The 139,104-nt window shown below is 29.4% G+C and overlaps 4 protein-coding genes across 6 annotated transcripts; 2 read left to right on the top strand and 2 right to left on the bottom strand.

The window, feature by feature from the left end:
* The first annotated feature begins 59,451 nt into the window (after positions 1-59,451).
* On the top strand, positions 59,452-63,265 carry LOC123301225 (MYG1 protein-like). Its single transcript, XM_044883959.1, has 4 exons — positions 59,452-59,515; positions 59,664-59,960; positions 61,327-61,881; positions 63,013-63,265. The coding sequence occupies exons 2-4, from the start codon at positions 59,674-59,676 to the stop codon at positions 63,263-63,265; spliced, it is 1,095 nt and encodes a 364-aa protein (XP_044739894.1). The 5' UTR covers positions 59,452-59,515; positions 59,664-59,673.
* A 3,239-nt stretch (positions 63,266-66,504) lies between these two features.
* Positions 66,505-89,235, bottom strand: LOC123299707 (RING finger and CHY zinc finger domain-containing protein 1). 3 transcript variants are annotated; one of them, XR_006535356.1, is made up of 7 exons: positions 89,059-89,235; positions 88,476-88,637; positions 74,092-74,247; positions 70,380-70,562; positions 70,115-70,210; positions 67,940-68,574; positions 66,505-67,208 (listed from the first exon to the last, which is right to left on the bottom strand). XR_006535356.1 is itself a non-coding variant. In XM_044882017.1 (6 exons), the coding sequence occupies exons 1-6, from the start codon at positions 89,158-89,160 to the stop codon at positions 67,990-67,992; spliced, it is 1,284 nt and encodes a 427-aa protein (XP_044737952.1). In that variant the 5' UTR covers positions 89,161-89,235; the 3' UTR covers positions 67,228-67,989. The 3 variants fall into 3 exon arrangements, 2 of the variants coding, with proteins under 2 accessions (XP_044737952.1, XP_044737951.1); XM_044882017.1 differs by lacking the exon at positions 66,505-67,208 and having other exon boundaries at positions 67,228-68,570; positions 70,111-70,210; XM_044882016.1 differs by lacking the exon at positions 66,505-67,208 and having other exon boundaries at positions 67,229-68,574.
* A 1,925-nt stretch (positions 89,236-91,160) lies between these two features.
* On the top strand, positions 91,161-112,066 carry LOC123301226 (putative leucine-rich repeat-containing protein DDB_G0290503). Its single transcript, XM_044883961.1, has 13 exons — positions 91,161-91,209; positions 91,271-91,356; positions 91,427-91,497; positions 93,177-93,431; positions 95,233-95,502; positions 96,156-97,172; positions 97,578-99,551; positions 99,768-102,067; positions 102,139-102,432; positions 102,616-103,080; positions 104,980-105,108; positions 107,271-107,426; positions 111,938-112,066. The coding sequence occupies exons 1-13, from the start codon at positions 91,177-91,179 to the stop codon at positions 111,995-111,997; spliced, it is 7,110 nt and encodes a 2,369-aa protein (XP_044739896.1). The 5' UTR covers positions 91,161-91,176; the 3' UTR covers positions 111,998-112,066.
* Positions 112,067-116,762: 4,696 nt separating this feature from the next.
* On the bottom strand, positions 116,763-121,405 carry LOC123301227. Its single transcript, XM_044883962.1, has 4 exons — positions 120,986-121,405; positions 120,566-120,763; positions 119,436-119,666; positions 116,763-116,987 (listed from the first exon to the last, which is right to left on the bottom strand). Exons 1-4 carry the CDS (start codon positions 121,403-121,405, stop codon positions 116,763-116,765), a joined length of 1,074 nt encoding a protein of 357 aa, XP_044739897.1.
* Between the last annotated feature and the right edge of the window lie 17,699 nt (positions 121,406-139,104).

A 139,104-nucleotide genomic window follows, 5' to 3' on the forward strand; every position in this document is an offset into this window, starting at 1 on the left:
ACATTTCTACGTTACGAGCACAGCACACTTTGCCTAGATAACGTTTGCAATATGTGAATTATTTTTTACATTTTATTCATTTATACATAGCTTTTAAAAAAATTTTTCTTCGAATTTTTTTAATGTCATAAATATAAAACAATGAGAATTCCAACAGAATCTCATCCGATCTTACTACTGCATTTTGAAACGAACACCGAGAGGTCGAAAAACTCCATAATTTTATACGAAACACCAAAATTCTCCACCAGCTATAATATAAGAAAAAAGAAGACATTCGCAGTTAAACACGCAGTATAATCATACATAAATTCTTATTTTTGGCGGTCAGTTTTGCTGTTGCTAAACCTGCGCCAGGCCATTATTCTAATAATTACGTTTTCAAATCATTTTGTTAATTGTAATGTTAATTTTTACGATTTAATAATAATAAGCTTTGATCCCAGTAAATGGGCAACGGGCAACTCTCCTTTCAGAATTGTGAATGTTATCACAGTAGGGGTAGAATGTCTAATGCGTTTCTACACGCTTGTCTCTCCGTAACAATTCTCCATCATGTATTTCCACCGTAGTTTCTGAACTCATCCGACCATCTCTTACGTTGTCTCCCACAATTTCTTCTATTCATTCTTGGCGTCCAGAATATATTTTTAGCAATAAAATTTGCTGAGCAAATTTTTGTTTTTGATCGTATCACCTTATTTCTAATTTTATCTCTCCGGGTAATATATATCCAGTTTATTGCTAATCATGTGTTAGAGCCCATGATTGACATCCATACGTTAAAACTGGGGTTATGCATGTATCAATTACCTGAGCTTTCACCCTTAAAGAGTAATCTCCTCTCAAGACTTTTAGACACCAAATTTTCTGCCAGGCTTTGGCGCAGCGACGTTGTATTTCCTTGTTATACTGACCTTTAAAGGATTTAATTTGACCCAAGTATACGTAGTCTTCTGCATAAGCGAAACAATTGTTTTCTACAGATATTGGTATCATTGGACCGTTGGTGATAATTTTTAATTTCGAATAGTTTATGTTGAAGCCCGCAGGCTTTAGATGGTCGTTTAGTTGATTCAGCGTAGTTGAAATGTTATTTGGTGAATTGGAAATAATTGCCAGATCATGTGCGAACCTCAAGTTTGTCAAAATCTCACCATTAATATTTATACCGTATTCAGTACAGTCAATTTTTCTGAAGGCATATTCTAGTACACAATTGAATAGATCCGGGCTGAGTGGATCTCCTTATTTAACTCCCCGTTTTAACTCAAAAGAAACTTCCAACTTTTCTGTTTCGACATAGGCTTTTCCGCGCGAATAAATTGTATGTAAAGTCTGATATACTTTGTACCAACACCAGCATGTTTTATGCTTTCGATTATAATATGGTGTTTTAAGCAGTCAAAGGCTTTACTAAGGTATATAAATGGTAAGGTTGTATTCCCAACTTCTTTCTATCACTTGGGTTGTGGTAAAGATATTATCAACAGTTGAAAAGTTTTTTCTAAAACCAGCTTGGTTCGATGATTGTTATTCAGATAATACTCCAAAAATCCTTTTTTGGATAATTTTAGAGAAAGTCCTATAGATGGTCGATGTTAGACACATTGGGCGATAATTATTTACATTTCTTTTATCACTCTTTTTATGAATCAGTTTTTTTTTCGCAATAGTTGCTCTGGGATATTCTCGGATTCAATGACTAAATTGAAAAGTTTCTCAAGATCTTGTACTAGAATATCGCATGCAAGTTTGAGGTGCTTATTTGTAATTTTATCTTTCCCACTTGCCTTATCTGTTTGTAATGTATTGACTACTGACGTAATTTCATCTTTTAAAATCGGGGGTATATCTTCTGATAAAGGTAGATCAATAGACAGAGGCTCGTTTGTGAAATAAAGTGTCTGATAGAAGTTCGTTGCTATGGACAATATAGTTTCACGATCAAACTGTTCGATGCCATTCTCGTCAAGTAAACATGTAATCCATGTATGTGCTGAGTGAAGGCTCTTTGAACATAATATTTTCTTAGTACGTGGATTGTTGACTAAAAGATTTGTAATCTTGTCGTTTCTATTTTGTCGCATATCTTTTCGAACAGATCTTTTAATTAATTTATTTATTTCGCAGAATTCAATGTTATCTTTTACTTCGTTTCGAAGTTGTTTTAATTCTTCTCTTCTGTCGATCAATTGTTTAGTGTTCTCAGATAGCATGTTGTTGTTGACATTTTGGCGACATTCTGGAGATGATTGTTTTGCTTGAGTTGATGCATGGAGGATAGTTTCGTCTCTCATATTGTATAATTTCTTACATTTCTTATAACATATTAATTTAGGTTTTAGGTATAATGACAATCTTAACAAGCGATGGATACTAATGGTTTTTACGATTAATATTATTTTTTTATTAAAGAGTTTAATTGCCAGAGAAAATTTGTTGTTGCTTTACTCGTGCGCATCATGGTAAAGTTCAATAAGAAGAGAACTAACCGAAATAATAAACTGTCTAAAACGTTGCTAGTTCTCGTATCAGTAGGATATAAAAATCTACTAAATAATTGTTAGTAAAATAACCATGATTTTCCGGTAAATATTTTATGAATACATAAACACTAATTTTGTTGAAAATCACAACAAAATTGACTATAAAACAACTATCACGTATACCTAGGCAGTAAATAAGTAGCTATTCAGAAGTTTATTCACTGTAACTAATAAATTTTATAGTTAAAACCATTCATACTAATGTATAACCTAGTATCCAGAGTCAGTGACTGATAGAGTGAGCCCAACCTAGCCTATCGTAGCCACACATATTAAATATTAAACCAAGTAGAAATTAAATTTTATAGTAGTATAAAATTATAATACAAATGTTTAAAATACTAAAATGCAATAATCATAAGAATTATATTATCACATCATAAACATTATTATCCTTTTGTTCAACAATTGTGTAAGGATAATAACCTTAAGGATAGTTGATATCCTAACTCCACCATCCTTTTTTTGCTTAAAAATTTTTCGTTAAACATATGTTTATTTTATATTTCATTAAAGTATGTCAAACACAGCTTTTCTATATTTGTATTAACTCATTGTATTTATATTATATTTTTTTATAATTGTCACTTATTTTGTTTGGAAATTTTATTTTAGAGAATTTTTTATTAAGACAATAAATGTAATAAAAGCTTAAAAACAAAGTAATATGCAACCTGTTAACCAAACATGTTTATTTTAAAAAGAGGTCTCGCATTTTATGGCCAACTTATTAGTACAATGAAACAAAATATGTAAAAAGAAAAAAGTGTAGTATCTAATTTTTCACAGGTTGTAAAAACTTTGTACCAAAAAATCGAACCCTCAGAAAGGGAGCGCTATACTTTCAAAAATTTCAGTGATCGTCAACCGAAATTTTGCATGCACACTTAGTTTGGATGACAATGTATGGTAACGAAAGTAGCATCCAGATTTTCAAATCGATTCCACCATATTTGATATATGTATATTTTTTACTTTTTTTTAGTCTTAAATTAAAAAATTTGATTTGTAAAAGGTTGAGACGCTTGTCCCTAAGAAAGTTTTTTTTTATTTCATGCCTAGAATTTTTGTAATTTGTCAAAAACTGATTATAATAACCCAACTACCTATAAAAACGAAGTTAGGCCTCCGACTAAAGGGGTCGATTTTTTGGTGCAAAGTTTTTACAATTTAATCAAAAACTGTTTAAAACTTCAAAGATGCAACACTTTTTTCTTTATTACCATTTTTTATTAAATTTTGTTGTTGCTTGTATCGAGTGTTTAGATTGTTGAATTTTAATGCTCAGCTCATGGGGGTAGACAAAAACTGCAACTTTTTAATAGTTTATTGCGAAAAAACGTCAGGTCGAAACCCATCCACGTTAATAATATTTTTAATACATAATTTAAAGTAAACATAATAATTAATACCGGCTGCCCCATGACACTTCTCCGTCTTTCTTATTTGCACTCATAACTCTATAATATTTCTATATAGTATATACCTACTTATGCACCTTCCTGTAAATTGATTTCTAGTTTTCATCATTTGAAAACCGCAAAAAATGTTTTTTTTTTAAGGGAATAAACTTTAAATTGAAATTTAACCCATTAACATGTACTAGTTACCATGATATTACTTTAGAAAGTTAATTTTAAGCCATTTGTGTTTAAATATAATTGTGTAATTTTTTTAAGAGCACTATCTATTTTTTTAAGAGCTCTAAAGAAGCATATTCTGAAAGTCGTATTTTCGACCTTTTTATCGATCAGTTCGGGGTGTATGCCAGCCATAACACGACAAAAGTTGGATTTTAATTAGTCATATGTATGTGAATTATCAGTGCCAGCGAATGAATTAACAAATTCCCACAGAAAATGATTCATTGTTTTGAGATCACACAAATGGTACAATTTTTCACATGTTATTCTTGCGTAGATTTATTTAGGATGTAATAGCAAAACAAATTTACCCCAATCCACTTGCCAGCTGTCAAATTGGCTTTCGCTAGAAACAATATATTATATCATATTTGGTTTTCGCATCATGCACACTTTGCGTTACACACATGCCAGACACGTTGTTCTTAAGCCGAAAGTCATATTTTAATACAAAACAAGTGAAAACAAACAATTGACTGAGTTAATTGTTGAAATACCATGCATAGTCAGTGTTGATTTCTTTATCACATAACACATGTATAGACAGTATGTATAAAATGTATAGACAGTGTTGATGCGCAGTCATTTGTTTTTTTGACGTCACTTAAATAACAAAAGATATTCACTTTTAAACAAACACACATACAACATACAAATACTATAAAATTTGCACCTAATTATCGCCCTCGTGGGTAAACAGTGATGTTTACAAAAAAATGTTTCAAACAAAAGTTTTTTATTTTTTTATAAGGAACATTTTTTACATTTAAACTTTTGTTCTATCTCTAACGGTTTACAAGATGGGTCCTACGGACCCAAGACCCAATTGGCCTATGATGCTCATTTACGAACTTAACCTCACTTTTTACGTCCTGAGTACGCTGTAAAAATTTCAGCTCGATATCTTTTTTCGTTTTTGAGTTATCGTGACCACAGACGGACGGACGGACGGACGGACGGACGGACGGACGGACAGCCGGAAATGGACTAATTAGGTGTTTTTATGAACAGCTATGACAAAATTTTTTTCCTAGCATCATTATTTTTAAGCGTTACAAACTTGGGACTAAACTTAATATACTATGTATATTTCATATATGCATGGTATAAAAACAAGTGAAAACAAACAATTGACTGAGTTAATTGTTGAAATACCATGCATAGTCAGTGTTGATTTCTTTATCACATAACACATGTATAGACAGTATGTATAAAATGTATAGACAGTGTTGATGCGCAGTCATTTGTTTTTTTGACGTCACTTAAATAACAAAAGATATTCACTTTTAAACAAACACACATACAACATACAAATACTATAAAATTTGCACCTAATTATCGCCCTCGTGGGTAAACAGTGATGTTTACAAAAAAATGTTTCAAACAAAAGTTTTTTATTTTTTTATAAGGAACATTTTTTACATTTAAACTTTTGTTCTATCTCTAACGGTTTACAAGATGGGTCCTACGGACCCAAGACCCAATTGGCCTATGATGCTCATTTACGAACTTAACCTCACTTTTTACGTCCTGAGTACGCTGTAAAAATTTCAGCTCGATATCTTTTTTCGTTTTTGAGTTATCGTGACCACAGACGGACGGACGGACGGACGGACAGCCGGAAATGGACTAATTAGGTGTTTTTATGAACAGCTATGACAAAATTTTTTTCCTAGCATCATTATTTTTAAGCGTTACAAACTTGGGACTAAACTTAATATACTATGTATATTTCATATATGCATGGTATAATAAATAAAACGATATTTACAATGAACCCAATATCGTAACGATTAATATTATTTTTATGTGTTTGCATTAGAGCTTACTTCTTTTTAAATAACACTTTCTTATATTATTTAATTGCTTTATCTCGTCAACATATGAATTTTAACTGAGAGTCTTTTCTTATCAAGTTTTTTTGGGATTTGGCAAACGACCGTCGAACTAAACACAAATTTACGAAACATTAAACGATAGATATTATTAAACGACGTTCGTGTATACAGCTCTATTTAACACAACGCATTGCTAACAACAACTTAAAAACTTGCATTAATTTTCCGAACATTTCCCCGGAGTATCGACAAAATTATATACAAATTATTCTTAGAATGAGAAATCAGGTTTTTTCCGCAAACTAGAGTCGGTATATACCAGAATTATAATAAGCAATAGCCTGGCAGATTTTCAACTTAATCTTAACAATACGTATTAAATAAGAGTAAATAAATTTTCATTTACATAACAATTTCGTTGATAGTGACAAAAGGACTAATTATTATTAAGAATGCAACTTAATATCTAATTATTACAAATCAGTGCTAGTCTAGCTAGCATTAATATTCAAATCATAAGTAAGTCCTTGTGTATGACTGGTTTGTTAATTATTATTATGATAAAAGAGCTGGCAACATAACGGGAAAGATTTTGCCTGATATAAAGTAAACAAATATTTGAAATATGTGTAAAAATTTAGTTGCATAATAAAAATAAGTCATTTATATAGTATTGTAGTGCGAAACGATACGTTAATGTTCTGTTTATACAAACATACAAACAGAATAAAGACACGAAGAGGTTCAAACAATTTGTGTCACTCATATAGAACAGGACCCAGTTTCAAGTCCCGGCATCTGTGTAATTTTTTCGTTCCTTTCTATTTGTTCAAATGAAAATACGTAATGTGCGTTTTCATTTAAGTAAACAGTCTCACTCTCATATAATAAGTTGTATAATGTCTTGAGATAGCAAAAGTTAATAAAAGTATCATGTATGAGAGAATTTGACTTATATAAAGTACATACAAATTTTAAATAGATGTAAACATTTACTTTCATAATAAAAGTATGAAGTACGCCTGACGCCTGGGAGTGATTGCGTTTACTAAAATCGCACCAGATATAATTCTAATAATTAAAAACTAAACGTTTTTATTAGAGTAGCTACCAAACTCAAAGAGCCTGGAGGCAACTCATTCCCTCGGACCTTGACCAACAAACCTCATCAAATTCTCCCACATTCAGTATGTAAAAAAATGAAGTACAACACGACTTTAACCAAAACAATTCATTTGAAAGAAAACAGAATAACACCCAACAAGTTTCGACTTCTGTTTGAAACTTGTGGGAGATTTAACACATTTAGCGGGTTAATGCAATAAGAAAAAGGTATATAAAAATAATCCGTTAAATGGACTAAAACTTTCTTACAACAAAAATTGGCAAATTTTTTGGCCGACCTTCTACAAGTATTTTTGGTCGAAATATTTCTGCTGATATGACCACTACAACGATGGTTGAGAAGCGTACTAAAGAAGATATAATTATTGCAGTTATTTGAGAAAACTTAAACAGTTTAGTTAGGCCCCCAGTTTTTTTTGCATCATTTTTATTATCTTGCTACGCTTCTGAATATTTTCGAGTCATTTTAATTCGGTTGTAATTTTAATATGATTCAGTTTTATAATTAAAGAATGCAATTTGTATTTGTCTGTCAGAAATTCGGCTACTATACTCGCGTGTATCCAGCGTTAGTTAACGTAACCGTTCTCAGAATGTTCATTCCTACACGGTAAGAAATTTTTGTATAGATGTCAGTATCAGTATCGATATAAACGTCTTACTGATTTAATCTCTACATAGTATGAACTTCGTACATATCGGTATGAACGTCATATTTGAACATTGAGGGACTAGTAACATTAGCAATAGTTATGGTGGACGAGTTAATGCAGTATGGACGTCAGACCCATGCTAGTTGGCGATATCACAAAACTTCTGGTGGATAGTCCTATTCAATACTGTAATTACTAATGCTAACATAGATAGTAGATGCTATAGTATTTGTGTAAGCTACAGTATCTGTCTTTATATAGTATACCAGAATTGTAGTAAACGCCATACATTTCTTACTAAGTACCTATGTTCCATAAGAAAAATAAATATCCGAAATTCAGCCGTTTTAGTATAAACACTCGAAAACGTTGCAAGCTCTTGTATTTGTCATTATTATCATCTTATTATGCTACAATTTCGTAGTAAAGTACTATTTAAACTTAGTACCTACTCTTCATAGTTATTAGTATTATGCTATGCTTCATAACTTTAAGCTTGACTGTTCGTTGCCTTATCAACCAACATACTTTAGCTGCTAACTATTGTATACTAGTAGTGGTATACAAACCCATTCACACAGAGGTGATATGTTTGCAGCAGTTGTTGCATTATAAACATGATTACTATCCCCTCTAGTAATGCAACATAAAAGAGACAGTGCCGAAACAAAAATAAAAAAGGTTAACATCAGCCTTAAGAAATAGTTCAAATAGTATTGGAATGGACTTCAAATTAAAAATCGTAATTTTTAAACTGTATATCAGACCTAAAACGCGGGTAAGTCCTGCTGTGATGTCATAGCGGTATGAGTCATAGACCATCAGATAGATCAGTGTAGACAGAGCTGGGTATAATATATACATAGATAATAAGTATTTATTTTTATTATAATCAGATGTCTATGAATATATCTGTCATACTTATTTGTGTTATTTTGTATAGTGGTACTTGGTGATACTCATATTACGTCATCAAGTTGGATGCCCGCGTTTTTGACAGTTTAAAAAAGGTTTAAAATTTAATTTAAGTTTTTGGCAAGAAAGCGTGTGTATTTTTCCAAAATAAATTTTTTGTGGCTTTTTATTAGCAAAATCAATATTTTGAAGTACGGTATGAATAATGGTATGAATAATGAACTGTCTTATAAAAAATATAGCCACTCTTTTAATCGTATAATCATTGCAGAGGCCACTGTCTTTTCTTTTAAGATTTACGCCTAACTTTGATTTACGATTGATATCACTGCCCAAAAAAATTTTTGTTTTCAATATACTTAGAAGTTGAAAAACCATATTTATTCGTATATATTACTATCCTATATATTATAAATGTCAAAGAAAGGATGTTTGTTTGTTTGTTTGTTAGGCTTTCACGCAAACATTAATGAATGGATTTGAATCAAAATTAACAATAATATACCTCATATATCAGAATAACACATGAGCTATAAATTACAAAGACATTAAAAAAATTATATTAATTTAGTCTGTGACATTTCACTACGCTCCGTTTTTAAAATATAAGTGTTATAAACAAATTCGCGTTTTTAAGCTAAAATTTTTCATCAACATTTTGATCAACTATTTGATTTAAAAACGTTTGAAATTTATACTTTGGACTGTTCTACGAACTTTTTGTGTCTTGTTATTTTTTCTCAAATTTTTTTTCTCTTTTTATGATTTTTTAGCAAAATAAGCTTGGGTGAAGTTCTAAGTGCGCCTGTGCATAGTAAAAGCACACGTTCCAATCAATATGACTTTGTTCTACACACTTAAACGCACATTTTCAGCTGGGTCCCATAAAAACTCATATTGTTCCATAACCTTAATTGTCTCATTTCCTTCAGTACTGGGAGCAAAAGCCAATAATAATTTCTAGGGATATACAGATTCGTTTGCAGACAGTACTTTATCTGTATTTTCCTAGTTAATTTTGAAGATGAGTGTAGTTATGGTACTTTTCATTATAACTTTCCCAAACAAAATAACATGTTATATATTGTAAGAAAATATGTTCTAAGATACTTAATAAATTACCACAAACAATAATAGACGAAGATGTTTTAACACCTTTTACAAGTCATTAGTAAATAAATAGTTAATTTATTTTAAAATGAATATAACTAACCTCTTTTAGTAACTCAGCCTTTTAAGAAAATTATTATTTTATTCCTTATTTGATTAAAAAATTCCTAAAAGCTTTCGTTTACAATCAATTAAAATGCAATTCAAGAATTAAATTTTTTATAAATGTGTATATGAAATATACAAAGGTTTACTAAGTTTAGTCCCAAGCTTGTAAGGCTTAAAAATATTGATACTATGAACAAAATTTTGGTATAGATGTTCATAAAATCACCTGATTAGTCCATTTCCGGTTGTGTGTATAAATATAGCAGACTGGCCCTTTTTTTAGATAGAGGGGAAGGGAAGGGGGATATGCCAGCAGTATCTAACAGTTAGGATTCATGGATTGTTTATGTGCACTATCTAAGAATAATATGAAAAGAATTTTTTAATTAGACTGGATAAGAAGATGAAAACGAGTGATTTTTCAAGCGTAATTTCTTCTTTTTTCATGAAAAACAAAAACCCATATTGTGCCCAATGTAAAGGACAAACAGCATTGTAGATTAAATAAAAACTTGTAAAAATGAATAGTAAATTCATAAAAAAGTAGAGAAGTATTCTAGGAGCTAGGGTCACTAAATACATGTATCTGTACCGTCTACCACCTGACAATTAGGTTTTTTGGATCACAACCAGCCGAATGTCAGTTTTTTGATTAAAAGGTGGCATATAAATTGAAAAAGTATATCCTTACCGTTTGGAGTCCACTATAAGTTTTTGTACACCGGAAACATTATCAACAAATAAAATTTTACAGCTACTTGTTAGAGGTGAGAGTTTCAAAAGAACCGAAAATAAAAACAGTTAATAATCGGGCCCAATACGATACAATTATCTTGTTTTGACAAGTATTTTATAAAAAGAATATTGGTTAATACAGCAGGCTCTCATTTCAGAAAATTCGACATTTACGTTTCGAAAATCCAAAAAATTGCATTCCAACCTCTCTTTTACCACAAAGATGGCCGATCGGCCATGTACATGGTACACTAACACAAATGTTCGAAATCGACTTAACCAGACGACAGACGGTAAATTGTTATCTTTTGAATAGCGCGTTATCTTCGAGAATAATTTTAGTAAGTCAAACAACATCAAACTACATTAAAATAAAAATTATCTTAAAATTATCAAACATACGTGTTTGATGTCTTCAGTCAAAATAATTGTTGTTAAATTATAACCAAATTTATTGTTGTTCTAGAAAACCTTGTTTGTTTATTGTTTGGATGTTGTTATTGCAACATTGTTCGTTCTTACTACCTAAATCTATTCTATGTTGCATCCAAGGTATTGTAAATTACTTTTACATACGTTAATTATGAAAGTTATACAGAGTTAATTTTACTAGTAAACAGATTTTGTGGATAATAATTGTAATTTGTGTTGTTTAACTGACTACAAAAAGAGAAGGAGATTCTTCATTCAATATTCTGTACATGGTAGAGACAGCAGAATCTTTGTTTTAATCTTTTTTAGGACTCGTTAGGTTAGGCTAAGTTATATTGGCTGCCCACGAAGAACACACTTAGGTTATCATTCCATTGTGATACCATACATGTGTTACCTTTCCGCTGATAATTTCATTTATCAGCTTCTCAATTTTAGAGGCTGGATGCACCTCGTTCATGCACATACCATACACTACACCAGCCCATCATAACTATTAATTAAATTAATTTTGTTGCGACGGCGGGAATTGGATCCGCTACCCTAAGCATATCGCGGACGGAATTGGTTAACCAACTTCGTTGGTTAACCAACCTTAACCAACTGAGCTAATAAGGCTTTTTTTTAAGACTCAGACAAGAAAACGGTACGCAAGAGTCCATTTCTTGCCTCGCTGTTAGTATCCACAACGTGTTGGCTATTTAAGTGGTAGGGTCGTTGAACCGATGCAGATAAGAATGAATGGCACATGATTGGCACATGGCAGATTAAAAATAAAGAATATATTTTACTATTTTTCCCTGTGGATACATTAAGGTTTGCTCTGACAAGTGTGCAAGAAAGTCTGACACATTTGAAGTGTGTAACAAAGCTTCGGTTTTCATTTGCTCATCAATAATTACAACTAGTTTCATTACATTATTAGTGATATGGATAAAGGGTAAAAAATTACGATGATTTGGGAACTGGTAAAACTAGCATGATAGATTACTTCCTCTATATTTGAGAAACGGTAATTTATACTTACCTGTTAATTTTATTATTGATAAACTTTATGCCATTACTGGCATCTAAATCAGTAGCTTTTTACACATTTTTACATACAGTCACTTGAACATTTGGCTGCATTAGATAAATAGACTATAGGACAAAAAGGATGCTCTGTTAAATGATTAATACATACTTGAACCTGGTGAGTGGCTTTCTTGGATAGTCTACCAAACTACTCTGCGACTTTTTTCGAAAGTTCTTGGTTTTCAAATGAGTTTCACTATGATCAGTTGAAAACATTAATTATTAAACAATTCAGCAAAAGTGGACCATGTATGTATTCAAAAGCAAAGATAAAAAAATATTGCATATTCGAGTTTCGTAGCCAAGCTCATCGGTGCAGTATTTTTGTCGGACACAATATTTTATTGTTTAATAATGATTATATTACCAAATAGTTATAATGTCCCACAAATTTCCTCTCGCTTTTTTTCAGACCAATAGCTCAAATAAGACGTTATCATGCTCATTTGAAAACGCAGCTCTATCGAAAAAAGTCGTAAAGAAAAGTTCGGTAGGCTCGAAACAAGGAAGCCACTCACGAAGTTTCAAGTATGTATTAATTACTTAACCCTTTCTGTCCCACCGTCTTAAATGTTATCATTGCTTGTATCTCTCAAAAAAAAGAAAAAATTGTTGGAAATGCAGAGTAGTTATATTAAATATACATGCAAATATTAATAGTTTTAATGTTGGCGTCACAAAAATGACTTCCAAAGGTTCCTTCTAAGAAATAAGGTCACTCTAAAGGTTTCTTATAGAAAATCATAAAATTCAATTAATTTAATACATTTTCTCTCCACTTTTCATGAAAACTTGCTTCTTTTGTCATCCGTTCCGAAATATAGTTTGCGATATTAAAGATTTAGGGCCCTCAAACCTAAAATAATTTATTATTTTTCAAAGTTCGTGTCATTTTGTTTTAAACGCTGCAATGCCAACGGATACAGTCCGTTCCGAAATGCTTCTCAAGATATCTTCTTCACGCAGTTCACTTCTTAGTCCAACTCCGATTTTAAAACCAGTTTATAAATCGTTCAGTAATTTCATCAACCTGTATGTTTTTGTCGTCCATTCTTTTAAAAATACACAAATACTTATAAAATATGCAACTTATATGCACTTACGACAATTTAAAGTACGTGATTACTTGGAGATAAAGTTAGTGGTTAACTTTTTTATTTAAATTTAGGTTACAAAAAATTTCAACTCAAATAATAGTTGTTATAAGAACAGTATAATTAGTTTGAATAGTACTCTTACACTCAGAACTGAAAACTTTTAATATGTAAATAAATTTTCTAGTTTAAATTTTACCCTACCATTAAACTTTGATGATTTTTTTTTGTAAACGTAAATAATTGGAGAAGAAAACTGCATTATATTATTATCTCATTAAAAACTAGCCATGAAAAAGTAGATTTGTGTAGTGTGTAGGTATTATGTTAAGAAATTACGATTCCTCATTTAATCCCTATATATTATAAATGTGAAAGTAAGGATGTTTGTTTGTTTGTTTGTTGTTACACTTTCACACAAAAACTAATGAACGGATTTGAATGAAACTGAACAATAATGTAGGTCATACATGAGAATAACCCATGAGCTATAATTTATAAAGATATATCAAACAAACAAAAAATTTGAAAATTTTAATTTAATCTGATAATCTGACGTTTTACTGTTCCATCTATGATCATCACTTTGCACCATGAATTAAAGATTTCTGTAAAAATTTAAAATAGTAAATGTCAAACAAATCATGGACATCTTTTCTGATATACTCAATGAATTATGACTACTTAACACTTTAAAAAATTGAAAACTGCTTATATTTTAGCCATGTAAAACAATACCTTCGTTATGGAAGGGAGATAAGTGAAATCAAGAGAAGTGGAAGCTATAAAGCGATGGTTTTTAATTTGCCCAGCGAAGTACGCGGGTATCCAGCTAGTTTTGTATAAAAATGGGATGATTTATTCTAATGAAAATCTAAGTAACCGACCCTCTTGGAGTTTCTTAATGAAATGAATATTTTATACAAATGTGTAATTAAAGAAAGCGTGGCTAGGGTTATCGCCAAGCATACCTGCAAGGCTATTCGTAATTAATAGGTATATCATCACATTATTCGGTAATTACTCAACAAAATTAAGCAATCATAGAATTGTCAAGGTTTTAAGTTTCAGTAATTAGATTACCTTAAAACCATGACAGCCCCTTCTTCTTGCTAAGACAATGGAGCTCATAGTATTATTAAACACATTTTAAATATGAATAGAGTATCTCCTTACACGCTGGACATAGGCTAAGAGCGTTTTCTTGGGACAATTCTAGGTTGAAAGTGCTCTCTTCACTATTATGTCCCCCAAAGATAATAGTCAAGAGGAGTAAACTTAACAGTAAATTATTCTGGTAGGCCATGTAATTGTTTTATCATATTGTTGTTATGGTGACATTTGATTGTTTATGCTTGTGTTTTTCGCTTTTTAACCCCCCAACTGAAAAAGGGGATGTTATAAGTTTGACCGCTATGTGTGTGTGTCTGCCTGTCTGTCTGTCTGTCTATCGTTGGCATCATAGCGCCTAAACGGATGAACCGATTTTGATTTTTTTCCTTTCGTTTGAAAGATAATTTAATAGAGAGTATTCTTCAATACGTTTCAATTACGAGTTTAGGGTTCCGCACCCGAAAAATTTCTCGGGGGTTTTTTAATTTTTGTAAATTTTACTTGTATACATAGAAACATTCTCTATATTATCTTTCAGCATGATAACTCAAGAACGAAAGAGATATCGAGCGGGAATTTTTAAAGCGTGCTCAGGACAAAAAAGGGTCCGTAAATAAACAACGTAGGTCAATTGAGTCTTAGGTACATAGAACCCATCTTGTAAACCGTAGGAAATATGTGAAAAATTTAAATATAAAAAAGATTTCTCGTAAAATATTATTGTTTTCCCGTGAGGGCGCAAATTATGGAAAAACTTATTCATAAATGTGTTATTTTTTTAAAATTTTTAATTTATTAAAAATATTTACTGATATTCAATACTGTCTAAAATCTATATTCGCTCCGTGCGTGAGTTTCGTTTCCATGGTAACGATACACTACTTTAATTATAGAATTGTATGGATGGCATTTAAGACTTACATTGAAAATTTAATATTATTGTCTCACAAATTTAAATAAATAATTACGATCGATAATTTACATTTGAAAAATAATATTTGTGCAATTTGATTTCTTATTTTCACAATTTTTAATGCATTAAGTTTAATTAATTCGTGTTTTACAATAATTTTAATTTGACATTTCTATAACATTAACATGTAAAGAACTGCAAATTAGTAATAACAGCCCCCTTTAACGCCAAAATTTCCACTGCAAGCGCTGGCATCGATTTTATTGTCCCTACCATGACTACGCATACAACGAATAGGGTATTTCAACAATTAAATCTGTCAAGTATTTAATTTCAATTGTTTAAGTTGTAATTTTAAGTTTTTAATTTAATGGTTATTCTTTCAAATCAAGAATATACCAATATTCATTTTATTTGCGGATATTATGACGGATATGCAAGAGTGTCAGTTCGGGAATATCACCGGCGATTCCCTGCTCGACAAAATTCTAATGCAGAACGTCAAGAACATTCCAACGAAGAAGCTATTTTTAATATAGTCGAAGTCTCTAGTTAGTATACGAAGAAAAAAATTTTAATTAATAAAACATTAAACTACTTTATTCAACAATGTCTGTGGTTAAATTTAATAGAGCACATAACTCCTTATGTATTGGGTTTTGGACAAAAGTATATAAGGCACTTTCTACTTAAAATTGTGCAAAAAAATACGCTCTGAAACTATATTCACCGAGTCACGGGACACCCTATATAATATATAAAGAAATTGAGGATAAATAGATAATTGAATAATATTTATACGAATAAATTAATTAATTACGTCCTTTTCAGAAAAGTAGGTTGGTAACTCTAGAACATATAGATATAATTAGGAAATTCGATGAGGGTAGGTCATAGTTTAGGTGGAGGTTTCATACCAAGGTATTTTGTGTCTCTATTCCCATGGATTCCCGATGAAGGCAATCAAAATTCAAAAGATACATAAATAATAACTCTAATTGACACTATTTTTTTTCTATTGATCGCAATTTTATTATGATATTTATGTTTTTAGAGATTCTCTAAAAACATCTCTTCCTCTAGAATATCCGTCCAGTTTATTGCTTGATAAAACACTTACTAGACTACTAACTAGAAGTTTTATTAATACATATTTCTTGTAAAAAGCAAGAAGCGTCAAAGTTCGTTTACCCGTTAAAAATTTTCTAAACATCACGAAACAAAAAATAATAAACATTAATTAATTTTTATAGTAATTTAACGTCATTTTCATGAGTGCTTTATCATGAACAAAAAATGGAAAAATTTGTGATGTGAACCTCCATATATACCACCAATTCATACTTAATTCGACATACGATTTATATGCGGATTTTATTTAAAATATGACTAATTTTCAATTGTTTATATCTAAATGGTATAGTAACGTCAAATTAAAGTTATTGAATAATAACAATTAATTAAACTTATGGCATTAAAAATTGTGAAATAAGAGACAAAATTGAATTAATAATAATTTTTAAACTTAAATTAACATAATTTCTTATTTTAATTTGAAAGAAAATTGTGTTAATTTTTCAATATTAAACATACAGGATGGGCCATTTAAATGTTTAATGGCTAATAGCTCATTTTGCAGTCAATCAATCCAAAAATAACTTAAACAAAAGTTTCAGAACTTGATGGAGGACATCATGTCCTGATATCAAATTGAGCCTAGTTCTTCGGGTTGCTTTAATAGTCATTTTAGATCCTAAACTGTAACAGATAGAATAACACTTAAATTAGAAGAAATTTTCCATCTAAACCATTTTGTTGTAAATCGTCAGCTTTAGGAGGAAATATGTCATTATTGCAGTTAATCGAAAGTAAACACGCTAACTACGGAAAAATGATTTGCTCAAAGGTTTTCAAGGGCAATAGAGGACATTTGTTTATGTCCATGTCTTTGATATACAATTATTGATAAACTTTATGCGTATTCTGCTTGGATTAAATACAATAATGGCATAGGTTTTAGTCGCAATTTCTCTGCAAGCTAACGTTTTTCGAAAAAATGTAAGAACAAAATTGTTCGTTTTTTTATGAGGAACAATTTTCTAATTTAAAGGGTTATTCTATTTCTTACCGTTTAAAATCAAAATTGGATATTAAAGAAACCCGAAGAACTAGGTCCAATCTGATATCAGAACATGATGTCCCCCATCAAACTCTAAAATTTTTGTCTTGGTTATTTTTTTATTGGTTAACTAAAAAACGAGCTATTAGCCATTATATATTAAAATGACCCACCCTGTATATACAATTCATAGAGTTATTTTTTCCATCCACACAACTATAACAATAAAGTAGTATGTCGTTACTATGATAACTCCTTGAAATAAAACTCATGTATGGAGCCAGGATTTTACACTTCAATGGCAGACTTTCAAATTAAATTTTAGTTTTTCAAAAAACTTATTTCATGAGTAAGCAATACCATTTTAAAAATTCAAATTTTTATGTATACATTGCCTTAATGTCTAATCAACCTTTGTAGATTGTCGCTACGGAAAAATATGTATTAGAATTATATGGATATCTTAATGAAAAATTTATCTTTCGTGTTCATTCGTATACCTTATTGTATTTAGTTCCAAATTTTCAGCAGAAAACTTCTTACATTTTTCTAATACATTTTTTCTTAGACTTCTTCTTTCTTTTTACCTATCCACCTATGCTTATCGCTTACTTACGTAAATTTGTACTATAGTATTTATTTAGTGCACATAGTAGACCCGACAAATTCCTAAAAGGCTTAAGAACGATACAAATGTTTCTATAGGTTAGCTACGCTGAAATCCCGGAAATTTTCCTCATTTTGGTTAACACTGATAAAGTTTTCAGCTCCCTCCGAAGTAGGACTTTAAGCAGAAACGACATTCCAGTGAAGTACCAAATTTTCTACAAATTGGCTTTAACAGCTATAAAATAAAAAAGAAAATTGAACTTTAGTGTTATCAGGAAGGAGTTAATATGATCAGGCCTCTACTTAAAAACTAGTATTATATGTAGATTACATTACACAGAGGTAGAACAAAGTAAAATGAACTACACATAAAAATGTACTACCTACTAACATAAAAACATACTATAAAAACTTTTTATGAAAACTTGATGCTTTTAAGTTTGTGTATGTGCATACGAAGCATAACATACAAGCTTTTATACAAAAATAAAATTAAATAAGAACGAACTATTTAATCATATTTATTATTTAGCGAGTAAAATTTTATTTAATGAGAAAACAGTGAAATGATAAAGCCTTTTCTCTTCTGTTATTCTGTTATACTAACTACACATTTTACTCTCTAGAAGAACAGTAAAAATGAAATAAAGATGATTAAATATACAATACACGAAAATATAATTTGAATTTTTAATAATGTTATATCCACTATGCCTTTGTGAGAGAATAATGTTTAGCGGGCTGTAACCATACAAGAGTAAAAGTTAATATAATTCCAGTGGCTATAATATAACTAAATTGAAATGTACAATGTATTCGCAAATAATGTTAAAGTGCGGATAGCTACCTATAGTGAATCCTTAAATGAGCTAGCGGAATAAAATAAATTGTGGTATAGGTACCGGGGCACAAAGACATTCCAGGAAATTGTGAAGCAGACCAGCTTGCTGAAAATGACACAATGTTGTCGGACACAAGCATCAATAGACATCTGGGAGCTTCGTTCGCGAACTGCAAGCTGCTCCTTAGATGGGGGGACGAGCGTGCTTGTGATACTACAAGACAGATATGGTCTGAGTACAACCGTAGGCCGAAGATCTTATATCCCTTCCAAGAGGCTCTGTTAGCAAAGTTTTTACGGCTATTACCGGATACTGGTTGGGCGGCAGGCATGCTGAACGCCTGGGCCTGACAGTGTATCACGACTACTGCAGAAGTTGTCACAGTGATTGGGAGGAGGAGACAATGTCTAATCTTCTCTGTCACTGCCCAGCTCTTGCCATGAGGAGATGGACTTACTTGAGCCAGCCTCTCTGAGCCAACCTCTTTTGCGGTATTACAACGGATCATTTGATCTAAATGTGTCCTACTCCAGGACAGTCACTCTAACTTAACTAACCTATCTATAATGGAAGATAGTATAATGGTGAACAGAGAATTGGATCGTAATGTGGAAACAGTTCCGATCATATCGTAGAAGCCCTGGGCCGCCAATTTCTACAATAGCTGTAAGGTGAATATAGGTTTTGTCGTACAGATCTCTGGAAAGGTTTAGCTTCGGGCGGGGATAAGAATCACTATTTTTCAACTGACATAAAATTTTACTGTAAACAGACAATATAAAAACAAATAACACGGAAAACCAAGCATTTATCGTTCAAACTCTTATCTAGGAGTTATTTTTAGTAGCTGATTACGAATATAATTTCAAATTAACGGATTCTGTCAAGTATTTCGAAAACCGTGCCATTTTTGGCCAAGAATTTCACTTTTTTGGCACAACAACAATAAACTAAAATTTATTTATCGATCAAACTGAGTACTTGGCAAAATCAGTTGATTTGACTCCAGATTTGACACCAAAAATACCTCCTAGAGAACAGTTTGGGCATAAATTTTTAATTTGCATTTTTTGTGCCAAAAAAGTGAATTCTTTGCTACAAATAGCACGATTTTCGGGATATGTGACATTATAGACATTATAAGTAAACGTACTAAGTATTTTTTAGGGATGTAAATAGCCAGCTTAAGTCCGAAGACCTCCTTGATTCTTCCTCAATAATGATCCTCTCAGTATGCTTTATGATGAGCCGAAGAAACTGCAACATATCGCCAATGCAGTAAGCTCTAAACCAAGGCAAAAGTTTCCTGGCAAAACGAAAAAGACACCCTTGACTCAACAAAATAAATGTTAATATTGGTTGTGCAAGTATATAAGCTCTTAAATCAAAGGCTGATGCCAAGTCGAAGACCTTGTAGAATTCTACTTTCCCCTCTTTGACCTGCCTTAGAAGTGTAAACCTAAAAATCTAAAAAGGTTCCTTATGTTGTTCGGAAGGGCAAAGTGGAATATATTGGTGGTATTTGGCAATTTTTTTTTAAATTTCGCCTTTTTAGGGGAACGGAAAAACAGCTCTCTATGTCCATATATGCGCATCATGTAAAGATAAAAAATCTAGAATACCACGTAGGCATGAAAGATAAATACAAGTAGCTTTCAAACAGATTTTCGTATATATTTTATAATTTTCATAAAGATCATTTTCATATTCTTGAAATGTTCACTCAATAATATATCAAAATATTATTTAATAATTATATGTATCTCTTGAGATCTCTTCTTTGAACCTGCCTTTGACAAAATATGATAATTTTTACTTTCATTTTCATAAAGAGAAAAAACTATATCCAATTTTTGTAGTAGTTATTTAAGTTTTATGTCATACCCACAAACAAAAACTGATAAATTTTGTGCAATTTTTCATTTGCATCGAGTATGAAACACAGAGGAAAATCTGCATCCAGGGCAAAGGAAGCTAGATTTATAAAACAATAACAAATAATTAAATTAATAAAAAAACAATTAAATTAATTTGACATTATTAAAAATAATTCTTTTTATTTTAATGAAATATTTTAAAATAATAATTAATTCAATTGATGCCTGGTTAGTTAAACCCTCACAAACTCATTTCATTATCCTCATTTTTCAATTAACCACTTAATTACTACAAACAAAAATTTTAAAAAGGAAATGATATAAAAACGGAATCCTTTATATTAATTCAAATATATAATATTCAAGTGACTAATTAAAATTATTTTTAAAAAAAGTTTGATTAATCTCTGATAATTAAAAAAATGAAAGGAAAAAATGCGAATATTATACTCTTATATATAAGCAATGTGCCTATTAATTAATTAATTTTAAAATAAAAAGATTAAGGTTCAGTTTCACCACCTTCCGTATAGCTTTAATCACTTTGGTTCATTTTTCGCATCCGGTATTATTGGTAGGTTAATAGATTAGATAAGTTAAGACTAAGACAAAGTATAAGCTCAAGACAAAGCCATTAAATTATATATCTCAATGTAAGTATAGACGAGAACGCAATACTGTAAGGTTTCGATGATTTTGATTTGCTATAAAATTTTAAATATAGATGATTTTATCATTAAATGTATGGGAACATGAGTAACAGTAATGGCGCATGAGCCGTTGTCAGTATGGGTGTCAGACCCATTACTGACTGGTGATATTCACAATATTTCTGGCGAATAGTACTATTTAACACTTTAATGTCACTGATGCTACTAATGGCATATCAGCAATATTTATTAAAATGACAAAATAGGTTAAGAATAATAGAGTGACGAGCAATGTGCCAACAAACATAGCGTTTACACCTACACTGAATAGGATCATAGTTCAATAATGCGCATTGATGAAGACGCCAAAAATCATAGCGGGAAAAACAAGTAGCATTGCGATATCTGCAACATAGTATGGGCCACAAGACCATACAGGCACCAATGCTGTTATGGCATACAGCTTTGTAAATAACGCTGTTGTTATGGATCCTATGGCAAAATCATATTATTATCAAATACTTTTTGAGTATCTGTCACTATACCATACCAGCATTGTAATAAACGTAAAACATTTCTGTGTACTTTTTACTATCCATACTTTAATAATTATATAATCGAGACCAAATATATACAACAAACAGTGAGAGAAGCAAATTTGAGACCAAAAGCCAAAGATCAATTGTTGATACAGCTAATTTTACATTGAGGGTTCTAAATTTAGGGCATCCAATGAAAAATTTAAGCGAAAGGTTTGAAACGTACGTACGTACGAAATGTTTCTACTTCGCAAAGAGAATTTTGTTTCCTCGTAAGTTTTGAATTTTATAGTTATTTAGTAATGGTTTAAAAAACCAAATAAAATGACTTAATTCCAAATTATGGTAAGACATCCTAAAAATTTAATAAGCAAAAATAAAAAAAATCATAAATATTTATCATACAATTTTCCATTAAACTAAGTGTAAATAAGTTTTTTTTTATTTCAACAAGTACATACCCATGTATACATATACATTTTGTGAATTATTTTAAACACGTCTGGAAAATTATAAAAATAGATTTATCTATCTCATTTTAATTTATATAACCACACAATAATTTCAACTTTATTTATAAGCTAATGGTTATTCATATGTTAGCGTTATAATTGTGCGTAAAGCTACGCTCACGCGAATGGGATATCTTACACAAATATTTTATGGGCTCACAGGACTCACAAGGCCCAAAGCTGGCACGACAAGAATCAAAAGACATAATTTTCGCAAGGTGTAAATCATGGCAAACAGATTTTTTCTCTATCAAAATTATCATGATCGGGAACGTCTTTTTCAACTTAAAGAAGAAGATAACTGCAAAGACAAATTCAGAAGTCAATTTAGTCAACCCTCGACAGGGGGGAGGTTATCATCCGAATGAAAATTACATATTTAAGAGAGTGGGAGGACAGACACACCGGTCTTTCAATTGTCGAACAAAATGTTTTTGAATTTCGTTCGTAATTATCTTCTGATTTATTATTCTCTACGGATATTCAAAAATTTTTAGCTTGTGGTACAATAAATTTTCACAAACTACCTAAAATAGAAGTTTCCGACTGTGGAAATATATGTTGAGTAAAAATTTGTTTGGCAGCAGCTAGACAACACCCTCTCAAAGTTTTTCTTCTGAAATAAGAAATATTCAAAGCATGTATGTTAGTGCAAAAGAGACCTCTCTACGGTCAATGTGGTCGTCACGAGTCATCTCAACCCCGTAGCCAGATCTAACTAATTTCAGGTTTTCAGAATGAGAATAAATTTCGATATTTATTCAGAATAGCAGTTTTTTGTATAAATGGAGGAACAAAATTGTAATAAACGCATATTTTTGAGAATCCAGATTGAGAAAGTGTTGGAGGAGAGCATGTCTTTTAATTATTTATTTATAAAAACAGTGATAAACAATGCGTATTTTGACTCACATGATTTCATGAAAAAAACGCATTAAAGGATCGCAAAAAAATGTAGAAATAATGCTGTAAAACATTAATTATTTCTTATTGTATGGAGCCTTAACTTGTGGAATTTCATAATGATTAATAATAAAATACAATTTTCATTTGCTTAATTACGCTTTTTAATTATTTATTGATAATAATTGTTTCAAAAATTGACTTGATAATATCTTAATAAGAAGATGAAACGATCATAAACAATTGTTTTAAATAAATAATTAAAAAGCGAAATTAAGCAAATAAAAATTGTGTTTTTATTATTAATTATTAATTTCTTTCTTTTTAGTACGGGCTAAGAAGTCGCTACTATGGACATCACCTGTATATGCCCGTACGTGGTACCTGTATATACCTACATAGTATTAAAGAACGTTCTCCTTCGCGTCTATCTAATTATCTACTTACTCCTTCTAAAACACTCAACGAATTCTGAAAGAGCTTTTACCATCATGTGGGTAATTTTTTTTCGGAATGTTTATATTCATAGATCATAATTAAAACTGTACGTAGGCCCACGGATTAGTGTTTTATAAATAGATAACTTTACGTTCTACTGCATGCGAGATATTGCATGTCGCTAGCATGTGAATAAACACACAATTTTGTATAATAAAAATGTAAACGCATATATGGTATATTATTATGATTAATGTCAAATAATGGAGAAAAATACTCGAGACATTTTAGTGAGTAATAGCGTTTTTTTTTTATGTAGAACATTTTCTATTTTAATGGCAAACAAGTAAACAATTGTAGGGAAAAATTTCTATTGTTTTTTTTTTCTGTTTAATACTAAGTTTAAATATTATGGTTTTTTCAATTGTATTGTTCAAGATAGTACAATTTTACGTCGTTTATTCAAAAAAAAATTTTCTTTAGTAAATTTTTCTCGTTTTGCTTACATTTGTGAAATTGTAGATTGGTCGATGTCTGAGATTTTTGTTTTTTACAGTAAGCATTATTTTAGAATGCCGTATCTTTCAAATTATAACAATCGACCTTGAAGACACACGAGCTTTAAGTATACATTAAAATCATCATTTTTGACTCTTATGACTATCTGGATTGTTACCGACAAGTTTAGGGAAAACGTTGTTAGACGCTTCATTTCTTTAGAGTAGGCTACATTTTTTTGCATTTTAAGCCGTGACCTCCAAGTTGCCAAAAATTTAATTGAAAATAAAGAGTTTCATCTGTTTTTTTTTTCAAATTCAATCTCATAAGCTTTTTATTAAGGAAATGACATCATAAAGTGCAAGAACCGATTTCCTTAATCAATCCATAGTCTTAGCTGAGCTTAGTGCAATTATAATGTAGTGTTCAATAAGTATTGTATTTTGGAAACCCGAACCTACAGAATCCTTTGAGTTTTAAGATTTAATCACACCTGTGAATTTTGTTTTTTTATGAAAACTGTACAATTAAAAAGAACACATTTTACATTAAAGAGTATTAGAGTAAAACTTTTCACAGTTTTTAGTTTTGAAAGTTATCAAACTATAATTACTCGCACATGTTTTAAAACGCATAATTTAAATAAGTATGAAGGTAGAAACTGTATAAAATATCCTTAGTTCTTTATTTTTTCAATGAAAAACAATTTTCAAGCAATTAAATGGATAAATGTACAGTTACAAGAGTAGTCGTCAAGGACGTCGCCAAAGGAAGGACGAAAGGAGTGGCAGTTGACCTCCCTTCCACCTAATAATTTAATTAAATACCCATTATTTACTATCCGACTGAAATGTCTAAAATCGAGAGAAAAGTAACTGATGTTTCAATCTGAAAGAATATTTATAAAAAGGAGTACTTGAGAAGTTCCTAAATTTTTCAGTATACTTAAAGCTTGGGCTCACTTTACTTAAGGTATACTGGAACATTTAGGAGCTTTGCACGTACTCTTTTTCGAGAAAGTCAAACATGACCCATTTCTTTATGCTCAAAATATAATTATAACATATATACACTTCCTTTCCTTCGCTTCCACCTTTTTTTGTGAAAGATTTTACCATCCAAACACAGATACTGAATATTTTTGTTCTATACGATGGGCGTTCCTCAAAATTTATAAAACTAAATTATAACTTTATCCACAAAAATCTTTTACCTAGTAAACGATAAACAAATGACTTTCATACTAGAACCACGTTTTAAATCCTCAACTTTCTTTATTATCAAACTCACCTTTGTAGGTCCTCAAAAAGATGAACTCATGACCTAATTTTATTTAACTGTTACTACATTATTTATAAACTCTAATCAAAATTTTAATTTCATTTCTATTTATATATTTATCGATATATATATATATATAAATTACGTGTCACGTTGTTTGTTCGCTAGGGACTCCTAAACTACTAAACCGATTTTTAATTTGATTTGATCCAACTTGAAAGGTAGGATAGTTTACATCTCAATTTAAAGTCGCAATATTTTATTGCAAATTATTTGTCTATTATTTGACAGTCGTAATTATCTGTTATCTCCTAACGATTCTAACAGATGGCGATATCTGTTGACTAAATTTAGTAAGTTTTCAATAGATGGCGCTATGTTAAAAATACAAACGTTTCATATAAGATAACCACGACGTATTGCTGAGGCTAAGGTAAAATCTACATTTATTTTGTAACTAGCAGACCTGGCCACGCGTTAATGTGGCTAAGGTTCTAGATATTGAGAACGGCAAAATAGAACTGCAACCAAATACGCAATGCAGTAAACTGCCAGAAAATTTCTGCACTATTCTACAGGGAAAAATGCATTGATTCAGAGTATTTTTCCGAATATACAGAGTAATTACTTACCTTAACTAGCCAAGAAACTTAACTATAGCAACGCGTGACCGGGTCTACTAGTTTATAATAAAAATACAAATGTTTATTTTATTTCATTAAAAAAAACATGATTGAGTTTATAAACTTCCCTAGTTGAGAGCTAAACAATTTTTCAAAATATTATGCTTTTTAACAAATTGAGCGAACATTAATTTTCAATGTGAAAAATGTTATATTGACAATAAACAAATACTTTTAATAAAAGTAATGTACAAAATGTTACAAAAATATTTAATGTGTATACTCTAAGCTATGCTGTTGTTTTGTAAGCATAGATTTCGAGGCAATCTTGGCAATTGCCCCTCTCAAAAAGTAAACCAGATTTTCCAGTCTTTGAATTATGGGAGCAATAAGTGCATAAACAAAAAAATCAGATCATCTAACGATTATATGAGTATTATTCGTGATATCTCTAGAATCGCTTCGAAAATACAAGCTTTTTCGTCACTTTTGGAAATAAAATTTTAAGGGGTCCCACTCCCGAAAGTCCATCTCCATTGTTTATAATTTTAATTTAACGATTGTTATAATAACGTCAAAAACGAGTATCTCACAGTAAGTAATTTTTTAAGTTATCTTTCTCTTTGTTTAATTTGGGGTTCATATTTCGCGTTCTTCTAAAGATTTTCAAAAATCAAATTCTCTTTTCTAACCATACAGTGAGAATTCCCCACATGAAGTGATACAATAATTTTTGTCATCATCCCAATTTACATAATGAATATCTGGATGACCGAGTTTTGCTCGGTATTTTTTAGTTAAAAAGACACAAGAACCGTTTAAAACTCCACATAAATACCAATTTGAATGTCCCGGTAATGTATCTACTTTATTTCGTTAACTACGATAAACACCAATAGATTTCAGAAAGAGTCATATTGTGCAGTGTATGTTTCAGTTTTTCATGAATAGCTAAATCGACTTTTCGCCCCAAAAAACCCCTGCATACTCATTTTCATGAAAATCGTTGGAGCCATTTCCAACATCGTTGATATACATATATATTATCCTATCTCAGTAACTATCGATAAAAAATAAATTAATATTAATAAATTTTTCAGTCAATAAGACAGTATAGTTTTCTTCGATCCTGAATCATTTTTCTATCCAACCAATTTCCATTCAGAGTGAAGCATCCAATAAAATTATAATAATAATATCTTATCTCGTATTTAAAATACATAGAATAATAGTATATAGATAGGTAGGTAGTAGGTATACAGGATGTGCGATTTTAAAAACGTTTAATTCGCAATTCATTTCTCGAGTTCTCAAGGCGTTGAGTTTTTTATATCTTGTCTTGACCAAAGATAAATTTGACGAATATTCTCGAGCAGAAACTCCAATTAGAAATCAGTTAACATATTTTCCTTTCGTCATTCACGTTTTAAAATAATTCATTCAATCCCAATGAATCGGCGGATATCCTGGCATTGCACTTCTGCTGTAAAAACGTTTTATCAAAACAATGTTGAAATACTGAAAGCACAGATGGGAATAGAAGTGGCTAAATCCCACTGGCAATGCTGCGGCATTTTTTGAATAACTTTAAGACTCATCTACAAAAAGTTCTGCCAAATCGAGCGTCATCTGATTTTTAACTCCGTAAATGGAAAATAAAACTAAAATAATATTATGCAAGTATTAAAAGGTATAAACAAATTTTTTTCGAGTAAAAACACATGTTTACAACACGTTGACGATGAAAGTTTACGAAAGGGTGGCCGTAATTTGATTTGGTTTTCCAAAATTTCGAGTCAATTGAAACTGCCTACAAATTAACAATTCCTTATTTTTAATATTCTTGGAGAAAATGGATACAAAGTTTTTTCCTAATTTATGCTCTCGCGGAAAACCAAAGTTTTTTTTATAAGAAACTACTATTTAAACTTTTGTTCTATCTCTTACAGTTTACAAGATGATTTCTACACACTCAAGACCTAAATGACCTATTTTGCTCATTTCCAAACTCAAACTCACTTTCTCAATCTTGAGCACGCTATAAAAAATTCAGCTCAATATCTCTTTTCATTTTTGTGCTATCGTGCTGGCAAGCATACAGATAGACAGGCGGGTTCACAAACGAAAATGGACTAACTAGGTGCTTTTATGATCAACTATACCATTATTTTCGTACCATCAATATTTCTAAGAGAGTGTCCATAAACCACGTAGCCTGGTCAAGAAGGAATATGAGTTTGAATGTTACGCTGAGCCACGTAGCGGGGGAGGAGAGGTAAGAGCAAAGCTACGTAGTTTTCTTCAAATAAAAATTTTTTTGGAATTATGAATAAAATAATGAAAGTTAATAAATTAATTTATTTGAGGTAAGTATTTAATAAATAAACAAGAAATATATTGCTACGTTAGGCTTCATGAAGGGAAGGGCTAAAATATGACCACGTGGTATATAGACGCTCCCTAAAGCGTAAAAAACTTGGGACTAAAATTAGTATACCTTGATATATAAATACAATTCATTTTCTTCGGTACTTAACTTTCTTAAATGCTTTTTTTTTTGTAGTTTAAGGTGGTAAGAATATAACTTGGAGAAATTGATAAGACTTTACAAAGTTTACAAACTCGCAGAATTCTCTTCCTCACTCTGTAGGTACATATAATATAAAAGATAAATTTATTGTATATAACAATTGTTAGAGTGTGACAAAACATATAAATATTTTGTGAAAGATAAAATATTATTTGTATATTGTTATTATTGTAAACAGGGTTTCATAAAACAATGTTCTGTTTGCTTATGAGTATAGCAAATAACAAGTATAAAAGCATACATAGACACGCTTTTAACATTTAATATTAAAATAATATAACTATATTTTCATATACAAGGTGCAATGCTTAAAGAGGCAGTTAATGCTTAAAAATCTCAAAAACAAACATTTTATACTTGTCTGCATGAAAATGCTGATTTTAAAGTGACTGTAAACCTACAGTATTGTAAAAAAAAATTTGTTTATTGCGCGGTACATACTGCGCCAAATACATGCTTTGAAGTCAAGTAATGAGTTGTTTTAGGCTTTTCAATACCACGCAACTACAAAAATATATAATATTTTTTGTGCAAGTGCTGCTTATAAATTTGATAATATAGAGATCGAACTTCAGTCATCAATACTCTAGCTGTGGTCGTTTCTGTTCATCAAATGATGGATCTTCGATCAACTCATAATTAAATTAAAATTTTGTTTTATATCATCGACAACCTTATATTTTATGATATTATTGTAAACTACAAGATTGTCTAATAATTTTAGATAGTTTTTTATCACACTCTCTAAATTTTTTATATAGAAATATCCAATAGAAATGGGTAGCCTATATGATTCAACCAAGCCAACTTTGAAGAATAATAATAAAAAGCCCGATGTCCTAGTAATTTTCTATGATTTTTGGAAACTTTGTTAATCAAAAAATGTATTTATAAAGTTTTATTGAAATCCCTAGTATTATTAAATCCTTGACATCTCCTTAAGACAGATGTATTTTAGATATTTCTTATTATTGACATTAGACAGAGATAAAGTACGCTTAGCACCTAAAAGCGATTGCTATTACTACGTTTACTCGTGCAGAATGCTAAAAAAAAGTTTAAGAAAACATTTTTCATGCTCTTTTGGCAATATCCCTATCCCTATATATTATAAAAGTGAAAGTTAGTATGTTTGTTTGTTTGTTTGTGACGCTTTCATGCAAAAACTGTAACTGTACAACAATATAGGCTCATACATCAGAATAACACATGAGCTTATAATTTATAAGATATATTTTGTAAAAAAAATTTTAATTTGACAGTTTACTGCTCTATCTATAATCATCATTTTGAACCATAAATTAAAGATTTCTGTAAAAATTTAAAATAGTAAATTTATAACAATTAATGGCCATCTTTCTGCTATACTGTATGTTATATGACTATTTTACTCTTCAAAAAATTGAAAACTGTGCATATATTTTAGCTGTATAAAACAATCCATTCGAGTGTTATAGAAGGGGGATAAGTGAGATCAAGAGGTGGAGGCTATAAAGTGATGTTTTTACTTTTCAGCCCAGTGAAGCAAGCGGGTATAGTTTGTAGGAATGTTTATTACTCTTTAACGCAAAAACTACTGAACGTATTTTGATGAAATTTGTAACATAGATAGTTTATAACCTGTAACACAAAGCATATCCCGATAGTAGATTTTTTTAATTTTGATGGTGAATTATGTTATAACTTGACAATATAAGACGAAAAGTAAGAAAACAATTTTTCGATATTTGGAGTAACTTTAAAAATACCGAAAATGGAAAATTTTATTTTATTATTTAGCTTTCGAAAGCCAAGGCAGATATTGAAAAATTTTATTTTTATTTTTCGTCTGTATTCATGAAGTTATAACAAAATTCATCATCAAAGTTTCAAATAAGGTACAAATAATTTAAACCCTAAATCTGAAAAAGCCTTGATGCTCGTACTACCTTAGCTTTGAAATTTTTATTAAATCCGAATTTGGAATAGTTCCTTTATCCAAGTTATTTTCTTGCTCAGTTGGATTTTAAAGGTTTTAAATTAGATTATCGATTGTATGATTATCTTTGGTAACGTGAGCAGCTTCACATTATTTTTGATTCTACCAAATTTTAATTTAATGAATGTTTTGTGAAACTTTCAACTATGCGAAAATTAGATTTTTGATTCAAAAGGTTTTTGATGATTATTAAAAGAGAAATAGTAATCATTGATTGTAAGTGGATTATTTCATCCTTTCGAATACTAAACGTTTTTTTGGGTTTCACTTTTTATCCAATATTTACTAACACATTAAAATTTTATAATGAAAATTTTACTATAAAATATAAAATTAATTAGTAAAATACTTAAGATCTAAGATATAGGTAACATACCCTCATTTATATATTTCTAACAAGCATCTAATTAGTACGGAATGGTATAATTATATTTACAAAGATTTCTTATCAACCACACGTAAGATATAACAAGTGAGTGAGTGTATGTTTTCACGATAGTATTATACCAAGAAGAGGAAACTTTAACGCACATTCCACAAAACCATGATATTTAGTATATTATTAGGAGCTCTGTATATTTATTGGCGTTTAAATCAACCAAATGAAAATAAATTTGATTCAATATTATTGCAAAATAATGAAGAAAATTCAAGTACATAAGTTACTTTCGATTTAGTTTAAATTTGTAGATTTTATTTTATTTAAAGTTCCAGAAATGGATCTAACGTTGAGTAATATTTGACAAACAAACGTATTTCATACAATAGGAAATATTCATGAAATTTAAATTTGATTCAAATATTTTTTTTCCGAAACTTTATTGGCTGGACATTTGAACTAAACCATTATTTTAGTAATTAATATCTTTTTATTTACTTAAAATTAATTAATAAAAGTACAAATTCAGTGGGAGAAATTCAAATTTCTAAAAAAGGAAATTTAAATTTTATTACTATGACGTATATGGCTTGTCATATTTGTTGACATTTTGAATGGTATTACAGTGAGTTATATTATTATACGGCTTTTTATTGGGAAACTTAATAATAACGTATGTAAATTCTGCGTTGTAAATTCATTTTTTTAAGTGTAAATTATACATTGAACTGTCACCAATTGACGGGTCACGTCATCAATAGAGAGCGCCAAAAGGACTGCGTTTAAACATCTCAAAATTATTCTCTATTTTAAATATTTTTTACACTTAATTACAGCATTTTTAAACAGTATTTTATTTTTTATCATATATGTTATAACGGTCTAAATAATGAATTGAAAATATTTAAAAAAATTACTGAATATTCCCTATTTCCTTGAAATTTTTAATATTAGCCTGTTTCATTATAAAGTATATAACATCCAATTTCGAGATAAAAAAAGACGATACGGTTCTTGAGAAGTTGACACGCCCAACAGGTTTTTACTAAGTTTTAAGGTATTGTGCATCACCACAGCGCCTTCAAATTAAAGGTTGAAAATCGGTATGTAGATTGAAAAGGTACCTAATGGATCTGTTGGGTAGGTCACTTAGCAACCTCGCCAAATTGAGTTACGGTGTGTTAAGTGTTAAGAGAGTATTATTTGACGGTGTCGGCTTGCCGCCTCCTCCACTATCCGCTCTTTAATGTAAATATTTCTTATGTTCTAAAACATGGTAAGACAAATATCATGACAATAGAAACACCTAAGAATAAAGAAACTTCTAAGACGGGAAAATATAATCTTATGGTGGGTCCACACGATACAGGACTATTGTTTGTACAGACTGAAAGTCTGAGTAAAAATTAATTTAAAGACTTAACCATCATACCGACTTTTGTTTGCACTGATGAAAAAGTCTGAAGTGAAGTTGGTATCGTGTGGACCTACCATAATGTTTAGATGACTTTAACCATAATGACTTTACCAACGATATGATGGAAATACTAATGATAAGTATGCTCATACATTTCGTCATCATATTTACAAGAACATTTTCACCTTGATGATGAATTTTGAACTTCATGAATGTATTGACGATATCTGCCTTAGTTTTCGAAATATCGAAAGCAAAATAATCAAAATTTTCAATTTTTGATATTTTGATAATTACTCAAGATAACGAAAAATTTTATTCTTACTTTTCGTCTGATAGTGTCAAGTTATAACATAATTCTTCATCACAATTGAAAATATATATTTTTTAAATTTGGGCCTCCACTACCGTGCTCATGCATTCTTAATGAGTCGGACACAACGGATTTTTTTGATTTCAATAATTTATTAAGGTTTTATCTTTAATGTAAATATTTTTTTTTTTAATTTGCACCGACTAATTTTGGAAAAATCAATGAAAACACAATCAACCATTAACCGTTAACATCTACCGTTTTACCATAAAACCAATGTTAAATATGCCTACTTTTAAAGTCCTTTATTTATTTATTTAAATAATGGGGCAACGCTCTCCTAAAATTTCCAGACTCGACTTTTATAAAATAAATGAAGCTTTTTATTTAAAATTGCCTTGGTGCTCGTACATCCTTAAGTAAACTATATTCGAAAATTTAGGAAAAAAATTCAAAGTTGGTTGAACATATTTGGTTTGTTAAAATTTCTCAGAGAAAAATTAGGCGTAGAAACCTAGTATTTCTTAGCAATCCAGTAAGCAAAACTAAATATGAAAAATATTATTACATAAATTACTAACGATAACACATGAATTTTGTACGCAAAAAGTAATTAATACACTATTCAATTGCTCCAGCCCATTGCAACAATGTAATGTACAAATTATACCATGTATATATGAAATATACATAGTATATTAAGTTTAGTCCCAAGTTTGTAACGCTTAAAAATAATGATGCTAGGAAAAAAATTTTGTCATAAAAAAGATATCGAGCTGAAATTTTTACAGCGTAAATGAGCATCATAGGTCAATCGGGTCTTGGGTCCGTAGGACCCATCTTGTAAACCGTTAGAGATAAAACAAAAGTTTAAATGTAAAAAATGTTCTTTATAAAAAAATAAACAACTTTTGTTTGAAACATTTTTTTGTAAACATCACTGTTTACCCGCGAGGGCGCCTTTTATGTGAAAATTTTATAGTATGTATGAATATGGGAATATCAGTGTGTGTGTAGCTATTTAAAAGTGGATATCTTTTTTTATTTACGTGACATCAAAAAACAAACAATTCGCTTCATCAACACTGTCTATACATGATATTTCAACAATTAACTCAGTCAATTGTTTGTTTTCACTTGTTTAAATTAATTTTTATTGCAACAGAGGTAATTAATCCCATAAACAAGGATATACAGTGAACGAATTTTGATACACTTAACCACTTGAGTCACTTTTGTGTTTTTTAATGCGAAAATTCTCTTGTGATATTTTTCACACGAAGCTAGAAATATTTCTGCCTGATGGTACTTATTTTGTATTTCTTATCTTTTTACATCTTAACATCTTTTTTACATCTCAACTTAATAAGTAATTTTGTAAAACCCTTAGCAAAAAATCATATACACACCACGTATATAAAAAAAATTGTACTAAGAGAAAATACCATTGTTCAATTCTGGTGGTTTTTATTTATTTTTTCCTCTCCCAATCTACTCTAAATCGTGTGCTTTTCATCTCAAACCACTTAATATTGCAGCATTATTTTTTCTCTGTATTCATAACATCACATAACTTCTCCCCATTTGTTTAGTTTTTTTTTTATTTATTATTATTTTTATCAACATGGTCTCATTAAAAATATCATTTTCTTGAATGCGTCTAATTGTTTCATTATAAAACAATCGTTATCGTTATATACTCACTCACTCACTTCTGCCAGAGTCATAGTCATCATTATAAAAAAAATATTAACAGTGTTGTCGATGAAAACGTATACAAATGTTTTAAGGTGGTTGACGTTGTCAGAGTTTTTTTTAATCTGCGTTTTTAACTACTTTGTCAGGCTTATCCAATAGACCAGGGTTGGCATTTTTTCAAAAGAAATGTTTAATGAGACTATATATATGGTCGGTCATATATATATATATATATATATATATATATATATATATATATATATATATATATATATATATATATATATATGTATATATATATATATATATATATATATATATATATATATATATATATCAAGGGCTTACTAGCGGGCACTCTCACTTATCACTATAGGCATAGGAACTTGCACACTCTATTTTTATAATATCGCTTTTACATATTTTTATTATGAAACTTAATTTTTTACATTTATTTCAAATTTTTGTCTTATAATATATGTCAAAGTCCTTCATACATGATATTTTTAATAGCTTTTACTATCTCAACACATTATACCACTTAACATATGATAGTGAGATTGTACACTTTAATAGAAAACGCACATTACGTACAGAAGTCGGTTTTATAAAGCCCAATATAAGCACCAAATTTCAAGGAGACTTGTTGTACAAATTTTAAGGAAATATAGGAAAAAAAATACCTTTCCGAAAAACGGTCATAGCAAAGTTGTTAGCACACGTAGGATTATTTTACAAAAACCTTTTTCTTCTTCAAGAGTTACCCTATAACAAATCTTAATGCCATTTCTTTTGAGGTTGCGCAAGTGCTAAAAAAACCGATTTGTTGCGTTAATTGAGGACTGCAAAACTGGCCTATATTCTGGAAATTTGAGATCTTAATATTGATTAGAACGCGAGTCATGAATTTTCAAAAAAATTAACCACCACCAATATATACAGATGCATAGTTTACTTTTGAATTTTTTTTAATAGGTCTTCTGATAAAGTACCCGCGTACAAATGGAATATGATATTTATCACGTTATCAACTAATAAATAATTAAAAAATTCGATTAAGTTCAGATATTCTAACTTTATCCGACTAATTATGATTAAAACATATCAGACCTTAACTCTAAAACTCTGCATACACAAACTACCTTAGGAAAATACTTAAAAAAATAAATAATGTGTAAGTTATCCCTCGGGATAGATCGTTAACAATCAAAAGTAATAAAAATGAAACATTTTGGATGGATAATCTTAATAATTGCTCTGCGGCAACAAGAGGGTTGTAAAACTAGTTGAAAAATAAAATTGCTCCAAATTAATTTTTCACGAAGTCCTTTGGTTTTTTTAAAACAAGGGCATACTTTTCATTGAGCAGCAATTTTATGCGTCTCGAATTCGTTAACCTCTAACATTGCTCCTTTCAATCATTTGAATTTAATGATTAATAATTAATGATCTAGTATAGATCGAATTTTATACCCTGTTCTTCGCCCCCAAAATGTTCTTCAGATCATTCTGATGAAAAGATTTCCCGGCCACAAAATTTTTTATCAAGTAGTTTTGGAGCTACGGGCGACAAAGGTGCACCTATATTATATGGTTATATTACCTATATGAGTAGGAAAATTTCTTTCTGTGAAACTTTTTCAACGGACCCCAAAATGTTCTTCAAATCGTTTTGATCAAAAGCTCTCACAGCCACAAAATGTTTTTAAGGGTAGTTTTCGAGCTACGGGCGATCAAAGTTTACATATATTATATTTATAGTATAGCATGTATGTAAATTATCAGGAGTATATTAAATTTTGTCTAAAGTTTTGTAAAGCTTGTAATTATTGATGGTATAATTTTGGTATAGGTGTTCTCTGCCTGCCCGCCTGTCCTCAACACAACTAATTACTCTAAAACGATAGCTAAAGAGTAATTTTGAGTTCGAAAATCAATATGGACCACGGGTCCATGGAACTCGCCTTTTATCGGAAAGAGAAATTTAAGCACAAAGATTTTTTCAGAAACACTAAAAATTTGCAGTATTTCCAGCTCAAAGTCAGTTCAAAATTACTACACATTACAGAATCTTTATATACCAAGTCAAAACAACAGGACTTCATCAAATGTTACATAACGTTAAAATAAAAAGAATTTCTCAGGACAATTATAGTCAGAAAAAAATCCTTTAGGATACGATTGGCAAGTTGGTGAATATTGTCAAAGCAGCTGTCTAGAAAAATTAGAAATTTGGCGTAATAACGTTATTGTATTTGCAATAAAGGAAGTGACGCTAGATATATTTTTTCTCAAAACTTCAACACCCTAATCTAGAAATGCCACTTTCCCGACCAAAAGTGTATTGAAAAATTGACATTATTTTAACGTTATCTACCACTAGCTGTTACCCGCCTACTTTGTTGGGCATAAGCTTATAGAATGTTTAATATTAGTTTTTGTTATCTTATATATTACTTCAATAGCTTATGTTTTCTTGAGTACGCGATATTTACCTTATTCCTTTTCCATAGCTTACCTATCATTTTAAAGTTTATAGTGTTGGCTAAAAGTAGGCTTAAGAAATTATATTACGATTTAATTTTGTACATTATGTAATTTGTATATCATATCTGTAATAAAATTGCCTATAAATAAAAAGAAAGTAAATTATCTTACATATATTAGTTAGCTACAGGTACCGTTTTGCATAGATCCGCAAGAGTCGAGCTAGTAAATTTATATTTATTAAGAAATATATGTTTTCTGCGTAGCATAGGCACTTCGAGTTGTCAATTTTTCTTTGAAACTTTTTTATCAATATCCCTAAAATACTTAGTATTTCATATTTACCCATAAGATATTAAAAAGATTCCAAATGATTAGAAAAAAATAATTTATACACGGTGATCCAAGCAATAATACCAGAACTTCATCAAATCCGCAATAATATTATAAATACGAAAATAACTGCGCATGTCTGTTTGTTATGTTTTCTCGCCCCAATTTTGATAAATTCGAGTATACAGATCGATGGGATCTTCTATTCTTAGGAATACTAAAACAAAATATTATGATATTTATGTGTTATAACCTATTTCTCCAAAGCAACTATCATCCCGTATTTCATCCCCTTTAAAGTTTATTTTCGCGACAAAAGTAGATTGAGTACGTCGTCAAACTCTAATAAATCACTATACGCGAATTCATCAACATTGGTTTGGAGTTTGAGAAAACGTAACAGGCAGAAATACAGAGTTACTTTATAATATTAGTTAGGATTTGATAAAGTGCTGCTATTATAACTTGGATCACTTTGTAAGTATATTTATCTATGCTTGAGTAGAGAGAGGGTATTTAAACAAGGGTTAGCTTTTATCTTTACTTGTTAAATAGAAAAATTGACCTTGATTTGATATTCGATACAGAAGATAATTCGAAGAAAAATTTGTGTATATAATATTACATTCAATTTAATATAGAAAATTTATTTTCCCCAAGAGCATGGTATGCGATGTGAGCTTATTCTTTTCGTACTTAAAAATTATGTGAATGTTTAATCGTCCAATACACGTCTGTCTGCTCCTATGACGTGACAAATATTGAACGATTGAACAATAGTCGTATGTATAACGAATCGAATCGTTAAAAACAAGAAACATTCCATATTCCTACCTACACATGACTGTAGCTCAAATGTTTATATTGAAGGGATGGATACACTGAATTTGTTTTATTGGATGATTGAACAAAGTGTATCAAAATCTCTGTACCTATACCTGCCTGGAAAAAGAATTTAATAAGAACGAGATCTTGTAAGGAATAATGCCAATTTCCAACATTTTTGTCGTTACTGTCATCTAAAATTCTTTGTCATTGGTAGACTTCTTAATTCTAAATCTAAAAAATAAAGGCTGTATTTTTTCGGAATACTCATGGTATCAACTTTCAAAATTGTGATGATCCGAAACAAGAAAATCGCGAAAAAAATAATTGTCGAGATCACGCTCTTATGTTTAGGCCATCTGTAACCCTTATTCTTATCTCTATCGTAGAATTCATTCAAATCTGTCGGTACTTAAGTCCTATTTATTACTTTTGAACCTAAATCGTGAGTTTATGATCTCTTTTTCCAAAAAAAATAGTTTTTTCTCCTTCACATTAGAGAACAAGCCGTGGATAGAGTCTGGTGCGACCCTTGAGGTCCACACGAATAACTTCCCAGCATAATAGAAAGTTTTAAAAAAATTTAAAAAAATAAAAACTCGACCGACTCGATTCAATGCTATGAAATTCTATTCGGATCATATTGTCGTTAATCCGTTTCGATCGGCAACAAAGTCGATATTATTTTTTGTTCGCGCGATATCGGTCAAGAAAATATTTAAGAAAAATCTCGTCCGACTCGACCGAATGTTATGAAATTCCTTTCGGATCATATTGGCTTTCGATCGACAGCTGAACGAAGTCGATATCATTTTTTGTTTGCGCGAAATCGACGACGAAAAAAATGTCTACGGTCGTACGTACACATACTTCTTCTCTAATTTAGGGCTACTGCCTTATCCTAATCATGAAACGTAAAGATGTGTTACACGTATCTCGATTACGAAAATCGGACCCATTACAATAACTTCCTATAGTGGGAAGTTATTAATGATTGAAAATAACGTTTTACCGATTATTTAATTACAGTATAGGATTCCTAATTTTTAAATACTCTGAATGAATGTAAGTGTATTCTAGTATTATGTATGTGGTTGTGGCCTGAAAATGCCAGTGACCACAGACGATAGGCATTGCAGGTCGAGCCATACTACCATAGCGACACATATACAATACTATACATTTATGCAAGGTATCATAAAATTATATCGACATATTATATCAGTTATTATATCGGCGTATTTGATACTTATCGAAGAGAATTTTCTCAATAACTTTTACTTGATAAATTTAAACAATTTTTGTTCTTCGTTATCTTATAGGAGAAGAATGAAACGTAAGCGAAAGCAATAAGTAGTAATTAATTTTATTCATGTTTTGATTACTTAAAAGATGATTAAGCAAAGAGAGCTCATTTTATTATTTTTATGCCCTGTATGAAATATATATTAATGTATACTAATTTTACGAACATACTCTGGTAATTTTGGTATAGGTGTTCATAAAATCAACTAATAAGTCTATTTCCGTTTGTCTGTCCGTCTGTCCGTATCAATATGATAACTGAAAAACGAAAAGAGATATCAAGCTGAATTTTTTGAGCGTGCTCAGGACATGGAAAGTGAATTTGAGTGCGTAAATAAGCAACATAGGTCAGTTGGGTCATAGGTCGTAGAACCTATAATAAACCGAGGAGATTTCATATTAAACGTCAGTAAATTGACTCCCAATATTGAAAATTGTTTATCAAAGCGCCAGGTTCATTCCTCTCACTAAAAAAAATTTGATTTTTACTTATTTTTTATTTTTTAATATATAAATATACTTTATTTTATTTTGGTTTCGGTCTCTCTCATTAGTTGATGAATTTTCAAAATACAATATTAGCTAACCAAAGGGTCCATAAAAATCCGAAAAACATGGCAAGTGGTCCACGAGACAAAAAAGTTTTTGGACCTGCTTTGGATTCATCAGTTTTGGTACTCTCAATATATTAATCAACATATTATATATTATTAATATATCGTTAATTTATATGTAACATTAAATTACTTCCCTTTCAAGTTAATGTGTAATTGTGTAACAATATTTTATAGTATAGGCAATCTTAAATACACTGACACATAAATGTGTTATACATAATGTGCATATGAAGTTATTTGCTATAACAATAACTGTATCCTCTGTTGTGCTCTGTTATTGATAGAAAATCTTTTGAATTGAATATTTCAATTAAATTTTACAGGGTTGTTCAATAAGATGTTACTGTGTATGTAGGGAACACTTTAACCAAAAATATTTTACCACTTTAACGGGGGACACTTGTGTTTTAAGAACATAATATAAGAAATATATTCTTATAATCTAAGTAACAATATTACTATTATATTATGTTCTTAAAATATCTCACCCCCTATAAATGGTAGAAGCTTCTTAAAGAATGTGTCTCTTTCTTTTAATTGGTACATCTTTTTGGACAAAATGTCTCATTTACGTATGTGGTAACTTCTTACTGAAGAAACCTGTGTAGGAATGTTATCTATTGAAATTCAAAGATTATTATGTAGCTTTGATAACAGCAATAATGTAACCTATTCTGCAGATTGGAAGGTGTCATTGAATTTACAACATGTTTATTGAAGTATAATCCATATGGCCTTTTGGACTACTGACTTTGATTTGAAGTCAAAGTGTCTTAGATGATACTAACTAGATTGAGATAATTTCCGATAACTCGCAACAAAAGAGTGCAACAGACATTAAATCCAACAGTTAGTCAAACAACTTGGTTCGATAACATATAATTACTTGCCTAGTCTAGTCAATATGGCGTCGATAAGCATCAATATTGTTGGTGTTACTCACAGTTTGATTGCGTTTAGGCGATTAAAAAAATACACGTACAATTAAAAAATTACAATGAAATAGTGTAATGACAAAAAGTTGGAACTATTAAAATCTGGTTTTCACTGCTTAAGTGCAATGCTCAGATACAAACTATGGCAACGAAATTTAAGATGAGATCTTTGAGAGAGGCTGTGACAAGTTAGTTACCTTTTAGTGGCCAGGTATCCCAAAAATGTAGTTGTCAGCCTTCTGTGAATCAGTGTAGCAAAAATAAATGTACTTGTTTTAAAAACAAGATTCTTTGAGGATCCAAATACCATGGAAGTTTAACTTTAGTTAACATAATAATTTAATTACCTACTCATTTGATTACCAAATAACGATATGTTTTATTTTAAATTACGTAAATAAACAATTTCTATTTTTTCGATTAAGCTAGTTAGCTGCGACAGGTATACATAATCTATCTCACTTTATATGGAAAGATGGTAAGGGTCAGGTATATGTTTTACTTTCGTCCATAACTTTCATAGATTTGAAAAGAATATTGTTACATAGATTTCAAGAGAAAAAGTATTTTCCTATAAATCGCAAAATGATTGAATAAAAAATTGAACATTTCTAGGCATTTAAAAAAATAAAAATTATTGTCAAGATCGGATCATGCTATCTATATTGGCTCATCGCTAAAGATCGATGATATAAAAAAAATATATGTTTAGGTACTGAAATGATTGAAAATTTATTGAATTTTATTGCTGTATTATTCGAGAGAATAAAATAGCACACCGTCATATTTTTAACATTATGACGATTTCCACATATCATCGAAAAGTGATATATAGATTTTATAAATTGCCGTTACCCACCTTTTCATCCAAAATGTATCTACCACAATAAACCACTTCTACATATCTAGGGAGTGATATCTTTAACCGTTTCCCCTTTTTATCTGTTCTTAATGGTCTAAATTTCTAAACGACCATTAACATTCCTATCAAACTTTCTCAATTTGTAGACATACTGTATATTCGATGTCCAAAGTGAATAGCTTAATGTTTATATTTTTGAAAGCAGAGCTTTTTATAAAGAATAAATTTTTTTCGTAAACCTTATAATAAAAAAGTTTTCCATATGTAGCCAACTTAGACATCCTGTATAGTATACATTCAGATAGTACTTACTATGATGATTCTTGTTTATATTTCACTTATACTTATACATTAAATTTGTATACCACTGATAGCAGAACACGAGCATTTCAAGACTTTTCAAAACTGTACTGGCATGAAAACAGTGCATTGCCTAGTTAAACAATTTTCCTCGAAACTGTTCCTGTGTGTAATATAAAATTTATTAGTTTTCGTACATACGTAAGCTTCAATTTTATTGCCCAAGCAGTATATTACTGGAACTTTTTAAATGCATAGTATACACATGTCTATCACACTTGCTCGTATTAATAATTTTTTTTTTTAATTATTATATACTGGACATGGTTTTATGGTATTTATGGTTTAATGGTTACATGATCACTAAACCACACGCACACCAGACATTTCGTTGTTCAAAATAAGTGTAATGTCAGTGTCCAATATTCTAAATACATCATAAATAGGATGATTTCTTTATTTATAACAAGAACGCTAAAAACGTAACATTCAATGTAAACAAGTGAAAACAATCAATTGACTGAGTTAGTGTTGATGATGCAATCGTTTGTTTTTTGACGACACGTAAATAAAAAAAAATATCCACTTTTAAATAGCCACACATAACTGATATTACCGTATACATTCTATAAAATTTGCTCCTAATTAGCGTCCTCGTGGGTAAACAGTGATGTTTACAAAAAAATGTCCGGTTTGACCGTTTAGGGGCTACGATGGTACTGCGAAACACACAGATGCACAGATAAACACTTTAAACTTACAACAGTCCTTCTTAAATAAATATCAAAGTGATGGTCAAGCACATCAGGTGAGATGAAAAGAATACTTGGAGAGCTATCATTTTTTGGGATAAATTTTTGGAAATATTTTAATTGAAATTGAAATATTTGAGTTGACTTTGTTCTTTTGAATTATTATTTTGAATTACCTAATTATTTTACCATTTCACTTTTTCGAAATGAACTGAGACTGATTTACTTGACCATTAATTTCCATAGTAATTATGTATATGTTAAAATTATGTCATGCCTTTTCCAAACTGAATCGATTTTGAAGATCATCACCAATTTTTTTTGTTTTTTCGGGTACATAACTCTAAGCTCGCATTTTAAACATAGCTAAGAACACTCTTCGTTAAATTACCTTTCAAATGAAACCAAATCGGTTCATTCGCTTAGGCGTAACGATGCCACAGACTGACCAACACACAGACACACACATAGCGGTCAAATTTATAACATCACTTTTTTAAGTCCGGCGGTTAAAAAGGAAGGCATTCTCGCTCGAGCTGACAAATACAGTTTGGTGAAAAAAGCGGCCCGTAATTTTTTGTGCCCAGGGTCTCCAAAAAGGTTAAAGACGATACTGGGTATATAATGGTCACGTTCAAGCACTATAGCTTGAGCGATGCTTTAAATCTTTTAAATATTTGGTTACATTCCCTTAAAATATTATACTAAGACTTTATGTTAGATCGTTCTTAACAATTTCGATTTACTAATCCTCCTTTATCTATGTGATTATATATTACAAAATAATTATTGTCCACATGATTTTGAATGATATTTCGATTATGAACCTGATACTTTAGTAGATTGCTAACCCCGTATCAAACACCATGCCACCTCATTTTAACTCTTCACAGTGCTATCACTGACCAATATAATATGTCAATTTTAGTAGATTTATTATGGTAGATACAATATATTAAAATGATATTGCATACTTTTAATTAAGTTCATTATTTTGATGAATTTACATAGACAAATTAGAAGCGATCAACGTTTCGTTTTTACCAACGGTTTACAACCTGTAACGTACTTTTAGCCAAAATTATTCTCGTTATACCATGCATATATGTAATATGCAAGGTATACTAAGTTTGTAACGCTAAAGAATATTGATGCTACGAACAAAATTTTGGAATAGGTGTTCATAAAATCACTTAATTAGTCCATTTGCGGTTGTCCGTCCGTCCGTCCGTCTGTGGACACGATAACTCAAAAACGAAAAAAGATACCGAGCTGAAATTTTTACAGTGTACTCAGGACGTAAAAAGTGACGTCGAGTTCGTAAATGAGCAACATAGGTTAATTGAGTCTTGGGTCCGCAGGACCCATCTTGTAAACCGTTAGAGATAGAACAAAAGTTTAAATATAAAAAATGTTCCCTATCAAAACATAAACAACTTTTGTTTGAAACATTTTTTCGGTAACATCACTATTTACCCGTGAGGGCACAAATTAGGCCTAAATTGTATAGTATGTATTATATGGGAATATCAGTTATTTATGTGTAACATGTATGTATGTGTAATGTGAAAGAGTAATCAACACTGTCCATGCATGATATTTCAACAAATAACTCAGTCAATTATTTATTTTCACTTATTTTCAAACTAACTATAAATAAAAATTTAAATAAAAAATACTTTTTAAAGAACAAGCTTTTATTGTACTAAAAAGTAGAAAACAATTTTGTAGGAGTCACTATTCGTTAAAACCTGAATCACTGTTACTATTTTATATTGAGCGTCTCAAGCTTTTACAAAATATATATAGAGTGCGTTCATTTCAAAAATATCCACCCTTATTAACTTTTGACCTAATATTATTGTTTTATGGGAAAACACGTCGATATAGATATCGAGAAGGAAGTTCAAAAATGGTATCTAGAGAATTTTAGGTTTCACCCCTTTGCCCCCGGCCACCCCAACTTTGAAATTTTAAATGGCACCCTCTACTTTTTTGTAAATCAATTGAAAGGACATAAAATTCTCTATTCAACCATGACAAAAAATGAAATCGATCTATTGGTTCTTAAGATAGACTGCACAGGGTGTAAAAGTTATGAATTCCATATTCTGGGTAGTCTATCTTAAGAACCAATCGATCGATTTCATTATTAATCATGGTTGAAGAGAGAATTGTATGCTCTTTCAAAGGGGGGGGGGGGGTAACAAGATAGGGGGTACTATTTGAAATTTTAAAGTTAGAGTAGCTAGGGGCGAAGAAGTGAAACCTAAAATTCTCTAGGATAGATACTTTTGAAATGAACACACTGTATGACTCCTACAGAAATATTTTCTACCTTTTAGTACAATAAAAGCTAGTCCTTTTAAAAGAACTTTTTATTTAAATTTTTAATTTAAAACTAAAAAAGGGAATGTATATCAACTATGGTGGAAGCGACGAGAAAACCATGCGTATGAACAGAAAGTGATTCAAAGTGTTGTAAGAATTCGAATTCTTTCTTTGTTTTGGACCATTCAAATAACTTAACATAACCTATCTGATAAGTAAAAACAAAGGTTTAAAAACAAAAAATATGGACTAATAAATGCCTTTATTGTGCAATAGAAAAAACAACAACAAAAACCGAAAAATAACAAAACAAAAAAAAGAAAGAAAATATTGACTATATATCAATGAAAAAAAAACGGGCGAATTTTACTTTTTTTTGTTAAAAATGGTGAACGTCATCTTTAATTTTTCCAGTGAAGTCAATTATATGGGATAGTATCGGTTTTAACTAAAAATTGTTGAGAATAAATACTACTTTTAATGTAACTGTTGTTTATAGCTTTTCAAAATTATCAAAATTTAAACAGTTCTTTTAAAAATGACAACTTGCAGAGTAGAAACGATATTTTTCAGGTTTATACCGAAACCTTTAATAGTATGCGGAAAATATGTGTGGAAAAATACCTTTCGTAAACCAAAAATACCGTTTCGACCATCAAACTGTCTTTTTCTAGACTATATCTCTAAAACGAAAATGTTTAATTGCAGACATAAAATTTTATACAGACGTAACAGCGTGATGGGAAACAGCTAGTAATTAATAAAATACCACTTTGTGAAAAAATTAAAACTTTATCTGTTAATAGCCACCGTGATCATCCTACCTTAATCCTATTTAATGCTTTAAATAAAATCTAAACATACAAAAATAGCAAAAAAAACCTTTTTGTTTAATCACAAAATAAATACGAATTTATCAACATATAATGAAATTGATAGATAAATTAAAAATAATAGAACAGTCCATAACCCGAAAAGTGGATCAGGACTCTGATCGATTTGGACGTCACTCGAAATTGAGTGACAGTGAGTGAATAGAAAAAACATTCCCCGATTACTCCCACATACAACATTTTCCAATGTTTTAATCTGAGCGCCATTTATATCAATACAAAAAGGAAAGTGCATATCGGCTGATTATTTAACTTAACTTTAGAATCGATTCGAAAGAGGGCCGAGAATTTGATATACAAAGACTTTCACTTATCGCTCTACAATATACAGGTTTCGATTCAATGGACATAGCGTTTTCTTTGGAAAATTTTGAGTTGAAAGTGCCTTATACATAATTGTATGGAAATATCACTTAGATGAGTGTAACATGTATGTATGTGTAGCTATCTAAGAGTGACTATCTATCTTCACTTGCATGACAAAAAAAAAACGATTGCGTAATCAACATGGATAGGCACATGGTATTTCAACAATTAACTCAGTCAATTGTTTGTTTTCGCTTGTTTAACTGAAATTGTAAAATTAATTTAATGGCTACGTTTACAAATTAGGAATATACCGATATTCATTTTATTTACGGATATTATCAGTGCACTTTATTTACGGATATTGTCAGTGCAAGAATAATTCTTAAAAAAGAAGTGTTCTTAAATGTGCATCGTCGTTTGGCTGAAAAATATAGTTTTCCTTAAGTAATTGCAAAACAAGCAGAGCAGCACAGCAAGAAATTTCCGACGAAGAAGTTATTCTTAATATGGTGAAAAATAATCCTTCTAGTAGTGTACGAAGAAAAATTTGTTAAATACAATTGTGCCCATAACTCCTTACCTGTTGGGCTTTGGCAAAAAGTATATAGAGCACTTTCGGCTTAAAATTGTCCAAAGAATACTCTCTTAAGCCATCGAGTTACGGGACACCCTGTGTATAAAACCTTGATGCTATATTTCAATTTTGCTTCAGTTTTGCATCTTTTATCGGTTACATAATCGGCGTCAAGGTATAATTTGCGTATCAAAAAAAATCTCTAAATTATTATTCCACTCCAAGAATTGTCAGTACGTATGGAAAAATGTTTTGGGAGCTTTTTTAGGTCACCAACTAAAAATTTCTGATAAAAAATTCTTCCTACATAAATTTTCACACAAAAATGCAGTCAGATCCTGGATTAAATACTACAATGATTGTTAATTCTCGTAGGCAGTCTCACCTCGCCTTCTAGCTATATCTATACAAATACCCGTCCATTTTAATACAGAAAAGTGCGGTACTTTTAACTAACATGACATATTTGTCTCCAATCCTCTCATGCAATGTTTTTAAATGACAATCAATAAGGTTTTTAATGTTGGTTGTTACCTCAACCACTGTTCCGTTCTGCTGAGTGAGGTTCTTCTGTGTTTGACTTTGATTTATTTTTATTTAATCATGTTCGTATTTTTTTTTTACTTTTATCTATAAATACACATAAACAGGATTTGTTTTTTGTTTTAATTAAAGTTTATTTTTAATATAATGTCTAAATAAAATTTTAATTATATTAAATTTGTTTGTAATTGTGGATTGTGGAAGCGCTGGATAGTTTAGGTATAAAGGTAGCGTACTTTTTTTGGGCGTATTTGTAACAGGTCAAACAATTTTATGACACTTGTCCTGAGGTAGTCTTGTAATACTGAACAAAGGCCCGGCCATTTTAAAATTGAATATTTGCATTTGCTTTTATTCTAATAAGATGATAATTAAACTCAACAAGGTGGCGTCTGTAGTAAGATATTTCAAATTTTAAAGCATACGGAATACGGAATCGCAAATTTGTTTGGAAACGCCGCTGGAAGAGCAATGTAAAATTTTCTGAACTCAGTACTTAAAAAGGGTAACTCTCTCAATATCGTCCTTGGCCTGAGTTGTTGGACTATCTAAGGACTACATCCTCACAAATTTTTGACTTGTAAATGATTCCAAAAAACTACCTTTATACTAATTTTAACATAGGTACTTTTAATCTTAAATGCACTGAGGTTTCAGATAAAGCTTTAAAAAAGTGTATATGTTACAGTCAAAACTCTTAACCGATCAAAACTACTGTTAACTTGCAAAATCAGTCAAAAGTACTTTTATCCAATAAAGCAAGTCAAGTTGTTTCTTTTTCTTTGTATCAGTTATAATACCAAACTTTTGTAATAAACCATTTCGCAATATCAAACAAATAGATAGTTTTATTTTCATTTCAAACTATTAAAAGGGAATTTTACTGACTCTCTAGCGAAGTTGCGAACCAAAATAATTCGGCCATTACAACTCCGGTTCGGCACAAAAACATTTCTATGCAAAAACAACTCCGGTCAAAGCAACTCGGTATACAAAAAAAAACTTATCACAAAAATGACTCCCACGTTGATTAGTGAATGAACGCAATCACAAAATTAACCAAAAAGGCAACAAACCCGCAAACCCGTGCTAATTCGATCTCATTAAAGACATGACCAACCCGTGTTGACCAAAGGCATGACTAAAACGTCTACAAAAACCCGCAAACGCATGCTAATTCGACCCCATTAAAGACATGGCTAGCTCGTGAATCAGTGAGTGAATATAATTACAGGATTAAAGCGAGTGGTTTTTGTATCGAGCTGTTTTGGCATCGGATTGTTTTTGAGTCTAGTTGTTTTTACCAGAGTTGTAATGATCAAATAGTTTTGACCAGAGTTATTAAATACCGAGTTATTCATTACGGTTCCTTTTTGGTGATATTGGTGAACTAGTTTTGACCAAAAACATCAGTCGAAACCACTTTTGACCACAAATTTACAGTCAAAAATCTCAGTTCACATATTTACAATCCTCAGTTATTTCTCATGGAGAGAAAATCTTATTAAAATTGCCATGCTTAACAATCCAATAAAAAAGATTTTTCTAAGGTTTTTGTTTCAGAAAATGCAGCTTTAAATCCTTAGACAGACCAACATATTTTAAAATAGTGTTATGTCTTGTATATATAGTATAATTTTTTAATGCTGTCATCTAAGAAACTTATAAGATAACCAACCCAAAAGAAAAATAGGAGAAAATTTTAAATTGAGAACACACAAAAATTCTTCAGATTTTATATTTCTTAACTGGTGATATTTTTTGGGAAATCCCGTTGTATCCAATAATCTTGCAATGCGACATTTTAGTGTAATTCCTAAAATATGATATACCGGGTGTCATAAACCTGCCGCAGTTTATAAACATGCATACATATCACATAATAAACAGCTTTCGAGATGTTTCGAAAAGAAATCACTTTTAATCGTTTCGTATGTTTCAGTGAAAAACTATATATTACCGTTTAAAAGGATTCAAAAATTTTAATGGTTCTATATCATTATAGAACGATTGATGAATATTTTATGTCATTTCAAATAGTTTTTCATCATAACAGACAAGAAAATTTATTTTTTTAAATTTAAAATAATTTAGCCCTTATTAATAAAGGGTGGCGAACATTATTTTTGCCCGGAGTATCTAGATCGGGCCCTGAATGTCTGAATACAAAATCGAAGGCCTGACATAGTCTCCAGCATTATTTTTCGTTTTGCTAAATTTTATTTGCAGAAAATTCTTTAAATAAAATTTGAAATTGGTTTAAAATTATGAATATGATGGAGAGAATGGTATGTATGCATTAGTTCAAGTTAGCTAGGTCATAGGACATTTTACTCCCCATTTTCTAGCTGGCCAAAACTAAAGAAGTATTGCCTCAAAAACTAATCCTCAAACGTTTCAAATTTTTTTAGATAAACCAAATATCACAGGATATCAATGTCATATATGACAAGGAATTGTTATAATCACGGATACAACTTTCAAAGTTAAAATAATTTTGTCTAATATTTTTAATTAAAACAAACCCATATGTAACCAAATACACTAACTATTATGTCAATAAATAATGACAAATCGTGAAGATAGATAAACTTTATTCAATTTTATTTTTTTGTATTCCTTCAATTTTTTTTTTTTCTATATTGGAAAAAACTAATAAAATATTGCTGATTCAATAAAAAACACTAGATAATATTTAATATGGTTGACATACATTCCTACATACGAGTACAACATATATGTATACCACCCCAGACTTGAACAGCATTACGTATTGAGTAATACTCGTACATGAATTACTTTTATTTAAACACACAAAAACTTGTACTTTACGAATGATTATTATTATATTGGGGGTGCTTTTAGTATAAATTTTAAAAAATGTTCCATCTATATTCCTTCCTTTCGCTTTATAATACGTGTTCACGCAAAAATACTGAATGGATTTGATTGAAATTTTACAATAATATAGATCATATATCAGGGATTTTCTCGACATACATAGCTAGGCAGTTTCTCTTGCATTCAAATTCTTTCACCAGTTTTAGAGTGCCACAAACAAACACATTTAGCGGTCAGACTTATAACACCCTTCGTTGCGTCGATGCCGGAGATTAAAAATACATACATTGTAAAATGAGAAAAGTTATTGCATCAAATACTCAATTCTAGCCTCTTTGGAAATACTTCCTCCCTCCATGTAACCCATCGTAGTCTTTTCTATGATCCCCCCCCCTGACATTTTGTATTTTTTGAAACACATGCAATATGGTATTGAAAAATTATTGCTTTTGCTTTCATAAAATGTAAAAGTACCCAATGTTTGAAATTAAATATCCATATACCACAACTTAAACTGAAAATTATATTGATTGTGCTAAAAAGAAACAATATCAAAAAATTTGCTTAGCTTGACTTCATTTCCGCCCTCCCCTGATGTAGCTCAGCGTATCTTTTGAACCTGATATCCACTCCTTCTTGACCAGACCAAGTGGTTTATGGAATATTACTTTATCAATTGATAAAATACTTAATAGCTCCAAGACTGCATTTTCGTATTTTTAACGTGGAAATGCTGGAAGGCTGATGTTTGTTTAAAATCACGAAAGCTTTTAATCAAATTATATGTCTAACAAATGCCGTTAATTATAATTCGATACAATTTATAGGTCTCAAAATATCGGCTCAAATTTCAAAATAATAGTCTTTTTTTGTTAGAGGCGCCCAAACGCAACAAATTTTTCAATTTAATATTTTCTGAATAAAAGGAATCCTTTGTTTCTATCGGAAATTATATGCCTGGACACCAAGACACCAATGAATTACTAAACTGTTTAATTTTGTAAATATTTTCTACATAAAGCTTAATTATAATTAAGTTATTTATTGTATGTAAATTAAAATTGGGGCGCCAAAATGAAATTTCGCATCACCCTTAAAATTTTCTAATTCCTCCCTTGTTTCCAGCCTTCAGTAGAGCTACTAAAGTTCCTTTTTCGCAACAGTTACCATAAAAATTGAACTAATAATCTCCTGTATATCATCGTAAGCTGTTCTTGAACTCTTCAAGTAACTTAAAAGAATCTTTCATTAAAATTTTTTTTTACATACGCTTTATATAGATACTTATAAATATTATATTTGTTTTTCATTGATCTCATATTAAATGAATATTAATTATTAAATACATCAACTATAGATTTGATATGATTATACATAGAAATGATTTTTTATTCATTAACTATTATATTTTGTTTTTACCACCAGTATTTTTTTGGCGTTACGAACTTTAAATTAAGTTTAAAAACAGTATTTTTTTTGGCGTTACGAACTTTAAACTAAGTTTAAAAAAAAAGTGAAAATAAACAATTGACTGACTGATTGTTTAAATACCCTGTATATACAATGTTAAATATCAGTGCTGGTATTATTTTTAATAAATTAGAAAAGTGTATAACGCAAACTCATTTATGGCGGCCTTTCGACCTCAATTTGTTTTTGTTTTAAAAATTTTTCTAGAAATTTTTTTTTATATTTTAAAAATATTTCACAAGGCTGGGTGAAGCTACCTAAAAATTTTCAACTCTATATCTTTTAAAGTTTTCGAGAAAAAGAGCACCAAAATTTTGTCTTACTTTGCTGACCCACGGGAAAACAATGATATTTACGAAAAACTGTTTCAAACAAAACTTGTTTATTTTTTCATAATAAAAATTTTTTTTTTAAACTTTTGTCCTATATCTACAGGTTTACAAGATGGACCCTATGGACCCAAAATCAAATTAACCTATGTTGCTGATTTACGAACACAAACTCAATTTTTACGTCCTGAGCATGCTATAAAAATTACAGCATGATATATTTTTTCGTTTTTGAGTTATCGAGATGAAGGCCGGACTATACCAAAATTTTGTTCGTAGCATCAATATTTCCAAGCGTTACAAACTTGGGACTAAAATTAGAATATCCTGATATATATTTCATATATACAGGATATAATAACAATTGCACTTAGGTAATTGGTTTATGTATGAAATTATATAATAATTGCACTAAATTTATTAATAATATTTTACTATAGCACAAAATTAGAAAATATATACTACAGGTTATAAAGAAGCTAGTTACTCTTGTGCATATTGCACTAAATTACAGGAGTTATTTTATTATTTAAATAGGTTCAGTATCACGTACTGAATGTAAATGCAGGAAAACCGTTAAGGCTACATCTCCATAACCGTTCACTTGGTAATAATCTTTATTGTACATAATTCAATTACCTCCTTTTTTTGTACAGCAATTTTTTTTCTAACACTAACTGTTTATGACTTATTCAACTATGACGATTTACGTATTGACTATTTGACCGATATGTCTTCTAATATTTGTTTAAACAAGAAAATGATAATAACTTAACTTTTAAATCTACAAATTTCCTAAACAAATATTAGAAGACATATCGGTCAAATAGTCAAGAAGTAAATCGTCATAGTCGTATAAGTCATAAACGGTTAGTGATTCAAAAAAAAAATTATTTACAAAAGAGGAAGATAATTACCAGTTTTGATCTAAAGTGAACGGTTATGAATATATAGCCTAAAACAGTTTTCCTTAAAATAGAGGTACTTTTCCCGCCTATTTTTGTAAGGATTTTGTGCATTTACATTCAGTACGTGATATTGAAACTATTTAAATAATAAAATAACTCCTGTAATTTAATGCAGAAAAAATTTCTCTGTAGTCTGAAGTAGTAATAGAATAATTATTTATTTACTTCATATTTTATTAAATTTTTCTTGGCAAAAAGAAATTTTATCGAATTTTTCTGTAGTCATCTATAGATTTTCATACACAACAATTACGAATAAATACTATATCCCTTATTTTATTCATATGAATCAGTGTATGAGCTGTACTAACTAATCACAGTCTAAGTGAACGTCTATAGGTAATATTATTATATACATGTTTAGACTATGTTGGGTTGGTTTAATTTTATTGCACTCAAGTTTACGTTACATATACAGTATGTCCAATTAAGTCGGCACCATATGGAAAACTTTTTTAATATTTGTTTATGAAAAAAAGATATTATTGATAAACAAGTGAAAACAAACAATTGACTGAGTTAATTGTTAAAATACCTTGTATAGACAGTGTTGATAACTCTGTCACATTACACATACATACATGTCACAGATACATAACTAATATACCCATATAATACATACCATACAATTTGCGCTCTCACGAGTAAACAGTGGTATTTACGAAAAAATGTTTCAAATAAAAGTTGTTTATTTTTTTAAAGGAAATATTTCTTACATTTAAACTTTTGAGATATCTCTAACGGTTTACAAAATGGGTGCTACGGACCCAAGACCCAATTGACCTATGTTGCTCATTTACGAACTGGACCTCACTTTTTACGTCTTAAGCACGCTATAAATTTCAGTTTGATATCTCTTTTCGTTTTTGAGTAATCGTGATGACAGACGGACAGACGATAGACGACAGACGGACGACAGACAGACAGACAACCGGAAATGGACAAATTAGGTGATTTTATGAACATCTTACCAAAATTTTGTTCTTAGCATCAATATTTTTAAGCGTTACAAACTTGGGACTAAAATTAGTATACTTTGGTATATTTCGTATACATGGTATAAAAGTCCTGCATGGCCTAAAACTCAATTTGAAATATTCAGATGTCAATTTTTTACATTCGAGATCGATATCAGATATTCAATATCATCAATCTATCATGACATAGATTTTCTTATTTTACTAACTCTTCTCTGTATTAGCATTGTTTATTTATATCTGCAGATCGGCGTGTAGACAAATTGAGAGAGAGAAGAGTTTGTAAAATAATAACATCTGTTTGATCAGGTTATATGGATAATCTGACCACAGTTTTCAATTAAAATCAATTTCTTCTCAATAATAAAGGTATTTTACTCTTAGGCAAAATTGATTTTTTTCGACAAACTTCGTTTACGAACACAAAAAGTTGATATCTGATTATTTCATATTGTGTTCTAAGCCATACAGGACATTTATCAAGAATAACTTTTTTTCATATAACGAGTAATAAAGAAGTTTTCCATATGGTACCAATTTAATTGGACACACTGTATAAATGTATGTACATAACGAATTATTAACTTCCAGATAAAGAAGTTATTATACTCGCCTTGAAAAGAAACTTAGTTTATTTCGTTGCTTACTGACACTGGAAATATTGGTTACTGGAAAACAACACGAAAATCTGGTTTATAATGCCGTTGAATGTCAGGTTTCTAATTTTTGGTAAAAATTACTCTTAAAGAAGGTTTTTATCCAAATTGGAGGCAAAAAAAATTTTTTGATTTTTTGCAATTTGCTTAACCCCATTGAAAAGATAGAGAAAATCAAACAAAAAATTGGATCTTTAATATAATGAAACTTTGTATGTATAGGATTAAAAACTTGCCGTTCAATCTCAAAATCAATCAGTTTCTCGTGTCACATGATTATTTTGGGACCCCAAATTTGGACCCCAAAAACATTGAAATCCAGCTTATTTGATGAATAGATGAGCATTTTTCGTAATATCTGCAAAATTTATCCGAAATAAAATATTTTCGCACAAGATTTTAAGCGATATCTGGAAAACCACACATCCAATCAATAAATGAACCTGATTTTTTAATTTCGGTTCAAAATTAGGGTCAAATATACGATTCAAATTACCGGGGATACGATTTTAGTCGATATCTCAGAAATTTCTCGTATTCATCCAGCAGGTCCGAATTTTTGTTTTGTTTTTTAGGACAAAATCACTCTAGAAGATGAAAATTTTACGATGAAAATAGACCCAATTTTTACAATTTTCTTAAACATATCGCTTTAAAAAAATCGAAACAATTTGGTTCGATTTTTTTTCACATGATAAACAATTTCAGAATATGATGAAATTTGGTATAGGATAATTATGACCCAAAAAATACAAAAATTGAATTCATTTAACGATTTGGTGAGTAGTTTTAGAGATATTACCTAAAATTCTGTATATCGAAACTACTTATCTAATATTCAACAGAGCCGTTTTTTATACAGACTAGCTTGATACCCGCCCGCTTCACTGGGCTTAAAAGTCAAACACACCACTTTATAGCCTCCACCTCTCTTGATCTCACTTATCCTCCTTCCATAACACTTGAAGGGATCGTTTTACGCAGCTAAAAGATATGCACTGTTTTCAATTTTTTAAATTGTAAAATAGTCATAATTGATTAAGTATATCAGAAAAGGTGGCCGTTAATTCTATATTTACTGTTTTAAATTTTTACAGACATCTTTAATTTATGGTTCAAAATGATGATCATTCTGCTCCATCTGTGAACATTATTTTGAACCATAAATTTTAGATTTCTGTAAAAATTTAAAATAGTAAATGTCAGATTAAATTTTTGTTGTTGTTAGTATCTATATCTTCATAATTTATAGCTCATGTGTTATTCTGATGTATGAGCTATATTGCTGTACAGTTTCATTAAAAACCATTCGCTAGTTTTTTCGTGAAAGCGTTACAACAAACAAACAAACAAACATCCTTACTTTCATATTTATAATATATAGGGATTAAAAGAATGAAAGCCTACGCAACTTTTTAAAGATAAAAATAATCACTTACATGGCTATTGATCTGAGCCGTGAGTCATATCCGTGAAGGCATGTTTAATGTTTTTATTTGTTATATTATTTGAGTCGTTTTATTTTTATTATTTTTGTTTGTTTGTCTCTCGAAAAACTATGCTATAAATACAAAAATACTAAATCAGGAACATTTATTAAGATTAGTTCTGTACAGAGATTCTATGATAAAATATTAAACAAATAGTAAAATCACAGAACATTTTATTCTAATCTAAAATAATTTCTTTAAATTAAACGATAACAAGTGAAGAGAACAAATAACTGAGTTAACTGTTTAAATATCCTGCATATACTTGAAAGCAAACGTTTGAACTGTTTATTATTACAAAATGACACTTTTCTGGTTTTTTTTTTTGGAAAGTCGAAAGTAACTAAAACGCTAACCATAAAAGCCAGATTTTATGTTACTTTCTTTCTTTAAATTTTTTTTAACGAATTTTTTTTCAAATTTTTATTGTCACCACGAGTCTGAGTGCAATTGATCTAGTTTTTTCGGCAGGTAAGCAGACACACAGACACTACGAGACTGCGCAAATTTTTTTCTAGAAGCTATATTTTCAATCAATTTTTTTTTTCGAAATACAAAGGAATACCACGTAAACACCAAACCAACCGCGTACTAATGCTACATTTCTAAAAATCACTTTGAAAGTTCTAAGGAAAATTCTATTAAGTTTCGTTGTGTAATTATTAGTTGCAATTTTTGAAATTGATCATTTTTATCTCAATACCATAATAATTAAACAGAAAATTGGAATTTTAAAAGCCAGGAAGTGGAAAATAATGCAAGCCAATTACTCAACTTTTTGTTTTCTAATTACTTAAAAAAAAAATTGACTGTGCGACTTTTTAACAAGAGAAAGAGAATGATTTGGTCTCTCTCTTAATCGCTGCTTTTGAATATAAAATATTATGCATCTTATCTATATTTAATATTATGAGTTATTTATACACATATGTTTTATAAAATATTTGATGGGCTTTTACTGATTCATAGAGAAGTTTTAATCTAATCAATAATATTACTTAAGTCACAGACTTGAATTAAATTAAATATAGACTGATAACATATTATAAGAAGGGCCATGCCACAGTTAGTATTACCTATTGGCATGGATAATATTGGGAAAATCATCAAGGGTGTCGCCAGCCGATGGCAAAGAAGGGGAAAAGTTGCTTTATGGAGAATGGAAAAGCGAAAATATATTTTAATTTTAAAATAAGATTGAAAACAGGCGTGGATCTAGAGTTAAATTTTGTGGCGTTACAAACACTGGAATTCGGATTTATGGTGGTGAGAATCGTGAAATTTTTTGTGTTTTCGTGTGGAGGTCCTTACCTTAAAATTCTTTTTTTACTATTCCTTTTTTTCCCTTTTATCGAATGGGTGCCCTTTTTCTAAAAACTTTTTGTTAAAAATGATTTTATTTAATTTGTATACCCTATATATCAAATATATCAGAGTATATTAAGTATAATCCCAAGTTTGTAACACTTAGAAATATTGATGCTACAAACAAAATTTGCATATAGGTATTCAAAAAATTAACCTAATTAGTCCATTTCTGTTTGCCTGTCCGTTAACACAATAACTCAAAAACGAAAAGAGATATCGAGCTAAAATTTTTTTATATCATGCTCCTGATCCAAAAAGTGAGTTTGAGTTCGTAAATGGGAAACATTGGTCCATTGGGTCTTGTAAACTGCAAGAGGAAGAACAAAAGAGTAAATGGAAAACTTGTTTCAAATAAAAAAGTAAACCGCAACATTGTTTCATATGAAAAAAACTGTTTTGTTTTTCCGTAATTGCTAAAATTGGGGCAAAAATTTAGATGTCTTTTTCTCAAAAACTTTAAAAGATGATGAGTTTAAAATTTGTAGGTAGCTTCATTGATTCTAATTTCATAATTTCATACTAAACCCATCCGATAACTGAAATTTTGGAGTAAGTAGTATTTTACTTTTTTAAAGCAAGTGAGTGCTTTGAACCATTTTTGTGAATCTCTAGGTAGGGGCAGCTCTTCTTACCTGCCCCTTTTTGTGACACCCATGAACATTATTTTGATATGCGAAAATCGGTGCCTTAAAATAGAACTACGACAAGAGGCTTAAACTGAGTTTCTGCAGACGTTCAATAAATAGATGGATATTACGAAACTTTAGTAATTTACAACAATACTGGTCGAATTTATTAATTTTATTAATTATTTAATTATAGTCATTTCATGAATCACTGTTATTTTTTATTAAGATTTAAAACTACCGTATTATGACTCCCATATTGCTTGAAGTCATTAGTGAATTTTCCAATACTTAAAACAGAAACAAAGAGATCTGCAGGTTGTAGCCAAAAAAGAAGTCGACTTTCTTTCTAGGGAAATTTTAGAATAGACAAGGAACATGCTTGACGACTTATTATTGTTGGTCTATGTGTTTAATATGAGTCTCTGACTTATGCTTGTACTTTGCATTTGTTTGATTTGTTGTTATACCATGCATATATGAAATATACATAGTATATTAAGTTTAGTCCCAAGTTTGTAACGCTTAAAAATAATGATGCTAGGAAAAAAATTTTGTTATAGCTGTTCATAAAATCACCTAATTAGTCCATTTCCGGTTGTCCGTCCGTCCGTCCGTCCGTCCGTCTGTGGACACGATAACTCAAAAACGAAAAAAGATATCGAGTTGAAATTTTTACAGCGTACTCAGGACGTAAAAAGTGAGGTCAAGTTCGTAAATGAGCATTATAGGTCAATTGGGTCTTGGGTCCGTAGGACCCATCTTGTAAACCGTTAGAGATAGAACAAAAGTTTAAATGTAAAAAATGTTCCTTATAAAAAAATAAAAAACCTTTGTTTGAAACATTTTTTTGTAAACATCACTGTTTACCCACGAGGGCGTTAATTAGGTGCAAATTTTATAGTATGTATTAATATAGGAATATCAGTTGTGTGTGTGTCTATTTAAAAGTGAATATCTTTTGTTATTTACGTGACGTCAAAAAAACAAACGATTGCGCATCAACACTGTCTATACATTTTTGTATGTGTTATGTGATAAAGAAATCAACACTGACTATGCATGGTATTTCAACAATTAACTCAGTCAATTGTTTGTTTTCACTTGTTTTATTTAATTAGTTCTAGAATTCTTTTCAGTATCAATTTAACTGCAGGTAAGTCCACAAGTCTGAAATAATTATAATTTTATAATATCTGTACCAAATCATAAAAGTTTCTTCGCCTAAATTAGAAAGTATAAATTTAGATTACCTACTAATAACAATACAAATTTTCTTATAACAAAAAATTTTAACATTTCAGTTTGTCAACAATGCAATCCGGGTTTACATTTAAGGAACCAATTACAATAGGAACCCATGACGGTGTATTTCACGCTGATGAGGCGTTAGCCTGCTACTTACTACAAAAAATACCACAACTAAAAAATGCAAAAATTATTCGGACTCGTGACCCTAACGTTTTAGATAAGTGTACGATTCTTGTTGATGTTGGCGATATTTACGATCCAAAACGGCACAGATATGACCACCATCATCGAGATTTTACGCATACTCTATGTTCAATTCGCCCAGAATATCCTAATAAAAAAATTATAAAGTAAGTAGGTATAAGATTCATAATTCATTTTAAAAATCTAGTTTCTGTTTCAATTCTACTGAAACCATTTCGAAATTTTGTACCGGAGTGAAAAGGAATGAATTAGAAAAATAATTTTCAATTCGTATTCATTTCGATTAACTCCTATTCAAAGTTTCGAATCAGAAAGAATAAGAGATTAATAGAATTAAGGTAGTACGAGCGCCAAGGCAAGTTTAGACTTGTGGTTGAAATTATTTGTACCTTATTTTCAACTTTGATGATGATTTCAACTTCATGAATGTAGACGAAAAATAAGAATACATTTTTCGAAATCTGCCTTGATGGTTTTCGAAATATTGAAAGCTAGATAATTTTGAAAATTACTCCAGATAACGAAAAATTTTATTCTTACTTTTCGCCTTATATTGACAAGTTATGACATAATTCACCCTCAAAATTTAACATATGGATTTTTTTTATTGTGTCCCCACTACCGTGCTCATACATCCTTAATTAGTCAGATACAACGTATTTTTTTTGTTTTCAATAATTTATTAAGGTTTACTTTTCTTTTTTTTAAATAGTTTTTTTTTTAATTTCCATCGACTAGTTTTGGAAAAATCTATGAAAACATATCTTCCATCTACCGTTTTCCCATAAGACCAATGTTAAATATGCCTACTTTTGAAGTCATTTATTTATTTAAATAATCGGACAACCCCCAATAAAATTTTCAGCATCGATTTAGACTTAATCCTACTTCATATAAAAAAAAAATCAAGCCTGTTATCTAAAATTGCCTTGGCGCTCGTACATTCTTAAATCTAAATAACCAAATTTATCCGTCTCATTTTTAACTCCTGAACTAAAAAAACCGCTATGTGTGTGTGTCTGTCTGTCTGTCTAGCGCTTAAACCGATGAACCGATTTTGGTTTTCTTTGTTTCGTTTGAAAGGTAATTTAATTGAAAGTGTTCCTAGATGTCTTTCAAGTGCCAGTTTAAGGTTCCGTGCTCGAAAAAACTAAAGATTGGCGATGATCTTCAAAATCGGTAATGGAAAAGGATTTACGGAAAAAGATAATTTAATGGAGAGTGTTCTTAGATATGTTTCAAGTGCGAGTTTTTAATTTCACTTGTGATTAATTTTCTAGTTATTTCGATTAGAAATCTATCAAATTTTCTATTAGTGAAAGTTTCGATTTCAAAATCCAAAATATAAGACCAGAGTTTATCAATTTTAAATTTATTAAAGTTTTTGTCGTTTAATTTTGTTTTTGAATTAGATATTTCGAAAACTGAAATTAATTTCATTTTTAATAAGTTTTTTAATAAAAAGGTAAAACTGTAAGATAATCTCAAAATTTATTCAATTTTGGTTTTTAGGCTGAGTTCCGCTGGTTTAATTTATGCACACTTTGGTAAAGAAATTATCTCACAAATTTTAAGTAATTCAAAATTAACCAAAGGTGATTTCAAATTAGTATATTTACATGTGTACGAAGATATTGTAGAAGAACTTGATGGTATCGATAATGGAATAAAACAATGTAAAGCAGGAACAGTATTTCGAATTCATACTAATGTCTCTAACAGAGTAGATAAATTAAATCCATATTGGAATTCATCTACGGCTGTGAATATACAAGAATTGTTTTACAAAGCTATGGAACTGGTCGGGAAGGAATTTGAAGAAGCTGTTTTATATAGAGCAAATGTTTGGTTACCTGCTCGACATTTGGTTAAAGAATCAATCGAAAAACGATTCGATGTTCACAAAACTGGCGAAATTATCGAATTAGCAAACAGATGTCCATGGAAAGAACATTTACGTACTTTAGAAAAGGAATTGAGAATTATAGGAAAAATTAAATTTGCTATCTTCCAAGATTGCACGGGTGAATGGCGAGTACAAGGTGTACCGGATGGTAGGAATTGCAGGTAATTAAATTTCTTTTGTCAAAGTGGCTCAAAAGTTAGAAATCTTATTTCAGTTTTTTAGAGCGTAAACCTGAGGATTTTTTTGGTGCTAAATTAGTTTAAAATTATTTTTACATGAGCTTTTCTTTTCGGCCGGATAAAAACATATTAAAACTGAAGAATCTAAATGGTCCGCTCAAAATAATGTTTTTGCGTGAACTTATACAAAGGCAAAAAAAAATTCTAAAAAAAGGAAAGTTATATAGGTATAGGAAGCCTATAGGTACTAATGCTTTACGACATTCTATGATGTACATAACTAAATGAAGGTGTCTAAATTTTACACCGACCAAAGATCGAGTAGTAATTCCTATATAGACGACGTCGATACCAGGACTTATCGAGCTCCAAGTGCGCTCTGGACCTTTTTTATCATTATATTCGCAATCAGCAACCTCAAAAACCCCCTTGTAACAAAATTCAGGACTTTTTACACATAATTCGAGGATAATAATTCGATAATTATTAATTACCAAAGATTTATATAAAATTGATCGTTGAAAACAACTAAAGATAACGTATTTGTTCACTCAATTTTTATTTTTAGAAAAAAATATTTCCAACAACTTTTCGAAAATTTTTTTTATAAAATCATTTAGTTTCAAGGTATTTTTAATTACCTAGCTAATTGGCTTGTAAATATATATATTTGGCCGTTTTCCCCGATTTTGGGGGAAATGGCTGAAGATATCACAATTTTTGATTCTATATTTTTAAACAAAAAAAAGTTTTAAACAAAAAATGTTTTAAACTTTTTTTCATAAAGTTGATGGTTTCTGAGATATTGGCCAAAAATAGTTTCTTTTACGTATATACAGCGTTAATGATCGCAACTCCAGCACTTCTGAGACTACGCGTTAGCAGGGTCTTAAACTAAATTCCGAAACCTTACTTTTTTTTATTTCATTTTTTTTTTTGTCTTTGGATAAGTCCATGAAATCACTTTTTTCAGTTATTTTGAGCGACCTAAAAATCAAAATATTAAAATTAATTATTTGTAGAAAGTTATTCTATTTTAAAATGGATCCTTGCTCTTTGAGACACCATATTTATAATTTAACGAAACAAATTAAATTAAATTTTCTTTCGTAGAGTTCTCCTTCGCGATGATTGGAAAGGTTTTAGACATGAAGAACTCAGTAAAAAATCTGGAATTCTTCATTGCACATTTGTCCATGCTGATGGATTCATTGGGGGAAATTTATACCGGGATGGCGTGTTGGAAATGGCTAAAAGAAGTTTAAATTATCATAAGAAAATGAAACAGCAACAACAGAACAAGTTTAAAAGTAAAAAATTAAATGATAATAGAGAACATTTAAAAAAATTAAATTTGTCCAATTAATGTCTGATAAATTTTTAATAAATACATTTTTTTTAAATAGTAGTTAACTTTGTTTCCTGATACTATCTTAACATTATTAGAGCTCTCTGATTTCCAAAATTCGTAATATTAATATGCAAATTAATTTTGTAAAATAAGGCAAAAGAAGAGGCATCTAGACTTTGCCAATTTAAATAATCATAATCAAAAATTTCAACTCACTGTTTAGTGGCAGTCTGTAAGATAATCAATATTTTAGTTCTCGAATTTGTATCCAAAGAATATAACAACGCTATCTATTTTTTTAAATGAAAAACAATTGAAAACGAAAACTTTAATTTCTGTACCACATTTGTGGCACTTATAATTCCTCAAAGAAAAATCTTCCTTCGAAGTTCGAAAATGTTTTTTACGGTTTAATTTCTATAAACTTATGGGCGAATTGTACTGGTTTACGAGCTCGAAGTCACTTCCTAACTGCAAAATATATCTTGCTTCTTCTACGAGTGCATGGATTTTGAAAGATGACTGACTTTATGTGCGATATACAATCAATCATCTAATGTCAAATTTATTGCTGCAGACTTTTAAAGGGAAAAAAAATCGAGTTGTCTCACCCCTTTTAAAAAAACAAGGAATCTTAGGAAAGGAACAGTTCGTAAAAATAAAAACATTAAAATTTATATATATATATTAAGTTTTATTTCATAACTTACAAAAAAAATGCAATACTATTAATTCGTTTCAGTCAATTTAAAAAACAATAAATCGTTCAAAATCTAAAAAGATCTTCAATTGTACGCTAAAACTACTCAACGATTCATTACTTTCTAAATAAAATGAATTTAAAGGAGTATTCACGTGAAGACAAAAAACAAAAACGTCAGTAGATTTAAAAGACAGACACAATATTTTATCAATCAAATTTGGAATATTTACTGTGTTTCTATCATCACGCAAATCCCCATCAACGTCCCACCGACTTCTAATAAACCAGGCCGACAATATTGTTATAAGAAAATGTCCCTAAATATGGGTCGTAAATGCAACACTGTATTTATGGCAGTTGATATCGTTCCATGAATCGCAAGTATGAGTTGATAATACTGTATAATCAGTCATATTAAATATATTTTGTCGTAACAATCTGATAAGACATCGAACGACATTTGAGATATATTTTATTATCAACCGTATTAAGGTTGTTGTCTCGCTTTATTCTTATTAAGGATGTTATAATACAATTACCATAAAAATTTGAGGTAGGTTGTATTTTTAATAAGTATTTTAATTCTAGAAAAAAAACTAATCGTTTCATTGTTGAGATATAATAACGAAAAGTTAATCAATTTTATTGTTGAACAGAAACGACTACAGTCAGAGTATTGTTGGTTAAAGGGAGAGGGCTATACAATACTTCGAACACTATATATTGTATGAGAAATAGTTGAGTGGTACCTTAGAGTTAAAAACAACATATTATTTGACGAGAAGCGTCTATACTCTCTCTTGCCGTGCATATAGTCCAAAACATGTTTACAATATTGTACGGAGACAAACACCTTAAGTACAATACGTCCAGAAAAAAGTATAACAGAGAATTGACGATCTAGTTTACTAGATATGTGGGATTCGTTCTTTTTTTATAAATTTTTCATTATAAATACTAGACTGTTGATCAAAAAAATATAACATTTAATAATATTTTTTCTAAGTAACAAAGAAAATTTGAAAAATAAAAACAAAAACTATTATATTGATTATTATTATTTTATTACAATTATTTTGATCACATTTTCATTAATGAAAAAACAAAGAAAAATTGAGCTAATTATTTATATTGTGGCTCAATAATTTTTTATCAGACTACACAGTTGCACAAGCTCTAATTGTTTAAAGTTTATAAATATTCAGCAAGAGTATTTTGGTAAGAAAAATTCTAGCTAAAAAACTAAATTTCAGAATGTAAGAAACATGACTGGGGTAAAATATTGGCACAATATATTTTTTGCTGGCAAAAGATTGGAATGAAAATGAAAAGAATTTATACAAAATGTTCCAAATGATATATTTCTGTCTTGAAAACTTTTAAAATTTATATCTTGATAGCTTTTTGAAACGAAAATACGTATAGAATCATCGATTTTTGGAACATCCCGTATAATAAAGTGGCACAAAATGAATGCTGAATGGTTTGAATACTTTATAACTTTTCTATATCGTTAATTATTTTGTTACGAAGGTTTGGGAAAATTTTTATGAGACATTACACACACTGTCGAACAACAAACCATTAATTATTGAAATCTACGATTATATTTTCGAAAAAATGGAACCGATTTGATGATTAAATGCTTTACGCAATGGATTCAATAGCATTGTTAAGAAATAAATATTAAATTAGATTACGCATCGGATATAATTGCCAGAAAGCCAAAAACCATAAAATTTCACAATAAAATTGAGGCCATAATAATGGACATAACAGAAAATTATAAATTAAATAAAAAAGTTATAAAGGCTTAAAAACATCAAAAACATTTTCAGTTACTATACAATGAGAAAGTGATTTTCTATGATGTAATAATCTTATGTAAATTGACTGTCGGTGATACTGTAGTCCAAATGTGATATTTTATTTGCAAAACAAAAACTTGGATGAAGACGAACATTCATTCACAGAAAGCCTAAGACTGTATTACCCAGGTGCCTAGTTTACTTTTTTTCTGAGAAAACTAAAAATCAAATTGTTAAGGATGTTTAAGATACATAGTAATTTTCAGTTATACTAAAGTTATTGCCAATTAAAATTTCCAGAATCAAAAAGTAATTCCTGGATAATCTTTCTATTAAAATTCTTGATTTTGTAGTCATTATTTAAGGTTGTTATGAAACTAGAAGGAAGTCTCTTTATCCCTCTCACTTTGCCCCATGCAAAATGCATAGAACAAAATATGTGCTGTCACCTTTAAATAATAAAATTTTTAATTGATGAATAAATATATTTCTTAAATATTAGATTCTATATTTAATTATTTCGAAGAGTTTTGATGCTTAAAAATATCTTTTTATGTATTTAAAAAAGTTACATTGTGACGCATAAAGTCTGACAATGATAATATAAAAAAATATTTGAAATTTTAATTTTGTGAAAAGTTTAGTGTTTAAACAAAATTATTTTATATTTAAATTAATAAAAAAAAGAAGCCATTATACCGTTATTTCATAAAATTATTTTTTGACAATTCAGTGAAATATTTTCAACATATGTGCAACGTTGCCAAGCGTAATATGTAATTATATCAAATTAAACACATTTTGTGATAATTTTTGTTAATTATCTCAAAAAATAAAAACAGGAATGTTTTGTAAATGGGTATAGTTATTTAGAAGTCTTAAGTAAATACTGTAGTAGTTTTTTGTGAAGCTGTCATTTCTGAGTCTCGAGTTATGAATCTTAAATTAGTGTGTTTACCGTCATATCCCTATAAAACAATGTAATTTTGTAACTTTAGCATCGTTTTTCACGAAAACCGAGACCAGGAATGATTTCATATTTTTAGCTAGGATTGATTTCCTTATAATATGAATAATTGACTGTCAAGTTTTGGATAGTTTGTCGTTAAATATCATTTTCTTCATAACAACCTTAAATTTTAAACGTCTTTTAAAATTTTGTTTTTATTTTTTTAACTATTATTTAAAATCAATTTTAAACATCCCTTTCAATATCTTTTTTGAATTATCACTTAGTCATTATCTACTTTAATGAAAGTGAGATTTATAGTTTATGATTTTATTGAGTCTTGTACGTTAAAAGGAGTCTTTTGTACGTTAATTTATTCTTATATCAAACGTAAAAAACAGGAGTGCGAAGAATTTATCAAACAATCAAAAAATATTAGCTACCATTGCAGTAAAAATTAAAAATCCTCCCGACCTTCACTCTTCTTATAAACACGCACTACCAAAAAAAAAAAAGGAAAAATTAAAATTCTTAAATTAAGGGTCTTTAAAATTCAAACTTGTAATTGGTTCGATACAAGTGAGCGGATAAAAAATATATTTGAAAATTGAAAACAAAACTTCTGCTTCAAAGTAAAAAGAAATTCCTAAAAATACACACCCGCATTTCGAACATTTAACGGTAGATGGTGATACCGAGAAAATGACATTCAAGTAACAAAGTACGTATACAAATTCTTCGTACCCGAGATCCTTAAAAATTAGTATTTTATCGATGTAATAGAATTCGTTAATTTGAGGGGACTAAAATCGAAGAACTTTTCTTATATAAACTAATATAGTTTCTTACTGTTCTTTCTCGGTATCGCCTCTAACATCTAAACAGCACCGTTACTGTACTTAATCAAACATTGGGTTCATTCAAAAGCACTTAAAACCTTAGTAATTCGTAAAATAGCCTCCTGAATCGAATTTAATTAAAAACTTTAAAAGGGGTATTGATTTAATACCATACAGGGGCGAAACTTGAATCGAGTTTTTGTGGATGCACCCATTACTTTTATGATTTTTTGTTCGAAACTATCCTAAAACGAAATTCATCTCTCATAAAGGAAACAATTAAATCACTGCCCTTGAAAAATACACAAAATAAATTCTGTCCCGAAAAGAAAATACATTTCAAACATTTTTAATTTTGCATATAATTTTCCAAGATAATTTTTTACTCACAAAAACATAGGACGCTAACAAAATTTGATACAAAAATTTAAAATACATGATTACGGTCCTGTATCATTTTCTTCTCCACTTTCGTTCTCCAAGTCATCAATATTATGTTCATTTGTTGAAGATGACACATCCGCCAAGGAGTAAAGATATTCATCTATATTCCTTGCGTTTACATGTGAAGAAGAGACTCCAGAAACATCTGAATCGTCTAAATTACTGTCGACTTGCGCACTTCCAGTTGAATGATGAGTGATCATGCTAACGTTATCATCGTCATCAAGATTAATATCAAGACTTCCACCATTAGAGTCACTATTACGACTGCTAAGCAGACCACGTGCAACCGGTAGTAAATTTTGAAAAAGCTGCCGAACTCGTGATGTGTGCATCGTTTCGGTACGGTTATTCTCACTTTCTTCGGCATCAGATTCTTCCTCGGTGCCTTCACCGATACTAATTGAGTCATCGCCATTGGTATCATTATTAGCACTACCGTTATTTTGATTTGGTGAAGGTGTTTGAGGCGATGTTAGCGATGTGGGTACATTTATTCCAGATCCTTTAATTCGACATGTGTTGTATGAGCCACAATGTAGACACTTCAAACCGACTACATGAAACTTCACTTGACCTTCCTAGAAAACAAATTTTTATAATTATTTTATGCTAATTTCAAATGTACAATTTAGGTTAGATGTCTAATCAGAGTATTAGAGCAACTCAAAAGAAAAATTTTCGGACATAGTTTCATTTTAGATTATAAGCAATCGAGTAAAATTTTTTTCAGACATTGCATGCATAATTTCCGTTTTAATATCGTAACTGTTTTAATATCTGACTTAAAAGTCGGATAATTCGAAAACGTGATATTTTTAGTCATTAGTAAACTTTTTTAGAATAACATAGGCTACCTTATAAGCAACTATTAGGTCAATCGGGTAGATCACTGATACTGAATTACAAACTGTAAAACTGGACTTAATACCATAACAAAATTTAATAATTAAGGTAGTTTGTTACCCAAATCACTTAAACTTGATCCTACTTTTTTTTTATTCGAAAGAGTAAATAAAAATAAATCAATTAAAAACGGATTTTTTTACTGCATGGTTCACAAGATATAATTAATTAAAATTATACAAAAATATATGGGACAAAATCGGCAAACTTGAGAAATTCTTGTGTTGCCCGATTATTTAAATAAATAAATGCCTTCAAAAATAAGCATATTTAACATTGATCTAATAGAAAACGGTAGATGGAAGGTATGTTTTCATAGATTTCTCCAAAACTAGTCGGTGGAAATTTAAAAAAAAAAAAAAAAAAAAAAAACTATTTAAATTAAAGTTAAAACCATAATAAATTATTGAAAAATTAAGGATGTGTGAGTGCTGTAGTAGGGACACAAATTTAAAAAAAATATTTTTTCAATTTTGATTGCAAATTATGTTATAACTTGACAATATAAGACGAAAAGTAAAAATAAAATTTTACGATATCTGGAATAATTAATTATTAAAATATCGAAAATTAAAAATTTTGTTTAATTATTTAATTTTTGATATTTCCAAAACCAAGGCAGATATCGAAAAATTTTATTATTATTTTTCGTCTACATTCATGAATGAAGTAATAACAAAATTCATCATCAAAGTTGAAAATAAGGTATAAATAATTTCAACCACAAGTCTAAACTTGCCTTGGCGCTCGTACTACCTTAATTTATTATAAATTTTTTTGTATCGTTACATCATTAGTTTTAAAAAAACAATTCAAAATGATTAGTGATATGGGTAACAAACTATCTTAAATTAAAATTGATTAAATAACGAAGAAGCTATAAGCAATCTTCTTTCAAAGATTATTGACCCACCCATTCTGTGAAACGGAATTTTGTATGAAGTCTCTATGGCAATTCATAGAAGTGGTGACTTCTATTATATTTCCTTCTTTGTCCAATTAGGAGTTTTCAACTTTAATTTTTTTGCGTATTTCTAAAGAATTTGAAAACCGTACTTCACTTTCCTCTACGTGAAGTAAAAATTTTGCACTTCAGTGATCATTTTTATTGATAATAATATTTTTACATTGCTTTGGTACAGATTCCTATTCAATCCAGATCTTTCCATAAAGTTTATAGACCACAGAAAAACAATTTTGTAAGTTTTTACTAACCTTATGACAGTCTTTACATAAAATTTCAACTTTATAATTTCTATATTCGACTGGCATCGGCGTCATCGCCACTTCACGATCTAAATATTTCCATAGCTAAAATAAAAACAATTAAAATTATTTTCACTTATATAATAAACTCGAGTGTTTATTTGTTTAAATATTTTGTATTATTGTACTAATTACAATATAAATATTTTTAAATTGAAAAGATAAATTTTAATTAAAATACTGGATGTTCCCTCTCAATCCGTAATTATCTTACCTGCGTCATATCCAATAATGATGTTTGACATATTGGACAGGCATAATGACCAGATTCTAATAATTGTTCAAAACATGTTTTATGTAATAGATGTCCACAATCGGGAATATGGCATGGTATCCTTGACGTATGAATGTTTTCTAAGCATACTGGACAATTAGCTCGAGATACATTTTCCACACACTAGAAGAAAAAATTAATTATTTAATATTTTGAGTACATGGAGCACAATATATGCATATTTATAGCAATAATTATTTCTGAAGATTGTAGGCTGTATGATATAGTACCATATATATATTATTCAAACTTTTACTCATATGAGGTTCTAATAACTACGACAAAAAAGTCTTTCTATTACAAAAAAAAAAAAGGTTTTCAGAGTTTTACTTGGTTTATGATAAACTGACAGTTGTAGAAACATTTTTAAAGATAGGGGAATTTTGAAATTTCACAGTGTTTATGCACTTGAAATGTTTTTTTTTTTTTTTTTTTTTTTTGAAGAATAAAATTATTTCAGTACAAATAAAATTAGTAAATAAACGTTTTACAAGTTAACGGCATGATTGTGTGTACCCCTGTTACGATTACAAATGTGTCGATTTAGGACCTCGAAACCAGGCAATTCGTTGTTTATTAAATATTTATCCATATTCTTTAGACGAATATGTACAAATATTACCTCAAATTTATGTTTATTTTCAGCCCTCTAGTAGTGAAACTTGTAAATCGAAATTCTAACATCAGATTTGGCATAGTTCTTCGGGTCTCTTTAATAGCCAATTTAGATCCTAAACGTTAAGAGATAGAATTTAAATTAGAAAGTTGATCCTCATAAAAAAATTAACTCTTTTCATCTAAAATACTTCTCCGATAATTGTCAGCTTTTGGAGGAAACGCGACTTAAAAATATGTCATTATTGCATTTAATTGAAAGAAAAGACGCTAATTACGAAAAAATGCTTTAGGACAAAAGTTATCAAGGAGAATAGAGGACATTCGCCTGTGTCCATGATTTTAACCTACAATTGTTGATGAACTTTAAGCGTATTTTCTTTCGATTTAATGCAATAATGATATATTTTTATGAGGATCAACTTTCAAATTTTAAGTCTAAATTCTATCTCTTACCGTTTAGGATCTAAATTGTCTATTAAAGAAACCCGAAGAACTAGGCCCAATCTGATGTCAGAACATGATGTCTCCCATCATCAAACTCTGCAACTTTTTTTGTTTAAGTTATTTTTTGATTAGTTAACAATAAAACAAGCAATCATCCATCATAGATTAAAATGGCCCAGCCTGTAACTACATATCGATTGAAAATTTTACGCCTGTAACTACATATCGATTGAAAATTTTAAATTCTACACCTTGGGATTCGAGTGTTTTTTCCTAAAATGCATATTTTTGAATAAATTTTAAAAGATTGCGGAAAAAAACGTAAAACATTTTTTAACCATTTAATATCCATTTTTCGAAAGATGGGAGCAAAATCAAATATATGTATCAAAATATACATGTAAATAGGAAATTTTATACTTAACAACTGTTATCAGAATTACTTTTTCCTTAAAATACACGGTTTTTAGGAAAAATTAAAAAACAACTACATAAAACAAGAAAAATTGTACATTGATGTAGATTTTTCAGAAAATATGGAAAAATACGCCTGATAACTTTGGACTAGACTATTTTTTCTCTCAAATTTATTGTTTTCGAATAAATTTCAAAATACTACAATATAGCCCACTCGCATGGATAGCATATTTCAAGTAATTGAAGTCATCTGAACTAATTACAGGTATAGTGCAAGACAACTAAGTGGATGCTGCATTCGTTTTTCTATTTTCAGGAGATGAGTTTTTTTAAGACGTCATCGACCTTAACCTTCTTTATAACTCAGGATACATTTTAATAAATACTCTGATTTGCATATGAATAATAACATTCTTAAAAATTCGTGATAATTATCGTATAACTTCGTCTAATTACGGAATATTAGTACAATTAAATTTTTTTTAAATCTCCTTGAAAATAAATATTTTAAAAGTACTCTTTTAATAATGATTTTGTATATCAGATTTTTTTCGGTTCATCAAAATTGTTTCCGTCTTTACAGTGTGTAAAGACCTGAAAATTAATTTTTCGAATTTAAAGATATTTGGGCAACCGGTCTTTTACTTAAACTAAGGATAGGAACGCGGGTACAATCTGTACCAAAAATAAAGTTATAATATCAAAAAATTTAAAAACCGTAGCAGCGCTTAAATGATCTTATAGTTATAATTAATAGAAAGTGTCAATTTATACGCTAACATGGCAAATAATTCAAAAGTAATTTTCTTTCAAGAGATGGATACTCTTACTTATAATCAAAGAAATAAAATCGAAGAAACAAAATAGCCCAGAAATCGACTCCACACAAGTAGATTCTTATGGGAGCGGGTTGAAAATATTTGCCTGAGTGTACGCAACAAAATTATATTCATACGAACTTGTGTTTTCTCAATTTACACCCAAACAAAAGTACGGATTTTTGCCGAAAATTCCTTATTTCCGAAATTAAAGATTATTTTGTGGTTCAGATTAAATATTTGATTTGAAAACTGTATGGTATTACATTTTGGATCATTCTAAACACTATTTGACTCTTTTTTCCTAACCTCATCGTTTTCGATATACATTCGTCAAAAACGAGGTTGGGTAAAAAATATCAAAAATCAAAAAATATAAAATTAAATAGTTTTTTTAAATGTTAAATAAAGAGAATACGGTATCTGGAAGTAGGGTACTTCTGTCTCATTTTATGGGTGATAATTGAAAAACACAAGTTCGCATGAATATGATTTTGTTGAGTAAACTCAAACATTTTTCATCGGTTTCCATAAAAATATTCTGGTGCGGAGTGCATTCCTGAATCAAATGTGTTATTTTCTCGAATACTAGTCAATGAGTTTTTAAGATCTTAAATATTACTCTGACTGAAAGACAAATGTGGAGATTCCACAAATGTTAAGCTAAAATGCTAAGATCCCTCCTTTATTTTCGTCCGTTAAATTCGTATAAATTAAGTTCTGGCAGATGGATAAACAGATATACAAACTCTAATCATATTTATTATTCCGTCTTTACATCGAATGTACGGAACCCTAAAAGAAAGATAAATGTTTACATTTCGTCTCTATAATTTTAACGTGTATATAATATTTTTAATTATTTTCATATTGGAAGCGTACAAACACACGCACATAGTATAATTAATGGCAATACTTCAAAATTAAGATAAAAAAATTTAATGTAAAATTAATATCGCAAAAAAAACTTGTTTATCACGGACAAATTCACATCTCAACAATAAATAAAGAGTGATTTGAAATATTTGAAGCAATAAAACACGCCTTGCATTTGAATACAATGTATTTTAAGTGTCGGGGAATTCAACTAGCAACATTCTTTTCTAATCTCACTGTAGTATTACATGAAACTTTTTATAAAGACCCAGTTTTAATATTTGAAACAAAAAAAAACTTTCACAATTTTATAATAAATCTGGGTCGATCGTCATACAAATTTATTTATCCGCGCTGTTCGCTTACTGTTTTAGTTTTAAAATTCATTTATCGTACCACTTCGATGAATATTTTAAGCATGCACGAATGATGCAAAAAATTAAAATAAATTTTTTTGCTTAATTTTTGTTGATACTTACACGGTGTCCATTTTTCAGTTGTAATGGTAAACACATGTTACATTTTGGACAGTGGAAAAATCTATCTCCTCCACCAATTCGACATATACCACAACCATCGCAATGATATTGATTCTTGTCTTCATCGTCGAATAAATTACATTCTAGGCAAGTGTACTGCAAAGAAAAAAAATTGTTGGTTAAAATTAATTCCGAAATTTTATTTTTATTATCTTTAGGATTCTGTTTTTAAAAGTGGTTACAAACAATGTGTAAAGAGGGGGGGGGGATTCAAGGATGGTTAAAAGGCCCAAGATACCAAAGAACTATCGTAAATACGAATTTACCAATTTTAACAAACTTAATGGCCATGTTTCCTTAGAAAATCCATGTACACTTAGAATTCAAAATAATGTTTTTATGATACAAAATAGCGATCTATACTCCGTTCACAAAATGAGTTAATATGAGTCAAAACTTTTAAATTCTTCTTGATTCGTTGATTACTTGGAATTTGAGTAGCTTACTCAGGTTTGATTTTATTTCGGAAAAATAGCTAAGAATTAAAATTTCCGTAAATATCGCAGCATTCCAGGTTTTTGAAGTCGATGAAAAATGTTTTAAACGCCAAAAAGTTTCAACAAATGTTTACTTTGTTACATTTTCGTCTTAGTTGGTATTTTCCTGTTCTCTATTCCAGTTTAAACTGATATCTATACTACAGTTTATAATGATATCTATATATTTGAAATGTACAGAGTGTACCAAATGTTTTAATAGGGTATCTATATAACTATATACGAGATAGAAAAAAATGGATAGTATTCTTTCGATCTCTTTTTTTGAAGTTTATTGGCGTCAACAAAAATTGTTAAATGTTAAAGTTATACGCGAGTTATGCGCTTTTAAACTTATGTGAATAACGTCATTGTTTGAAAAATTAAGAGAATATAACTTTGACATTATAAAGGCACTTTTTTCGGTAGAACCGTCGGTTTTCGAGTTATGATCCAAAATTGTTGGCTGTGTTAGTTAAAACACATGTTGGGTCGCTTTTGGTCCATAAGCTCGAATAGCGAAAAATCGAAAAGAATAATTTGCTCGATTACTTTTGGGTTTTCAAATATCTGTTTTTAGGAGGCTATGAGTTATATCGAAGTTGGTTACAATTTATTTTTATATTTTATTCTGAGAAAATTAAAAAAAAAAATTAATTATTATTTTTTTATTAAAAAAAAGAGTAACCAACTTCAATAGTCTACAAAGCAATTGGATTTTGGCGCAGTATTGAATTTAGACTTAAGCTACGACCCAGGCATTTAGTGGAAAAACTTTGGTAGTAGAAAATTGTGAAAGAAAGCTAAACTTTGAAACAAAACATTAAAAAAACAAAATAATTTCCGAAGAAATAATAGAAATATATTTAAAAAGCACTCCACGCTTTTTTACAATAGAATGATTTTTCTCTTAATAACTTACAAAAATTATTTTCTACTTTTTAATTCAGGTAGTTACAGAAGCGTGATTTTTTAGTTTTTTAGGGTTTTATTTATTTTAATTTTTTAAGTCTTTAACGATGATAATTTCATTGTAAAGAAGAATCGACTTTTTAGTGTTTCATTTGTGTATCGTTATTCCTGAAGATCATAATCAGGATAATCAGACAAATTTAAATTATTGCATTGCCATCGGCCCTTGATAAGTCTGCGAGGTTTCAATTTAATCCGACGTTTCGAAGTGGGTGAAAATCACGTTAAAAGATTCCGTTACATAGATAAATATCAAGCTTATTTAAGCGTGTTAAAAAGTAACTCTTTTGACGAAAAATTATCTCTTTTGAGATAGCTACATGTAACCTCAATCCGGCACAGTTTCAATACCTATAAATATATTTTAAAATTATCTTTTCGTGAATATACATCAAATTTACAAAAAATCCTTTTTTACTGAATTTTAATTTTACAATTTTTTGTTACGATTCTGTTTTTTTGAATATGCAAGTTGCAAAAATTAATAGAGCGATTTATCAAAGAGGCAGTTAAGTACTAAATGGTACGGAACTAGCGGTTCTACTAAGAACGTAGCAGACACAGAATCATACCTTGACCAAATTTTTTTAACTGACTTTTAATTTCAATATTAATATTTAATTCTACAAGACTTAATATTTTTTTTAAATAATTCAGGTTATTTATTCCATTAATTGATTTCTATTCAGAGTCGAGTTTTTTGTATTGTTTTCTCTAAATTTTTATCTTATTTTTATAACAATATAAAATTTTTTTAATTCATAGTAGTTAATATAAGAAAACCTTGGAATTCTATAAAAACTCCAATGTCAATGCCTAAATATTTCTTTCTTGTACAGTATTAAGTAAAAATTTTTGAAAGTTGTGAACAGGTTCAGACCAGGAGACACGAAAATCCACTTTCAATAATTCCCTGTAATGGTTCATGATTTTCCAGTATAATGTATAACTTCATATAGAGTTGTAAAACATCCTTAGAAGGTGGAATTTTTGCCCAAATAATTAATGTTTTTGTATATTTTCGCTTAAAATTACGGGCGATATTCTGGAAACGACGTTAAATGTTAAAACTGCGGTTTTTGAATACTTATATTACCGTATTATTGGAGTACTAATTCATTTGACAAATATTTTCTAAGAAATTGCGTTGAATCAATTCGTAAAATCTTTGTACCTTTTTTTACGATATCTCAAAAACTATTTATCCAATCATTAAACAAACCCGACTTTTGGGTCTGTATTACCTGATGTACTGAGTTTTATCGTAATTGGAGACGAAATTTTTTCTCAATTTACCCTTTTAAAAACATCGAAAAATCATTTTACAAAATATTGCTTACTATTAATCTAGTATCCTAAGTCTACAGCTTAACCAACCGCGCTATAAATGCTTCTTGCATATATACCAAAAAATGCTATATATAATAAAAAATGATCAATAAGTTTATTTCAAACTTTCTGTAAGTTAGTAGCAACAATCTTCATGTAGCTCAATCATATATGGACTAGACATGATAGATATGCGATCATCATAACCAAATTTTCTATTTAAAGCAAACGCAAAGAAATTTTCGTTTAATTCATCGATTCGCTTTATTTACACGATTATATATTCCAGCTAAGTACAATTTTATTTTCCATCAATACAATGCATGACTTTAAACTAAAATCAATCTCTTTCATAGAAGTAATGATTTTGTTTATTTAACTTCAGTGATTTTTAATCAATGAATTCATATTTTAAATTCAATCCTATTCTATTGTAAATACAAATATTTAGCTGTACTTGTTCAAATTGTTAGACAATTGTTTGAAAGTATTTTTACTTTATTTCAATATGAAACGGCCAGCTTCGGGATGAGGTTGTCATTATTTTAATTTTTTTTAGTACATAAATGCTGTTAATTCTAGGTATTACACCTTCCACAATAATCATGTAATATTATAATAAAAATTAAAAATCGTTGGTGTTCATCCTTGCAATCTAAACACCACCAATTGAGTCATTCAATTGAAATTCTATTGATTTTATGAAACTATTAAAAATATTATTAATATTATTATGAGTTATTGTTGTAATTCTAAACATATTGATAATATTGAGTAATTTAAAAACATTATATTATAATAAAAACTAGCTATTACCCGCTGCTTCGTCTACCTTCATAGAATATATTTCCGTAATCGTAATCATTTTTCAATGACTATGATATAAATTATAACAGTGTGGTAAAATATTAGAACCGGGTGACAGGAAAACTTTTCTTGATATATGACTTGTCAGTCAACGTTTATAAAACAAAATGGTTCAAAAAGTACTTAAGTTTTCAAAATCCTCCCTCCTCCAAACGTCGCTACGGATATACAGTTGCGAGAGGGAGTTGTGATCAAGAAATAGCTTCAAAACAAAAGAGTGAATTAAAACAAAACGGTATACGATATCAATAAGATTTTTATACCATGTATATATGATATGAAATATATCCAGATATACTTACTTAGTTTAGTCCTAAGTTTGTACCGCTCAAAACTATTGATGCTATGAACAAAATTTTGGTATAGGTGTTCATAAAATCTATTTCCGATTGTCTACCTGAATGTATGTCTGTCTGCCTGCCTGTCTGTCACGATAACTCAAAAACGAAAAGATATCAAGCTGAAATTATAGCTTACTTAGGGCGTAAAAACGGAGATCGAGTTCGAAAATGAGCAATATTAGTCAGTTGGGTCTTGGGTCCGTAGAGCCAATCTTGTAAAACGTTACAGATAGAACAAAAGTTTAAATGTTCCTTATAAAAAAATAAACAACTTTTGTTTGAAACATGAGAGGTCGCAATTATTTTGTTATATGAACCGGCTAGTAGCCGAGCTTGTTAAGCGTCTTAACTTACTTGGTTGAGAGGTTGTGGGTTCGAATCCAGGCAGTAGAGTAATGTGCCGATCACATTGTCGTCGTGGCCTATAACGATGTGGGTGGCTTCTGTTATAGACGTAGTCTGAGAAGCGGAGGTTAAACTCCATTATTTATTTATATTAATCATCATTCATGTAAACGAGACTGCATATTTCAATGGATTAACGCTTTCGTTTTTTGTTTAAATAAATAGAAAGAAACGAAAAATTTTACACTTTTCAGAAAACTGTTTTTTTAATGAATGAAAATGAAAGCTCTTGAAACACTTTTTACATGCACGTGCCACTGCGATGTGCAACATTGTCATAATTTTAAACATTTTTAACGATATAAGATAATGCTTAGTAAATTTAAATAATAATATTTAAAATATTATTATAAATAGAAATATAATTGATACGTTTTTCAAAATAATAATAATTATTCATAATTTTTTTTTCTAGTTAAAGTCTTTTAATAACTGTAAATAATATTTAATATTTAATAATTATTATATTTATTTATTTAATATTTTTAATTTTTGTATTTATGCCAATGATATTTTATTTTAAATAAAATAGATTGTCTTTATTGTAGTATGTAATGGCGTTGTTGAATATATTACGTTAAATAATAATAAATGGTTAATAATTATTCTTATCGATTGTTATCTACAATTTTAATTGGTATTAAATATTCTTCGGTGGGCTTGCCTATCCATGATCGTGTTGTTATTATTATTTAATGCAAGAGAAGTAAAAAGCAAAAACAGCAATACTTTTATTGAGTTGAGTCGTATTAATCTTCCCATGAATTTGGATCGAAGAAATTTTCAGGAACCATTCTCGATTTTTTTTAACTCTTTCAAATCACATTGAAGATAATTATTGTCATTGGAAAGTAGATTCGTTCGATCAAATAAACTTATCATTTGTAATTTTCCTCAAAGAATTTCATGTAATACATATCTCGAAAATTGAGCGATCAATTATATTATTGATTTTACTGGCAGTTTTTTTTAAATATTTATTGAGTAATTGGAACCTCAAAGTCACAAAAATCCAGTTCGATTAGCTGTTAGGTAAACATTTTCTAAGAAGCTACCTGAAATAAATTTAAGTTATCGCTCTTGGTATCGCTTCTTGACGATATATCAGAAACTATGCGTCTTATCATCAATTAAAATATATAAAATATTGCAGGCATGTTTTACTAGTTAGTTTACAATCTGACGGAAATTACAATATTACGGTGACATATACCTCTTTTAGTTTTTAATAAAAAATACACTAACTTATAATACTTTACTTTTTATTGTACTAAAAAGTAGAAAATAATGAATTCTATGAGTCAGATTGAGCCTCTCCAGCTTTTACAAATGGTCATGTATGAGTGACTCGTAAAAATAATTATTTTCTACTTTTAGTACAATAAAAGCTTGTCCTTTAAAAAGCATTTTTTATTTAAATTTTTATTGAATATAATTGTTAAGTTATGACTAAAATTGTACGAATAGTCGCTTACAAATATGGTCATATCTAAAGAACGAAAAATCATACAGCTATGAAACGCACATCTAATTGAAAGATAAAAATAAAGCTTTCTAAATCATAGCAGTTTTCATAAAAAATTAAACCAAGATTATAAAAATATTGAACTTTTTTTTTTTAACAAATAGTCTTAATTTTTTATTGACATGACAATGCCTAAGAGTCTAAGCCAAAGATAGTATATTGAATTAGAGCACTTCTTAAAAGTGCTCTAATTCTAAGGAAAGTTACTTTCCTGTAAATATTTTAAATTTTTAACGAAACAAGTGCCGCGTTTTGTTTTACTTTACAGTTTTTTATTAATTTCCGAAAAGGGTACTGCTATTGCCACCCGCCATGGATATCCGTGATTTTGGTAAAAATGTCACCACATGGTGAACGCAAGCACGGAATTTTTCACGAGAGATTAAACTATCAATCCGTGACTCAAACTATGTCCACAGATAGAAATACATCGTACATAGGGTATAAAAGCCATCCATAGCGGGTGAAAATAAACAATTCTTTCGACAATTATAAATTAACTCAAACATTAATACTCAAACAATCAAGCATATAAACACATCGAGTTCGCTGTTATTAAAATTTTGGTTGTTTTTCAGGTATTTCATTCAATCCATATTCTGCTTGACCATGGTTTGTAAGCGTGAACAACACATGTCATAATCTCATAAGTTGTATTCACTATGCCGCGTGGAGCTAACTAATAAATGATAAATAATATGTGATTATTATATTTTATAATGTTTTTTGTCACATAATAAAAATTTCTTTTGATTACATATTAAGATTGTGCTGCTGTATTGAATGTTGTATTATATACATGTTGTTTACAATGTTGTTTATTTAAATTGAGGTCAATAGCAACTAATTGATTTTAAGTATTCAACTAAGGCAATCAAATCATTTTAGATTATTCATTTTTTATGTATATTAAGTAAGCAGTTCTGATATGGTTACTATAGAAGTACAAAACTGTAGATATCATACTCAGTTTGAATCTTTTTAGTAGACAGTGCTGATTTAAATTATGTTATACACTGGACGTTCGTTCCTTGGGAATATGGCGCTTAAAAGACTATGAACTTGAACTATATACGAACTCTAAGTTTTTAAGGTGACAATTAATATAATCTAATATAATAAAGCTGAAGAATTTGTTTGTTTGGTTGAAGACGCTAACCTCAGGAACTACTGGTTCGAATTGAAAAATTATATTAGTCTTCCTATAGTTGATATTCTAGCATATGTTAGCATGATATTCGCCCGCTTTTCTGGATATTCTGTTAAAGAGTGTTTATGCAAAATTTGAAGTAGATTGTACCAAGGTATCACGTTGTCCCATACAAGCTTTACCCCCGTTTTTCATTCCATTAGGGGAAGAATTTCGGAAAATCCTTTTTATCGGATGGATGCCTACACGTCATACAAAAACATGACTTCCAAGTTTCATGTCTCTAAGATCAACGGTTTAGAATGTGCGTTGATCCGCCAGTCAGCCATTCAGCACAAACCATTTTATATGTATCCCGCTTCGATGGATGATTTCGAAAACTACTAAATGGATTTTAATAAAACTTTGCAATAATGTAGCTCATACGTCAAATTAAAATATAGGCGATAACTTATAAAAATAGCAGCCCGCCCGTTTCGTTGGGATGATTTCGATTTTAAAAACAAAACAATTTGCTTTCATTATACCTGCACAGTAACATACTTTTAAATCATTTACCATAGTATTTACCACAAATGACAACTACTGCGAGAAACGGTACTGGAAAGTCAGGAATCTAAAACTTTTCTAAAAGTTAGAGTTTATATTGCGTGCCAGCTACGCATAGCGACAGTTCTTATGACACCACGTTTATTTAACCTTTTCTCTTGAAGCGGGAGTTGATTTCAGTAATTTATACTGACTTTTTCGAAATTTTTAAGGTTTTGTGTACCTAAAAATACGGCCCCTCCAAATTGCACTAAAGGAAAACATTTAAGTTCAGTTAGTTTCATCAATCAACTTAAGTTTAGTTAGTGTCAAAGAAATTCTGACATACTGGATTATCGTGGCTTTAAGGCTTTGCAAGCCACAACAGCATGTCCATCAAGATGGTTGAAAATCGTTATATAGATTGAATTCATGTCAAGAATGTGCCTTTCGGAGGTGTCAACTTCAAAGCAACCCTACCCTTTTTATGTCGAAATATAATGTATTTTCGTAACTTTTATGACTTTGCGCACTTTGACAGCTCTACCAAATTGAAACAGAGGATTAAAAACCTTAAAATTGAGGAAATACCCTTTGGTATTAGTTACGGGCCTTTCCTTTCCTTATGTAAATATTTCATGCATATGTAAAAGCATGGAAAGACAAACAGCGCATTTCAATAATATATATTTTATGAGTGGGAATGAGTTTAGTGATGGAGTTCTTGAAGTTAACTATTTAGAACCTTAATGGCAGTAAGTGGTTGCTGAAACACAGAGTTTTAAGCGGCAAAATATAACTAATTTGACATTTGTTATGCAGTCTGGTGGCAGAAATTAAAACTATATTAAAGGATTTTAGGTTATATACCCGAATACATATATATTTCTTATAATATTATATGTCTAATGATTATAAACACACCCTGTACTCTAGAGTAGCATGACAGACAAATCAATTAAAAATAATAATACAAAAACTTAAACACAGACTATAAAATACAAAATATTAAACAATTTAAATGAAATATAATTGATGTTATATATTGACACAAACATCAATCAATTATTAATTACTGTTTAAAGTTTTTAATGTATTATAAATTATTATTATCATAAAAATTTAATAAAATTATTTCAGAAAAAAATGTTTCTTTTTAAATATTCCCCATTTTTTTATTACTATGATTTTTAATAATAATTAAAAATACATTAAATAATTTAAATTCACTAGCGCCACATATTTGAAAATACTCGAGATTAAAATATTATTAGGACTAGAATGCCTTTAATCTATTTGTCAAGGATATTTGTTTTTGAAAAATTAACAGTTTTTGAGTTATGCTTTCATTGCTCACTTCAAACTTTGATGAGTGCAAGTATCAATTAACAAGTGAAGACAAACTATTGACTGAGTTAATTGTTGAAATACCATGTATAGACAGTGTTGATGCCGCAATCGTTTGCTTTTTACGTCATGTAAGTAAAGAAAGATAGTCACTCTTACACACAAAGTAATAAGAGTATCTTTCTTCTCACTTCTTCAGTGGAAATATGAATAAACAAATACCTACATACATAAAATAAATGTATACTTGGTACAATACATGTATAATGCTCTAACCTAATTTTGCATTCTCACGGGTAAAAATTTACGTTAACGAAAAAATGTTTTAAACAAAAGTTGTTTATTTTTATAAGGAATATTTTTTACATTTAACTTTTGTTCTATCTCTAACGATTTACAATATGGGCCTTACGGTACGGAGACCCACGACTTTTATGTCCTGAGCACGCTATAAAAAGTTCAGCTTGGTATCTCTTTTCGTTTTTGAGTTATCGTGTTAACATCCAGGCAGACAGACGAAAGGACAACTGGAAATGGATATTATGAACACCTACAACAAAATTTTGATAGTAGCTTCAATATTTTTAAGCTCTACAAACTTGGGACTAACCTCAGTATACCTTGATATATTTCATATATACATGGTACAAAAATGACAGTTTATTAAAGCAACGACTGGTTACGGAATTATTTATGACGTTGGCACGTCAATTCACTCACGGACAAATCACAATTGACAATTCATTCGCGACAATACACCCAAGAAAAATATAACTATACCCAACGGCGATCCACCCTTCACCCGTAAAATAAATTGTGATTATATACGTAAAATAAATTGTGATTATACACGTTCGGGTTGGCCATACTTTTAACGGGGTCCAGCAAGCACGGGTCTACGCCGTTTTTTCGGCATAGCATTAACCCTGTGATTAATATTAATAGGCGTTCTACAGGTTGGCCATACCTTTAATGAGGTTGAGTTAGCACGGAACTGTGGGTTTTTTGTCCCTTGAGTTAACTTTGTGATTTCACCTACTTTTTGAATTAATACAGATCTGTGGATTTGTTCACCCTTTTGTTTACCGTGTCATTCCTCACTGATCCATATATCTATCATTGTATTTAAAAATATTTTCCTTTGTATTATTTAAATTTAAATTTGTGAACCTCTAAAATAACATCCGTTATAATGCCATGAGGTCCCAAACAAAATCGACAATTATATAAATAAATCTACTGCACTGCATAAACTTTTCAATAAATTTTTTATATATTTTTTTTAAAATTCAATAACAACAATCAACAAATAATTAATAATAATTTTGTTAAATAAATTAAATATTAATTACATAACTATCAAGAGAAATATGAATTAAAAAAAACATTTTTAATGTTATAATACAATGTATATGATGGTCATTATTACTATTTATTATTTTAATGACCTCAAAAATATTTTATTTTCTTTTTCATTCAATTTCAGAAAAAACTGGTACTTAAAACGGATATTTTTATAAAAATATTATAAACTTGATAAATATAATAATATTCATATTCACGATTTTTGTTTCTCCATAAACTTGATATTATTAAAGTGAAGTTGTTGGGATACTGTACCATAAATCATACACCACCAATTTTGTGATATTTTGGGTTAGAGCTAAGAAGTACAATACTGCTAAAACTTTTTGAGCATGTTATCATTTCAAAATAAAGTAACTTGGAAAGTGGCAAGCATTAATTTTAGTTCCCGTGATAAATACATCAGTTTTTGTTCTGAATAACTCCGTTAACTTTCGTACAAATTGTTAACTATCGTGCAATTGATTTGAAGATTTTTCCATTTTCAAAGTTTTTTTATAATACTTAAAAAAGTGTATGATATACTTTTTTCAAAAAACCTCCAATTTTTCAGTTATTTAACGTTAAATACTCCGAATTTCAAATGCCAATAGCTCGGAAAATATTGACTTTTCGAAAATTACTTAAATGACAATTTTTGCTTAGATTTTATCGATTTCCGTGGCCATTTTCAATATATATTTTGCTGCCCCCAAGAACGGGTGGTTACATCCCCTGGGTAAAAGCACAACTAGGCAAAATATGACTAACGAAACTTAACGAGAAAAAAATTCAGTTTTATCGCATTTTTCGCCATTTATATTCTCGGATTGTATGGCTCGCTGGAAATCCGTTCGGAGCTCACATTGTAGCTTTTGATGGTATCTTTTTGTCGGAAAATAATATATGGTTTTCGCATAAAATGCAAAAAGTGCTTCGGAAAAGGCGTGCGCGATCGGTAACGAAGCATCTTACGATACTTTAAAAAAATCATTGTCTTCGCTAAAAGTTGACCTACAATCTCAACTTTCAAAAAGAAACACGGGAATTTACAAGCCGTGTTTTCTCATAAATTTTTCAACAGATTTGACTTCAACTAGTCTCTCATTTTTTTTTTTCGTTTTTTTAGCACTACAATTCCTCATTAAAATAATTTTTCCGTTTATATTATGAAAATTCTAAACCTGTGCTAATATAGTGTATGAACTTTTCGTATAGTGTAAGAAGGAAAGAATAGTCTTATAACACTGAAATTGTACTATTATTTTCTATTTAAACTGAGAGGTTAGTACACCGATACAAAAAACTACAAACGTCATAATTAATCAGACTTGTTCAAAATTCTATACAGAGATCTCTTTAAAAAATAATGACCTTAAGTATTCGTGACATGATAAACTAAGAAAATTAACAAATTTATCTAAATACTTTTATCAACAAATAATTAACAAAAATAACACAAAATTTTTTTACGGAAATTTTTACTTAATTTCACAATAAAAAACCAACACACGTACATTACTAGCTTAGCACGTTAGCGCACAGATAAAAATATAATTAAATTGCTATTATTAGTTAAGTAAATTGTTGATATAACAAGTTATCAAAAAATTTTTTATTTTCACCAGTAGCAGCTTAATAAAAAATAAAAATAATAAAGATAAAATTTTAAACAAAGTCAAGTACATACGACGTAATACTCTAAGCACATACTGATACCGACAGTGTGAAATGGTACTCGACGCGACAACGACACGATTCAATGTCTGCGACTCGCTTTTAATAATCACTATTTTTAGTCTAATTAAACATTAATTTATCTCCCAAGATTGATAAGAAATTTCGACAATTCATTAATAATTTATCAAAAAATTTGATTCATTATTATACCATGTATATATGAAATATACATAGTATATTAAGTTTAGTCCCAAGTTTGTAACGCTTAAAAATATTGATATAGGTGTTCATAGAATCATCTAATTAGTCCATTTCCGGTTGTCCGTCCGTCTGTGGACACGATAACTCAAAAAGGAAAAAAGATATCAAGCTGAAATTTTTACAGCGTTCTCAGGACGTAAAAAGAGAAGTCCATTTCGTAAATGAGCAACATTGGTCAATTGGGTCTTGACCTATGGGTCCGTAGAACCCATCTTGTAAACCGTTAGAGATAGAAGTTTAAATGTAAAAAATGTTCCTTATCAAAATATAAACAACTTTTGTTTGAAACATTTTTTTGTAAACATCATTGTTTACCCGTGTGGACGCAAATTAGGTGTAAATTGTATAGTATGTATTATATAAATTGTATATGTATGTGCAATGTAATAGAGTAATCAACACTATTTATGCATGGTATTTCAACAATTAACTCAGTCAATTGTATGTTTTCATTTGTTTATGTTTGTTTCCTTTTAGGCTTAGTGTATTACACTGGGTCTGTGCAATGTAATAAGTCTGTACTAGCTCGACCCGTACGGAATTCGCTCCCGTAGTTACCCTAACCCGTGGCTAAAAACAACAAACAACGAAATTTCGTAGAAAAGTGGTGAAAAAAGTCAAAAGTCCTTAAATTAATATTAGGAGAACATGTTACAAATAGTAATTACATGTCTCGAGTATTAGGAGAATCTGAAAAAACTAACATGTTTACCAAATTATTTGTCTAGCGTGTTTTTTCTAAGCGGTATATTTTTAGGCCGTGGCTATATTTTTCGTCAAACCTAGACATAATAAGCTTAAAAATGAGGGGTAAATCATGGAATTTGATAAAGGAATAAGGAAGCTTATGGTAGGACAGAAAAAACTTAAAAACGTAATAATAATAAAATTTTTCTACCTACACTCCGTAAACATTGTATATGTCACCGCATTATTGTAAGAATCGTTAGTTTATATCCATAGTCAGATGTACTGTCGATAGATTGTGAACAACCAACAAGATTTACAATCTAACGTTTATGTTTTCGTAGGAAATTTATTACAGTTAACTTTTTTACCAGAATTTAAAAAAAAAAACTTATCATAACCTCTTTTATACTCTCCTTGTTAATAATTCTAACTTTAATTAAGTTTATCTCGAGTTAGAAAGGATCAATCGACTAAATTTTTATGGCAATTGTACTATAATATCCTTAATAAGTACACACAAATTCAGAATTTTCTAACACTATGGCCATAGCGAGAAAAAAATTTGAATAAAAAAAATATGATTTATATAAAAATCATTAAAAAAACTATGTACTATCTTATGTTATAAATATACTATGTTATATGTTTCATCGAAATTAGAAGCAACAAATTTTTCTCGACCTTTAAAAAGGCGAAAAAATTATTTTTTTTTCGAAATCGGTTCTCTTACTCTGATTCTTAGAGTAATTTTGACCCAAAAAATACAATGAAGCCTTATTAATTAATTCCACAAATTGCTCTCAAACTTAAAATAAAAGAAGCCTATATATTGAAGATATTTGCGGTAAAATGTCGAAAAATGAATCTAGTTGACTCCACCATACAAAAAGGGCAGCCAACTCGAAGTAATTATAGAGGAATTTTGTTCATTAAAAAAGCTGATACCGGCAAAAGTCGACAGTAGACTTAACGGAATATTACGAATGTATTTAACAAAAGACAAAACTTTACTTTTAAATTTTACGCCAAAAGAACATTCTTCTTAAAACCCGCTTATTGCGGAGAAACTATTATTCCTAAACACAAATATTTAATCAAGCTACAGAAAATTTTAAAGTGCATAAAATTCAAATCTCTAAATTTTGCACTAAATCTAATTATAGAAATAATTCGTTAAAAATTACCGTTATTTCTATTTAGTTTAGCAAAACCCTTTTAATGTCACTATTTTCAAGTTACAATTTTATAATTTCTTTAAAAAACATTTGTTGGGATTGTAATATTTCCCGTTTTTAGGAAAATAAACAAAGATAAACTTTAAAACTGAATACACTAACAATAAAATAGTCACAGGAAAAATTATACACAAAAATTTACAAATTTAAATAAGAAAATAAATTAAACCTTACCTTGCCAAATCTAATACCACAATACTGGCATTCCGCTTGGACCGGTTGACGAATATTACAATTTGTACAAACCAGTTCGGTCACTTCTTTCCGATTCACTGTATGATCTTCATTTTCATCATGACAAAAACGACACGTATAAACTTTATTACAGCACGGAGTCTGAAAATTTAAAAAAAGATTCGAAAAATTAACACTTCAATTTCAGAAGAATAACTGAATAATTTTATTGAAACATCTTTTTTTTAAGATGAAATAAAAAATTAATTAATTAATGAGATAATTATTGAGGACGCTCCCCCACTCAAAGATCTCATCACAATTCCAGAGGATTTGAACTCCATAGCGATCTTTAACTCAAATAAATTACTTTTAATAAATAAATTTCTTTGAAAATTATAGTTCGAAAATCAAAAGGTCATTCTCGAATTTTGACAAAATCATCCTCAATTTCGAAACAATGAAAATTCCTTTATCTTTACGTCACTGTCAAAACGAACATATAGGTTATGAAAATCGATTAAATTTTCGATACCGAAAATATGACAATTTTTTTCGAGGAATACAAAATTTTATAACTTACCACAAATTTTGATTTACGTTTATAATGTGCACATCCTGTAATAGGTGGTTTCGTATCATCAGGAACATTTTGATTAGGCTGTTGATCTGTGGAAGTTTCCATAGGACCTTTTTTATATATATCAAGTATTTTAACTAATTATCACAGTGGCTCTTCTATGGTGTCACTACCACTATAATAAGTCGTATGGTTTTCACTTTAATTATTTGATTGCCACTGGTACATTATGTATGAAGATAGCTACATATATCTATATTTTTAATGAACTGCGCAGATTTTATAGAAATATTTAACCGCAATTTTTGAAATTTTTATATCGTATCCTCTTGATTAAAATCTTATTTCAATATTAATATTATGAGGTTGAAGCTAGATTTTATTTAAAATTGCAATGGTTATTTTAAAAGAAAGTATTTATGATTTAAAGAGATTGATTTTAGGAACGAATCCAGCATAATCAAATAAAATAAATCTGGTGAGAAACTCTCACATGACCTAAATGTGTAGTTTAAATTGATAAATAAAAAAGTAAAGTAAGAACTCATTTAAAAATTATTAAATAACACGATATTTTTTTGTATTTTTAACTGTTTGGTATAGATTCGAAAAGCAAAATCGAAATTTACGATACATACCTTAGAGTTTTATCGTAAAAGCTTCAGGCACTTTTTAAATTGTTGTATATGTATTTTCGAAACTCGATTTCGATAGTATGTGTAAGAGTTTTAGTATATCTGGTTAATTATTATTATCTCAATACACGTTATGATTACTGATTAGTTATAGTTAAGTACTATATTAAAATTAATACACGCACTTTCAAAATCAAGTGTTTGTACAGTTATTTTGCAGATTATTCCGTTCTATGTGGCACACTATGTATGTATAATTACTTATCGCAGTTAGGCTCGAAAATTGCCGATAATATTAGTATAATAAGTAAATGGTACTTTATTTTCATACAATTCATAGAAAATGACTAGATCTAACTACAGTTTATTATCTGATCATTCTTTCCTCTGGATACCTATAGTATAATGCTTCTTATGTGATATTTTTATACCCTGTATATATGTAATATATATCAGGGGTATACTAAGTTTAGTCCCAAGTTAGTAACGCTTAAAAATATTGATGCTATGAACAAAATTTTGCTATAGATGTTCATAAAATCACCTAAAGAGTTCATTTCCGGCTGTCTGTCTGTTTGTCCGTCTGTGGACACGATAACTCAAAAACGAAAAGAGATATTAAGTAATTCAAGTATTTACTAGAATATGAAACAAATAATCAAAAAAAATATTTTTTTACTGAACTCTGGATAATTAATGTTTATATCGGTGTTCGAGAGAGACTACAAGGTTTTGGGAGTCTCTCTACCAAATCTGGAAAGGTGGCAACCCTGATGGAAAATAAATTTGAAAAAAGAATAAGTCTTAATAAGTCTTAGGAAACTCTGAAAAAGTCTTAGAAACCTTAATAAAGTATTAAGAACTCTGAATAACTCTGAATTAGACTAGTCCGAAAACGTTGAGAAATTCAAAGTTCCTAAGACTTTTTCAGAATTTCTTATTCTTTCTTCAAATATTTTTTTCACCAGGGAACATTAACGCTTTAACCTTATTTATAATTGAGTCACTCATTATCAGTTATAAATCGCTTAAATCCTTTACAAATTACGTTATAGCTTGTATATGGAGGTACAAATAAGCGGGAAATAATTTAAAGACTACTATTTCTTTTAAACCGACAAAATTTAATATTATTATTTTGAAATAAATGACGTTAAATACAATTAACCTGAAGTCGTTAACATGTGGTTAATCATCTGTCTGATATGTTGACAGTAGACGGTAGACCACGATTTGAATAAATCACGCATGTACAGTTTTTAAAAAGTCCAATCCAGTTTGGTAAATCGCGTTTGAACCAATCACATGAGTTGTTGTGAATTTGTATGAAGTGTATTAAAAAAATGGCAACGGTTGAAATTAGCAACCTATGTTTTAATATTTTATTTTCAAACAAACAATTGAACAAATAATTTTTTTTTATTTGTATCATCAAATGCTTTAAATTTATTTCTTTGTACAAAATATATTTTCAAAAGATAGAACCATGGAGAGATGGCAAACTGTGATTTTGGAATGGGTAAGAAGTACTATTAAATATTTAACGAACTTCTTGTTTAATTTTGGAATATTTTATTCAGGTTAATTGTTTGAAAATTGCCGATTCAATTCCGGATGTTCCATCAATAGCCCAAAGTAATTTTTTTAAAGGGATACTTGAAAAATTGTGAGTTAAAAATTTGTATTTATATTTTTACGATTTTAACGGTTTTTTTTATAACCTGTTGTTTTTTCAGGTGTAAAGATGATTCCATCCAGGAATTGGATCAATCTATGGTTCAAGATAGATTATATCAGTTTATTAGAGGTAAATTTCTTTTACAAACATAAAATTTGCATCAATTTTTCAAAATATAAACATTGTTTTCCGAAATGGTAATGAACAATTTCAACTTTTATACCAAAGATTCCTATATGATCTAAGTAATTTTTATGATTTATTTTCATTTTCGTAAGATTGTGAAGTGAAATTGTAATTGAAAAGCAAAGTTTTTAATCGGAAAAATTATTTGATTTTCGTATTGAGCGAATCAATTACAACTTTTAACAGGTTAATGTTTAACCAATGCTCTGAAAATTAACAAATACGGGTAAATGTTTACTTAAAAAATTGTGAGTGAACGATTTTAACGGTTTTTTTTTAATAACCTGATGTTACAAGTAAACATTTACCATCACTTTTGTTAAAAATGCTTTTTGGATCTTGCGTTCACCCTATGATCTACGGGTTTCATGCCTTTAATAGAGTCGAATTAGCACGGATTTTGACCCAATTGCGTTCTCCCTGTGATGGCTTACACTCCATGTAACATATGTAATTTTATCAAAAGTGAATTATGTAAACATTTACCCTGAACTTTACAAAATATTTTTAATATATAATTTTGTGAAAGATAGTTTATAGGTATTAAATGATATAACGATTTTTGGTATAAAAAGTCTTAAAATGGTCTTTTTTTGTGGCCATTTTCCACAAAAAGATGGCGTATTTCAATTTTCGAGTTTAAAAGTGGCTTTTAAGTTTGTTAACTGAAAAAATCGTAACATATCTATTACTGTTCAGTCACAAAATCTTAAGTCATGAGAAATCAATTACAAATGTTTCCCTTTTTCCGTAAACGCAATATAAAGTTTCACACTTTACAAAATAATGGTCGGAAAATGTTTACGGGTAATGATATCGTGTCTGTTTTGAAATCTACTTTCGATTCAGTGTTTAATTTGGCCAAATTTGTAAATCTATTTTTTATTTTGGTTTATCGTAAACATTTGTTTATTATTTTTAACCCACCGACGCATAAAGAAGAGAGATGGGAAAATATTCTTCTTGTCATTCTGAACAAATCTTGCCAACATGCCGTTTTCGAAATATTTCATTGAATTTCAAGAGGTGTTATATCATGCAATGGCATAATTTAATAACGATGGCAGGAATGGATTCCTGAAATTCAATGAAAATAAATCTTTTTAAAATTCAATGGAAATCGGGAACTTGAGAATGACAAAAGAATATTTTTCCAAATTCCGGCAACATTTGACTGAAAGCCATTCTCTATATACAGTGGTTCAGGATACTTTCACTTGTCAATTTTTGAATAGGGCCTTTTTGTAACTGTCACAGGAAGTGTTAAATATAAACATGGACAAACAACTTCACATTCAATCTATTTTCGTTTATTAATGCCAAAAAAATATTGGTGCCTATATTTTTATATGTCGAATGAATGTTTAGTAATTTTCAAAACTAATAGATTGGCATGGTATGTGCATTTAGACGATAGGTTTAGATCGTTAAGTCCCTGCCGTCCCCAAAAATGGCCCTGAAAGTGAGTGATTTAAGCACTGCGTGTAAACAACCTCACAACATACAATCCTCCTTTTTTGTTTTAGTAGCGAAAATCGATAAATCTTTACAAAATGGAAAATAAATCTGCAAATTCGTTAAATACAAATTTTCGCAGTTTTTAATTTTTTTTTTCAATATAGATTCGTATCCTGATTATGAATTGGAATACGATGGGGATATTGCCACGGATATCAATGAATTAACAAATATATGCTCATTATTAATGTATTACTGCGCAATTAATAGTGAGGATCCATCATTAAAGGATCCAGCTTGTAACTTATTATCGGAAGGTTCACAAACCTTATATATGGATTTCCTAACTTCAATTCTTCATTCCAATGATGTTCCAGTTATTACACGTGAACTGGTCAACTCTGCCATCAGAGAAGCATGTAAGTAACTTTTTTTAAATGTATATTCAAAAAATTTATCGCAATTTTTTCTGGTAAAATTTTGTTCCTAAATATGTAGATGTAGATTTTTTTTGCAATAATTTCTGGATTTATCTTAATTTGTTTTTGAACGAACAGAGTGGCCACAAATCGAAAAAATAGAGAATTATAAGGAAATAAGCGTTTCTGAGAAATTACTTAAAATTGTAAACGAAATATTTTAATTTTTTATTTCAGGGATTGTTTTTACAAAAACCTATAAAATATCCCTGGTAAAATTTTATTTATACTCGACTGCGCGATGCATAGGAGTGGTAATGTGTATCAGTCTATGTATGTGTGAATGTTTGTTCGTTTGCGGCAGATCGATTGTTGTAAGAATCATTAAAATCGGCCCACAAGTTTGGTCTTGAGAGTCTCGCGAAGACCAAACATACATAGACTGAAAATGAAAGTCGACGAACCACTCCACTTAACATGAAGTCTCATTGATTAGGTATTTAAAAATCTTAACCAAAAAATGTAAAATAAAAAAAATCCGACTGCGTTAAATTAAAAACTGAATAGAAAAAAAAACAAGGTCAGTAGTTCACAAAGCGACATACAGTCGGGAGCCATTATTGGAAAGATTTGAGCCGGTGTAGATTTTTAATAGGTCCCGACTGTTTCAAGTCGCTACTGGACTCTTTTCTAACGCAGTCGAATTATTTGATTTTTTGAATTAATTTTTTTATTTAATGACGATTTAGCCAAGAAATTAGGGTTTTCTAATTCATCATCTAATTCCAACTAGGCTCGGATTTTTGTATTGTTTTGAATCAAAATTACTTTATATTTTAAATTTTTAAAGGAGTTCTCGCTACTCCTTAAGATAGTTGCAAAAAAATCGATAAACATATTTTGCCTTCAATTGCGATAATACTCGGTTATTAAGGTAATTTTGCCTTACAAATTAAAAAAATCGTGTTTATTTGTTGATTGGATGCATAATTTCTGATATATCGCCCAAAACCACAAGAGTGATTTCTAGTAATTAAATGAAAAGGATAAATTTGTGTCATTTTAACCTGAATAAAGAAAGTTGTTTGAAATTGTACTTGAAACTTCGTGAGTGGCTTCCTTTTGGCGAGTCTACCAAACTTTTTCTCTTAGACTTTTTCCGAAAGTGTTGCATTTTCAAATGAGCATGATAACATCATATTCAAGCTTTCGGTCTAAAAAACACAGTAGGGAATTTGGCGGACACAATGTCGTACTTAAATATTTTTGTTTTTCAAAACATACATAGTTCCTTTTGCGGAATTTTTTAATAATTATTAATCAAATGGCCAAAGTGTCCGACAATTTCCCTGTAGCGTTTTTTCAGACTGATAACCTAAATAAGACATTATCATGCTTCTTTGAAAACAACACTTTCGAGAAAAATCGTAGAAACTTTGGTAGACTAGCCAAAAGAAAGCCACTCATGAAGTTTCAAGTATATGTTATACATTTATCAAAAAAGGTGCCGTCCCGCGGACTGTAAATTTAAAATCGAAATAATGTCTAACAAATCAGTGATAAAGTGGGTAAATTATACTGGAAAATCGGGAATTATCAGAGAATTTGAAAGTTGATACTTGTGGCCACTTTGATGAAAATTATCAGAACTCAACTGTAACTATAAACTTGAAACAAGCTTTTTAGAAAAAAAGGGGTAATTAAATAATAAGGTTTCTTATATGGTTTCAAATGTCCACATGTGTTTTATATTTAAAATAATCTAATAAAATTTTCTTTTAATTGTGTCACAATTTTCTAGGTGATAAAAAAAAAAATTTATCAAAAAGACCAAAAAGTACCGAAAGTATTCGAACACCAGTCAGACATAAAAATAGTAGATCATTATTAGCACCAAAAATAGTATGTTTTACCGATTTTATACAATCACCAGAAGCAAAAAAACAGAAACATCTGGAATATTTAACGAAAGAAATGCGCAATATAAAAGCAGAACTTGCAACTGAACGTGATGAGAAATTGGATTTACATGAAGATATTAAACGACTAAATGAAAAAAATAATAAATTGAGTATGTACTTTTTATGTATAATTTTTAAAATTATTTTTAATTTATAAAAACCCATTCGTTTTTCAAACCTAAGAGTTAAACCTTTATTGAGGAGGAGGGGGGGGGGTAGTAGAAGTTTATACCTTTCTCCAAATTAAAATTATATAGCTCTACCACCTTCTATTTTTTACTAAGTTTAGTTAGTTTATAACTCCCTACACTCTGATTTCTTCCAGTATTTTTTTCTTAAAAATGCTATTTTTCTCTTATTTATTCCATTGAAAAAACGAACGGGTTAATTTTTTATTAATAAAACTCTCGACCTGTAATTTACATCTCGTTCGTTAATGGAACATCGAATCAAAAATTGCAAAGAAACTTTCTTCCTAGAATTTAATTATTAATATACTTCCTAGAATTTAATTATTTATAACACAGTATTACCGTACTGTGTTTCATCTCATTAAAGATCCTACCAACCGATTATCAGGTGAAAATTTCTGAAAGTAACCTCTATCAATTTACTGCGAGAAATCCCTCCAACGAGTGTAATTCATCAAAATTACGTTTTTCCTCCTGTTTGTTAAAGTTATCGATAATATTATTTATCTGATCTTTAAAAGACTTCTTTTTACAACTGTTCGGTGTTTAAAAAGTTTGTTAATTTTTTTTAGCTAAAGATTTAGAACGAAGACAATCGGAAATATCACAACTAAATGCTAAAATAGTTGAACTCGAACAAGTAAAAATAGTTACACCAGTTAAAACCGAGACAACAAACGTAAAATTACGTACAAACTTAAAAGAAGCCGAACAACGTATTGAAGATCTACAAACTGATCTAAATGAGAAAGAAAGACAAAATAAATCCTTAACACATAAATTAACCAACATTAAAAAGGATTTACAAATGTACAAACAAGCAAGTGAAGAAAATGAAATAGAAATTCGTAAATTAATCCAAGAAAGAGAAGAACAAGCTTTAAAAATTACTGAATTAACTACTGAAGTTATTGAACTGAAAAATATTTTAACTGAATACAAAACTTCAAGTATTTCAAAAGTGCTAAGTGATTCATTTACTATGTCTGAACCGGAAAACATGGGTGTGGTTATTGAACTACAACTCAAAGAAATTCAAAATGAAAATGATGTCTTAAAACAGAAATACGAACAATTACAACTCGAAAATGTTAATTTACAACAAGAAATCAATATAAGTAAATCAGAAATTGTAAAATATCGGGAGGAATTGAATCAAGCTCAATTCGAAAATTCTAAATTTAAATCTGATATTGAAAATTATAATAAACAGGCAAAGAAATTCGAAAAAGAAATCATCGATTTGAAACAGGATGTAATTATGAAAAATGAAAAAATTCATCAATTGAATAATGAAAAAGATCAGCTTGAGAAAGAAATAAGTAATTTGAAAGTTGAATTAACATTGAAAAATCAACAAATCGAGGAAAATAATCATCATTGTAATAAATTGAAAGAGAAATTAATTAGCGAAACTATGAAATTAGAAGAACTCAATTGTAATTTCAATGAAACCAAAACGAAATTGGAAACAATACAAAATGAATTATACTTGAAACTAAAACAAATTGAAACTATGGAATCACATATAAAAAGTTTACAAAATAGTGAAGATTTAGCAAAAGTTGAATATGCTGAATTACAAAGAAGTTTACAAAAAATGGAACAAAATTTGAATGAAACACAAACGAAATTAAAATCCACACAAAAAGGTTTAAATTTGAAATTAGAACAAATTGAAACCATGGAATGTCAAATGAAAACATTAAAACATAGTGAGAATTTATCCAAACAAAAAATTGAAGAATTAGAAAAAATGATTCAAGAAAATGATCGTAAATTCAATGAAACAAATTTCAAATTAAATGACACACAAAATGAATTAGATTTAAAATTAAAACAAATTGAAACTTTGAAAAATCAATTGAAAATTTTAGAAAATGAAACGAATAACAAAGAAAATTTATCAAAGATAAAAATTGAGGGATTGGAACGAAATATTCAAGAATTTGAACATAATATTAACGAAATAAGTACCAAATTGAAATTCACAGAAAATGAATTGGAATTGAAACGTAGTCAAATTAATACTATGGAAATTAACTTAAGAAATGAGACAACAAAAATTGAAACTTTATCGAAAGTAAAAATTGAAGAATTGGAACAAACTATAGAGAAAATTGAAAAGAGTTTCAAAGAATCGAGTACGACATTAGAAAAAACGCAAAATGAATTGAAATTGAAATGTGTACAAATTGAAACTTTGGAAAATGAATTGAAAAATTTACGGGAGGAAACAAATAAAATTGAGAATTTATCTAAAGATAGAATTGAAAAATTAACACAAAACATTCAAGAAATTGAACACAATTTCAATGAAATAAGTTCTAAATTGAGAGACAAAGAAAAGGACTTAGAATTGAAATGTATTCAAATTGAAACAATGGAATGTGAAATAAGAAATCTAAAAGAAGATAATACTTCATCCAAAGAGAAAATTGATGATTTGCTACGAAATGTTCAAGAAAAGGAGCATGCTTTCAATGAAATAAGTGGCAAATTAAAAGCCACAGAACTTGAATTGGAATTGAAACGTAAAGAAATGGAAACCATAGAAAATACGTTACATGAAGAAAAAAATTCATCTAAAATAAAAATTGAAGAATTGCAACGATCCATTAAAGAAATCGAAAACAATTTCAATGAAAAAAGTTCTAAATTAAATAGCACAGAAAGTGAGTTAAATTTGAAATTAGCTCAAATTGAATCTTTGGAACGTGAAATAAAAACATTACAAGATGAGAAAAATGAAGCGATTGAAAATTTAGAAAGTAAAAGTGCATCTTTTGAAGATGAATTACGTTCTCAAATTGAATCTTTTGAAAATAAATTAATTCACACAGAAAGTGAATTAAATTTGAAATTAGCTCAAATTGAATCTTTACAACGTGAATTAAAAACATTACAAGATGAGAAAAATGTAGCAATAACTGAATTACGTTCTCAAATTGAATTTTTGGAAAATGAATTAAAAGCAAAAGTGAACCAATTCGAAGAAATAATGAAAGAGAAAGACCAATGTTATAAAAACCTCGAACGTAAAAGTGTGAATAATTTAGCTATGGTCGAAGTTTTAAATAAACAAGTTATGAAACTTCAACCAATGATCGATGAAAAAGATGGTGAAATTGTTTCATTATCTCGACAGTTAGAAGAAAGCAAGAACATGTTGAAACAAGATAAATTGTTGCTTCGAGATCAAGAGAAGAAATTGAACGAATATAATTCAATATGTGATTCAAAATCGGCGTTTATTAATAAACTTGAAAGTCAATTGTCACATTTAGGGAAAAATTTTAAAGAATCTGAATCTCGATTATCCGAAAAAAATAAAACAATCAATAATTTAGAAATAATTATATCAAATTATGACACAGAAATTACCGATTTAAAACGTCAACTCGATGAAAACGATCGTCATATTATGAATTTGAATGTACATGAAGAGGAATTAATTCGTGAGTACGAAAAAGAAATCAATCAATGTAACGCAACAATTAAAACATTAAAATCGTCGATTGTCGAGCTTGAAAATTTAATCAAACAGTCACAGTCTGAAAAAGATCAATTTTCACAAAATAATCAGTCAATGATAGCAAACTTCGAACAATTAGAAAATGAGAAAACTGCATTAAATGATGAGCTTCGAGTACAAAAGAAAAATTTGGAAAATTTACAAGATAAATTTGATTTAATGTGTCTCGATTGCAATTCAATAAAAGAAGCAAATGAAAAATTGTTAAAAGAAAATAAAAATTTAGCAACACAAATAACCGAAATGGAAACGAAAAATGTGGAATTGAACAACGAATTATGTAAATTTAAAATAGAAAGTGGTGATTTCCTAAATGGAAAATTAGAATTGATGACTCAATTAGAAAAAGTTCAAGAAAGTTTAACTCAACAACTAGAAGTGAATAAACAGTTGAATACTGAGAAATTGTCAAAGATAAACGAACTTAGTGATAGTAAAAAATTATATCACGATTTGTTAGTCGATAAAGAAAAATTAACACAAAACTTTACGGAAAAATTAGAAAATTTCGAATATGAAAAGAAAAATTTAAACATCAAAATAAATGAAGTTGAGTTAAATTACCAACAATTAACGCATGAAAATATTCTTTTAATGGAAAAAATAACAAATTTACAAAGTGAAATTGAATCATTTCAACTTGAAAAAGAAAATTACTCTAAAGCAATTTCACAACTAGAAAAAGAAATCGATTTAGAGAAAAATTTGAATAAAGTATTAATTGGAGAGAAAGAAAAATTATCGAAAACAATTACCGAACTGGAAGATAAAATAAATGCAGGATTAACAGCAACAAATGAATGTAGAATTGAAGAGTTACTCTTGAAACAACAACAATTGAAGGATGAATTGCAGGAACGTGAAAATAAGTTTCTAGAACTTGAAAAAGAATTTAATAAAGCTTCTGGACAATTATCAACTAATGCAGAAAAAATTACTTCACTTAAAGCTGATTATGAAGTTGTAGTTACCGAAAAAGAACTGTATCGTAAAGATTTAATGGAAATGCAATCACAAATTAAAAACATTGTTGAAGAAAAATCTCGTTTAAAAGAAGAAAATAAACAACTTGAAAAAACGGTTGATGAATTGAAAATGAAACATGCTCAATTTTCAGAATTTAACGATTTAGGTAATGAAAATACGGAATTACAAGCTCAAATTTCAAGGATACACGAACAAAATGAAGTGTTAACAAGACAATATGAATCGGTGAAACTTGAATTAAATGAAAGTCAAGAGTTTACTAAAAAAATAATCGCCGATAACGATAATTTAGTTGAAAAGAAATCGGAAATTGAAAATAAAAATATGGAGCTAAACAATGAATTACTTCAAACTAAAAAAGAGTTATTAATCGTTAAAGAAACTTGTTGTGATCTAGAAAATCGTTATAAATCATTTATGGATGAAAATGAATTGAAAATAAAACAACTAGAAGAACAGGTCCAATTTAATAAACTGAAATCGGATGATTTTAAAAAACAGTATGAACAATCCCAAAAGGATTTAGAAATGTTACAAGAATCCACAAATACTGAAAAAAAACATTATGAAGTATTAATCAATGAAAAAGAACAAAAAATTAAAGAATTAACCGACGATTTACAACGATACAAAGATCGAATTGATCTAATCGAGTTAGAAAAAATGAAAAATCAAGATAAGTGCACGGATATTGAAAACAAATACATAGAAAAGTTAACAAATCAAGAAAAGCTGACTGAAAAATTACAGCGTATTGAAATCGAGAAAAATGAAAATGAGAAAGTTATTGATAAAAAAGACCGATTTATCAAAGATCTAGAAATGATTACAAGTACTTTAAAAGAAGAACATTCAAAATTAGCGGAAAAAAATGTGATGTTAATCAAGGAAATTGATATATTAAAAAGTACATTAACCACCATACAAAATGAAAATAAAACATTATCTGAGAATCTGGAAAACTCCCAACAGAAAACTAAAAAACTTGTATCTGAAAAGGAAAAAGAGTTAGAAGATGCACAGAAGAAATACAAAACGTTAGAGAATAAGTTATTAGAAATCGAAAACGATAAAATGAAAATTGTGGTGGAAAAACAGCAAGTTACCGATGAATTATTAAACGTGAAAACAAGCCGAGATCAATTGTTAACAAAACACACTGATATGTCGAATCAATTGACGGAATATATTCATAAAAATTTCGAATTGGGTAAGCAAATTGAAAAATTGGAACAACATATTAATTACGAGAAAGATTCACGTTCAGAAATTCAACAAATGCTACGCAAACAAACAGATATCTCAGAAAAATCACAAGAATATGTAAAATTAAATGTTGAATTACAGAAAAAAATTGAAAATTTAGAGAAACTGTTGCGTATTGAAAGTGAGAATGCAATGAAAAATGAAAAAGCCATCAAAGATCAAATTAAAACTGCAGAAAAAGAGCAGCGTGAATTGCAATCACAAATTGATCATTTAAATCACGAAAATGCTGTGTTGAAAACTGAAAAAGAAAATTTGAAAATAGAATATTTAAGTCCACGCCCAGAATTAATTAAATTACGAGAAGCTTACGAACAAGTTGTTAAAGAAAATTCACTATTACAATATGAGTTGCAATCGGTGCGAAAATTAATGGCAGAAAAAGAATCACAGCTAAATGAGAGTGAAAAATTAAAAGATGCATACGAAAAAATTTTTAAAGAAGGTGATACGTTAAAAACGGAACTGGATATAATGAAAGAAAAGCGGCTACGTGATAAAGAAGAGTATAAAATCCGTATGGAGCAAAGTACGAAATTAAATGAGGAGAAAATGCGAGAATTGCGTATTGATTATGATGTTAAATTGGAAAAGATGAAAAATCGAATGAAACAATTATATGCCGAAGAAATTGCTAAATCTGAAAAGAAAAAAGAAGCTGAACATGAAAAATTGTGTAAATCTTACCAAAAAAAGGTAAATATTGTTTGCTTTATACTTGAAGTTCCGATTTAAATAAATTTAAAATGTTGCAATTATTTTTTCAGATTCAAGAGTATGAAGATTATATTAAAGAATTACAAACACAAATGTGGACAGTTGGTGATAAATTTTTGGGTGAACAACAGAGTAAAGAACGGATAAATAAGCAGCTAAATGATGCTATGAAAAGGAATAGTCAAATTCAATCGTCACGGCACGATGATAATCTATTAAGTTGTCCATCACATGAATCCTTACAAAATGTCGGAAGGGAATCAATTATCTTCCGTGAGAAAACGACTGTACCATTGGATGCCTTGTTTGCTACACAATCAAGAGATTCGTTTAATCCTACTAAGGTAAAGTATTTTGTTATTAGTTTTTCTAATAAATTTGGTAGTTTTTTACGTTACATTTACAGAGTATTTACATTCACAGAAATTATTATTATTTTTTAATTATTTAAAAAACTTCGGAATTTTTTCGTTGGTCAGACTGTTTTTTCGTTTTTATTTTCTCGATTAATTCGATTTAATTTCCAGCCAGAAAAACGTGATTCCTACTTATCGATTGGTAATGACAAATCCAAAAGACCCGTATCATTTATTGTTTCACTACCATCAAAAAGTGGCAGAGAGAAAAAGGCGAATCGTGTTGGACCTATTGAGCAAGAATTTAAAGAACCAAATAACGACCAACCAATGCGTGGCAAGAGATTACCACGTAATAGTGTTCCAGCAACACTTGGTGGTGGACAAGGTTTACACATGGAAGATGAAGAAGTAGAAATGTTTAATACAAACTATTTAAGTGATTTACAATCAGGTCGATGCTCTGTCGCATCCGCGCGTCCATCTTCGCCTACGAAAGGTAGTAGCAAAACAGATAAATCACGTTTATCTGAATTACAAGTACGTAATTCGTTATGTCCACCACATTTGAAATCATCATACCCGGCTGAAACACAATTTCATAGCCCGTCCAAATTTAAGGAAGATGATCTAAAGGTATGTGTGATGGCGACAGCTTATTTGTGAGGGGGAAGACGCATCGCTTTCATTAAAAAAATGATAAAAATAAAATATCGCAGAATAACAGTGAAGTAACGTACACAATTATTTTGAGTCTTGTAATTTTTTCGCAAAAAAGAAAGAAAACAATGCGTCTTCTGTTGGGAACGTAAACTAATTTTATTTTTCGTCAAAATTTATCTGTTTCAAACGACGGAAAGCTAAGGTTGCCTAAAAAGTTATTTGATAAGACTTTGTTATACCATGTATATATGAAATATACATAGTATTATAAGTTTAGTCCCAAGTTTGTAACGCCTAAAAATATTGATGCTACAAAAAAAAAATTGGTATAGGTGTTCATAAAATCACCTAATTAATCCATTTCCGGTTGTCCGTCCGTCCGGCCGTCCGGCTGTCCGGCCGTCCGTCCGTCTGTGGTCACGATTACTCAAAAACGAAAAGAGATATCAAGCTGAAATTTTTACAGCGTACTCAGGACGTAAAAAGTGAGGTCAAGTTCGTAAATGAGCAACATGGGTCAATTGGGTCATGGGTCCGTAGTACCCATCTTGTAAACCGTTAGAGATAGAATAAAAGTTTAAATGTAAAAAATGTTCCTTACAAAAAAATAAACAACTTTTGTTTGAAACATTTTTTTGTAAACATCACTGTTTACCCACGAGGGCGTTAATTAGGTACAAATTTTATAGTATGTATTAATATCAAAGTGAGTATCTTTTGTTATTTACGTGGCGTCAAAAAAACAAACGAGTGCGCATCAACACTTGCGCATTATATGAGAATATCAGTTAAATATGTCATATATGTATGTATGTGAAATGTGACAGAGTTATCAACACTGCCTATACATGGTATTTCAACAATTAACTCAGTCAATTGTTTGTTTTCACTTGTTTCACTATAAAATTTGAAAAGATTAACGACTGTCAGCTGTATTGGATTAATTCTGTTAACGCATGCGTATGGTGTATAAAGAGCGATTTTATCCATTTCTGTTTTTGAATTGTATTTGGTTATTTTGCAATGTCTTCCTAGCTTCAAATTAATTACTGCTATTTTTAAGGCGTTTTAATTAAAGAGGGTATCTCTTTAGTACAATAAAATTAAATATCTATAAGGAAAAAACCGTTGCACCTTTCTTTGGCACAGTGTATTATTAAGTTCTAACAACTTAAAGTCGACTATACTCAGGATGGGGGAACTTAAGCCCCCAAAAGGAGCGGGGATTAAAAACTAAATTTTTTACAAACAACAAAAAAACTATGCCCAAATAAAAAAAATTCAAATAATTGTAGCTGATCTAATTGTGCATAATTTCGTTTTATGTTAGACTTTCTAGCCTTAAAATTGACAGAAATATGCTAATTTTAAAATCGTACATTTTTTTGCTCATTTAGTTAAATTTTCTGCAGTCAACTTAAAAATTTATAACTATAACTTAAAATATTTTGAAGGGAAGGGTTTAAATTTTTTACTGATGCTATTTTTAAAATATTATAATTCATCATAATAAATACTGAAAAAAATTAATTTGAAACAAAAATTCTTGCCGATTTTGTAAAAAAAAAATGGTTATTTTTTTAAATCTCCCAAATAGAATTTTAAGCCCCTTGACTAGTCGATTTTTCGGTATGAAATTGTTACATCTTTGCCAAATTTCAAAGATGCAACACTTTTTTCCTTATTACCATGATATTTTATATAATTTTATTGTACTACTTTAAAATATTAGTAGTTTCGTATTGTTAACTGGATATTTTAGCTATGAATTTTTAGGGGTATATAACGAGGGAGAAAATTATGAATTTTGAAATTTCGATCATATTTCAAAATTCAAATTATTATTATTGGTGTTTGAATTTAATTTTACAGACTGGAAACGTACATTTAGATGACAGTTTAAACACATGTCTGTTACCTGATGAAAAACCACGGCGTAAAGAAAGTACCTTTTATAAAAAACCAGGACCGTCCACACCTAGTAAACGCAGTTCTTTTCAAGTTAGTATTGTGTTTTTTGTATTGTTGAATCAATTAAAAATAGTTTGCACTTCTATGATGATACGCGGCTTGAAATTTAAAATAGGCCTTTTCATTTATTTGCCATTGTTTCGGATAGTTTTCGAAAAACTATTCAAGTAACGAAAAAAAATATCTTTTACATTTATCAAACACCGCTCTTTGACAAAGACAGAAGATATGTGAAATATCTTACAGTTTTCTGACATATGTCCGAAACAAACAAAAAAAACATTTTTTTTAAATGAAAAAAATATGATCTTCAATCAAAAATTTGTATTGGCAAGGAGCATAGTAGATGGAAGGTGACAGCTGAATCGACCGTAGCGCTGTCATCTTAAAAAATTTACAATAAATCATGCTTTTTATTTAAAATGTGATTACTTACATGTAAATGGTATAGGAAATGTCAAATTAAAATTATTGAAAAATAACAATTAATTAAACTTGTTGCATTAGAAATTGTGAAAATAAGAGACATGTAAATTAACATAATTTACTTATTTAAATTTGTTAAAAAATATTAAATTTTCAATGTAAACCTTACATGCAATAAATAGAATTATATTTCCATCCATACCGTTATATTAATAAAGTAGCGTATCATAACAATGGAAAACGTCTGATATAAAACTCATGCATAGTGCCAATACAAGAAATGAAAACTATTTTTAAGTTTGCATGTCAGTTTTTTATTTTTATTTTAGATGTTATAGTATTTACTGATAAACATTTGGGAACCTTAAATAAGGAAGGATATAGTATAAGAGACGGTATAAGGTCAAACTTCACCCATCTGATAACCAGAAGAGGCATATTTTTTATGAAATTTTATTGATTGATAAACGCGCCTAAGAGCGTTGTCTATCGAAAAGTGTTCATTGCTATTTTTAATTAAATTAATTCATTTTTTGTATAAAGATTTTATCTTATTTAAATTATTTGTATTCTGATACTAATTTCCATTGGTTAACAAATCGGTGTAGCTGCCTATATTACTTATATTACTAGACTTACGGTACGAACAGGAGATAATACCGTTTCCGGTACTACTATGGATATTTGTAAAGTTGTAGATTTAACACAATTTATTTTTTAAATAAATTTTATTCGTTTCTGTCTATTTTTCTAATATCTACTTCGAAAATTTATAATTTGTAGTTTTTCTTCTTACTGTGTAAATGTTTTACCTGTAAGTTAAATGTTTGCAATCCATTTCGCGGTGATAGAATTAGGGTAGATTCTAAAATATACAATTCAATTAGTTTATATGATTATATGGGTGATGGAAGTGGGGGCTATGTGGACATGTCTTTTTTTAGTTTAGAATATTTTTAAATGTGGACCGTAAGGAAAAAAAAGGTGAAACTAAGCAATCGACTAATAAAAAAAAATTTTGTATACCTTTCAGGCTTCCACTAACGGCAAAATAAAACCGTAACGGTAAGAGATTCAAAAAATTAAATTTTGAACAAAATCTATCACCGCGAATAATGAGTTTTTTTTTTTAAATTTTCAAATTTTGTGTGCTACGAATAGATTGCGCGATATAGCGTAAAAACTATCCGCACCCCTATTTACAAGATTACAGCTGCGGGACAAAGGTTACGACCCCACAAATGTGGATTTAACTTTACATTATCCCCCTCTTGACAACCACAAAATAAAATTGCGTCCTCTGACTTCTGCAACCCAGAATATAACTTTCAATTGACTAAATTTGATTTGTATAAGCAGTCATTTCAAAACGGCTGGAAATTTGAGAGGCTGTGATGTTGAAAATATAACTCTACTACGAAAATTTTCACAGTGGGGAACTTCTCTATCTGAAAATTTTTAATCGCAAGCTTAAAATTGATGTATTGTCATTAAGTACAAATATGGGCGATATAACGATTTTCAGGGTGCCGTACGACGGGCAAAACTGTTTATTGATTTGTTGCATTTATTTTATTCAATTATATTATTGGAATATCGTCTTAATTGAAGTTTTCTAGTACCCTGAGAGTCTCTGTATATGAAAAATTTCGTAAAGGAAACTGTTAAATATAACATCTATGCCCCTTTTGAATCTAGATTCCGGAAATTTAAAACAGTAATGTATTTTGTAAATTTCGACTAAATTTTTCTTGAATATTTTTCAGGGAAGTGAATCACGTGACGTATTACGTGAACAAAATAAAAGCAGCGAGCAAAGTAATACATTAAATAATCGTAAAACATCAACTCCAAATCGTTTAATTAAAGCATTATTCTCATCATCAAATCGTAGTCAATCACTACGTTCTGCCGATACAGAGGTGCGTACAACCATACAAACAAAATATTTATTAAATAAGAATTTTACTAAATTACGGGGTAAATGTATACAACCATTTTTTCATTCATTTTCCTCATTACTTATTAATCAACAACCAACAGAAACTGCTACAGTTCAAAATAATTATTCCACATCGAATGACGATAAACAAACTGATACGGAATTATCTATGGACGCATATATCTATGACTTTATTATGTCAAATGTTTATTTATGGTTACCAGTTTGTGCCGTAGTGTTGACATATTTATTATTTATTGTTATTTGTAACATTGAAATTAGTATTATTAATTTAAACTTCTAACTAGTCATTATTACTAAAATACACAAAAATGGTGTCTACTATTAATCTAGATTCCTAACTCCGACCACATGTTCGGAGGTAAATACTTCTAAGCTTGCGGCGGATACATATGCTTTTGTTTTGTTTTGTTCGTAGTTGTTCAACGTCCGTGTTGCTACTAATATGCGATTTTAGAAATGGAGGTGACTCACAAAATAAAATAAAATAATTAAATACCGTAAATTGACTGAGCAAATTCTGCTGATTTATAAAGCGTAATTTAATTCATAAATCAATAACATTTTCCCAGATAAAAATTGACTACGTTTTAAATTTAAATTTTTTAATTTTAAATATTAAATTTGTTGAAAATAACGTGTTTCATTAGTAAAAGTAGATGAACATGTAAAAAAAACCGGGTGTATTGTTTGAAAAAATTTTCACAAACAGTCGTATGATATAAGTTTAGTAGGCGCGCCCGTACAGTACGATTTTGACAAATTTTATTGAATAAAAATGAAACGGGGCAGATGAGCTTTTAATTTTACATTCGTTGGAATGATGGATTCATGCTACAAGCGTTTTAATGTTCACAACAATTTTTAATAGAAAAATTCGTGTATCTAATCTTCGGTAGTAGTGTGCTCAAATTAAACTTTTTGAATTTTTGAGTTCTATGCAAAAATTGACTCCATTTTTTGTTAATTTGATAGGGAAATAATGCTCATTTTTAACGCGGTACAAGTCCTAATTTATGATGGCTAGCAGACAAAAAAAATCAAGAAATAATTCCTGATTTAATTAATGACTTTTTGTTAAAATTCAGAGGGAATGAATATATTTAGATTTTTTAATAAAAAATATTTCATGAAATCTTCATGGTATGTATTCTGCCTGGGTTGTTGTTATGGATCTAGGTTGAAGGTAGACATTTGTGTAGCCAAAGAAAAAAAACCACCTAGACCAAAGTAATGCTGTACTATTCTAAAGAATTTTTTAAGAAGTAACTATAAGATTTAAATTTTTCAAATTTTTTATTTTATTTATCGAAATTTTTTATGAGTGATATTTGTATTAAAGTTTTAGTTAATTGAAATGATACTTAGACGTGAAACAGTGTGGTGAAAAATGAACTAAAATATATTTATAATTTTTAATTATTAAGAACTTCAAATTTTTTTGAATTGCTCTTTTATTGAAATTTTTTAAAGTACACTATTGATATTGATCGATAATTTTTAGTACAATAATATGTTGATTTTAGTAATTCTGAAGTTCCAATTAATAACCGTAATTCCATAAGCGCTACAATTTGTGGGAATTTAATTTCGATTTATATTGTCTTTGTGGTTTGTTTTAAACGAACTTTGCGTCTATAACAGACCGCAAATACAACAATTATACGTAAAATATAGTTAATTTATCCTCATGATAACCAGCCACTTAGTTGTTTTTTACAACTTTTGTACCAAGTATGGGACATTCAATTTTCATTTTAGATGACGAAAAATCACAACCTATAATATTTTATCCCATATACGAGAAATTTTGAAAAACTTTATAAACTTTCAAATTACCAGGTAGTTATAAAATTCAACCTAAAATTTAAGAAAAAAAAAGTTTTCAATCTATCAATTGGGCTCAACGGTTGTAAAATATTTTGTCCCATATATGGGACAAAATTTATCATGAGGTTACAGATTTAGGCGATCAAATGAAAACCAGTTCAGGCGTATTATAACTGTTGTTTATGGGCAATTTTAGAAAATATGATTTATTTATCTACTTTACTTGAAACATTCATAAATGAGAATAGGAAATATTCATGATTTTTTTTTTGCTTTAATGAAAGCTCATTCATGTAACAAACAGATAACAGTCATCAAAGATTTGTATTTCTTTCTAGCAAAAAAGAATTTAACATGTAGTTGTTATGGCAAACATAGTTTATGAAGTCATGTGTCCGATTTCTCTGTTTAATATCTGTCTAATTAGTAGTTTCAAATGTTTATAGAATTTATATTTCTTGGCCGATTTTAATTTTATTTTCACTTTTTCTCATCTCGTTTATAATATTTTCATATTTTGTTAAAAAACCTGAAAAAACATTTCATGAATATTCCCTATTGATTTGCGTAAGGTAAATACATAAAGTATTGAATTTCTTCATTTACAACGTACTATGGCTTTGTTGAAAAATAAAATTGTCAATAGTGTATTCAAAAAAGGAATAAAAAGTACACTAACTCGAAGGTAATTTTATATTTTTATTCGCGTAAAACAAGTTTCCCTTTAAATATTAACAAATTAACTATTTTATCAATACAAACAACAATAATTTGTTTACATTTTGAGAGGGTAACTATTTTTGCAGTGGTGTAACAATAGAGCGACAGGAATGGAGATAAAATTGAGTCCTTCTCTATAATGTTACGTCAATGTTTTACTATGTTTTATATTGCCTATTATTTTGTTGAAAAATACTTTTATAATAAAATAGAGAATGAAAATAAATTTTATTAATTTTGGCAGAATGTATATTTTTTTAAAAAGCTTCAGATGAATTGTAATTGTGTCCTCATTTTTTTTTGAAAAAATTAATTTCTTGTTACCTTTTTTTTAGCATTTAGAAAAGAAAATTTTGAATGTAATATTATTTCTATCTTGCTATGAACAGAATTTAAATGCAGCATTTGAAAAAGCATTGACACATTGAAAATTCCTCTTAATAATTATTATAAAAATTTTTATTAGATGGGGAGACTTTTAGCTCGGGCTATATACTTAACGTTTTTGTTTTTCAAATTTTTATTCGATCCTAGAGGAGGCGGAATAATTTTTCGATAATTCGTTTATAAATATTGAAAATGAACAGGTTTCAAGATTTTCGCAAATTATTTTTATTAAGTTTCAGAGTTCAAATAGAAGTAATGAAGGGAGAAATTTGATAAAGATAGTTCGTGAAAATCCTGAAGTTTTAATATTTGTAATCGATTTAACGACTCAACGACTTAATGTCTTAACGAATAAAAATGCTTGCAAAATCTTAAGTATATAGCCTGTTTTTTTGTTTTTGAATACTTTCACACTGTTTCTTTGTCTAATAAAAAAAAAAGAGTAAAATTTTGAATGATTTCAAATATTTCGAAACATCATTTATAATTTTACTTGAAAAATTCGATAAAAATTATTAAAAAATATTACTAATTTAAAATTTAATGTGTTAAGGTAACATTTTTGCATCGTCACGGACAAAGAGATGGTGAAGAAAGTTCACGAATTTCAAAAAGGACAAAAAAATTATTTTGTTTTTAGCTCGAGTTTTTTACTTTTTATAAAGTTTTTTTATTGTTTAATTTTATATGTATACATATTTATTATTTTTTAAATATTTTATTTATATTTTTACTTCGGTCATTCGTAATTAAAAAAAAAATAATAATAATAATAATAAATGCAAATTTTAAGGCTTTATATATTTCAAGGCCGTATTCAGAGTTAAATTGAGCAAGTTATCAGGGATTTTTTAGCATCCACAAAAATTTTTGTGCTAAAAAAATGTAAAAAAATTTAAATCAAGCAGATTCTCCTATACCCTAATAATCCTGGCTGCGGTCCTGGTATTAATTCTGTATACAAAACAAACAATTTAAAAAATTTGTTTAGGCAAACATGTAAATAACATCTACATCATCCATCATTTTTTTCCTAGAATAAACGCTGCGAAAATCTTGTAGCCGAAAATATTGTGCTTGTTTTTAAAATCTATAGCAATTAACGAAACTTTTTTTGAAGTTGCTCCTGAGAAGTTGTGGTGGTATAAAAAAAATTGTTAAAAATTTTAAAAATTAGCCCAATAATTTAGCTATCTACAGTAGAAAAATTGGGGAATTTTAAAAATATAAATTCAACCAATTAATAAAATTTCTTTGGTTTTGTTTGTAATTTTTGGCTCCTTTTATCCTTTGATGTTTAATCAGAGAGTATTAGAGATTGGAAGATAAGCCTTATATACCGTCAATATATGTCATCTGTCGAGTCATACACAAGACCATATGCTAATAAAGTTTAGTGTATGACCCGGTAGAGTGATCTTCTAGGATTGTTAATCTTCGACTCTTTATTTCTCTCTGGCGTAATAAAATTTCTTCTTTCGTTTTCTTCAAATTTTCGTGTTTTAATTGTTTGAATTTATTTTTCTTTTACAGAACCAGCCAGTAACGACGCCACGGACTCGGCGTTACAATATTTTTCGTAAACAGCGTTAAATTTTTTCGCCCGTCATACTTTATTTATTTTATTTTCATGTTTGTTTTGTATAAAGTTAAAAAGAAATTTTAATAACTTAATAGTTTAGTTTTAAAAACATATTTAAGAGCAACTTTTAAGTACATAAAAGTTAATTTAAGTACAAAATAATTGTAAATTTTAAAATTTCGACAAAAGAAATTATTTTTATGAAGCAATTACTTGATTTACTTTCTTTTTTTGGAAATGCCACATCATTTAATTGTTTTGTGTTGTCTACGAATTATAACAATTTCAAAAAAGTGAGATTCGATAAAAATCGAAATGTATAAATAATTGTTAGATTTTTACTTTTAGATATGTTTTTTTTGTCTAGTATAAGATAGTTTTGTTTAATGAATACTAAAAACTTGTTGTGTAAGTCTATTTTTGTTTTAACAGTCTTATAATTTTATAATAAACTGCTTGATTTAAAATTTGAAGTTGTTTTAAATTTTAACGAAAAAAGATTCAATATAGTGTTGGTACCACAATATACTAGATACAGTTTGGCTTCGATAATCAGCTAACGACCACAATAATATTCGATAAGGTGATTTCGTTTCAGAACGTAAAATAATACGTCTAGCCTTCATAAACGAATACACATCAGAGAAAAATATTTTACGTGTGAAGATTTGTGATGATCAAGCATTTGCGTCAAAATTTCAAATACTTAGACACAAACAAATCCATACGGCAGAAAAACAATTTGCATGCGATGTTTGTGATAAAAAATTCATCCATAAACGAGCTCATACGGGAGAAAAAATTTTATTCATGTGAAATTTCTAATAAAAAATATGCAATAAGCAATTTACTTAAACATAAACGAACTCATACAGGGAAAAAGCCGTATTCGTGTTATATTTTTAAGAAAACATTCTCCCAAAAATACAGCTTAATTAAACAGGAAAAAAATGAAACTCTGTCATTTTTGAAGTTAGAAATGTAAAACTTTATATATGAGCTCCTGGTTTGAGACAAAAGTTTATTTTACTTTTTTCATAAAAATCCATTTTTTAAGGTCAAATGGATGAAACATCTTCAAAAAGTTTGCGAAAATTGTTATTGAGTTTGTTTTTTTTGTCCGTTTAGTGGAAAACCGGTATTACATTCTGAGTAGTGTTTCATGTACTTAAAATGCTTATGCACTCACAGAGTTAAGTCTGTGACTAATATACAGGTACCAGGTGGGAAAGGTAAGTAAATAGTCATTTTACTTAAATTTGTATGGCTAATTTGTATATATGTTTTGTAAAATTATCACTAGTAGTATCCAGTGTTGCCAGACACTTTCCGCTCGCGACAATTTCTGACAGACGCTTTAAAACGCAGAAAAAAATGACTGAATTTCTTATATGCTTGATTTTTATATATGTTAATCAGACAACTTTTACAAAACTATATTTCGCCAGGCAGATTAATTGCGAAGACCAACATTCACCCACACGTAAGGAATAGTCAGCTGTTAGTATGAGCGCTATGCGTTTTAGAGCGAGTGAGTCATTTATGGCGATCGATTTCTCATTTCGGTCATTTCTCCTCAGTCTGTTCTTAAGGTTGCCCGGCTGTTTGAGCAAGTATGCTGAACGTTCATTTTTTTTTTTTGCGGTAGATGATAGTTCAAAGTCTCTTGATTACAATAAACACAGTTTCAGGGCCCCTTGCGGGGCAAAATTTTGAATTATTTCATTTTATAAATTGTGATATTTAACACAGTACCTTATGGAAGAACTCACAATAATAATTGTACAAAATCGGTTGAAAATAAGAGATCACAGCGGTTTTGTTGAGATTTTAAGATTATTTTACAATGTTCAGGGTTCGATAGCAGGCAAGGTCGATGCAGAAATTCTTAATAAACAATTTTTTTTTACTCGTCTCAATCAGATCAACAAAAGCAGAGATATTAAAAAAAACATACTTACAAGCGCGAATTTTGCGTGCAGAAATTCGCACAGATCGCCCCGGTACCAAAAAAAACTTTTCTGTATTTTTTACAACAAAAGAAACCTAGTAAAAAAAAATTAGCCATTTACAAAAATTTTTAAAATTTTTTTATCAAAATCCAATAGATTTACTCAAATATTTTATTTAAAATTGCCTTGGCGCTCGTACATCCTTAAATGAAGAGCAGACGGTAAAAGTTGTTCTGTTTTATTTACTATATGCATTAATGCGTTATGGATGTTATTTTATACATTACTGGCTTTTATCCGCGGCTCCGCGTGCGTTTTTGTCTGCAAATAACTGGCAAGATTTTTAAAAAGTGAAATAATATGAAAATTTTTTTTATTGCCTGAAAGGTGACATAAAAATGGAAGAGGCCATAAATTGTATCTTTCATGTTTTATGAAATGTCAATCAGTTTTCAACTTTTTTTAAATGTAGAAAGTATGTCTGATAACCTTGAGTGACAGATGTCCATAAGTTGTCTTCTTCACCTTTACTGGAGTAAATCTAAGCAAAAAAAGGCTGTTATATGGATTAAAAGTTCGAGCAACGAAACTTTGGGGTTTTTCTTTTCACATCAAAATAAGTATTTTTTGAAATTTTTTACTTTCCCGGAGTGGTGCAACATGTTTAAAAAACAAAATGGCGTCAAAAATGAAATTTTTTTCAGAAATTTTATCATTTTTATTTTATATTCGCAAAAGGAGGCATCGGTGCATATCCAAATTTGGTAGGTTTGTAGTACATGTTAAGAACAACTCCTCATAATTTTTTGGTGGGGTTTCGTCCCTTCCCCTCCCAGTTATATATATATGTATACATACATATGGTAAAACAGTTCATTTGACTATAACTTGAAAAATATTCGATTGATTTTAATGAAACTAATATCAATGGTAGGTTTTATTGCTTACAACTTTCGGTTTAAATTTTAGCGAAATCCGTTAAATAGTTCGGCCAAAATTTCCAATTTAGGGAATTGTTTAAAATGGCTGCCATTTTATGCCATTTTGTCCTACGAGGTTAATTTTTTTTTTAAATTGTAGCATTTTTTATTATCTTTCGATTTTATAATAAGTGGCTTACCCGTAAAATGACTCCTTGATCCATATTTTTGCGAAAAACGGAAAATTTAGCACTTTCTGGAAATAATTGTTTGGGGGGTGTATGGACTGGCTTTGGGGGGTGTTTTTTGCTTTGGCATGAGAAAACTATTTTTAAAAGAGGTCTATATGGTTTAAAGCAAAATTTTTAAGTTTTAACCCCCGCGCTGTAAGGGGGAAGGGGTGTATGAAATAAATGTGTCTTAAAAGATTTTAAAAAGAGGTCAAAATAGTTTAAAATGCTAAAGTAACCCAAAATTTTAGATGCTTTTATTAATATAGCACTTTTTACAACATCCACCCCTTCCCCTCCCGCTTTCATATTTTTTGCAAATTCAAAATTTTTATGACGTATAAAGAGGTTTTGGGGGTCGCTGATCTCCATACTACCATATGTATGTATACATATATATATAACTGGGAGGGGAAGGGACGAAACCCCACCAAAAAATTATGAGGAGTAGTTCTTAACATGTACTACAAACCTACCAAATTTGGATATGCACCGATGCCTCCTTTTGCGAATATAAAATAAAAATGATAAAATTTCTGAAAAAAATTTCATTTTTGACGCCATTTTGTTTTTTAAACATGTTGCACCACTCCGGGAAAGTAAAAAATTTCAAAAAATACTTATTTTGATATGAAAAGAAAAACCCCAAAGTTTCGTTGCTCGAACTTTTAATCCATACACAAGGCGTAATTTCACTCTACTACTTGGTTAATGAGATGTCAAAAAAAAAAAATTAATTAAAAATTAAAAAAAAAATATATCTTTATAAATTATAGCTCATGTGTGATTCTGATGTATGAGCTATATTGTACAGTTTCATTCAAATCTATTCGCTAGTTTTTGCGTGAAAGCGGAACAAATAAACATCCTTACCGTCACATTTATAATATATAGGGATAGGGACAGAGACTATATCAGTAACCGATATATTCTCTGGATAGGGATCTGTTGTTTATGGCTGCATAATATATGCATCATATCATTGACAGACTGTAAAAAATAGGTTATTTTTTTGTTACTATCTGACAGTCGAATAATCGAAAGACACATCACTTGGGACGAGGTATGCAATAGACCTTCTTGGTTAGTGCAGGAGTAGAACAAAAAAAGCAAAATTTAATTTTTCATAATTTATTTTTTAATGATACAAAAATAGTATATACATTAAATGAATAATTGGAATTCTAATAAATACAATATTTAAGAAAAAAATAACGAAATTCGAAACAAGATGGAAAATAATATTGAAAAAAAAAAACAGAAAATTCGACGAAAATACGTTTTAACAAAATTAATACTTACATCAATAGTGTATATAAATAATAAAAACAAAATTTGTTCACCCCGTAAAAAATGATTCTCTCCTTTTATAAATCAGTCGTTTGGATAAAATTTCCATGATAACGGAATTAACCTTGAAGATAAATTGCATCGCCAAAAGATTAATATATGGCATTCCTCCAGTGAGAGTTTAGTCCAATCTTAATTTGTAATTGAAAATGGCGAAGTTTTTTGCACCGGAGAATCCAAAATTGAAATCCTAGTAGTTGGTTAAAATTTGAGATCAAACTTGTTTGAGAAATATAATATAATTTAATACGCGTCGTTTTGAGTTTACAGAAAATTGAGGGGGGGGGGGGTGATGAGTTTTTCTTAAAAATAAAACCTTATAAATTATTTTTGAAAGTCAAAACCACTTGGTTGACTAGGATAATTGTGTTTTGGTTGAGCAATTAATAATGGACGTCTTTGTTGTAATGAAATGTTAACCTCTTCGGGTGAATGAAATACTTGACCGGATGGTCTAAATTGGACAGGAATGTGTGTTTCTGGACGTAATGTTGGTGCAAAATTGGTAGGTTGTGGTTGTTGGGGTGGCCGACGGAATTGTACTTGAACCTAAAAAAATTGCATAACATCAAAAGTATAATTTCATATAAAATCCATAATTTTAAAGCAGTTAGCATAAGCAAATTGCGTATTCACAAACAGCTGCAGCAGTGGTTAGCGTGTGTTTTTTGTGTTATTATCCTGTAGGATAAATTATTTAGTTGGTATGTCCAGTTTCTTGAGTTAGTCAGTCAATCATATGTAATTGTTGAGTAGTAGTTCTTTTATGTTGGAATATAGGCAATATTTAGTTAAAATTGTAATGTAAATTGCATAATAAATTAATCTTAACTGAATAGGTAGAGCTGCACTATTGTGGATTAAGTTTAATGTTGAACCATATGATAGTTTAATGTTGAACCTCTTCATAAGCGAGTTTTGTGTGATTAATCATAGCTTTTTAATTTCATACTTTTAATTTTTAGTATCTTTTGATGTCTATTCTTTCTTGGACTCACCTACTTGATTAATGCATTAAACTATCGTGCTAACTATGATGTTTCTGAGTTACGATTTATATGTTAACTAGCATGATACCTGCGCACTTTGTTGGGTTTAAAGTGAAGATCACCGCGTTATAGCCTTCATGTCCCTTGCTCTCACTTATTCCACTTCCATAACTCTCGAAATAGGGATAGGGATTGTTTTACATAAGTAAAAATATAGGTACAGTTTTCAATTTAAAAAGAAAAAGTAAGATAGTCATAATTCATTGACTATATCAAAAAAACCCTGGTTGTTGAATAGATGGCCCTAATTTGTTTTTTGTTTACCATTTTTACAGAAATCTGTAATGGCTTCTCTACTTTTAGAAAGTATAATTTTGGATTTCCCCGATTCGCTCTTGTATAATGCAATGAATAAACCGGAAAAAAGTTAGGAAATACCACCGATTATAATAAAACTTTTTTAACGCAGGATTCCAAGGAACATTCAGAAAAACCTAGTCTTAGGGGGCATAAAGTTCCAGCAGGGGGCATATGTGGCCGAAAAATTTTTGTAAAATGCTTATTTTGCCTTAAATTTGTTATCTAGTATATTTTTTTTTCAGAATATTACGAATCTGAGGTCACATTAAAGGAATTCTATCACGTATTCTGATAATCAAGCTATTTTTTGCCAAAAATTAATCTTTTTTCACAAAAAAAATTGATATTAAATTTTAGATTTACAAAATTATATCAAGGTATAAGAAGTTTCTAGAGACTATTTTCAGAAAAAATATTTATTTTCTGTCAAAAATGGTGCAATTTTCGGAAGATGTGGTAGAATCCTTATCCCCTATCCCCTAGAGCAGAGTTTAGATGATAAGTACTTAGTTTGCCAGTTTTGTGCCAAAAAGGGAAATTCTTGGCCCAAAATGGCACGATTTTCGGAGAACGTGATAGAAGCCGTGTAAGCCGACATCGGATTCGTAATTCAGCAACCAAAAATACCAACTAGATGACAATTTTAAGCCAAAATAAGCATTTCAAAAAAATGTTGGGCCAGAAATATTTTCCGTTAGGGCCCTATGCACCTCTATTACTAAGTTAAGTTGGCTGAATATTTCTTGGGTTCCTATATACACATTACAAAAAGCTCCTTAAAAATGGCGATGTTTCCCAACTTTTCCAATGCATCCCTTGCGGCTTATTAACGTTTTAACTTCGATCAACTTGTATCAGATGGTTGACTTCCATCATAACCTTAAATACTGGCACGCAAAATTTTGCCTCTGAGACCTCCCTCTGCCTTCGATACGCTCCGTCACATTTTTTGTAATACGCCTGAGTGCTCTCAAAATATTCGAAAGAAGACTACTAAAACTAATTTTTATTGTCATGTTAGATCAAAGAGGTACTCGTTAGTCTCTAATGAGTTAGGTTTGATCCAGTTAATCAACAATCAAGTAAGCATGCAGAGCACAATGCACTCACATGATGATTTTTACGCCTCAGTATGGCAAGAAAGGTATGATAAATTTAAAGCCCGCAGGTCAAATAAGTTGACGAAAGACGTGAAAGTAGCCAATCTTAGAAATTGGCACGAATTGGATCAAATCATTAATTTTCATGTCTTCATTGTTTGCAAAAAACGTATAGTAGAACGCTTCATAAGCTGAAGGTAGTGAAGGGTCAAATGAATTTAATTAACTGAAATAAAAATTTTCTTAAAGTTATTTTTTTAATAAGAAAATATACACATAATTTCAATTCTAAAATTATATAAAATTGAAACAAATTTTTCTATAATACTATATCAGTCTCTTTAGTGTGTGAAAAAGCAGCAAGCAAAAAATATTTCATTTATACAGCATAAAATATTTTAAATAAAAGCGTTAATTAGTAAAATATAAATTAAATTAGTAAAATTGTTAGTAAAATTAATTAATTAATTAATTGTGTTAATTTATTTTTTAATTTCTTGTTGTGAACTACGAAATGGTGTTAGTCCAAATGGGTATGGGATACCTACAGGTTGAGGTTGACGTCTTGGAGGTTGATATTCTTCCTCATCTGATTCTTGTTGTGGACCATAATTGTAATTTTCTGGATAGTATCGATCTGAATAACGGAGGGTAATATTTGGTTTGGATTCTGCTTCAGCAAGATTTAATGGTTTATATAAATATTCGTTGACAAAATGATATTCAGATGATTTTTGGCAGATATTGTCACCGCTGGGTGGCATACAAATTAAGTGAACCTGAAACAGAAGCGTTAATAGTGAATCCTGACGAAAGACATTCTAGTTACACTACTGGCAAAATTTTTGGTTGGTTCCTATAGTCTCATCAATAAATGTTTTTACTCGGGAGTCCTCAATAGCTGCTCCGATTTTGATGATTTTTTTTTCTTTTCAAAATGATTCTTTTTGCTAATTATTTTAAATCAGACATATTTCAGAGGGAAATAATCTGGAGGAGGAAAAGCCAATGTCTCGATTGATATATCGACTCCCAGTTTAAATCGGTAATGATAGAAGTTTGAAATTTCGAGAGGATGTTGATTTTATACTGTAGGTGTCAGTAGTAAATATGAGGTAATAGGAATTCAATATTATTGAAATCCATTCAAAATGAATGGGAAATAAAATAATTTAAATCTGATGAAAAAGATGCCATTAAATCTCAGGGTATCAGTTCCACAGGGTTTAAATTTATAAAACCCAATGAATTGACACAATTTTATACCTTGAAATAGATTGACCATACACCCAAAAAATTTCGATGTACCGAAATAATAATAAATGATCTTGATAAAAAAAATTAGTCATTTTATTTTCATGGAAAACTTAGTATTAAGCTAATAAGAATCTGGCTAAAACGATTCAACCAGGCCCTTGTTTTCAACTGGGCACTCATAGAAAGCGCCATAGAAAGCCTTGGGTTCCGCGCTCAACGGGGACCCCGAATTTATGAAGTATTAGACCTCAATCTAGTCTGGATTAGGTACACGATTCAATGACAAAATAATTGATTTTTATTTTCGAAATATGTCAGTAATGAAGAAAAGGCTGGTCTGGACATCCAAAAGATTAAAGATTCCTCTAAATGACTCTGATAACTATGGTTCTGAAATATGGTCCTTGATATTTTAACATACCTGGTGGAAAGTAAATCCTTCTGGACAAATCCATGAATGTTTTGTACCTTCTTGACAATAATGGAATACTTCACATTGTAATCCTTCGTCAGCATAGTATCCAGTATTTTTGCCACCGCAATCAAATTTAGAATTTGGCAACAATTGACTTAAACGATCTGGTTCTTCAATTTCAGCTTCTTCTAATTCTTTCTCTTCCTAAATTTTAATAAAATTTAGAATTCATAATAAATTTAACTATAAAAAAAGACTAAAAAAGTGCTTCAAGAGTGATTTTCAGTGCAAAAGGTGAAAAAGTTGAAAAAATTATAACCATACCTTTGAGATAGTCACTGAAAATTAAACCTAAATAACTCTTTTACGAGTTTCTTAACACTTTTTCAAGACATTTCCATTAATTCATCTCGTAAAAATATTTACCTCAAGTTGTTTTCTAAATTGTTGTGGAGGTTGGTTTGGCCGCCTATATTGTTGCTGTTGGCTTTGTTGTGGCTGCCGAATTTGTTGTGGTATGGCATTTGGATAATTTTCATTTTCAAAAGCAGCAGGTCGACGCAATTGTTGTGAGGATGCAGGAGCAGCATCATCCTCTTCGGATGACTCTTGAGATGCTGAACTCGTTCGAAAGCCTGTTGGAAATTGATTAACCGGTTGGTTGTTTGATGCCAAATTATAATTGCGTCTATTAGTTTTATATTGATTATAACCTTTTACATCTTGTACACTAAATTTTAAATATTGTGGCCTATCTTCGAATCCATTATTTCGCTGTGGAAGGGCTGATGTTGTCGCATAAATACAGCCAAATAAAATGGCTGCATAGATTGGAATAAATCGCATTCTGTAATAAAACAAAAAATGGAATTTAGCCTACAAAATCTGCAAAACCAATACAATTTTAGTGTTGAAAATATACTTAATAATTATACTACAAAAGCATGGTTGGGTTATGTTACAGAGCTTTCTTTTAACAAGAACTGAGCAGTGAAAGAGAAAGTGAGTTAGAGTTTTCTCTTCTATTTCATTGTGGAAGCTGCTGCAATAGTTACGAGACATTCTAACACATTCTATACTTTTGCTCCCTAGATATGTAATATACTATTCATTTCCTTCAGTGCTAGCCATGCAATACGAAAAGTAGATACCGCCATTCATTTCAAGTTGGACTATTTGAGATGGTTTTATAAGCAGTAGCTTGTAGTTTAGAATGGGTACGTACTCAGCTCAGATTAGGGGGTTTATAGGGGGCGTAATCATAATATTTATGCTAGGTTTAAATTGACGTTGGTGTATTTAGAGAAAATCGTCAGTCCTGTGCTGCCTTTGTGGGTAAGTAGACACAGCTTCAAGATTTTATTGCCGTTAGACTATCGATGAGTTAATATTATCTGCAGTTTGTTAAATATTTGTAATCAACGTTCAAAAATAAAATTAATTTCTTAGTTATTTTATATAAACAGAGTATCTTGTATTATCACTAATGTATTATCACTAAGTATTTTTGGAAATATATTTTTAAAGAAACGCCATATGTAAAAATGGTATCATAAAATGGACAATATTTTGTGTTTAAAATCAATGGCAACTGATCCTCCAATAGCTTGCTTCAACGCTTCAGCCTTTGAAAAAATTGAGGAGCTGATAAATTAAATTATCAGCAACGAAGGTGGTAAAACACATTTATGGTTAAAGTGAAATTAATAATTGTTTTAATTCAAATTTCCACACCATTATCCCATCACGCTTGATACACACTTGCCCTGGAAGTTATTGCAATGGCAGCTTTAGGTGTACATTTTTGGAGTAAGCTTCAATAAATTGACTTTTACTACTGCGCAGATCTGTTATGTATGTATTAGCTATAACTTAATCGAATTTGTTTTAAAACAAGTGAAAACAAACAATTGACTGAGTTAGTTGTTGAAATACCATGTATAGACAGTGTAGATTACGCAATTGTTTGTGTCATGTAAGTAAAGAAAGATGCATAACTGATATTCCCATATAATATATAGATACTATATAATGTTATATCCTTATTTGCGTCTCTTATCTCTAACGGTTTACATTATGGGTCCTGCAGACCGAAGACCCAATTGACCTATGTTGGTCATTTACGAAGTCAACCTTACTTTTTACCTCCTGAGCATAATTTCAGCTTGATATCTCTTTTCGTTTTTGAGTTCTGACAAACGAAAATGGACTATTTAGGTGATTTTATGAACACCAAAATTTTCTACGTACCATCAATATTTTTAAGCGTTACAAACTCGTAACTAAACTTAGTATACTTTGATATATTCCATATAAAAATATGAAAATCTATGGAGCTTCAAACCAAAAATTAATAAGTATGTGGATTGTAGACAGAAAATATAATAAATATTTCTATTCACAATATAACGATTTGATTCCACTTTGCTTTCTATTAGCTGCAGAAAAATATCGGGTGTTCGTTTCCCAATTGATATTTCCAATAGATTTTCAGTTTAGTGTTTTTAATCATGTTGCGATAATTTCATTTAAATTAGAAAAATTTTATAGAAACATAATTCATTAAAAGACAAAACTGTAACAATTGGTTTGTTAGCTGAACTAATAATTTTTCATCGGCCAAAAAACCACACAGTGTGAAGTGTAAAATAAATAATGGTATTAAAAAAATCTAATAATTAGAAAGTAATCCAATTTCTCATTAATTTTTATGTAATATTAGTTCAATAAAATATTTAATAATAAGTGGCTATTCAATTTTGTGAATTCGTTCTTTTCTTAATAACTGGTATTTAGAATTAATAACATTTATTAAGAAATTAATTACACTATCACAGGTTAAAAATAGGACTTAATATAACATTATTACGTAGGTATGTTATTATTATTAAAACATTAGAAACACGTATGTGATTTGCCGTGGGGCATTGGTTAATGGTTATGTTAGTTGCAATCGTAATGTAGTCAAACGCGATGCAATTTCTTTAAGATTTAGATACAATTTTGATTTGTGCCATAGATTATATTTATATATTCTTGATAAGATCACACAAAAGGTTAATGGCATTTTCATTCGTGTAAGTTAGAAAGGACATTGGGCAAATCTACACAGAGTGACCCAAGTTATAACAGCAGGAGATTTCGCAATACACTTATAGCCAGGAAAGCGTCTTTTTGTGGATAGATGATGTTGAAATTTTAGACAAACAAGGATACTATTGTGAATATTGCCAAAGCTGGTATTCATAATTTATCATAATAAAATCATGCATAATTCTTGGCTCATACCGACAAATTTCCAATTTTTCCTAAGCAGATGTTTTTGCAACAGTGCCCCTACAAAAAATAATTCTAATTATTATTTTCACAAGCAGAATGTTAGGAATGCCTCTTTATTAATCGACAATCTGAAAGTATATTTTATGGCTGTAGGAAAAATTTGAAATAATGGTTCATAAAACTGTATATGCAAAGTTCGATCCGGCATAAATTGGCAAACCAATAAAGATAGAAATTTGAATTTTTTAACTCTGAGCTTCGAGGCCCCGGTGCACTTCATCTTAGTGGCGTAGGTAAAGGCCACTGCTTGACAAAATTCACAATAATTTTTTTCTTCAAAATTTCAACACCTCTTATTAAGCAACGAACGCATTCCCGGCTATAAGTGCATTGAGAAATTGTCATTACTTTAAAGTTATGTACCATTTGATGAAATCTTCTGTTCTTAATCGGAACATTCTGTATCTATACTTATATAAAGTACTACAAGAAAGGAATATATAGCATTCTACTTAAAAATTTCGTAAACATGCAATGTTATTTCTCATTTTAATTGGTCTACCAATAAATAAATAATATTTAATTTTTGACCTCGGAATTTCGAAAACAGAGCCAATGTATTATTTATTTTTACGATAAAAAATTTTAATATTGTGAGATTTGATTTTACTATTGCATTATACTATCTGATTATTAAGGCAGTGCCCAAAAAGTATATAAGGATAATTTCGTTTGTGATTTGGAGAGTTAATGCTAATTTTGTTAGAAGTGAACGAATTTGGAAGAAAAATCAAGAAAAGAGTAAAATATAAATAAATAAAGCTCGACTGTCGCTTATAGAGGTATAGATAAGTAGCAGTCTCACTTAAGGAGGTCCATTAAGGAAAAACGACGAGGTTTTGGGAGCTTAAAATGACGGGTGCTGCCTTTTACTCTCACTAATAGAGTTTTCTCACTTATCCAGTTCTCACTTACCCAGGTTTGACTGTATATTAAAAATCGGATTTTTTCCGTACACTTTTTGAGGGTTGAAAATCATAAAAAGCGCGACCTCAATTATATGATTTCCGAAATTTTTTCCGAAGCAATTTGGTCAATAATATTTTTTTGTTTAAAACAAATTAGTTTAAACAATTTTCTATCGGGTTACCTAACGACAATCTAAACTTTTATGTTGAAGAAAATGAAAAAATTTTCCATGCGAAAGTTATTCATGATCAATGACGGATTTAATCGAGTCTAATTAAATTTGGACACTTTCTTCCAAAAATTATATGCAATAGTTGTAATCAGATTTTTAATCAGAGAATCTTTATTAGATGACTTGCAAATCACAAAAATCAATCAAAAAACTTGCTGGGTATCAAGATTTCAATATCTATTTCAGAGCTGTAAAACGCATCCAAATAATTGTGCATGGTCATGTATTTCCATATAGAAATAAAAATCATGACCTTTAATTGAAAGCAAAAAAAAAAAATAATATAACATACAACCTATTCATGGTCAATGCTTTCAAAGAATTTTGTATGTTAACGATATTAACATAATGATTAACATAAACATTTACTCTTTGACCTCTTATTGTTTACTTATTCTTTACATAATTCTCTATTATTAGAATTGATAATTATTATTTTCTAACGATATTTCCTGTTTTAGATTGCAAATTATTGTAGTAGCATTTTCGATTACATTGAGCAAATTCCTTAGGACTTGTATTACATTCAATTTGCGAAATGGACTCAGATTATCATCCTCTACAGAGACTTTCAGAAGCCGTTAAAGCGGTGGTATTTATCGTTGATTTAGAGACAAATTTTGCGAGGTTGGCCAGTTTTTTAATATACATCACTTCTAAGCGGTACGTTATCTTGATGATGCCACGTTTTTGTTTTACTTACTAAAGGTCTTCCAATTAGAACGCCGGTTTAGAATTACTCGCCATTTGTAGTGTATTGGTTTGATATTAAAAAACAAATGACTTTTCGTTAGTAGGAAGCTGGAAGTTTAGTAAAATGGAGCACTACAATACAAACAACGAGTTCTCTTTGTGAAAAATTATTATCAAAGTGGTGAAAGTTTTGCAACCACAGTTCGGAAAATACGTACAATTATGGGTCATCGAAATTCTCTAAATGAACCCACTATAAGAAGATTAATGTGAGTGGCGTGAGCACAGAAACACATGTTTGTCTTGATCACATCAATTCGTCATAGAGTTCAAGAAATTGGTGTTTCCACAACCACTATGCATCGAATCTTAACAAAAGAGTTGAAACTTCACGCGTACATAGTTCAATTAACTCAAGAGCTGAAGCCGGAAGACCAAGGACTGCGAAGAGCGTTTGTTAATTAGATTTTGGAACAATGACAATTTGATGGTAATTTTTCAACGATGGTTTCGTTAATCGTCAAAATTTTCGCATCTGGGGTTCCGAAAATTAACGAATGATTGTTGAGAAACAAATGCATCCTAAAAAAGTCACTGTTTGGTGTCCATTTTGGGCTGGAGGCATTATCAGCCCTTTTTTTTCGAAAATACAGTTGGTCAAGCATTATCCATGAATGGCATTCGTTATCGTGAAATTATAACTTTTTTGTACCAAAATTGCAAAATATGGATTTCAACAGCTTGTGTTTTAAACAAGATAGTGCAATTTGCCATAAAGTCAGAGACACTGTTGAATTAGTGAACGAGTTATTTCCTAGTCGTGTTATTTCTCGTAATGCAAATCAGCAGTGGCCGCCCAGATAATGCGATTTAATGCCTTTCGATTTTTGTCATTGAAGTTTTTTAAAGTCACAAGTTTATGTGAAAAAACTACAACGATTGAAGCCTTTAAAGAGGAAACTAAAAGCTGTATCACTGAAATACCGCAACATTTAAGCGCAGTAGTTTGAAAATTATTCAATAAATACTTCATTATTCAATAAATGTTTCAAACTTATGCCGCAAATATCTATATATGTTTTATTTAAAACTCAGAACCGGCGTTCTTATGGGAACACCCATTATTAGCGAATTAAAAACTTGTAATCCGACTATATCAAAACACATTTATTGCTTAGATTTTTGAAGATTGATAGGTACATAAAGTTAATCTTGTTTGTGGTTCGAAATTCCTTTTTCCAGATAATTATTTCGTATTCAATTAGGAACCTTTAAGGTACAAAATTTGGTCCATTCTATTTATTAGACTTAGTGTTATGAAGAAGAGTTTACTATGCTCGGCATTTGGATCAATAAATAAAACCTCGTATTAGTAGGTAAGATTAAGGAGAGAATGTATTGAGTAATGTTGGAAGTGGCGAGAAATTTAATAGTATATTAAGTATTAATTATTTCATTGCTAATGTTCCAACCATTGAATCGAAGGAATGAGATATTTTCTCTTAATAAAAGTAGTTCCGCGCTTTGGACTTGCAACTAGCAAATATCACATTGATACCTTTATCTGTTTTCACATGAGAAAGTAAAAACAAATATATATAATATTTCAGCTCTTCGATCATAATATGTAACTATCTACTGTGGTTCTTGAGGCTTAATTTCAATTAAATACCTAAAATCTTAAATTAACCGCAATTATTTTAATTAATAAAAAATACTAATATTCATCAAAAAAGCAATGACCATAACATTAAAATAAATTTAATACTTAAATATTTTGCTTTCAATAAAACCGGAGATCAATGACATTATTTTTAATAAACCTATATAAATATTTTAATATATAAAAAAGACAGTCATCTGGTTTTTATAGCTGATTAAACAAATATCATTATTTATTATTTATTCGCGCGGATAACAGATGTGATCGTTTAACTGCATGAACCACACTCGACCAGTGAAAACACTTTCTTTTTCTGCATGAATATATTAAATGGAAATTATTTATAAAGACAGGTTTTTTTTTCGTACATTTTAATAAATTGTGGTATAGTTGTAAAAAGTTTACAATTGTCGTGGACTTACTTAAATATGTAACAAAAAACCATGATTTGCCGATAGCAAATTTCAAACCAGTAAGATTTGTTTTTGTTATCACAGCTCAGGCAATGTACATTCTTTCCATGCAAGATATGTTACATATATTTATGTAAAAGGAAGTGGAGACAATAATTTACTGTAATGTAATATTTTATTATTTTCAGCAATGTTTTAATTATATTTTGCAATTTTTATAATTCGGGGTAATACCAGAAACGATGTAATCTTTTTAATTACTGTTTGTACACTTTGAGGAATAAATAATCTCTGTACATAAAATTAAAATAAAATTTATATTAATACTCAAAACTGGTTTTGTATATTTGTAGGAATTGTGTAAGGCGCACCTTTTTCAGATTTTATATTTTGCATAATTATATTAAAAAATAATAAATGCGTCTGGCATACATATGGTTATATAATATGTTTCCTGATTTGAAAATTCAATCGTGGGAGCTATTGAAAAACAGATTTCTTTAACTTCTGAAATTGAATATCCAAATCTTTATTTCAAGGAATAAGTTTCGGAGTTTTTATCTTTTAAAAAAAATTAAAACTCCCTAAGAATTTAATTAAAAAAATATCTTTATATTGTGTAAGAATATTTTGTTTGATACTCAATCGAATAGTTTTGGCAACAACCGGACAAAATTTAAATAATGATATTTAAAAAAATCTAATGAGATATTTTTATTCATCTTGGAAAAAAATTAAGTAAATTCGTATTGCGCTAATTTAAAAAATTTCCTTGATTAATTTGGATAATATGTTTTAAATTTGTACAACTATTTTTGTGCTTGTCTATATTTTTATAGAACAAAAATTAGTGAAATCAATAACTAATATCATTAATCTAATAATAGGAGAGATTATTGTACCTTGATAATAGTATATATTTTATTTCATCCTACAGTAAGCTTCTTGATATGAATTATCTACGAGATAGCAATTGCCGTAACAAAAGAAATGTGCTTATAATATCGAGTAAAAAAGAAATAAAATTTTAGTGTGAAAACCAGGTTTTACTTTTAATTTATTTACAAGTTGACTATTGTATGTTGTCCTTTAATTCTCATTCTACTTAAATAACTGCTTAATGGCAGATTTCTAGTATAATCTAGTTGAATATTGAGGAGGTAAAGTTTGAGAAGATTCATCGTCATGTACCTTACATCAGAACAACGCATAGTACCACAGATCAATGAGACACTTGAAATTACGTTTTAACATGAGTGAATACGCTCGAGTAAATGACAAAAACAGTTGAAGTTGTTACTGGACTTTTAGAAAAGAAGGTCTTTAACATAACTAACGAGTGTTCGAATCCTGACAATTGTGTGATTTTTGTCACGTTTATATTATTCTAAAGATCTTTAAGTTTCCGAAACAACGCTTAATCTAATTGGAATGTTATTGTTACTCTCTATGCATAGTATTTTTCACACTAAAATTATTTTTTACTTTTAAGTAATTTTTCAGTAATCCGTTTTTTAACAACTGCCGATTTTCCCAATGTATAAGTATAGGAAAAAATTTGAAATATATTCACTGTAACACAACTCAAATTCGTATCCTATGCTGTAGCATAAATCTCACAACCATAATCACAACAAAAAATAAAAGAGATATAGAAGTTTCACTGTACCTTCTACAATTACTAAAAACTTTCACTATATAAAATATAAGATATTATTTATTAATATAATTTTTTATTTTTGTAATCACAATACTTAAAACTGTCTACACTGATGAATCTACAAAAATCTGGTGCATTATATATATTTATATAGATTTTAATAAATGGTAATCCCTCCATACAGTGGAGTAAAAGTACCCCCATTTTGAATGAAAGAAGTCAATAAATGGTGAAGTTATTATATTTTATTTGAAATCAATTCCCCATATTGCGTGTACGTATTATCTTAATGTTGATAAACTTTTATTTATTGTCTTGGTTATTTCTAACAAGTAACAAGTGTTTGAGGGGAAAAGTTTCTTATAATTCAAGTCTTAATCTTAACCAGTTTGAAAAGATTGTCTGCAGGAAAATGCCATTGCTCCGATTTACTTTAAATTATTTATGACTATTCTTTTACTGATGAGCACAGTCCTTGGTTTGAGCTGAGAAACAGTTTTTTTTTTTTTTTATATCGATCAAGATTAAAGAGTAATCAACCAATTTGGCAACAAAGCAGGAAGTGCCTCCCTCTTAAGTGAAAAGACTGCAATAGAAGTTATAAGGTTAAGGTTTTGTGAAAATTTGGTACCATAATGAACCTCAGGTCTCCGAGTGAATGGGAAGCGAATTTATAATCCTTCAAACTGACCCAATCTAAATTGTCTTGCAAGCTCATGTCTATCAATACAAGATGTCTTGAAGTCTTAGGGCTTGAAATCTGGCTTGGGGTTGAAGCTTTATCAAGTTGGGGTCATATTTTGTATATTTGTTGATAAATTTTAGGTAGCGTATATTAAATTTACCTATATTATCAAAAAAATTCCTTTTTTTGTGGTTGGTGACGTCATAAAAAGTCCGAAAAAATTAATTTTTGCATATTACTCCCAACTTCAGCCCTTTTCAACAAATGAAGCATGTACATTTTTCATATTTGGGTCATATTTTCAGGTGTGTAATTCGACTGAACTTGGGCCATATTTATCATATTTTTAGGTAAATTTTACATAGCGTTCTGCATTTAGTAATTTAATTTTAAAGATTGGAAATTTAATTTTGTTAAATCTGGTCAGATTTCATTATCCAAAATTTTTTTCTACATAAATAATGAGATTTTTTCAAACTTTCTTAATTTCCTGTTTATTTCTTAAGTTCCGTGACTGTTAATTTTTTTGTATTATATATTATTAAATTTTTAAACAATAATTTTTTGTTCGCCTTTTTGTATTTTAAATAAAATTTGTATATTTACGTTTTCTGTATTTAAGATAATTTAACTAAAATGTTCCAATTTTAATCTGTTTTCGTAAAAGAGTAGCCTGGATATCTTTTTTTAAGCCTATTCCGGGAAACTTTTTCGTATTGCGAATGGTTAGCGCTATTTAAAATAGTGTGATCGATGATATTTTTCAAATACATAAAGTTATTCAATCAATCGAAATTAATATTGATTTCGGATAATGCCTAATAATCAGCTGCTGATAAGGTCAAACATGAACGTATGACATTGTCACAGATTCAAGACACATTTAAAACTGCTCATCGTTAAGTAAAACTAAAAATTAAACCAATAAATCAAGCTTATAATTAAATATGGGTCAGGCAGATATATTAATATTACCTATAAATTAATAATCAAGGTTATTTTTGAATAAATTAAATGCTTTTTATTACTCTGTGATATCAATTAAATTAAATAACACTTTCTTTTACTCATTAGCATATACTAAACATTTCTTTTATTTATTCAATTGAAAAAAATAACATGTTTCTATAAATATCTCTGTATACATCTACCTCTAATAGTAATTATTTCCTTTTAATCTTTTTTGGTAATTTCATGTAAGATGTAATTTCTATGTCAATTAATTTCATTACTATCAAATGATTAATACTTATTTAAGAAAAAAAAGTCTAAATTTAGATACATATATGGGAGATTGTTGTGCCTTGGATCAAAATTTACGTTAATACAATGGAAATTATATCTCTGGACAGCATTTGGCTGAGACTTGCAAGCTGTCAAGCAAAGATTCTAGCATAGATTATTGTTTTTTTATATTCTAAGATAGAAATGTTCAATGACCTGTAAAAATCTTAATTTTATACAGCTCATCGGATAGTTCTGTTCATGGTCGCCTGTAATTAAGACTCAGTCTTATTCTTACATAATATGTATTTTTGAGAATTTAAATAGCTATTTTAATTATATGTGATCTATGGTGAAATACTATAATGAAGGTACTTTTAATCACATACTCTTGTGCTTTGAATCTTCTTTACCGAATGTACGTGGGGGCGCACACTCTTCAGCAATCTTTACAGTTCATTCTAGGGTGCAACATCATAGGAGGTAAGTGACCCAACCTTGCTTATCTTATAAGTTTCTATTATAGGCATCTCATTCTTTCAAGTGTCCAGTAACAACTTCAATAATTGATTTTGGTGACTCAGGGTCTATTACAAAGTCTAAATAATTATAAGAATAATCGCTGCATCTTTTCAAACTATACCTACCTCCTCAAGATTCTACGTTATGGTTAAAATTGAAATGTGGTTTCGTGAAGTAATTTATGTGATTTAGAATGCAAAATGAGACTTGTAAGTAAATGAACAGTAAAAGCAAGAGTGCTGGATTAACCCATGCCGGAGCCCTTAGGCAATGAAATTCTCCGGGGCTACTAGACAATATGAAAATCAGATGGCGAAGTATTTTTTAGCCTTCGTAAATCACTGGCCCCATTCTTTGCGACCCTTCTCATAAAAATCTTTCTTAATTTGTCTTTTTCTCTTCTGACCTTTCCCGAGGCCCTTAGCCGGTGCAGGTTCCTAATCCACCTAATGGTTAATCCGTCACTGGTAAGATTTATTACTTTTGTTCTAAAATTTTTTATTTCTATGGTACAGCAATCTACTTTTAAGATTGTAATTCTTACGTAAAAGAACAAAAAACATTAATAGTTACATTTTTAGCATTGACCTTATGGTGTCTTTCAAAATATTGAATTAAAATAGGTCAACGTATTACCATTACCATGAATAATATTTTACAAATTACATTAATCATTTTTTAAGATAAAAAAGTGACAGATTATTGTTCTAATTGAGAAAGGGTTAGGAAATACTTATAATAGAGTACGGACAAGCAAGATGGATATATTGAATTTTTGATTCAAGAAAAAGAAAATGTCCATAATGAATATACAGTGCAACCTTAATATAACGTACCTCAATATTACGAATTCCTCGATTTAACAAATTTTTCGTAATCCCTTTGAATTGCCCATAAGAGTCAATGTAAAATAAACATTTACATTACGAACATTTTTTGAGAACAATTTCTTTATAACGAATTTTCAACTATCCAAAAAAAGTGCAATAATTTTAAACTATCAAAAATGTGCAAAAATATCTCTATTTGTATGTGTGCGCCGCGCTGATTTTTCTTCACAAATATTCATTGCTCTGACTCAAGGCTATGGTGAAAAATGGCTCTTGGTCTCCCAATGGTAATAAGATAATTAGTAGTATTTAGACTTGGATGGAGAAACAAGATAGTGGAAGCGTTGGGAAGTGAAGGAAGTGTGATACATACCTAAGTAGCCAGTTATGGAGAACCAATGCCATAAAAAACGTCTTCTTGAAACATTGTTTTCTGATGAAAATGCCCAAAATAGTTTCACTGAGAATTTAAGTGTGATAATGGGTGTTGAACATAATTTGAGTGTTTAATGTAAAGAAGACTTTGGAATTTTATAGAAACGTCTAAAATTTTCGAAATAGAGTCCAATTTATTCTAACCATTTTTTTAAGTCATTTTGAAAAAAATAGCAGAATGTCTAGAAAAATTTAGCGAATTAATTAACGCTGCCGTGCATTACGATTAGTCTTTTGTTAAAGGCAAAATATAAATAACGATTATGGTAGAATCATAGTGATCCAAGTTTTATCTTATTCGCACAGTGTGTTAGTTTTATGGGAGGCGTTTCGATACACTAATTTAATTATAGAATTGTATGGATGCATATATAATTGTATGGATTGCATTTAAGACTTACATTTAAAATTTAATATTCTTGTCTCACAAATTTAAATAAATAATTATGATAATTTACATTTGAAAAATAATATTTGTGCAATTTGATTTCTTATTTTCACTACTTTTAATGCATTAAGTTTAATTAATTGTTGACTGGAAGCGCTGGCATCGATTTTATTTCCCTACCATGACTACGCACACAACGAATATATTATTATTACTCTGGAAAGGTTTTTTCTGTCCTACCCTCATTTTCCTTATTCCTTTATCAAATTCCATGATTGAATTTTTTCAAAATAAAAAATATTTTTGTGTTTTTTGATCAGTTCTAAGCAAAAAAGTACTCTTACGATTTGTTTTTCTAAACGCTTTGTTTTTGAAATAAAAATTTTCTTTAATCTCTGAGGAAATTCGCTTAGTTAACGCAGCTCCTGCACTTCAAATTTTTTTAATATGTAAAAATGAAAATTGATTTTTTGTAATAAAATAATTTAATAGTTAATAATATTATTATTTTTCCATTATTCCAACATTTGAAGCGCATATCATTAGATATTTCCTTAATAATTTCCTTAGAAACTAAAAACTCATATTCTTTATTTTACCGCTCTCAAATAATGTGAATACTTTTAAATTGAAAATCGATCATTCAAAGGAGAATTTCAAAACTTGACCCATAGCTCCTACTTCGCTTAATTTATATTCAATGAGAAAGCATTTAAATTGAAAAGCAATATATTATATTATTATATAACAAATAATTGATCATTCTCAAGCATTTTATTTATTTATTTAATATATAATGGAATAAAAAAAAACCAGTCTTATATATTTTCTGTACTTTTAATATCTAAAATACAAATAAATATAATAAAACTGTTTATAGGACAACAAACAAAACCAAACCCAAATCAGGTTTATCATTATTACAATTTTATTATTATTTTTATTTTTATTATTTATATTTTATTTTCTTATAATTAAAATGTAAGGTAAAAAACCCAACAACATTCGATCAAGTGAAATTTAAACTTAAAATACTTGTTAAATGTTATTATTATATAATAATTAAAAAGAATTTATACATGAATTGAAAAGTATATTTTAACAAACGTTCATGTGTGAAACAAGTATCGTTTTATGGGGCTTGAAACGTAAAGCCTTATAACTGCATAAATACCGTTTTTGCCTGTCTAACCCGCCTAATAGCTTACATTATTAATGATTATTAATGTAGCTAAAGAACTGCTTTTGATACGGAACACTAATAATTATTTATTTAAATATAAATAAATATATTTTATATGTGTTAATGAGGCACATTATCGTAATACATATCTTGACACATTTTTATAATACACAGCTTCTTTAACACGTGAAATTCGTTAATTAATTCTTATATTATTCTTTTAATTTTATGGGTCATACTTTTCAAATTTGTGGGTTATACGTTTCAAATTTATCAAATCTTTAAAAGGTTTCAAGATTGCGTGGTTTTATTTGACCAAATATTAGTGGTTTTAAGAATATCGCATCAAATCCGATCAAATTGCCTGTGACATTAAAGAAATTGATTTTTTTATCTGAATGGCTTTGAAATTAAAAAAAGTTAGTTTTGCTCTACCACATCCAAGGTTCGGTTAGGTTACCTAAACTAACCTATCACATCCAAATTATATTCAATTTTGATAAATCAAGTATGTCATCCTACTAAATTTGGGCATAATTTTCAAAATAGTGATAAAATTTAATCTAGATTTGATAAGCTTTAAGAATGTGAGGTAATTTTCCTAATATTTAGCACAAAGAAGAATTATAGCGAAAAATTAAAATCAAAGATGAAAAGTTTGATATAAAACAAGTGGGTTTCAAAAGAATTCCATTCAGATAAAATTTGTCTGTGTTATCAAAAAAATCAATTTTTTGAACTTAATGTAAGTCAACAATACCCAAAGAATTTATTTTTGCTCTATCACATCCAAATTACATGCAATTTTAATTAGCCAAGTATGTAATGCTGTTATCAAAATTTTAATTTTCTGTCTTGGTAATAAATAAATTGCATAAATATTATTCAATCTATTCGCGACTCCATGAAATTATAGGTGGCACTTAGCGGTTGAGTATGGTATAAACAAACAACCATGGTATAAAGAAACAAAAAATCGTAGAATTTATAATCTATTTTATATCATTAAACAACTCTAGTTCGTATGCCAATTACGATCCTCGTAAAAAATTTTTTTTAATCTAAAACATTTATTAGCTTTAACTAAAAAAGTTCTGTATTGATTGAGCTAAAATTTTTACACGATATGCAACCAGCTTTGAGGATGGTTTCGGGAATGGTTGCAGGGACATGATGGTTCCAAAGGTGGAAGTGGGAATGAACAATTGAAAATATACGCAAGTGGGATATCAAATAAAAGGGCATGACATATACATTACATAACTATAAGTTGCATGAAAATCCAACATTCCGTCCAACTATAACGTAACACAACGAAGCGGGGTAATGTACATGTTCAGCTATATATGTATTATAAACTTCCTAGATACCTCATTGCTTCTAACCCTTAAAAAAAATTTTAACGACTAGCCAATAAGCAGACACTCTTACCAAACTCTCTTTTTATTAACGGGGGTTCAAGGGCTATCTAAAACATAAAGTCAGTTTTCAATCACGTTATATATCAATTTAATAAATTTACGCAAAAAATAATTTCCAATATATTGTTATACGAATATCGATAAATGTGGGCTATGTCCTGTTACATCTTGTACAAGGTGGAACTTTTTAAATTTATAATTATGATAATTAGTTTTCTGAAGAAATTTGTAGCTTATACAAAAAATATAACAGACGTTCAATAATAATATATATCAATTATTCATTTGTAAGATTAATATATTGTCACACCCATAATATAATTTCTTTTAAGAGGTTTTTTTTTTACGTGACTGAGTAGGGTCTATTGTTTTATTCAAGACTAACCGATACCAATACGCTTCGCTAAAGAGCTTTATAAATAAATACAATAACACAATACTCTCTCTTTCTCTCGTAAACTTCATAAGATCTCTTCAACTCCCTTTCCTTAGAAACTAAAAAACCTGAATTAGGTCTTCGATATCATTAGTGGTGGATTTAGGCTTAATGCCGATCTGGGCACGATTTGATATGTCGTCCTTTATGCTTTGTGAGGGAGTGATTATGATTACTTTTTTTTAGCATACTAATCCTAATATTCTATTATCAGTTACGAATGGCGCTGTGACGTCAGTTCGTCAGTTGACTTTTAATAATTATCATAAATATACGAATTACGAATTAAATAAACCGACAATGACAGATAAATCGATCAATATTGACGATGAAAAACCGCACATAAAAATATATCGGACGTGTTTTCGTGTTTTGTGCCTCTGTGCCCAAATACTATTTCAAAACAGCCAGAAAAATTTTATTTTTCCGTTTTCAATGAATATGGCTATTAGAAAAAAGTGGTTTGATCGTGCTCATCGCAAGATTGGAAAATCTAATTATTATTATTGCGAAATCATTTTGAAATAAGTACAGTACTAACATTATCATTGTCATGCTGAATTTTCTTTTACTATACATGATAAAATTTACCAAAATTTAACAAGCTGCAAAAGTTCCCATAGCTCTCCCTCGAAGACCTAACAATTTTTTTATGAAATTTTATTAATCACATTTTTTCTAGAATGTTATGCATTTTCTTATTAAAATTAGTACTCACAAAGTATATTTTACTTCACGAACTTCGGCTGCATTGAAACTGTCATCTTGCACTTAAAACTCCCATTTCATAAAAATAGTTATTTTCGGTAAATTTCCTTGATCTGTCTTTGAATATCCTGGGTCGATTTTTTGTGGCATTTTATTCTTTACTTTCAGAAGTTATATAATATAGACAATACCCGATAAAAATTTCTTGTCGAATTGACGTCGCAGATCACGTGTGCGGTGGAGCAAAAAAAATTGTTTCAAATATTGTGACTTTTTTACATTTTTTTTCATAGTGTTTTATTGTTTAAAATTCGTAATTTTCGAATTATACAGGCTCTACTCGATCTATATTTTCATAAAAAATGAACAAAAAGTATTTCTGTTTTTCATGAAAAAGGTCTATTACAAACAGACGCACCAACGATAATTATATATAATATAAAGAATATGTGTGGTAGGTTTATGTTTATTATATGTTTAATAATGTGTATGAGAACTATATTAATTATGTAATTCGATTAGAATTCTTAATGTTGTTGATGACAATATTCAAGTGATATGTGTTTAAAATTAGGTTATTAATAAATGTTTATTACCTTTAAGCGTTTTGATTTACATTTTTAATCGATTATATCATTTTATTATGATTTTACAATCGATTTATTAATTAATTTGTTTAGTGGTCTGTATTTAAATTGCAAAAACGGAACAATAATAGACTCTACGGTGCCTTATTGGCTGGCGAGGAATTAACAATTTTACAGTATTGACTAAAATCAGGGAGAAAAATGCTAGTAAACTGTATGAATAGCATATCGAAAAATTTACTTTACATTTTTCAGCCACTAAATATAACTTTATCATTAACAGATCTTATGCAATAATATTTTTTGGCACTAAATATAACTTGATCATTAACAGATCTTATGCAAAATTTTTTTTTTCGTTCTCACGGTGTCGATTTTAATATTTTCGATTAGCTGAGACATCTAAAACATCGAGAATTTTCATATTTTCTGACAAACTAAGGACCTTGTTTCGACTCAATATTCATGCGTAGATAAAAGACTCATGTCCACCGTTTTGCGATGCTATTCGTTCAGCAAACACGCTGGAGAAAACTAATGTATTTTTCTAATTTTCTGCTCCCCAGGGGACAAGAACAAGAAAAAAGTCGTTTTATCTCACTTCTAAAAAAGAAGCTCTTATTCATTTTCTTTGAAATTCGGAACTTATAATTGACTTTTCGACAACTATTAAGTTTTTGATCAGCTTAAAAGAAATAGGCTCCGAAATACGATTATTACTCATATATAGAAATAAGAAGTTGTACTTAGTTATTTTGACTGCGTTTGGTAAGATCATTTATCTGTTACGAAGTGGATTTCAGTGCGGATCCACCCATATGGGCATGATGGGCATGCTCATCACCTAAATAGACTTATGATAAAGTTAAATAATAAAATTAAAAAAAAAAAAAACAATGGAACGATTTAAAAAGTTAGCCTATTGTTTCTAATTTCATACTAAATCGCCATGCTAATTTCAATACTAAAAATTCATTTCAAGCTTGTAGATTCTAAAAATCGAAAAAAAATCCTAGCGAAATGGGTAGAAGAGTACTTTTGGAAATCAATTTACATACCTTTATATTAGATTCCGTTATAAAAGAACCAAATGTTGGTGTCAAGTACTTGAATATCGATATCCAGGCAGTGAAAAAAGTGGTTCAGATGAACCGGCGATTCATTAATGATAGTGAATCAACTGTGATAAATGAATACTGACTCTGGATGGCCAAATT

Source organism: Chrysoperla carnea, chromosome 5 (genome assembly GCF_905475395.1).
Source record: "Chrysoperla carnea chromosome 5, inChrCarn1.1, whole genome shotgun sequence".
In the NCBI taxonomy this organism is placed as follows: domain Eukaryota; kingdom Metazoa; phylum Arthropoda; class Insecta; order Neuroptera; family Chrysopidae; genus Chrysoperla; species Chrysoperla carnea.

What these genes read in the sequence shown, in the direction of transcription:
- LOC123301225 (XM_044883959.1), top strand. Translation starts at nt 59,674, where the DNA reads ATGCAATCCGGGTTTACATTTAAGGAACCAATTACAATAGGAACCCAT. An exon ending in CCTAATAAAAAAATTATAAA is followed by an intron (nt 59,961 to 61,326) that starts GTAAGTAGGTAT and finishes TTTGGTTTTTAG; the next exon opens with GCTGAGTTCCGCTGGTTTAA. An exon ending in CCGGATGGTAGGAATTGCAG is followed by an intron (nt 61,882 to 63,012) that starts GTAATTAAATTT and finishes TTTCTTTCGTAG; the next exon opens with AGTTCTCCTTCGCGATGATT.
- LOC123301227 (XM_044883962.1), bottom strand. Translation starts at nt 121,405, where the DNA reads ATGCGATTTATTCCAATCTATGCAGCCATTTTATTTGGCTGTATTTAT. An exon ending in AATTTAGAAAACAACTTGAG is followed by an intron (nt 120,764 to 120,985) that starts GTAAATATTTTT and finishes ATTAAAATTTAG; the next exon opens with GAAGAGAAAGAATTAGAAGA. An exon ending in AAGGATTTACTTTCCACCAG is followed by an intron (nt 119,667 to 120,565) that starts GTATGTTAAAAT and finishes CTTCTGTTTCAG; the next exon opens with GTTCACTTAATTTGTATGCC.
- LOC123299707 (XM_044882017.1), bottom strand. Translation starts at nt 89,160, where the DNA reads ATGGAAACTTCCACAGATCAACAGCCTAATCAAAATGTTCCTGATGAT. An exon ending in GTGGTATTAGATTTGGCAAG is followed by an intron (nt 74,248 to 88,475) that starts GTAAGGTTTAAT and finishes TTTTCTTTGCAG; the next exon opens with TACACTTGCCTAGAATGTAA. An exon ending in TAAAGACTGTCATAAGGTTA is followed by an intron (nt 68,571 to 70,110) that starts GTAAAAACTTAC and finishes TTTTCTAGGAAG; the next exon opens with GTCAAGTGAAGTTTCATGTA.
- LOC123301226 (XM_044883961.1), top strand. Translation starts at nt 91,177, where the DNA reads ATGGAGAGATGGCAAACTGTGATTTTGGAATGG. An exon ending in ATATGCTGAATTACAAAGAA is followed by an intron (nt 97,173 to 97,577) that starts GTTTACAAAAAA and finishes TGAAATTCACAG; the next exon opens with AAAATGAATTGGAATTGAAA. An exon ending in TACGTTCTGCCGATACAGAG is followed by an intron (nt 107,427 to 111,937) that starts GTGCGTACAACC and finishes TTTCTTTTACAG; the next exon opens with AACCAGCCAGTAACGACGCC.